Source organism: Lathamus discolor, chromosome 2 (assembly GCF_037157495.1).
Source record: "Lathamus discolor isolate bLatDis1 chromosome 2, bLatDis1.hap1, whole genome shotgun sequence".
NCBI lineage: Eukaryota > Metazoa > Chordata > Aves > Psittaciformes > Psittacidae > Lathamus > Lathamus discolor.
Window position 1 is genome coordinate 17,910,175 of NC_088885.1, and position 143,570 is coordinate 18,053,744.

The 143,570-nt window shown below is 41.8% G+C and overlaps 4 protein-coding genes across 20 annotated transcripts; 2 read left to right on the top strand and 2 right to left on the bottom strand.

Moving 5' to 3' along the window:
* The first annotated feature begins 245 nt into the window (after positions 1-245).
* WIPF3 (WAS/WASL interacting protein family member 3) lies at positions 246-48,035 on the top strand. 9 transcript variants are annotated; one of them, XM_065665969.1, is made up of 10 exons: positions 11,837-12,073; positions 21,898-22,167; positions 25,147-25,186; positions 26,477-26,615; positions 40,784-40,916; positions 41,546-41,674; positions 43,169-43,891; positions 45,376-45,522; positions 46,191-46,292; positions 47,233-48,035. In XM_065665969.1, the coding sequence occupies exons 4-10, from the start codon at positions 26,532-26,534 to the stop codon at positions 47,271-47,273; spliced, it is 1,359 nt and encodes a 452-aa protein (XP_065522041.1). In that variant the 5' UTR covers positions 11,837-12,073; positions 21,898-22,167; positions 25,147-25,186; positions 26,477-26,531; the 3' UTR covers positions 47,274-48,035. The 9 variants fall into 9 exon arrangements, with proteins under 9 accessions (XP_065522039.1, XP_065522041.1, XP_065522042.1 ...); XM_065665970.1 differs by lacking the exon at positions 25,147-25,186 and having other exon boundaries at positions 21,898-21,939; positions 22,062-22,167; XM_065665967.1 differs by lacking the exons at positions 11,837-12,073; positions 25,147-25,186 and adding an exon at positions 246-371.
* On the bottom strand, positions 47,197-88,848 carry SCRN1 (secernin 1). Of its 8 annotated transcripts, none has more exons than XR_010609843.1 (10): positions 88,750-88,848; positions 78,562-78,721; positions 67,297-67,478; positions 60,905-61,107; positions 57,813-58,007; positions 57,251-57,416; positions 55,541-55,721; positions 53,760-53,919; positions 51,334-52,646; positions 47,197-47,968 (listed from the first exon to the last, which is right to left on the bottom strand). XR_010609843.1 is itself a non-coding variant. In XM_065665977.1 (10 exons), the coding sequence occupies exons 2-8, from the start codon at positions 78,718-78,720 to the stop codon at positions 53,761-53,763; spliced, it is 1,245 nt and encodes a 414-aa protein (XP_065522049.1). In that variant the 5' UTR covers position 78,721; positions 88,750-88,848; the 3' UTR covers positions 47,212-47,968; positions 52,603-52,646; position 53,760. The 8 variants fall into 8 exon arrangements, 7 of the variants coding, with proteins under 7 accessions (XP_065522049.1, XP_065522050.1, XP_065522046.1 ...); XM_065665977.1 differs by having other exon boundaries at positions 47,212-47,968; positions 52,603-52,646; XM_065665978.1 differs by lacking the exon at positions 51,334-52,646 and having other exon boundaries at positions 47,213-47,968.
* Positions 88,849-99,540: 10,692 nt separating this feature from the next.
* Positions 99,541-107,137, bottom strand: FKBP14 (FKBP prolyl isomerase 14). Its single transcript, XM_065665984.1, has 4 exons — positions 106,627-107,137; positions 104,682-104,833; positions 101,864-101,991; positions 99,541-100,773 (listed from the first exon to the last, which is right to left on the bottom strand). Exons 1-4 carry the CDS (start codon positions 107,037-107,039, stop codon positions 100,615-100,617), a joined length of 852 nt encoding a protein of 283 aa, XP_065522056.1. The 5' UTR covers positions 107,040-107,137; the 3' UTR covers positions 99,541-100,614.
* A 386-nt stretch (positions 107,138-107,523) lies between these two features.
* On the top strand, positions 107,524-137,438 carry PLEKHA8 (pleckstrin homology domain containing A8). Of its 2 annotated transcripts, XM_065665982.1 has the most exons (14): positions 107,524-107,581; positions 118,693-118,809; positions 119,470-119,625; positions 121,266-121,390; positions 122,480-122,638; positions 123,356-123,396; positions 124,065-124,222; positions 126,096-126,255; positions 126,679-126,764; positions 127,419-127,477; positions 128,754-128,884; positions 129,386-129,456; positions 130,763-130,824; positions 131,763-137,438. In XM_065665982.1, exons 1-14 carry the CDS (start codon positions 107,542-107,544, stop codon positions 131,958-131,960), a joined length of 1,563 nt encoding a protein of 520 aa, XP_065522054.1. In that variant the 5' UTR covers positions 107,524-107,541; the 3' UTR covers positions 131,961-137,438. The 2 variants fall into 2 exon arrangements, with proteins under 2 accessions (XP_065522054.1, XP_065522055.1); XM_065665983.1 differs by lacking the exons at positions 130,763-130,824; positions 131,763-137,438 and adding an exon at positions 129,549-130,727.
* The last annotated feature ends 6,132 nt before the right edge of the window (positions 137,439-143,570 follow it).

The window sequence follows — 143,570 nt, forward strand, 5'->3', positions numbered from 1 at the left end:
AACTTTCCAGAAGAATGATGTATTACACACACAGCATCGTGAATATGCATGTATGCATGTAGTTAATATGTATGCCCGGTGACTATATAAGGATGGCTTGTTTAGCAGCTGGGGGACACGCACTAGGTGGAGCTATCCCCCGTGCCTCCCGGCGCCGCAATAAAGAATACCTGCTTGTCAACTTAAACTTTGTTGGCGAGTTCCTGGAGATTTCTCCAAATCAATGTGGTGACCCAGATGGGACCAGCTCTGCTCGGCTGCAGGACCCGCTGAGGACAGGGCTCCCTAAGGCCCTAGGGAACTTTTCCCTGAGGGACCCCTTGACTCATTTGGATCGCTGCGGGAGCAGACAAGGACCATCTTCATAAAAGGTATTTTTTTATATAGTCCGTAAGAAGCAGGGGGCACCTTACATAAAGACTAAACTGGGTTGGTAAGCGTACAGAAGGTTTGGAAGCCTTCTGTAAATTGAGATAGGAAATCTCGTAGGTAAAGGCTGCTAGCATCCATCTGATACACACCCACAGGAAGCAGGGGGCATCTTATGGAAACGGTTTTGGATCTTATTGGTATTTAACTTCTTTTGTGGCTCGTTACAGTAATGATTTTGGTCTTGTGATTTTGGTATTGGTGACAGGATGTTGTAACTGTGTTATTAATTGTTTGAATTTTAGTTTTTGTCTGAAATGTTGTAACTGTGTGGAGTGTGTCTGTGGGATCCCTAATGTGTGTGTGGATTCGAGATTAATAATAGGAAATCAACAGAGTGGAGAAATCTTGAAAAAGAGTCCTTTAAGGTGCATTTTGCCACATTGGAAAGAACTGGGAGGGTCTCCTGGGGGCTCAGTAAATAAGAAAATGTTGATAGAATATTGTAACCAATGGTGGCCTTTGTATACTTTAGAGGATCAGGAAAAATGGCCTAAAAATGGAACTCTGAACTGTAATACATTGTTACAATTAATGTTGTTTTTGAGGTGGCAAGGAAAACGGGATGAAGTAATGTATGCAGATATGTTTTTCATGTTGCAAAACCACCCAGAATGGCGGAAAGAATGTGGGATTAATACAGCACCTTCAGATCCTTTAAATTTAGCTTTAGAAAAAGAAAGGAAGCAGGCTAGGAACAGATTGGAAAGATGTTCCGGTTGTGATATTGGGGAAATGTGTCTGAAACTTAGGAAAAGAACTGAGGATAACATGGTTGAGGATAGAATGGAGGATTATGTTTCCCCAAAGGTACCGGATCAGAGACCACCTCCGATTCAGGAGGAATCCTCTGATTCACATGAAGAGTGAGAACAAAGTGTAAAGAAAATTCGCTCCACTCCCATTGCCGCCTGTGTCCGTAGTACAACTAAGACTGTCCTACAAGTCCCTCCTAGGGAAGCAATGGGACCGGATGGACATACCAGGATAAAAGTGAATTTCTCTTTAGAAGATTTAGATAATTGGAAGCAGATTGCAAAAAATTATTGAAATGACCCTATGGAGATAGCTAAGGAATTTGAGATACTGGTAAAAAGTCAGGATCCTGATTGGAAGGATGTGGATGTAATATTGGATGCATTAACAGAGACAGAAAAACAACTGGTTGTAAAAACTGCTTGTACTAAAGTAAATGCTCAGATTACTGCAGGGGCAATGGCTGGGAGGGTTGAAGATCATATTCCCCTTACCGCTCCAGGTTGGGATTATGATGATGCTGGAGATTATGTATCTCTGAAGAGATACCAAAATTGGATTAAGTATGGGCTTGAAAATGCCATACCTAAAGCAGTAAATTTGTCGGTGTTGTTTGAAATAAGACAGGGACCGAAAGAGTCGCCGACAGTTTCTGGACAAGCTCAGAGAAGTGATGCAAAAATGCACTACAATGGATCCTTCCTCAGAGGAAGGCAAATTACAGCTTGCAAACTCCTTTGTGGGGCAGTCATCGGAGGACATCAGGTGAAAGCTTCAAAAATTATCTGGAACTGAAATAAGAGATATAGAAAAGTTATTGGAAGTGGCTTGGAAAGTATACAGGAATAGAGAACAAGTAAAAGAAAGGAAATTAGGAAAGGTCTTGACAATGGCTACAGTCACAGCATTAGAGCAAGTGAATGAAGTATATAGTGGAATGGTGATAAGAGGCAGAGGTCCTGGTCATGGAATGGTGATGAGAGGCAGAAGTGGACGAGGAACATCAGGCAGAGGTGAAAGAGTGATTTCTTCTCCTGTGGGGCTGGATCAGTGTGCATACTGTAAGGAATATGGACGTTGAAAGTGAGACTGCCCTAAAAGGAATACCCATAAGGTGGCTCCAGTGACTGAATTAGAACTGGGGAATCTACTATAGCAGATCCACTGGTTAAATTAAAGCTAAGGACTAGAGGAAATAAAGTGGAATTTTTAGTGGATACAGGAGCAATTTATTTGGCATTAAATCAGAGGGAAGTGAATTTGTTACAGCTGTGGGAGCTCCTGGCTGCCAAAAAAAAAAAAAAAAAAAAAAAAAAAAATCATTCTTTCTGATACCCTTAGAGTACAAATTGGAAAACCAAGCAGGAATGCATAAAGTTTTATGCATGCTAAATTCTCCAAAACCTTTATTAGAGCGAGAAGCAACATTTAAAGAAGGCAAAATGGAATTAAGAGTCAAAAACGATCAATTAATTGCAGTTTTGAGTTTATCTTTAATTCAAAGAAAAGCAAACAGGAGGACCTCCCTGAAATAGAAGAAATCCTCAATCAGGTATGTCCAGGAGTTTGGGCATCTGAAGTTCCAGGTAAGGCGAAGAATGCTTTGCCTATTGAAATTGAAATAAAAAGGGGGGCCTGCCCTGTCTGAATAAAACAATATCCTTTAAGGTTAGAAGATAGAAAGAGAATTAAAGAAATAATTGATAGGTTTCTAAAATATGCTTTATTAATGGAATGCGAATCGGAATATAACACCCTAATTTTACCAGTAAAGAAAGCAAATGGGAAAAGCTATAGGCTAGTTCAAGACTTACTTAAAGGCAATAAATAAAATAGTAGAGGACATCCACCCTGTAGTGGCTAATATACTTTATTGACCAAGCTAAAACTAAATCAGAAATGGTTTGCCATCTTGGATTTAAAGGACGCTTTCTTTTACTTACCGTTGGCCAAAGAAAGCCAGAATTTATTTGCTTCTGAATGGGAAAATCCTGACACAGGAAGGAAAACTCAATTAACTTGGACAGTATTACCTCAAGGATTTAAAAACAGTCCAACAATTTTTGGAAATCATTTAGAACTAGAATCATGGAAGCCACCCACTCAGATGGGGACTCTGTTACAATATGTGGATGACCTACTAATTGCTACAGAAACAAAAGAAGAATGTGTCCAGTGAACGGTGGGATTATTAAATTTTCTGGGACTGAATGGCTATCGGGTATCCAAACAAAAGGCTCAACTAATACAAACCCAAGTCTCCTACCTAGGGTATGAAATAACAAGAGGACAGAGGGAACTTGGAAATGCTAGAAAAGAAGCCATTTGTCAAACTCCATGACCATTGACTGTCAAGGAGCTCCAGATGTTCCTGGGAATGACCTGATGGTGCAGACTTTGGATCCATGATTATGGATCATAAGACCACTACATGAACTGTTAAAAGGAAATCCTCCCTCTTTAGAATGGACTGATTCAGCAGGGAAGGATTTTAGAAATTTAAAACCAGAGCTAATGAGAGCTGCAGCTCTGTGACTTCTGGATGTGACTAAACCCTTTTGGCTATATTCCTATGAAAAACAGGGAATAGCTTTGGGGGTCCTTGCTCAGAAATTAGGACCCTATAAAAGGGCAGTGGCGTATTTTTCAAAACAGCTGGATGAAGCGAGCAGAGGATGGCCCGGATGCCTAAGGGCTGTGGCAGCAGTTGTCATGAATATTGAAGAGGCTCGTAAATTCACCTTGGGACAAAAGATTACTGTGCTAGTGTCTGATGTTGTATCAGCAGTCCTGGAACAGAAAGGAGCCCATTGGTTACTTCCTTCACGTTTTTTAAAATACCAGGCCACCCTTGTGGAACAAGATGATACAGAAATTGTGGTCACTAATGTTGTGAATCCAGCATCCTTTTTGCAGGAACAATCAATAGAACCACTAACAAACACATGGCTGCTTGGCCGCTATGGAGACTGTATATTCGAGCTGACCAGATTTGAAAGAAAAACCTCTGAAACATGCTGATTCTTGGTTTACTGATGGTAGGAGTTTCATGAAAAATGGTGAACAGAAGGCAGGGTGTGCAGTTACCACCACTTCACAGCTACACCTTTACCTGTGAACACCTCTGCCCAAAAGGCAGAAATAATAGCATTAACAAGAGCCCTGGAATTGGCTAAAGACAAAAGGATAAATATTTGGACGGATTCTAAATACACGTTTGCTGTGGTCCATGCACATGATGCTATCTGGAAAGAACGAGGACTTTTGAACACACAAGGGAAACAGATTAAACATGCTACAGAAATTCTGTGGCTACTGAAAGCTGTTCAGCTACCTGAGGAAGTAGCTATTATGCATTGTAGAGGGCATCAACAAGGTGACTCTAATGAGAAAACTGGAAACAATTTGGCTGATTTTGAAGCCAAAGGGGCAGCTGAACAATCTAAAATCATGTCCTTAATCCCTGATGGCAAACTAGCAATTGAGTAATCTAAATCTAGATATTCAAAAGAGGATAGAAAGTTGATTGAAGATCTGAAAGGACAGGAAAACAAAGAGGGTTGGGTTCAGATACCTGACAGGCGAATTGTAATTCCTTATAGTCAACTCTGGAAGCTACTTCAGGAGGAACATAATAAAACTCATTGGGGTAGCAACTCTTTATATAAATGTTTAGACAAACGAATTGTAAGAAGGAATCTATACACCATAGTTCAATAAGTGACAAAACAATGTCAGCTCTGTCTTAAGAACAATCCTAAAACTGAAAATAGAAACCAAACTGGGACAATTGAGAGAGGAAGTTATTCGGGACAGCAGTGGCAAATAGGTTTTTCTGAATTACTGAGAAAAGGAGGTTATTGATATTTGTTGGTGTTAACAGATACTTTTCCAGGCTGACCAGAAGCATCCCCTTGTAGAATAAATAATGCAGAACGAGTAATCAAAACATTATTAAACAAGATAATACCTTGTTTCGGAGTACCAGCAGCAACTTCTTCTGGCCGAGGCTCACACTTTAGTGCAAAATTGTTATAAGAAATTAGCAAAAAATTAGAAATTGATTGGCAACTACATGTTCTATACAGGCCTCAGGCCAGTGGGCAAGTAGAAAAGGTGAACCATCTGATTAAACAAGAGATTAGTAAAATATGTCAGGAAACTAATTTCTATTGGTACCAAGCCTTACCAGCTGCTCTATTAAGAATTCAAATTAAACCTCGGTTGAAAGAAGAGGTTAGTCCATTTGAAATTCTACATGGAAGACCATATCAATCCGAGTTTAAAGAAGAAAGTCTTCAGGAAGTGGGAGAAGGCTATCTCCAGCAGTTTCTGGTCAATCTGGGAAAACAATTAGAAGAAATAAATAAGAGAATATTAGGGACAAGAGCAAGAGGTTTGGATTAGCCAATTCACCCTTTCAGATCCAGAGACTGGGTTTATATTAAGAATTTTTCAGGAGATCCCCTCGAGGAGAAGAGGAGTGGACCATACCAGATATTACTGACTACCTTTACAGCAGTGAAGATATAGGAACAATCTGCTTGGATACAATAAACCATTGTAGTTGACGTAGTTTTAGGTCCTTATGACCTTAGTACAAAAATAAGTGTAAGAAAACAGGATAGAAAAATGAGACATGTAGATGAAGAGTATCTGAAGCTAGCAGATGTCCAGCATGTGCTGCAGCTAAACTAACTGATAAGTAGAAGGACAGGATGATTATGTCTGCAGCACTACCGAACCAATTAAGCTGGTGTAAGCATCATCTGCTGCACATGCTTCAAAGGCTGCCAGAAGTGATGAAGATTGTTGGAAGAAGTAAACGACCCCCAGAGACCACCACCACATTTTTGTACACAGGCAGGTAAGCTTTCTGGAAGAATGTTGTATTACATACGCAGCCTCATGAATATGCATGTATGTATGTAGTTAATATGTATGCCCAGTGACTATACAAGGATGGCTTGTTTAGCAACTGGGGGACATACGCTAAGTGGAGCTATCCCCCATGCCTCCCAGCGCCACAATAAAGAATACCTCCTTGTCAGCTTCGTTGGCGAGTTTCTGGAGATTTCTCCAAATCAGTACTGAGAAAAAAATCTCCACTTAGAGGTAGTCCATGATAATAAATTATTATTGAATTTTATCTCCTTGAATGACTGAAAATAATAATGTCATTTTGGACAAAACCAGATGGTGATATCTATCAGTAACTGCTGCTGAGAATATTGACAGTGAATGTGATGATAGTCCTTCAAGTGTCATCTTTCCTCTTCAATAATTTGATTGCAAGTCCTGTCTGCAGCAGCGGGAACTCCTTTCTTCAGGTCCCTACAATGAGTCTAACGTACTTCAAGTGCTGTCATGGGCTGGAAGAAATAGCAACTATATTTCAAAGGGAAAAATACCTTTAAACATCTATTAAAATGTTGATACCATTGCTTGCAAAGAATATGTTTGAGCCCATTTGTTCCAACAGGACTTACCTGAATATTTTTCCTATCAGCAGCCCATAAAATATTTCAGATTTTGGTGTTAAGTGCTGGAAAGCTGAGCAGGCATTTACTAATATATATTTAAATCTCGGTTTCAAATGAGGCTATACCTTTCTTTAGACATGAAGGGCCAAATTACTATTTCAAATAAAATCTGGAGTATTTGCAATAATATACCCAGATGGTAAAGCTGCAAATTTGCTTATGCAAACAAATCATGAGACCTGCTGCCTGTCCATCTCCTAATATATAACAGCATAGACTGGTCGTTCTATATGAGCATGATTTTAAGGACTGCAGAGTTGAACAGTTTTTCAGGTCTGACTGGTGGTGAACTAGATAGAGAAGGGGAGTGGTTCAGAGGCAGAGTATAAGGGAAGTACAATAATTTGCTGAGAAAACTCAGTTGTGCCTGAGTTACTGTCAGAAGCAGTAAGGACTATCTGGGCACTTGTACTCAAGGTGACAAAATAGAGACTTACCCTTCTCTTTGATTGTGCTAATGCTTAAGCTGCACATGCAGTGTTAATAGCTGTGTTTGCCATGATGTAGGATAGTTTCTTTTGCTGCTCATCATCCTGTTCTAGGTAAACTCTGAGCTAAATCTTGTATTTGACACATCAGTGCTTAAAAAAAGAAGAGTGCAGAATAGTATGTTCAAAGCCCAGGATGTAGAAAAACAGTCATGCTGCTTCTTTGCTATAATGTGATAGCTAAAGCAAAAGGAATTTTGTGGGAGGAAATTGTTCACAAAGATCACAAAGTACCTTTCTATTTCAAGAAAGTGGCAAAGGAAACCATCCTCTTAAAACAGACTATTTGTCCCTACTAATTATTATCTTCAAGTACACTCCCCCTGGTGGGGATGAAAAGGTTATACTCTGAAAAGTGAGATTCAAAAATGGTATTCTGATTCTTGCCATATTTCACTTTTCACCCTAATTGCAGGCTAGCACCAGGCATGCTTTCAGCCTATTATTCTCTACAGAGGCCTGCTAATGGTATTTCATCTACTGCCTAATTCTACAGCTTTAACGTGGAAAAATTCCTTTCAAATTCAATGCCAATGGAGAGCAAAGAGTAGGTCTGCCTTTCTGCTTTTTGTTTAGCTATTCAGTAACTGGATAAACATTAACCAGCTGGGTAGTGCAATTATAATTTTTTTAAGGTACTGTAAATGCTTGCAACAGCATATTATCTGGCAGCCTCACAAATATTAATGAATGCATTCTTGTTCCACTCACGCTATTAAGAGCGATTATGTACTTTCACAGAGGTCATGCAGAAAATGAACGTCAGAAACAAGCACTGAAGAAAAATCCAAAGCTCTTTTACTAAGAAATACTTTTTAAGACATCCCACAGCATAAACAGAAATAAGCAGAAGAAATACAATTAGCGGAGGAGTTGACACTAAGTACTAACTATTTTCTATGACCCTGAATGTATTTAGACATCATTTCCAATGAACTCAGCAAACAGCTTGCTCAACAAAATCAGGAGTAAGGGTTTAGGATTTGGATTTAAAACACTGGAAAAAAGCAAACACTAATATTCTCCTCTAGGGAAATCATCTCTACTAATTATTTGTCTGCAGCTTTCCTAGTATTGCAGTCTCAACTGCATTTGTAAACATGGCTCTGTTCTTCTGTAACAAGCAACTCAGCCACTTCTAGGAGTTTCTTACTAAAATATATTAGAGCAAAACTAAAGTTATGAGTTATTATTAACTATCTATGGAAAGGACAGAATTTATACAGACAATAAGGAAAAGATCAGTATTTGGAGACAAATATAAGGGAATATCACTGTTCATATGTGGGAATGTCTCTGTTAATTGTGGAGTTAGTTAAAAACTCATCAAACACAATGGCTGAGACTATTATTGCAACAGAATTTTCAGGTATTGAAAGCAATTCAGAAGTGTAATCAAATGGCATGCTGAAAGCAAGAAACTCTTTCTTTCTCCTCTTAAGCTTTTAAGCTTCATGTATTTTTATGCAGAAATTATTTTTTACATTATGCTCAAATGCCTTGACCTATAGTTTTAACGTGCTGTTTGAGTACACATGTCAGATTGTTCTACTCAAAATGAGTAACAATATGCCAAATAGGAGATGTGGTTCTTCTTCCTCTGTTTGGGACACTCTTTATCTCCTCTTAAATTGCTTCATTTACTTTGGGTCTTTTTCATTTTCTTGGGTGGGATTTTGAGGGGTCTTGAAAATTACAGTACCATAAAAAAGCTCTTAGTGGAGAAGGATATTTTTAAAGAGGAAAAGGTCAATTATATATTTGCTAAGAATGATTATCTAGTATTGAACAAGTTATGAATGGGAGGAATCACCTATTTAGTAATTCTTTGAATTTGGTTTGGTTTTTTTAAAAATTTGTTTGCAGTAAAAACAGACTAATCAAAATGAAGTTTCTCTTGCTACAAAGCATCACTCTCCCACCAGATACTATGGCAGGTCACCACAGGCCATTCACATCTCTCCTGCCTAATGGCTTCTTGGTATACAGCACAGAGATTCTGTTTCCTCCTGGTTTATGTTAGGTTAGACTACACAATTGTAATATCTTAGAAATTATAGGGTCATCACGAATTCAGCTTTCCACAGAAGGGCTAAGACCAGAAATGGAGGGGTGCAAAACATCTCATTTAGGCTGTCAAGGCTGAAGGTCTGAGCCAGGGTTCAGCTGTGCAAATTATAGCAAGAGAATTAACTGTAGGAGAAAGATACTGAGTATAGCTGTTATGTCACTCAGCACAGCCACTCAGAAAGTACTCCCCACATTGACCTGAGAGACACGTTCCCAACCTGTGGCAAAACCCAAAATAAGTCTTACAGTTGCTTCCAACATGGTACCAAGGAACCACAGAGAACATCACACTGGTAGCCTGCATCTCAGACAAGATGCAGAGGTTGTCCTTTTCTGAAGAAATGGATATATTGTTCGATCCATGGTAAAATGTATTTGTCAAGAGTAAAAACATAATTTCACTATAAAAAAATTTTAATAATTATGCAGATAAAATGTATGGAAAATAAATTTGTATCTACACCTATGCTTTGTAAAATGTATCAGTGTTAGCTACAAATGTTTGAGGCAAGTTTTGTGTATTTGAAACACTTCAAATAATCTTAAATTGGTAGATCATAAAACCAAGGAAAAACACATCCTATATATTAATTTGGGGTCAGTTTTGTCCCTGCTGTATTACCCTTTGTGTGATCTTGGATGCAGTTGTGAGGAGGAAGATTTCATATGAGAAACCAGAAGAAATGGGGGTTTTAGTTCACTAGCCTTCATAGATCTCCTGGCAGTTTGTACAGAAGTCGTTGGCCTCTTCCACTACCATTGTGTGTTCCAGAAGTGCCTTCATACCAATTCAGCATTGGAAAGGGAGCACTTCTTTTCACCTATGTCTTTCAAGAATGAGGAGACATAATTCTTTGGCATGCAGCCCTGTAGTAATCTTTTAATAACATCTAATTCTCTACAGGTTTCTGTAACAAGCTACCACCATGCTAAGAGGCAAGTATTGTACACTTCAGTGTACCAAATGTATGGAAACTGTGTACCGTGATTAAAGCTGATTGTTTTAAACTCGATTGGTGCATCAGCTGGTATAAAGTTTATCTTGGTACCACCTGCACAGTTGAGAGTGGTCACTGTCGCACCACACAAATTCTGTTGGCATTATGTGGACCTCATCGGGAAGTGAAAGGTACTGAAAGAAAAGTCATGGGAACAGGACAAAACCAGCTTTTTCCTGCACTTTCGCAGCTTGCTCCCCTGCAGTTCCATTTTTATCTAAACCAAAAGGTGGACAAAGTCCATTTCAGCATTAGCAATCTAAGACCAAATCTCAGCTGAGTTTAATTCGCATGAACAATGAAAGCTGTTTTCAAACATGGCTTCTTTTTTTTTTTTTTTTGTTTTTTTGTTAAAGTAAATGCTTACTTTTTTTCCCCTGGGGCACTACCTGTGGCACATTTGGCTTTGCTTTGTGCTTCGGAGTTCAAACTAGTGACCAGCTGGAAATGGGTTTAAAGCTCCCTGACCACTGTGGAAGCAACGGGGGCAGATACTTGGGATTGAGAATTATTTCGTCTGACAAGCAATCAGGAGGCTATTTCCAGACTAATAAATCAAACTCACACCTCTGGACAAACAGGACAGAGATCCTGTTTTTATGTCCCAGAAATCGGATTTTATGTCCCTGCCCTGATGAGCAGAGGTGTCTCAGCCCATCAGTGACCTCCACCAGTCTCAGGGGCTGGTATTGCATTGTCCGGATCCCAAATGACAGTGATTTGTCTGGACTGCTTTAGAATCAAGCAAGGCAGTGAAAAAACTGATTTTACATTCCTACAACTAAGCAGGTTTTTCCGAGAAGATGGACTTGCCTCTCAGCCACCTGCAAGCACCATCCGAAGGCCACCGGGCAGACAAGAACCCACACTATGATCTTTCAGTTATTCAGCAGCATCCCCATCCCTGGGGCGTTTGCTGCATGACAGAATGAGGGTGTCTCATTCTTCGGGCTGGCTGGAAGACCACTCAGCAGCAGGTCCTTCACCCTGACAAGGAAGGCTCGCTAGCGTGAGGCCTTAACGTTTCCATATGCAAACTGCCTTGAAAAAATACAGAAGAAAACAGAATATTTTTCCTTATCCTTTTGCAAATGCTTCCAGTGCATAATCTGGGGCACAAGAAACAAGGGCACCCAGCCAGCTCCAAGGACAGGCCTTCAGCAGACGGCTGGGCTGGAGCGGTCTGGCAGGTGTATGGCCTTTGGCAGGGGGACAGAGTAGCAGCACCCACCTGCCCACGGGGCAGCATTTTGGCTTCCACATGGGCTTTTAAAGAAACCAGCTCCGCCAAGGCACCTGCCTGCGGGAGGGCGCCGGCCGCAGCCGGGCTTCACCCACAAGCCGAGGGCGGAGGTGGAACTTCATCAAGGGTGAAGATGGAACACGGGGCCCGGGGGTGGACGCTCTGGCAGCGCCTCCTCTCTCAGAGACAGCCCCGCGGATGCACCCCCAGGCCCGTGTCCGTGGTGCTGCCGCCCGCGGGCGCTGTGGGGCGATGCCGGCTCCCGGAGCTGGCCAGACCCGGCCGGACGCGGCTGGCGGTCACCTGGCTCCCTGCGCTCTCGCTCGGGCCGGTCTGTGTGTTAAACGGCTGCCTAAAACACAGCTGTGCTGCCCCGGGGCTCGGAACCGGCTTTTTTTCCCTCAAAATCTGAAGATCCTTCCCCCCGCCTCCCAGCCAGCCCCCACCTCCCCTGAGGGAAGGCGGGCGGCCGCCATACCTGGCGCCCTCTGCCCGGGGAGGAGCGCGCTGCACCGCCCCGGCCCCACGGCACCGGCCGTTGAGCAGGTGGGCACGGAGCAGCTGGGGCTGGGGCTGGGGCTGGGAGGGTTCCGGTGCCCCCGACCGGCCTCGCAGCAGCGGTCAGCCGGGCTGGAGGCAGGCAGGGGGCCGCCGCGGGCGAGTCGGGCCGGAGGCTGGAGCTCCGCGGGGGGCGAGCCAACTCCGCGGACAAACTTGCTGCCGCCGCGGTTCGTAACCGGCCCCGGCGGCCGCCGCGCACGGCCGCGTCCCCCGGGCTCTGCTGCCCCTCTGGGCAGGGCCCGGCCCCAGGCTGCGGCGGGGGGAGGAGGGCAAGGGGATACCCCCGCCTTTGGGATGCGGTTACTGAGAGCGGTGGAGGAAGCGTGGCTGCTGCTGGGCACGGGCTGTGCGTGGTGCTGCTCGCCGGGTTCACCAAGTAAAGGGAAACGGGCTGTTTGCAGGCGGCGGCGGATAGGAAGAACTTTTTTCCCGAGCTGTCGCCCTTGAAACAGGTGTGTTGGAATAGGTCAGCTGAGAAACCGGGGTTGCGTAATTGGAAAAGCCACTGTGTTCAATGCTGATATACCTGTTGCAGGGGGAATGCTGGAGAAGTGTTGGAAAGAAGTTGTTAAAGGTTTAATAGCAATTAACATAGGTAAAAATCAGGCTAAAGCCTCACTTTTGCATCAGCCTGTTGGTGCTAATACGGAGAGCGAAGGAATGTGTTGGTAAAGAGTAGGTAGCAAGAGGGTTTTCTGTTATTATTCTTAGGATATGCTTTATCAAAGCTACCGCAGTGGTAGGTTATTTCACAGCGTCTCTGCCCGTGCAGGGAGGAGTGGAGGAAGGGGTGTTTATGTCCCACAAGGAGTTCAGGAGTTCTAGGAACAGGAAGGCTGCATTCAGCCAGCATGGTTTTTTCATCTGCTGCTGAAAGTAACAAACTTACTTGGTAACAATCTTACTAAGTGAGATTTCTGGAAGGTAGCAAAATAAATCTGATTTACGAGAAAAGACACTGCGATTCTCTGACACTGAGATAAAGGCTGATGATTTCAACACAGAGCAATCTTGGGACAGTATGTGGCTAAAATTTACAAGTCCTTCTGCTGATTCAGGTAGTGAAACATAACTGAAATTGTGAGAACAGTGATAACTGTTATCATGCATGCTGCGTGAGTTTGATTGTTGAACTGCTTCCTCATACAATTAGTATTTTCAGTTTCTCCATCTGTATATCCCGCACAAATGCCCGTGTATTTAGCCACATGTGTTTAATCATTGTTGAAGTCTTCAATTTCCATCCTTTCTACTGAAAGACAAGCCACAGGGAAGATAATCAAGGAAATGAATACGTCTTTATTCTGTGGTGGCATCTTGAGCTGGGGCACTTGTTAGGTATGTGTGCATGGTATGTATATACACATGGTATGTATGCGTGCATGAGGGTGGCTCCCGTTCACGGCGTGGACCTGTGACCCAAAGCAGTGTCCCGGCTGGAATGCGCGGGCGGTGCAGACGCTGCTGCCACCCACAGCTCCTAAGGGACATTGCCGGCGTGAAGCAGAAAGATTGAATCTGCTTTGCTGTCAGCTACCATCTTCCACATACGAAGTAACATACCAGAAGCTCAGTGTGGGACCCTTAAAGAGGATTGTGTAAGTGTGTTTTGTTTCACTGATAGAATGCTTTGAATGTTTTGCCATAGGTGATGATGACAAAAAGTGGGTTAGACTCATAAGTTCTTTTCCTGTTATAAGATCCTGATCAAGAAACGAGGCTTAACAACCAACATGCAACCCCTCTTGATGTTACAATGACACTGTTACTAAACATTTTTAAGTGTTATCTACAACATCTTACAGAGACTGAGGCTATAGCTAAGTGGTGTATGAAATTGCCTGAAAGTGCAGGTGCCTGTGCCAGCTTCCAATATGAAGCTTGATTCATTGATTGATTTTTAAATTAAGGATATAAATTCTGTGAAGACAGGTGTATAAATAGTTTGATCAATAGTTTGCATACAAACTTTGGTTGCTTAGGGGCAGATGCAGAGCTTAATTCACTAGCTGCAGTGCTCAAGTAATTGCTGGTTAAGATCTGTTCCTGAAAATGATTGAGATGCACTAGAGACTCAGATTCTGTGATTGCACTGCACTGGAAAGAGCAACATATGACTGTATTTATCAAATCATATAGTATAATACAAAAGCAATTTACTCCTTTGTTTCTCACTCTCTCCATCAGTACCTCCAAAAGTAAATACAAATCAAGATCCTGTAATATGTCAATTTCTGTTCCTGCAGTACTTCAGGAAGGGCCATGTTGGGACTGTGTACATAATGATGGCTAAATCTGAATTTGCAGAAAGTACTTAGATAATTTTTTTAACAGTAAATTAAAACATGGTAGTGTCACATCACAGTAATCACACCATAAAAGTCAGCAGTACTGCTGAATGTCTTAACGGAACCTAGCACAGATCTTAATAGATGCTGTTTATACTTTAAAAAAGTAATTTTGTTGCCTGATGAGGTCAGTATTTTGGGGAATTCTTTGTCCTCTGAAAAGAAGACCTTGAACTGAAACCAGTAACTTAGTCATAACAAATAGAAAAGTATTTGCACAGTGTAAGAGATAGATGTTAAAGGCTTCAAAGGTGAATGACACGATTTACTATTTTATATTACATGTAAAATAAATATTAAGTATTACATAGTCTGATATTAATATTTTAAAATATGCAAAGAAAAGCTGAGCAGTAAAAGGATTGGCATCAAATTTCTTTATATGTTTGTTAGTCATAACTTGCCTATAAGAATTACATGATCTTTTCAGAAATGTTTGCTTCTGTGGAAGCTTTACTCCTCAAGTAAAGACAAGTTCTATTCAGTTATAAAAAATAGGTGAGAGTGGACTAGTTCAATTCAGCTCTTACCATTTCCATAAGTTACTGATCCTGGATGTGTGTGAGTATCTGCTGCATTATTATGTGGGTTTTTTATGCCATTCATTTTAAGGTCTAATAGATGAGATTACAGATGAAAAATTGAAGGAGGTGATTGCTTTGGAAAATGATACTGGGCTCTGTTGTGCCAGAATAAAGATTCCTCGCTTTTTCCAAGTATATGTAAAAACTAATAACTAAGCAAAGGTAATAACTGTAATATTCCATAAATTCTTTTTTCTAAAGTCTTCGGTACTCACACAGAATTTCTAGTGACTGCTATGCAGTTGTGAGGTACAGCTTTCTGGAATGCCTTTACCACTATTCTTGTAGATCTTCTCACACAGAGTAGTTGCTCTCTTTAAAAGGCTGAAGCTTTCTGAAAATTAGCTCATAGTAGCAAAACCTTAACGTGACTTCACACTTGCTTTTTCATCTTTGATCATTCTGCACCAGGGTTGTTCAGTGGCTTCATAGCCACACTGAATAATGATGTAAGCAGTGCTATAGTTGCAACCAGGAAAAAAGAATGCCCTTGAGACTTCCAAATCAGACAGAAGAAGAGTGTTTTTTTTTTTACAAAATTGCATTGAGACTGCCCACCTTAATTTGACTTCTGAGTATTGTCAAGTGGACTTACTCAGTGTTGCATACTTGATAGCTGTGAAGCTGCCTTTGGGTTGCTTTGAAGGTTTGTGAAGCAACTATAGAATTTTCATAGGGTGTGAAAAGTGTGCCTTCATGCCTTGGTAGTTCAGACAACAGCTGAAATGGATTTCCTTTAGACTACCAAAAATATCTCTCAAGTAAGATACAGAGGCAGATTCTTTGCAATGACCCTGTGTCGTCCTACACCACTGTTATGAATAGATATATAACCCTCTGTGATGTGAATGGTGTCATTCTGTAGCCAGCCCAGGCAGAGGAGAGCGATGTTAACAGCCACACTATTGCTGCAGTATAAGTGATAATGCAAAGTGAAAAGCAGAGGAAAACTGGACCAAAGGACCCTACAAGATGAAGTTCAATAAACAAGAGAACAGAAAATTCCACATAAAAGCATGTGCTCAGTCTTGACACTGCTCTTACAAATGTCTAAGAAAACTACCTACTGTGTTTGCTCTGCAGCTTCTATGTGATGGATATGCTATATGCTTCGTTTACACTGTTGGCAACTGCAGTGTCTGCCTCGATAAATTAAAGCATTGGCTAGGAATTACAGTGCTTCTCCTTGATTCATAAGATAGGGGTAACATGCTTCCTTCTAGATGAACAAAGTGAATGAATGGGTTTAGAGATAGTAACCCCTTTGTGTTGGTCCTTTTATGCACAGCTCTGTAAGAGACTGCTGTATCATTTAACTTTTTCTAGTTACTATATCATGTTTTACCCTCTTCATTATAAGTAACAAAAACAGAAAAAGAGGAGAGCATGATATGGTACTGGATCATAATGGAGGTCTTGAGATCCTTTGTTCCTCCTTTGTATCCTCTTGTTTGAAAGGTATTATGTTATTGCTTTCCTAGCTGGCATAGTTTTGTGCAGTGAAAAATACACATGCACCAACCCTACTGACAGCATATAAAATAGTCCTGGCAGGCTTTGGGCTTTTGTCCAAGTCAGTTACACTTTTGTTGCATGCTAAAGAAGAAAAGAAATAACACTATATCTGTACAAAATCTATGGAACTGCTGTGTTAGTTGAGTAGACGCAAAGAAAATCATAAGATGCAGTAAAGGCAAGCCAGGCTTACATAGACTTCTTTTTTCAGCAGCTTCTTTTCAGAGGGCACGTTTACTCGTCCTGGGGATGCATGAATCACTGCAGAAATACCTGTCAAATTCTGCCTAGGATCTGGACAAAAAGTTGCTTGGATTGATCAGCTGTGTGAGTGTGAACAGCTGAACATGTTAGTGATGTCACTTGTGTTGCTGCAGCTTGTATTTGGAGTATTTTCAGAATTAAACCCTAAAGAACTGACTTCACTTCTATTGAAAATAAAGGAAAATTTAGCATAAAAAATAAGAGATGAGTTAGTCTACACCCCCTCTGTCGATTTACTAATTTAGGGGCTAACTGCATACTGTCCCACACTAACTCAGTTGTGTACTGTGAGTGACAGATACGAAGCCCAACACGGCATTTAATGCAGAATGAATGCCTTTTTTAGCTTTGAAATGACTATATAGCAGGGGAATTATGCAAAAACGGATTGTTCAAAATATTCTTGGATCAAGTGATCATGAGTTTACATTGACTAAACAGTAAGACTAAATGATGCACCACTATGTGGGATACTTGAGCTTGCTCTGAAGAAGCTGTACCAGGAGCTGAAAAGGCCTGGTGTAGCTGCAGAATGTGTATACTGTGGTTGCTTTGCTGCTTTCTTCTGGCCATATTATTTTACATGCTTGTTTTTCTCCAGTATTTCAATCTTTTATCCAGTCCATCAGGTGAGGCTTTGTATATTGGTGCTAATACTTACCAGCTCTAGTCAGGATGTATCTATCTCTTGGTACCTCCTAGAATCACATTTTCCTTTTCCCAGAGCTGGATCAGCCTAGTTCTGCATCTGTTCTGTTTTTCTCAATACTAGCAACCTGTGCTGATCCTCTGGTGTCATCACACAGAGTTACTTACTTTTGCACCATCTGCAGTGTTTTTTCCCCCATGGCAGCCAACTCCACCTTTGAAATGAATTGGGTCTATTTGTCTTGCCTTCCTTATGTCAGCAGCAGACAACAGGTGAGGTGAATGGTGAAAAGAGCAAAGACAAAGAATAGTGTGGAGAGGGGGGAATGGAGAGACAGATAAACCACTTGAAAAGGAGAGAAATTTTCACAGAGGTAAAGAAAGAAAGAAAAGGGCCTGATCCAGCATAAAACTTGACACCAGAGTTGGTGGAAATGAGTAAATCCTCATCTTCCTCCTGCTTGGTCTGATGGTAGCAGATACTGGCTGTGCTGGAAGTATTCCTGGGAGCTCATTCTGCCAGCTGATTTTGATCTACTTGTTCCAAGATGGAAATTTTGCTGCTTTGTATTGAGGATAGACACAAATTCAAAAATATCTGCTATTGCCAGTTAATCCCTAGAACTACTTTCCTTCTTCAGCAGAAGCTAGTTGAGTATTTTTGGATTCTTAGTGTTTATTGCTTATTCTTCGTGAACAGGGATAGGTACAATCGCAGTCCTCTCTGAATGTAATGAATTTCACAAAGAATTGCAACTGAAGTGCTTTGATAAGTCAAAGGGCTTAATCCTCAATTTCATGAAACTCATATTGGTTTTTTCTGAGAACACAGTTTTACCACCAATTAGGAACTAGGCCTACAAATCAAAACATCTTTTGTCAGGGATGTTCTTTATGCAATTGCAAATGACTTTGTGATTTGTTGTTCATTCTATAAAGTGAAATCATTGTCCTGAGTAAATGGATTAAAGTTTGGAGCTTCAAAATTTTGTCCATTGCCTTTAAAAACAGCTGTCAAATTTCTGTACAAGAAAGCGTATTTACACTTTCATGCACATAGGAAATTTTATAAATGTATGAGCTATGACAGTTAAGGGGCAATAAGGCACTTTGCATTTTATGTTTTTTAGGACAATGAATTAGTTAAAATACTAAAAATGCAATATATGTTAGCATAGTGAGGCTTCCTTAATAACATAGGGTTTTAGATACCTTTTACTTGCAAGTATGGAAGGCTTACCCTGGGTAAAGAACATCTAAGATGAAATTATCAACTATGTCATTGAAAAGGAGCAGTAGTTTCAACAGGACTGACAGATAAAAGTATGAAAGTAAGAAGGCATGTTCAGAAGTTACAGTTGAATTTGTCAGGACATTAGCAATAGGATTTTTACCTTTTGAAATAGATTTGGAAGGGAAATTGGGTAATCACAACTTCACTGAAAACCAGGATCAAAGCTTCCCGTTCTTTGAGGTGAGGATTTCCCTGGCAACTTATTCTTGCAGGTCACCAAATCATCACATTTTATATCCTTTACGAAAGACAGTTCTTCTTACAGCATTCAGTGACCACAACCCATGCTGGGGCATGGTGCTGATACTGCATTGTAGGGAAGAATAGTTCATGTTGAACTGACAGATCTATTTTCCTTGCATTGCATTAGACTGTGTTTCTTAAGCTGGTAGGTATTAGCCTGTTGTGGCACGCATACACATTTCTATAAATTTATATTTTCCAGATGGAAAGCTATGAAAACAGGATCTCTGATGAAACATCATGTGTTTGAAAGTGAAAATGTTAGAATTGAGACATGGATTTTGAAAGCCCTGTAGTCTTCTGATGCTGATTGCAAATTTACATTTGCAAGTTCTTTTCACTTGACTGGTGTTTGAAAGCAAACATTTGTTGATCTGTGTATAGCAAATATAAAAAGCTGGATACTGAATACTGCCTTGTTTGGCTTTTCCATTTTGATGCTGGCTACTTAATTGAAAGCAAAACTTTCTTCTGTTGGGGGAATCGATTAAACAACTTTAGGAATTTCTTTGGTGGAAACCATTCTGTGTACTGGTACACTTTTCAAATATCTCTGTATTATATGAATGATATAAAGAAATATGTGAATACCTATAAAGAAATATGTTATTAATAATTATGTGAAAACATGCCATTTACTTCTCTGCAGAGACTGCAAAACTTGTGTTAAATTGTAACATCAGATTGCCTTACTAAGAGAACTCAAGTGCTGTTCACACTGAAACTCTGGAGGAGTCTGAAAGTAAACAGCCTTATTCAGAATGCGGCAGTGACCTTGAACTTCCACTGGGCTGCACTTTCTTTATTTAGCCAAGGCCAATGGTTAACTTTGCTAATGACTGTATATCGAATTCACCATTGTTAATGCATCTAGCAGTGAATGATACATATGGATGATACGGTATATTTAAAGGAAACCCTTTGTATAAATTGTTTCCTTTTCAAAGTTATGCCTTTGTGCCAGTCCTAATTGCTTCTCATTTACCTCATTTGCCTTAGGCTCCTTAACTTCAGGTTAACACTACATTAGGCATAATATATTTCTTCTTATGTGTCATTCTGTTCTCTTGCTCCTTACTTAAAAGAGGATGACGAATTCTATTCTTCTGCGCCCTTGCAGCAATTAGTCTTCTATGGCAGATCCCCATGAAGCAGAGGAAGTTACACCCTGAAATAGTCATGTACAGGGACATGAAGTCATCTGTACAGCTTTGCCTCTGAAGGGAGTTTTGTCAAGCTGTAGCACTTGAATTTCTAGCCTCAGCACTGCAGGGAACCCAGCAGAGATCTGCCCACAACACACATGGAAGCAAGGCGTCTCCAAATTCCTGTAATCTGTGCTAGGTCAGCCCCGGCCAATTTGTTGCAGTGTTATCAGGCTCCTGATAGAGTAAGAGTCATGCTGTTTTTTTCAGGCAGAAAAGAGATGCAACCCTTAGCTGGATTGATCCTGGTGGAAGTAGTCCAAACTGAGGAGAATTTATGTTCCTTGGCTTAAGTACAGGATACTGTTACGTGCTGTGAGGCAATCCCACAGACCCTCTGTAGACAAATGCTGCTTAAGCATTTCATCACATCTTAAATGGAGGAAGAGCCCTCAAGGTTTGTACGTTTCAACCGAATTGAAAAAAAACTTATTCTGCCTTTAATTGCGGTGATGTACATGGCGACTGAGAGCAGAAATTTCTCTCTTTAAGTTGCATACAATCCAGGTACCATCTGTTAGGAAATGATGAAAGACTAGAGTTCTCTGAGTCAGCTGTAGGATTATACGTGTGAATGTCTTAAAATACATATAGTAAGATGGGTATGTATATGAATGTTTGCCTTTCTTCTGTAAAAGAAGGTTGTAACAGTTTAACACTTCTGCACTGTCTTTAAATCTCTCGTATACAGCAGAGATTGTCAAGGGGTTTGTGGATGGGGTAATTTTTGCAAAGGAGAAGACTGTAAGGGTACTCAGAAGCTCTACCTTGATTTTTCCTTCTTCTGTTCTCTAAACACAAGAAGTCATTCATACTGAAAACAGTAGAAAGAAATACAACATCTGATGCTTAAATTTATGTGGTTTGATTCTGTTATAATTAAAATATAAACTGGTTCGTTCCAAACAGAAGCTTTTCCCAAGTCATTTTCAGTTGTGTGACAGAGACAGCAGAAAACTCTATCTGGGTAGCACACATCTACTCTTCTCTTTTTTTTTTTCTTATCTGCCTCTGCACGTGTTCTACTGTCTCTAAAAGATCTGTGATATGCTTGTTCCAGTGATTTCAGCTGTTCTTTGGTGATGTTTCACAGGAGCCACAATTAGGCTCACTGTCTACTTTTCAGATCATAAAAGTTGAGCAGATGCTGTTTCTCCTGTGTAAAATTTTGAAATTCTTTTAGTTTTCTATTAAAATACAAAGACTTAAAAGCTATAACTCTGAACAGGATAATTAGTGGGGAAACCATACTTGATTATATAAAAGATGATTAAAAGTTAAAACCAGATTTTGTGGCCTACTTTTTTCCTTCAGTTTTTAATGAGGAAAATAAGACCAATATTTTAAATAAGCTTTCCTGCACACCTTTAAAATGTCTACCCCAGCCTTCTCTTTGAAGCGAAAAAAAGACCTGTTAATTTCCCCAAAGCTGAATTAGCTGCCTCAGAATGTGTAGTTGCAGTGATTGCAAATCCAGTAATAATGAATCCGTTATTCTGCAGTCCTTTCACCAAATTAATTAAAAGGGTTGCATTTTCAATTCCAACCATGTCGCTTCGTATTAATGACTATGCCACTTAAAGACCTAAGGACTGTAGCGATTTAAACAAATATGCTACTAGTTAAGAAATGGTTTTGTGTATAAATGAATATTATGTACATTTAAATAATTGTGATTTTTTTTCTCTCTCGTCTCTTTTCCTTCTAGACATTAAAGGCTTCATGCCTTCTCTTTCCCTGATGGGTGAAGGTATTTCAGCATAGTCTTTGCAGACAGGCCTGTGGTAGTTCTGCTGAGCGTCAGTGTGGAGATGTGTCAGCTGCTGTCCAAACCCTGCGTTATTTCTTAGTGTAGCTCTGTGCTGCCAGCAGGACTTTGGCTTAGTTGTAAGCCCAGCACTGTGGCAGTGACACTTCAGGAGGAAACCTTTGGGGAGTTCTTGCATCAGAGCTTGTGTACATCTGGTGGCTGGGCAAGGTAAGACCAAATCTGCATAAAAGCCTAAGCAGAGGTATTAAGTTTCCCACAGGTGAATTCAGCACAGGACTGAGACACCAGAGCATGAAGAAGAAAGATCTGCACCTATTCTGCTTGTCTGTGCTCAGAGTCAGAGGCTGGGTGAAGACTTTATTTAAGCCTTCAGAAATTTGGAACTAGAGTTCTACATCGAGGACTGCACTGTGGTTCTTAAACCCATCTGCTGTTCAGACAGGCACTATGAGAAGCAGCAAGGAACAATCTGTGACACCTAAATTGCCAGTTTTAGAATTACCCTTACCAAGAGTACAAAGAGGCTGATTGTTTTGAGATCAGTTCACTGACTGATGGAATGACTTGTGAGAAGTAGAACAGCTCAAGAAGTATAACCAGTCCTTGTAAATGTACTTCTGAATTATAATTCTTCAATTTCACAAAGCTGATGCTGAGGGGTAGGAGAAACTTTTGCTTGATATAAGGTAGAGTCATCTGCAGTGGAGTGCAAATGGGATCAAACTAAGAAAAGGAGAAATTAGGCTGAGTGTCAGGAAAACTGAACTATGAGAGTTGACTGTGAAAGAGCTTCCCAAGGGAAATAATACAAGCCACATTATTTGGGACACCTAAAATTAGACTTCAGAAAGCACTAAAAATAATGTACAACCTTGCTTTGGAAGGCAGGTGGACTAGAAAAGGCACGGTTTGGGATTTTCCTGGGTTTTTTTGCAATAAATTCTGCAATTGTTGGGCCTGACTCTGTTCTCTGATATGGAAATCAAGGGAAGATTTATAGTACTTTTTGCCTGAGAAAACTGAGGCTAAACATGCAGGCTTCTCTCCTCCACCTATTGCCAACTTTTTAAACTGTATCTTTTTATTTCTGTCCTTCAAGGATAGTTCAGACCCCTCTCTTCCAGTTACAAATATGTATATTTAAAGGAGAGGAGAAAGGACATGCGTGCCTTAAGAAGCCTTTATGGCATTTCCCTCTTTTGTGGCTCTTAACAGACACTAGAACTGATCAACAGTATACTCCTATTTTGGTTTTAACTCATAGAATCATATTATAGAATCATAGAATAGTTAGGGTTGGAAAGGACCGTAAGATCATCTAGTTCCAACCCCGCTGCCATGGGCAGGGACACCTCACACTAAACCATCCCACACAAGGCTCTATCCAGCCTGGCCTTGAACACTACCAGGGATGGAGCACTCACAACTTCCCTGGGAAACCCATTCCAGTGCCTCACCACCCTAACAGTGAAAAACTTCTTTCTTATATCTAACCTGAACTTCCCCTGTCTAAGTTTGAACCCATTACCCATTGTCCTATCACTGCAGTCCCTAGTGAAGAGTCCCTCCCCAGCATCCTTGTAGGCACCATGTTCTGAAACTATGGTCTGAAATTGCCAGCCATATTTTAACTAGCAGCTTCATGGGTGAGGAGCCGGGTGTGGAGAGAAAGAAGAAGAAAGTGAAATACAGCCTTTAACCAAGGAATAGAGGCCTCCAAATAACATGTGTTAACATATTGAAAATGTTGCAGACATCCATTATTTTCTTTAAATACTATGCAAGATAGGTGCAGTAATACAAAAGAGGTTCTCAAAGCCAGTCCTACATATTCCAGTGTGTAGATTGTGCAGTTATGACTAAATTTTAATACCCTTTTTATTATTATTGTAAGTTCGATTGAAGATGCCTGCTTTTATCTACATACAGTCCTTCTTTGCTGTCATTGTCTGCTTCTGTGAATGACAGCACTCCTCCTTCCAAAGCTTGAACAAATAGAACCTTTCTGTGGAAAATGGTTCTTCATTGTGTAGGCATGAGATGTGATCACCTTCACACTGTAACAGTAATTCTATAAAAGACTTATCAATTTGTGTGCACAGGACATCAAGCCACTGAGTTTGTGATAAGAGAAAGAAAGACACATGTGCAGAGCTTTCTGAAAGCTAGTTCATTTGTAGAGGATTTGAAACAGCATGGGAGGAAAGCTAAAGTGTGCCTCCAGTACTTCATTCAAGGGCTGGGTACTATAGCCCCCCAAAATGCTTTCTTCTCTGGAGAAGATTCAGGGGGATTCAGGGTAGGGGAGTGGAATACATGGTTAAGTGAACACTACCTCTGCACTGAATTTTGGGTTGCAGATCACGCAGTTTCTGTTCTGGAACTTAAGCTGGAGGCATGGGCACTGGGGCAGGGACTGGTAAGAGAGGCAGCCAGAGAAGTCATTTGGTTGTGTTTCAGACTGTGACTTCTAAATACTAAGAGCCAATTCCCATTTCCTTTCTCCCACTGCTGCTCGCCTCCAGTGTGCTTTACCTCCTGCTGCCACGCATGTGGTCTGCCACAGAAGTGTGGGTTGTATTTTTTTTTCCGATTTGACTAAGAGCATATTTCCTAATCTAAACCCTTAATGAAGACAAAAGGTCTGTATTGCAGGGTAGGAAGAAGCTAACCAGAAACATGTTATTAGCAGGGAAGAGTCATTCTCCTTATGTCCATGGTTTTGAATGACTTAATTGAGGAGAAGAGCTCTCTTCTGATAATAGCTTTTTGCATAGGGCGACAATGAGGGTGGAATGGTGGAGATGCTGTGATGCCTGCTTTCTTGGAAAGCTTCATTAAGCCATTATTAAAGTGATTGTAACCAATTCTGTTACAGATCCAGAGTGCTTTGGTGTGCTAGTCCTTTGCATAGTAACCTCTCAAGGGAGAAAGCAAGTGTTGCAGAGGCTCTGTGTATTCAATTTTTGATTGATTTTCCATTGAATTTTACAAGATACAGCAGAGTGGAAAATACTCAGATATTACCTAGGTGTTTTTCACTTACACTAGGTAGGAAAAGGACAAGGCTGCATATATATTTTAACTTCATTGCCTCTTCTAATCTATCCCTCTCTAACAAAACAGCCAAGTATTCTGCTAAAGACTGTAACTTGTCTCATTTCTGTCTTGTCTTCCCTCCTGAAGTTCTCCAGATTCAACTGTCTCGTGACTCCTGCTTACACAGGTGATTCTTAAATTTCTTGACCAAAAGGTTTCAGACAGCTGGAAAAGCATAGAGTGCCTGCTTTTGAAAAAGGAGGGATGAGGGAAATAGGGCCTGGGAATTGTGGTCCATTCAACTTCACAACAATTTCTAAGAAAACATCAAAATGAGTAACATGTTTCTAAATGCTTGGAGGAGACAAGAAAACAAATTATCATCTAAAGAGATGTATAAAGAGCAAATGTGTCAAATCAATGTAATTTCCTGCTAAGGTAAGGCCTTACAGAAAGGGAAGAAATAGTGGATGTCATATTTTGCTTAATGGTAGGATTTTGACACTGTTTCACATGACATTGTGAAGAGTCTCAGAAGACAGTCATGTTGACATAAAACTAAATGTAAAACCATGTTTGGAGCATCTATCCAAGAATCGCTATCAAAATAAAAGAAGTTATGAAGTGTGGCTAGCAGAGGGCTCCCTTCGGCGCTGCCTAGTACTTTCATTTGCAGTTTTACTAATGAAATACAGCAGTTGCATGTTAACTTTACAGATGACCTCAGATTGAGAGGGTATGCAGTCATCCTGGGGGCTGGGTTAGAGATGAAAATCAGAGAGTGAAGCACTGTTATTCTGCAGGAGACATTTGGGGGGGGGGGGGGAAGGATATGGCTTTTGTTGGCAGATCTGTGTCTTTTTCATCAGTCTATTACAGAAGAATTGTGAAAAGTTAACATTTAAAATGGCAGGAAAGACTCATGTGCTTTGAATTCTTGAAATGTCTGGTACTTACATGTTGTCATTTGGTAATAGAAGCTTCAATTTGTAGAATTGTTTCTTCAGTTATTATTCTCTTTTCTTTCTTTTTAACATTGGAGCAAGTCCAATGTACCTTACAAAGTTCCTTACTCTGCCCTTAGAACAGCAAACTTCTGGCTTAAAGTCAACAGAGTTTTTGTTCCAGCAGAAATGTCTACACGTGATTTGTTCTCCACTGACTTGCATTTCAGGGATATGAGGTAGATTAAGGCAAGGTACAACAGTTAAATCTGGACAGGCTGGCATCTATGCATTTGGTATTTGTGGCAGTTGTCCAGATCTGTGAGCTTGCTCTTTAGATGAATGTTGTCATCAGATAACCATAATAAGGCTGTTCGTACTGTAGGGTTGGAAGTAGCGGAGTATGAAATTCTTCAGTCTGCTGAGAGCTAGAAATTTGGCTGATCTGCAGCTTACAGGGTATAAACACGTTCTTTTTTTTTTTCCCTCCCATTTTTCCTATTTCTCTTTCTCCTCCCTTCCTTCCCCTCAAGGACATAGACTTTGGCTGTATTTTTCATAACCGCTTGAAGCTAGAAATCTGAACGGATGCCTGTGCCGCCGCCACCACCACCACCACCTCCTCCACCACCTCCACCTCCTTCTGGAGGGCCCCCTCCACCACCGCCTCTGGTAAGATTGACTTTTCATCTCTACTAGAAAAAGCTTAGCTGTAGGAGCCCATTCAGTTCATTTATGACTGAGTATATACTGGGATGCATGCTTAAAATGTTTCTGCTGCTGGGGGTGCAGGATCAGAAAGTTCAGAGGTGATTGCATTAGAGTGCATATGGTGAGACTTTAGCATTTGTGAGCACTTCTCCAGCCGCAGGGAACTCATTTATGTATTGGTAACATGCAGGTGGTAAATGTTAATTTCTTCATCCTCTTTCTTACAGCTTCTATTAAGACTCACAGTTTAGCTGTAGGTGTTGCTTTTTCTAGCACATGCTGTCTTCCTGGGGATACAGCACAGTATGCTTTTATACATGGGCAGGAACAATTACTGCTTGTAACAGATCATTACTTTGTTGTGTTATGAAGTAGAACATGTGCCCTGCCAACATGTTTGCTGTAAGTGGAGGATGCGCTGAGCGGAGTTTCAGGGTATTACATTTTCCTGCAATCACAACTATTGTACCTATAGTAAAACATGCTGAAGTAATTCTTTGTATTCTGCTCTCATTCGTTCATAGCCTATATCTGCATCGAAATTCTTAGAACATTTTTGAAATAGTGAAGCCTGGCATGGTTGTGTTTAAGATATCAAATCTCTCCTGGCTTCTTTTTTTTTTTTCCCCATACGTTTTTCTGTCACTGCTGTACTTACTTGTGGTAAATGTTAGTCCCTGTAGCAAAGTATGTGGTACTTCAAAGGTACTTCAGTTCTGGGGTATTTTTAAAGAACCTTATTTCTCCCTTCCATTCTCTGGCATTTTTGCCTGTTCTGTTCCCATGAAGGTCTGTTGATTTTGTTTGATACTGTTCTTATGTTATCTTCTTCCAGAAGGAGGTTTCCTTGCCTGTTCCTCTCTGCTGCTTTGCAGCAGAACCATTTTGTAGAACTCTCCATGAATTGTGGAGATGAAGAGGAGGAAGATAAAGACAGTACATAAAATAAGCAGTGCTTGACTCCTTTTACCTTTCTGGTTTGACTTTGGGCACCATGAGCAGAGATAGCAGCTCTTCTGGATTGGTACACAACCTATAGTTAGATACTGAAATATGTGGGCTGAATTTTGTGAGCAACTTAATGCCCAGCAATTAACGTCAACAGAAGCTGCAAGTGTTCTTTTCCTAATAAATTTAGCTCGGTAAAGTATCTAGAAACGTTTTTAGACTCCTCTAACATATGGTAGTTGTAAATGACTTGGAAAAGTTATGGGGATGCCTAGGGACCAGTATGACCAAGCTTGGGATTTTTTTGTTTCCCCTTCTTTTCTAATGACTAAAAGCACTTCCGTGATAAGGTTTTGATACAAGAAGGCTTATACTGTATTTCTGTGGTTTAGTTAGATGTGTATTTCAGATGTGATCTTCTATGCATAAGACATGCAGAATTTTGGGAGTTTTATCTTGGTGATATGGTGCAAACTAGACATATTTCTAACGTCTCTATTTAAGCCTTCCTCTTGGTAAGTGTTGACACCAAAAAGAGCACATGAACTAATACTAAAGGATTAGTAAAATAACGTGGCAGAATGTTGTTTTTTTCTGCAATAGTGTCAGGCCTTTTCCCTGTCAAAACTGAATGAGAGAGGGCTGACTGATAGGATCTGTAGTCTGTTTGGTGTGTTCAGCAGAAGCACAGTGTAAGTCAGCTCTCCAGCTGGTGCCAGTTGCAGAGTAAAATCTTATAATTGAGGAAATAATGAAAAATTGCTCCAGACCCTATTTTCTTTTACTAAGAAACTGTTTCCGAGATGTTGGCATCAGTCCTTTACAGCTGCTAAACTGCCCGGCTGTTGTTACATTTCCTGTATCTACAGCTGGAGGACAGAAGAAGAAAAAAATTCTAACAGGCATGTAGCTTCAAGGAACACCTGCAAAACAAATAAGTTTTATTTGGTCAACACCTGGAAATGTTCCAAACAGCACTCTGATTAAATCAGAGCATTGTTTACATATTAGCAATTAAAAGTTAGGTTTTAACTTCGCTGTTGATATGCGGGCAAGCCGCTAGTTTAACTTACTTCGTTTATGTTAAAGAGAAAAACATCTGTGAGTAGGCTGAGGTTTTAGAATCCTGTCATTTTGACTGATGCCATTCCATGGGTACCATAGACTTGTCTTGCTTTTCTAATTATATGGATAATAGAATCATAGAATGGTTTGGGTTGGAAGGGACCTTAAAGACCATCTGATTCCAACCCCTCTGCCATGGGCAGGGACACCTGCCACTAGATCAGGTTGCTCAAAGCCCTGTCCAACCTGGCCGTGATATTTTCCTCTTGATTTCATTATTACGAGATTTTTAGCAGTGGCAGTCACTACATTATGTCTTTTTCTAAGTATTTTCTTAGTGAATATCATGAGTCATGGTCCCCAAGGATACTGCAGTCCTTACTTCATTGAAATACTAAGCACTGTTGGCACTTGACTTTTTTTGTACTGTTACCTCCCTCTTACAGCAGAAGAAAGTTAGGTTCTTCCCTACCGTTTTCAAAGATCTTGGATATGCAGATATTGTGTAAGTACTCGTACTGAATTCTGGTCACAAAAGTTGTTGCAAGGCAATACTAAAGTGATTTGGAGATGGTATTTAAGACATGCTAGGAGTCACCTGTGCCAAGCAGCTGAAAAGCTACTGGCTGTTAGAGTGTACTTAAAAGGAAACAAAATGGATTTTTCAGGAGGGAATGGTAGGGTATCAGCAGTAGCAAATGTAGGCGGCTGAGTCAAACGTAAATATAGCTGATTGGATTAATTGAGCATGTCTTCAACTGCCTGCCTTCTGGGGGTCATAGATAAAGATGAGAGGGATGAGTAGGCAGAATAAAACTGTGCCCCAGTAGATTTTCTGGCACTTCCTTATAGAATTCAGATCTTCTCTCTTTCCCCCTCCACCTCGATAAAGAAATCTTAGAAAGGAGGCATTAGGATGTTTGCTCTAAACCTCTTCCAATTTTATAGGCATAAGCACATCACATAAGGAAGGGCTTTTTTAATAGGTATTTGTAATTTTTTTGGGGGTGGAAACATTATGGTTTGGGTTTTTTAGAAAAGCTTTCTGCTCCTGAAAAGTGCTTTTTTTTATTCTCCTTTTGTTTCTTTTACCCCTTTTGCCTTTTAGTTTGGCATATCATAGAATCATTATGGTTGGAAGGGACATCTGGAGATCATCCCGTTGAACCCCCCTGCCAAGGCAGGGCCACCCAGAGCAGGTTACACAGGAATGTGTCCAGGCGGGTTTTGAATGTCCAGAGGGGGAGACTCCACAACCCCCCTGGGCAGCCTGTTCCAGTGCTTTGCCACCCTCAGTGTAAAGAAGTTCTTCCTCATAGAATCATAGAATAGTTAGGGTTGGAAAGGACCTCAAGATCATCTAGTTCCAACCCCCCTGCCATGGACAGGGACACCTCACACTAAACCATCCCACACAAGGCTTCATCCAACCTGGCCTTGAACACTGCCAGGGATGGAGCACTCACAACCTCCCTGGGCAACCGATTCCAGTGCCTCACCACCCTAACAGGGAAGAATTTCCTCCTTATAGCCAATCTAAACTTCCCCTGTTTAAGTTTTAACCCATTACCCCTTGTCCTGTCACTACAGTCCCTGACGAAGAGTCCCTCCCCAGCATTCCTATAGGCCCCCTTCAGATACTGGAAGGCTGCTATGAGGTCTCCATGCAGCCTTCTCTTCTCTGGGCTGAACAGCCCCAACTTCCTCAGCCTGTCTTCATACGGGAGGTGCTCCAGTCCCCTGATCATCCTCGTGGCCCTCCTCTGGACTTGTTCCAACAGTTCCATGTCCTTTTTATGTTGAGGACACCAGAACTGCACACAATACTCCAAGTGAGGTCTCACAAGAGCAGAGTAGAGGGGCAGGATCACCTCCTTCGACCTGCTGGTCACGTTCCTTTTGATGCAGCCCAGGGTACGGTTGGCTTTCTGGGCTGCGAGCGCACACTGAAGCCGGCTCATGTTCATTTTCTCATCGACCAGCACCCCCAAGTCCTTCTCCGCAGGGCTGCTCTGAATCTCTTCTTTGCCCAGTCTGTAGCTTCATGGTGAGATGAAACTTCCTGTGTTTTAGTTTACAGCCACTGCTCCTTGTCCTTTCACTGCACGCCACAGAATCTGACACCGTCCTCCTGACACCCACCTTTGAGATATTTATATGCATTAATAAGATCCCCTCTCAGTCTCCTCTCCCAGCTCCCACAATCTCTCCTCATAAGAGAGATGCTCCAGACCCCTGACCATCCTTGTGGCCTCCGCTGGACCCTCTCCAGTAGCTCCTTGTCTTTCTTGTGCTGAGGAGCCCAGAACTGGACACAGTACTCCAGATGTGGCCTCACCAGGGTCGAGTGGAGGGGGAGGATCACCTTCCTCAATCTGCTGCCACACTTCTCCTGATGCACCCCAGATCTCTATTGTCACTTCTGGCCGCAAGGGCATGCTGCTGTAGTCAATTTATCCACCAGTATTCCCAGATCCTTCTCAGCCACACTGCTGGGAGGCATGCTGGTTAACTTTGGTTTGTCATGTCTCCTGGAGTAGATACCACCGCTGAGACTGACTAAAAGTCTTCTTTACCTAATCTCCCAAGAGAGGATTGAGAGAGAATTTTGCTTTAATAAACCATGTTCACTTTCTACATGCAGTGGTGGCTTGCTCACTGCTGTGCAGCCTTTGTACATTCGAATTCCTAGTGTTACAATCAGTCATCACCTATTAAAATGTTAATATTGAAGGAAGTGTGGATGTGTAGCAGCCCTGCTGGGTTATGCCTTACTCAGAGAAGATGTTTGTTTAATGATTCATATGTTTGTGGAGTTTAAGAAAATACTTCTGTTCTCTTTAGAATTGTTATTATTAAAGTCTTAGCATAGAAATTAACCCCAAAAGTTGCAAGGATTGAACGATTAAAGCCAGTAAAGTAGCACAAGGATTTTATTTGCCTTATTGACATACTGTTAACTAGGAGAGCAGCAGAAGAAAGGAATATGGTTACTTTAGTGAAAGAGGTGTGAAACTTGAAATAATACTGAATGCTGGCTGGCACGTGCATGAATGTTCATGATTACGTCACTCTAATGTAGTCTAAAATAAAAAGAGAAAAAGGATAAACATATGTAGATAAACGTATGTCAGGGTTTACTGCGTTATCCTACCTTATTTTCTACCCCTGTACTAAAAACTCAGAAAAGCAATTCCTCATGGTATAACACTACAATAAATACACAATTTACAGAGGTGGATTTCCAAGGTTAAGAAAAACATCAACTGGTAGTTTTCCTTGGGGGAATGCTCTTTTCTCCTCCTCCACACAGTTGTCAGAGTATAAACCTTGTTGAGCTGTTTCCTTCAGCCTTTCAAACAAATTCAGAGCTGCAGTACTTACCTGAAGTCTGTGGGAGCTGGGCTTGCTCCTATGACATTTAGCAATACTGTTCTTTGGAAGGAGAAAAAACAACACATACAAAACAGCTTGGCTGAAGGTAATGATGATTTATGGTGTTTTGATTTGGTCTTACCAAATATAAGAGAATGTGTGCTTGTAAGTGTGTATGCATAATGTGTGTGCATACTTGCTAGTCATTTATTGTAAAAATTAAGGTAATTCTGCAGTTTTCATTCAGACCCTTAGATGTGCAAGCATAACACTGGAAGAACAGAATCATGCGTAATGCCAACTACAAGAGATGAAGGAATGTGCTTATTAAAATTTAATGTGAGCTGTGAGTAAGATGACATTTAGTACTTTGTCATGAATTCCCCAAGTCAGGAGATACTAGATCATATTTATTGCAGATTGAGTGCATCTTGTTGATGACTGGCCATTGCGCAGACTGTGCTAAAAGCTGGGCTAAGTGCAGCTGAAATCTTTGAGAATGCTTTGTTCCAGCCAAAATAAAGGAAACTGGTTTATAGTGTTTTAAATAATGTATCACATCTCATACCAGTCTGCTGTCATACAGAAGTGAGAGGCAATTATATAGAAAAAAATGGTGTGCCTTTGTGTGGTTTATGTCACTTAATTTTCAGGTAGTGGAAAGTGTGGGATTACTTAGCTGTGGCATCTTGAAGTGTTGCTGCTTTAGCCTTCTATTCTCGTAGTCAACAAATGCAGGAGGGGTAAGTGAGAGATAGGAAAGGTTTGGAAAGTGTAAAGAAAACCTAAATACTAACATTGCTCTGTGTGTTTCATGTGGACAGATACAAGAGCATGTGTGTTCACATGCGCTAATCTTGAATGCTTTACTTGAGATCTCTGAGGTGAGCACATTTAATGTATTTAGGTGGTGATTTCAGTTTTGCAGGTTTCTTCACAATGTTGTGTGTTGTTCATGTCTGCATGGAATGAAAAGCATTTAAATTTATTGCTCTTTTTTTTGCTCTCTTTCGCATGTGTAATTTTCATATGAAAGTATAGAAATTGCAGCATGTCCCAGAGGTACCAGTGTAAACAAACAAACCTGTGCGGTAGAAGCAGCCTAGCTGCAGAGAGCTAATAGGTTAATTTACCATTCTAACCACAAGGTAATATTGCCCTGGAAAAGCAATACACAGTGGCTACATATTAAATTCCATCTGTCAATTAATGCTACACTTGTAGCTTTTTAATTAAAAGAGAACCCAGAATTATAGCAGTACTTGAGTTGGACTTCCCTGCATGGCTGGAAGGTGACATTGCAAGAAATGTTATTTCTCACTCTTTTCCTGTCTTGGGCTGACCATAATTTTGCATGGATGCTGAAAGGCATTTCAGAAAGATCAGTAGCTTCTATACAGGTAACTGGGTGGGGAAAATGCCCTACTGTTCTTAGAATGTGATACAATTTGTGATACATGTAGGTTCTGACATGTTGAATATTTTGTCATCAATACTCAAAGTAGTCATTGTGGGGACCCAGCTATGCTAGACAGTGAGAACAAACAGCGGTAGCATCACCAGCTCTCCCAACAGTATATTCAGCCTCATGCTGCTTGATGTTTCCATTGCAATGCCAGGGTCTCAGTTTTCCTGTTTATATAAGAATTTTTCCTTCCGTTGTCATCGATGCAGAGGAAAAGTTGGGAATGTGAATAAAAAAGGAATTAGAAATCAAAAGGTGAAATTCAGATTTATTTTTGAAGCCAGTCTCAAGGTATTTTTGGTATCTGACTTAGGATCTTTCTGAACTGCTGAGAAACACTTCTAGAGGAGTTTTTATTTCACACTGCCCCCATTTTCATGGCTTCTGTTACTGCATACTTTCTTTTAGTGAAAGAACAGCCAGAATTTGTATTTAAAACGCGTGTGTCGGAAGGTTAAATACCCACAGAAAAGCTAAATGGCTCAGCAGGTATAAACCATCATATTGATTCTGTTGTGCTTTTGCATTCAGGCACAGAAATTTTGCAACCCACACTGGAAAACTTGAAGTACACCTTTGTTAATAAGCCCACTGCTCCATTACTAACAGGACCAGTTGAACCTTTGAGTAGACAAGATTTTACATTGTCTGATGGAGTGATGCTAACATAAAATGAAGAGGGCTTTACTGGGCATAGTAGTGTTTGGAATGAGCACTGGAATGCAGGTGTAGAGCAGAGAAACTCCTGCTATGCTATTCTGTCATCTTTTGTTCCTGCCACTGTTTCTGCTGGTACACTTCGAGCAGGTAGACGCTAGAGCAGAGCAGGCACTGGGCTCTGCTCGCACTGAAACGCCTCAGCATCTGGGACTAATGCCAGGACTAGGTGGTGGCTAGAACCCCGGGAAGAGGTCTGTAACAACTCCTGCACGGTACTTCCCTTGCTAGAAGTTGAGGAACAAGGCTAGTGTAGGCACAGCCTATCTAAGTACACACATTGCTCAATGACCTTTTCAACCTGGCAGGTTCAGATTGCAGAACTTTGTGTGATGGAGACTGAGATCACAGTTAATCATTATTGAGCTGGGTGTAGATGGGATCGTGAAATGCTGGTCCTGTCATTCTCTTGAAACAATGCCTTTATTGGCTGCCAGGAAGCTATTTGGCAGGTCCCCTTGCATGGTTTACCTCAGAAAAGTTGGCTGGAGGGTGACCACTCGCATGGGAAGCGTCTGGAGCTGAGCTTGCTCGAAGGCTGAGAGGCTGCCGTGTTTAGCCATGTAGACCAAGTGCCAAGAATTAATTAGTTTCATCGTATGCTACACAGCAGAAACACAAGAAGCAGCTCCGATGTTGCGATTGACTGTGCAGGTGGAGTCTTGTGCTGTGGCGAGGTTTCCCATCATTAAAAAGCTTTAAATCAGAGGTCAGCGTTCTATTGTGAATAGATGAACCCAAACTCACACGTACCAGATCTCACAAGTTTCTTTATAAGCAAACAGGTTAAAATACTTAAAATGAAAGCAGCCACATGCTTTGTTGTTGAGACTTGTTGGATTTTTCCTTAAGCTGGACAGGGAGATTGTTTTGATTATTTTACTTTGCATTTGACAGTACATGCGTGAAACCACACCTGATGCATATTTAAAGTAACTTTAAGAAGGATGACAATACTCTATTGTACTTCTGTTTGTGACTTCCTGGAAACTGGGTTTATTTTGTTATTTTAATAAGCTTTCTGTTGCAGTTGCATTTCTCGGCACATTCTCAGGGGAGGCTTTGGCTGCTGCTCTGGGAATTCATTGTAAAAGCAATGCTCCTGCCTGCTGGGCAAACTGCTGCTGCTGCAAATACAGAATCATGAATTCTTGGCATAATTCTGATCTATTAATTTCACCTTGGGAAAACAAGTTCCTCTGGGGTTTCAGATTTCATGTTGGGCCACAAAAGCGTAGATGACTTCTATAATCCTATGTTATGTCAAGGAAGATATCCTGGCTAGCTAGCACTGAGATTCCTGGTCATCTTCCATATTCTACCTTGCTCCAAAACAACCTCATTCTTATATTACAAGATTAGGACATTGTAGCTTGTTAGAATGTTCTGGTATCTTGCTGTCGATGTATTCTTTTGCTGTTAATTCTTGTTTGGAAAAGGGTGCAGTCTTTAAAGAGTTTAATTCATGTAAATACATTAGTCCTGATGGTTACAGAGATCTCCTTATGGAGCATTCGTGGTCAGGAGCTTGTGGTTAAGTGAAGTTACAGAGTAAGTTGCTTGCAAGCTGATCTTCCCTGTTCTTAGTCCACTCATTTTCATCACCAGTGTTCCCAGAAGGGTATTTTAGCTGGACGTTGCCCCTTAAGGCCCTCACTGTATGTCTGTGCCCTCCAAGACTGTTATGAGCACCAGCCCTGTGCCTGGCTTTCCTTCAAAGGAGCTGGAGCCTTATGGCTGGATGGGGATGCACTCATCCTCTCTCCCTCCATTCTCTCCTACTTGGAGAGCCTTGCTGTGCCATATGGGTGCTGAGAACAACCACCATCCTTCCTCAGATGATTTACCAGCCCCCAACAAGCTGTGTTTTCCTCTCCATATTCCTTCTGACGTGACTCACATACAGTGTCACACAGCTACCTTCACCTTCTTTCCTGATCAATCTATATATGTCTACACCAGAATTCTACTTATTGCTAATATAGGAGTAATATTTGGATGGGGACTTTTGTTATATTTCCAGTTGTTCAGGCTCTTCCTTAATGCTTTGCAGGTCCTTGAATTAAGGTTAGGTGTTTCAGTTTTGTCTCTCTATTGGTGGATGATTTCTTTGGCCAGACTTGGCACTGTCACATTACTGACCATATTTTCTATGCAACTATAGCTGCTTTTGCCTTGTCTGCTGTTCTACATGCTGATATTAATTGTCTATTGCCATGTTTGTACACTTTTTCTTTTGCGTTTCTTAATGTAAGTTTGGCATCTGAATCATGCTGACTTGGATGCCAGAGAGGGCCAGCACTGGCCCAGGAACTCTTGTTTCCATGAATGTGTGCGTGTCTGTGATCCAGTATCCCTTACCCTAGAGCTTTCTGTTCATCCTTCTTTCATAGAATCATAGAATGGTTAGGCTTGGAAAGGACTTCAAGATCATTTCTTTCCAAACCCCTCATCTGGTTCTAATTCCCATCTTTATCTTGCTGCAACGTCTTTCCCTTCTTCAAAAGCCAAACCTGGGGGGTTGCACACTGCACTGGTGAAGATGCCTTGGCTCAGCCCCTGTCTGTGCAGGTTTGGCCAAGCATGGCAGAGAAAAAAATAATACAAAGGCAAGGGCTTGTTAAGGGGTGTCCTCAAACTCTTCTTTTACCAAAATACATGCTGCTTATGCCTTGTGCCAGCGTCTGTGACCTGCAATACCTGCCTGGAGTCCAGAGGATTTTCCCTTTTTTGTTCTGAAAGGCAATAGTTAGCACTACTATGAACTTCCTCAAATGCCTGGTGCCTTCTGCATTTACATCAGTTTAGTATCTGAGCATGTATACTTCTTAAATATTTTAAGTATTATGGGAGCCCAGAGGGTAGGTCAATGCTCCCATCTGTCTTGCAAGATGTAAGGTGACTTTCCCAAGGTGATGCAAGCACCTCAGCAGTCATACACCCAGAAGTGGAGATCACTGCCACGGATTTCAGTCCATTTTCCTTAAAACCAAAAGTCTCTCAGCAAGTAATTTGCCTCACACAATCCAGTTTGGGGTGTTAAGATTGTGATTAATCAGAACCAGACTTTGTGTGGTCCGTATATACAGCATAAACAGAGCTATTCTCCTAAACAAAATGACTCACACAGAATTCGTAAATGGAAGAAACTGTTATGAACCATGGGCTTCCTGCCCACTGCAAGGTGCTGCATGTCAGTAAGTAGTTCTGCATGGGGCATAATGACTTGTGCTTCACAAAACCCACTTCTGCCAGAGAGGATCCAGCCCTGATCTGAAGCCCAAGGAATTGATAGTCTGCTGCCACTCGCAGCTCTTTGCTGCACGGGACTGTCAGTCTTGCTGCTCCCATACTTGCTGCTTTCTAATCAGAGCTTCCCTGGCTGTGTCTTCCATTAATTCACCAAATCCCTGTCTCTGCTGAGTCCTCACCAGCATTTCCCTGTGAAGGTCAGTGTGTTGTGCAGGCAGATCACCTTCGGGTGGATTTCGGGGCTGGCAGACCACACTGAGCTGCTAAAACCTGAACTGTTTCCTCCATCCTATTTGAATACTGCTTTGGCTGTTTCCTGTGCAGCTTCAGTTTTCCAACGTTGCTTTAGAGATCTGCAGGCCAGAACTGAACCTGTAATTTAATTTTTGCTCACATGATTTTTTCTGAAAGGGTAAAACATCTCAGAGGAGTGTGCTATCCCTTCTTGCCACAGCACTGTGCTAGGAGGTCAGGCACACTGCTGGAGCCCATTGCCAGGTTCAGGCTTGTGGCACTCTGGACGCAGGCTTTCCTCTCAGAGGTATGGCCAGAACTTTTCATCCAGCTGTTTTCAGCTTATATTTGCATATTATGCATCTTCTGGGGTTTTGTTATTTTCCCTTCATTATTTTCTCCCCCAGTGGTGGAGGAGCATGCTTGGATTTGTTGTCCTTTTCTCAGCTCCTCAAGCTGCAGTGGTTTGGATCTCTGTATAACCGTGCTGTCCTCATCCATTTCTCTGCCAATCTCAGTTATCAGCTGCAAATTTTGAAATGCTTATTTCCATCACTGGTGATTTACACTCTGGAATGTCACTCTAGATACTGTGATTTGATGGTATTTTCCTGTTTACAGGTACAATGCTCAAGCATTGACCCTATACCTTACTCAAGGGCAAAGCTGAGTATGTAATTTGGAACACTGAAGACAGAACTAGTGGAGTCTGGTGAGATGAAAAGGGAGGAGTTCACTCACATCCAGGCTATCTGCATATGTGGTTTGATCTGTTCTATTTCCAAGAATGTATTGAATGTGCCATTCTTTGTGTCTGAAATAGCAGCAGAATAACCTAGTGGTTACTAAGGTAATGAGAACCCACCGTTCTCTAACCAATTCATGTAAACAAAGTATGGAATTTAATTTCACCCTGTGTTACCTGAGGCAGCTCTGGCATCTGATAAAACAACTGATCTTCACATTCTTCTCTTCCCTCCTGATTTTCACTGAAAGATGGAGATGTTTCTCATTGTGTAAATAAATGTGGCTGCCCTGCAGATGGCAGGGTAGAAAGCAGCCTCAGGATTACATCTTTTGTCTTGCAGCTGGCTTTCCTCGGTGACTCAAAATGTATTTGTCTTCATGCTGAAACGCTTCTATTGCATGTGATTAGGATTGAGGATTTGGCACCCATAGAGTTCCTCTTTTTTTTTCTTGATACACAACTTACATGTTTGGTATCTGTTCTCGTGCTATGGATTGCAGGCATAGCATGAGTGTGCATCCCAGATTAATTTCTTAATCGGTGGGAGGAAGGTTCCTTTCTGATTGTGTATCACAAAGGAATATGGTGAAAACACAGGTTTGCAAACACTGGGCATCAGTAGGTGAATGGGTGAGAGACTTACCTGGGGAAACAGTTACTGGCAGGGACTGCCACTGGCCTTGGGAGTGCAGGCAGCAAACAACAAATCCGAAGGAACTCTGGCCGCTGTGCAACCAGGCAACACTACACCCTGGAGCATCTTGACTTTGTAATGGAAAAAGAGAATCCATATCAAGCTACTCAGCAGCTAATCAATCACCCGAGTCCACCAGGCTGGGCAGGGAAGATTGTATCTCTCACGTACACAAGGGGGAAGAAGAAGCAGCTGGGGCACGGGATGGAGTTGTGCTTGAAGTAAGGGGGTTTGTTGAAAGAGAAAGGCATCTTGTTTGCTGCATTATGGGTCTGCAGAATAGTGCTGCTGCTTTTATGTGCTACAGATTGTGAACAAATTAATCTCTTAACCATGTTACAGTGATATCAAGTCATGGGTCGGTCATGAATACAACCTGTCACATGTGGGGTATTTTAGCCTAATAGCTATTGGCATATGAAGACTTCATGTTCCAGTAGCCTATCTGCTCAGAGAAGAGGATCAGTGAGATGAAGTGGACAGCTGGCATAATATACGGACACTTGAACCCGGAAACAAAAAGACAGCTGCTGGATCTAATTTTAAACAAGTCTTGATCAGATCCATCTAGATCCCGGTTGTCCTGATACAGCAAAGTCACTAGCGGGAGCAGAGAGGTGTGAAGTTGAAGATACGGGTAGAAAGCTTTTGTGAGAAGGGGAATCGCCCTCTTGCAGTTATGGTATTTCCATTTCTCACAGTGAGTATTGTCACCTTACAGAAAATGCGAGTGGAAAGAGTTCCTGGCTGACCTAATGCTGCTTGCACTGGCAGCTTTTCTGGGCCGGCTTAATGGGCAGTGGGGCAGGCTGTCCCGTGAGCACAAGGGCAGGCAGCGCTGCTTCAGGTTAGGAAGCCGTGTGATAGTGGGGGGGGCTCTAATATTTTACAATAATATAGGTTACAGCCTCGGCCAGGTTTTAATTCGGAGTTTTACATCAGGTGTCAGGAACGCGGCGGGCACTAGCAGCGGCCTGGAGTGCCATCTAGTGGGGCTCTGCGAGGCTAGCTTGGGTTTGGCTTGGTTTTGTCAGGTACAAAAATAACCACAAGTGAAGTTGCATTGGTATAATTCTTCGGTTAAGATGAGGAAATCTGACATCTTATTAATTCAGCAGCTGGACAAGTATTTTCGATTTTGGTTTTGCTTTCAGAATGCTATGATCAAGTTGGTTTTTTTGTTTTCAAGGAATCATAGAATAATGGAATGGTTTGGATTGGAAAGGACATTAAAGATCATGAAGTTCAACCCCCCTGCCATGTGCAGGGACACCTCACACTAAACCATGTCACCCAAGGCTTTGTCCAGCCTGGCCTTGAACACTGCCAGGGATGGAGCATTCACAGCTTCCTTGGGCAACCCATTCCAGTGCCTCAACACCCCTGCAGTAAAGAACTTCCTCCTTACATCCAATCTAAACTTCCCCTGTTCAAGTTTCTGTGTTGAACTTTCAGCCTTCCTGCCTCCTGTACAACTGGATCCTGTTCTTGTTGATTCAACACAAAGGCCTTGAACTGTTGGCTACCAAGAATGGTTAATTTCTAATATTCTACCCTGTGTTTGCTCATGAGTCCTTTTGAAGCTTCCATTTCTGTGTGTGCCTGCCATCTAATGCTCTTGTTGCCCACAGGCAAGTTCAGAGGTACCAAAGCTGCAAAAGGAAGACCAAAAGGCACGGAATGCACTCTTAGCTGATATCCAGCAGGGAACTCGCTTAAGAAAAGTGACTCAAATCAACGACCGCAGCGCACCACAGATTGAGAGTAAGTGTGTGCTCCTGAGCAAGGTCCGGGATCCTGAGCAAGGCCTTCAGTCGTGGAGGTCAGCTGGAGGGTGTTCAAACTGGAGGGCAGGTTTGAAGTTCAGCAAAGGGCTGCATCTCCACAGGGCTTTAGGGTGCAGAAAGGGGACACTTTCTAAACTTGCATGCTGCTCTAAGATCAGTAACTATGAACACTTCATAATGTAACTGGCTCAGTAACTGATCACCTTAACAGGGATTCCTCATCCCAAAAAAACACACATAATGAAATCTTTGAGAGTTTCTCAACAAAATGTTTAAGTGGGAACTGTTGGCTCTAGCAGAAAAGTTGTTCTTTACTAATGAGAACAAAAAATAGCAAGGAAATCTGGAAGCATAAATGTAATGCTGGCTAGCACAACTTTTCTGGTGTCAATACTGATGTGAGATTAAAAAGCACCAAACAGTACTTTCCCCAAGATACAGATCAGAGAGTAATTAATGGCAGTTTACTGTATTACCAGTAACTTTCCTTGCTGAGTGCTTAAAGAGGGAAAAGTCTGGTCTTGGCTATGTTTGGTGCCAAGTTTAGCAGTGTGAGGATGAAGTGACTTTCTGATACACCCTGGGGTTTTTTGTTCTTTTTAACAGAGCCCAAAGGAACTAACAGAGATGGAGTTAGCCCAGCCGGTAACAAAAGTGGCCCTCAGCAGCCCCTGGGAGGCTTATTTGCGGGTGGCTTTCCTGTCCTCAGACCAGCAGGCCAGAGGGACATGTCAGGTAAGGGCTTCATTTGTGTCTAAGAATAGCTGGGGGGAAGTGTGATTTGGGGTATAAGTACTTCGGCGTGAGCTTTGATTGATTTCTACAGGGGCTTTTTCTGAACCCTTAGCTCATCATGTACTCACGGAAGGCTCAATTAATAATGTGCTTAAAATCATCTTTCTAGACCTCAGCTGCCTTATTCCTTAAAACACAAATAATGAGCTGTCTCTGAATGGGGTAGGAAAGAGATTGAATAGATTGTACAGAGTTTTGAGACTTTTTATATTAGCTTAATGAAAACTTCTAACTGTGCCTCGAATAGAGTACTAAAATCTGAGCTTATCAACTTCAGCACAAATGGTAAGCGGTCCTATTTCCCTCCCTCCATTAGTGTATATTTCTATGTTGTTACAGGCTTGTGTGTTACTTTAAAGATCTGTATTTAAGATTTTTGCCCTCTGGCTTTTATAAAGCACAGCTTTGAACCAGAAAGGTAGCTTAGTGACCTGACAAAGAAGGTTCTTGCTTCACAAAGGCAGGAGGGAGGCATGTGTGGGAGCCCTACTGCTGCTTTCACCTCAAGAAGCTCCAGCACCAGTGAGGGGTGAGTCGTAGACTGGCAGACAATGGCCCCTGGCACTGCTGGGCAGCTGGTGCCTGCTCAGGCAGCACAGAGCAAAGCAGGTATGTGCAGGGAAAGACAGACCTTGGCTCTACATCCAGGGCTGTTTGTTTCTTCCTGGAAGGCAAACCCAGGATGCACAGCACTGCTTGTGCTAGGGCTTCCTCATACAGCACCACCTGCAGCAGCGGCTGTGAGTTGTTGAATAATTTCAATGACCATGCCTATCAGACTATGTGAATATAGAATTGATGCCTTTTTTCACATCTTGCTTTGTGAAAAATCCTTGATATTTAATCAGCAAAATATGTTTTGTAAGGTCAAGTGTTCGGACATTCGCTGTTGAAAAGGAAACATCTGAACCTGTGCATTATGGGAAGCCTTTGGGCCCTGCTCTTAAGACTTTGGCTTTTATCTGTGGGATTGGGATTTATGTAAAGTTGGTGTGAAGTTTTTAATCGTAAGTGAGCACTTCAAGGGTGCAAGTTGGTGCATGTCAGTCTACTTGTGCGCTTTGAGGCCTTTTCGCTAGGGCCCTCGATTCCTTCAAGCAGACGGCTCACCAATGTTCAGCAGGCTGTACCAGGCACGTGGGGCTGGCACGAAGATCCAGGCCTCTGCAGAAAAGCTGCTTCTCCGTAAACTGTTCCATTTTGCAGGACCTGACGAGCAGGGAGGAGAGCAGATTCCCTGGTGCTCACTGGAAGCCACCACCTCCTAAACCCCGTTACACCAGGGGCAACATGTTGGATTATGAGGTGTTTGGGGAGAATTAGTCACTGGGGGCCACCACCGGGGAGGGGAAGATGAAGAGCTTGCCCTGCGCGGTGTTTTGCCTGAGGAGCGGGACCAAAAAGCCAATGCATAACGTGTTACCTCTTTTCCAGCTGGGAAGCCCGGGCAGCTCCCTGGGATCCGTCCAGCGGCTCCCAAGCCTGCTGCCCCACCGAACAGCAGCGCTGCCAAGGCGAGCAGCGTCCCCTCGCATCCCACCGAAGGCCCCAGGGCAGCTGCCCCACCAGATCCCCCCAGCGCCCCCCGAGGACCCGGCACGGTGCCCGGGCGGCCCAGCCTGCCGGCCCCCCCTCCACCGCCTCCTGCTTCCAGCAAACCTTCCCTCACCTTCCCCCCTCCTCCCGCTGTGCCCCCCCCAGCAGAGCGCCCCCCCAAGGGGGTGTCCCCCAGCGCGGCCCCTCCTCAGCCTGACAGACTCACTAAGCTTCAGGCAGGTGCTCCACATGCACCCCCGCCACCTCCTCCTCCTCCTCCTCCTCCGCTGCCCTTCGTGCCCCCCTGCGGGTTTCCAAGCAGGACAGCCGATGTCCCGGCTGCTGCTCCCACCCCAGCTGAAGGCAGGGATTGCCTGCCCCCCACCCCGCCGCCCCACGCGCACCCCCTGACCTCCAACAGGCTCTCCTTCCCGCCCTCCCCAGCCTTTACCAGCGCGGACGTGCCCCCGCCGCTGCCCCCCAAGTCTCCCAACCTGCTGTCCCAACTCCACAAGCCAAGCAGCATCCAGTCCTTGCCGCTCCCTCCCACCCCCGGCCTCCCGCAGCCCCCCGCAGCGGTGGCACCAGAGACCAGGAAGAAGAGGCCCGGCCGAGGCACGGGTGAGAGCGGCATGCTGGAATGCTGGAAGATGGGGGGCTTTTCCTTCCCTTTGGCCAGTCATGGCATTGCACTGGTGGCTGGAGAGCTTGGACGGGTGAGGTGAGGAGCAGGGACAGCTGAAGATGAGGTCCATGGCATGGGAGGAACACCGGTAGCTTGCATGGCGTGCATGCGAGATGTCAGGTTCTTCTTAGCACATGTGGAAGCAACATGCTGATCAGTGAAAGCAACGTATTAGGACTGCTGGGCTGCTTCCTGCCTTTGTGTTGGCATTGCTGCATCTGCAGCAGTCTCCTAACACTTAGGTAGGGCAGTAGAGTGCATGCCACCGTGTCTGCCCCATCTGCAGCTGCTCAAGCACCAGCTTAGCCATGACATCCGTCTACTGCTGTACCCCTGCAGTCTGGCGCAATATCGGCAATGGCTGGGGAATGTCACAGGAGACAACAAAACAAAGATGGCGCAGCTCCAGCCACAGATGAGCAAAGGCAGCATGGGTGCAGTCCTCTGCTTTTCAGTAGAGGAGCAGGCAGTGCCTCCTGTGATGAAGGCAATGGGGCCAAAGGTTTCTCCGACTACTTGGGGAGCAGGGATATGAGCTATTAGTGTGCCCTTGAGCAGATGGAGGGCAGTTATCAGACTTCCCTGATATAATGAAGATAATTAAAAAAAAATGAGGCTAGATCTGTGTGGGTTTGAGAAAAGGAGACAGCGACTTAATAAGGCACATCTGAGCACAACGTTCTGTACCCCGTGCTTCAGCAGGCACGTGTCGAGGGGAAGATTACTGGTTCCCTTTGACAGCCCTGGGAAAGGCCGTGTGCAGGTCAGGGGCTTCCTGATGGGGGTTAATGCTGCTCAGGGACTGTCTGATGAGCCATTATTTTATTGAGCTGTATCTATACCGCATGCTGGCTCAGCTCTCAAGATTTCCATCAAATTAGCCTGCCTGTCTCCTGGCTGCCCAGGGGGAGCAGCAGGTTGGAGAGGCCTTGGGCTCCTTCCCCCTTACACAGTGCCCGTGGTAGGTGTGCCCAGAAAGTACAAACTTTGCGGCTCTTGCAACTGGTCAGCGAAATGCACAAGAACAATGGTAATATCACTGCATGGCTGCCAGGGTGTCAGGAAATTGTTTTCTTTTAGAAATACCATTCAGCATGGTTGGATTGGCTTGGGTTGTTTTTTTTTTCATTAAAGAGACTGCTTGTTCTTGTGAAAGTGGAATGATAGTCTTCCCATCTGAACGGGACTAAACCATACTGCAGAATGTTGGACTTTCCTTAGAACTAGAACTAGCATAGTGACTTTAATACTTAATACTCTAAATCCATAGTCAGGCTCAACAAACAACAGCTATGAAGCTGGGTATGTTTGCCCCCAGTATTGCGTTCCTTCTACGCTTCCCCTCCTCTTCTGCAAAGCTTATGCTTGGTTTGCTAAGTCACGGTGATGTTTATGCACTGGTCTGCTACTGCTTTTTCAGGAACTGGTGCTGGGAAGCTAGTCACACCTCCACAGCCACCAGCAAGGTCACCTACAACGGAGCTTACCAGCAAGCCTGGAGTCTCAGCCTGGGCTGCAGCTCATGACCCCTACCCACCACTTAAAAATGGAAACATGCACATCATTGGTAATATCCTCTAAACCAGATCTCTCAGCCTTAGTTAACAATTTCAGTATAAAAGCCTGTGTGTCTCAGACCTCAAAAAGTCAGTCAAGACTTTCTCACAGCATTAACAGGGTGGTATAACCAGAGCCATTAGAAACAGTTTTGTACAGCCTTATATAATGAGAGAAAATTAAGGCTTTTCACGCAGGCTTTGAATCATCCAGTAGATGAGAAAAGCATGAGCTACCTGCAGAATTATTTAAGATTGTGAAGAGTTGCCATAATGTCCTTACATTACTGTTCTTAAAACCAGTTTGTGGATATTTAGTAGCTTCAATACTACAGAGCAAAGACTGCTAAGAATTATTTTTGTGGTCTGATGAACTGGCCATTCATTCACAGCTAAATGGCTTGACAAACCACCTAGGAATTACCTCTGCACCGCAATATCATCAATGCAGGAAACTAGAACTGCAGCCAGGAGCTTAACTTCAGTTAGTAGCAGGCAGTGTTTGCAATTAAGCCAGAAAACTTGGATGGCTCACAGAAGTACTCACCAAGATTGGTTATACAGAATGAGCCACTATCAATTCCAGGGGAAAATGACTAAATTGAAATGACTTGTGGCATTTTTGTTTTTAAGTTTATCTCTAACAGTGACTGATGTTTATTTCTCTGAAACTTCCCAGATGACTTTGAATCTAAATTTACTTTCCATTCTGTGGAAAATTTCCCCCCACCTGATGAATTCAAGCCATTTCAGAAAATCTATCCCAGTAAGATAGCTAGAGGTAAGTGTGTAAACATGAGAAGATCTGATAATTATCCAACAGGACTAGAAGCAGGGAGTGAAAATAAAGAACAGAAAGCAGCATTAACTTGAAGAACTGGGCTGCCAGCATAGGCGTAGAGAGTAATGGGATTTGTTACAGTGGTAACAGGGACCAAAGATATAATGAAAAGCTCTTAATTAATTAAAGTCTTAGGAGCTAAAAATAAAATTATGTGGCTTGGCATGCAGGCTGTGTTCTGTGGAGTGTTGAATTGAATTTGCAGAGCCCTTAATGTTAAGAACAATGGTGTCACATAAGCAGACTTCGGCAGATACTGAGTTGGGTTTTTTGTAAAATCACAAAAGAAAGGTGACTTGATCAGTGTCTTCCATCATGTGTTTTGAGTTAAATCCTGCACATGGTGTTTTACATACCTGAGTAACAAAGGGACTTAGTACCTGAGCCTTGTCGGGAAAGTAATGAACAACTGAACCTTGCTTCTCCTTTAACTTAAAAACTGGGTATCAGGTCACTGTGGTAAGAGCAAAAGTTCACCTATCCAGCTTTGAAAACTGGTAGTTGAAGGTGCTGAAAGATCTCATGCCTATATTCTGCTTTTTATAAACCCCTGCCTTTTCCGTATTGTTAGCTCCAACTATTTATGTTCAACTTTAAAAGTTGAAGGGGATTTTTCTCTTTCCATGTCAAGGTACTTTGCATGACTTTTCATAGCAGCCTCTGTCAGTCTAAATTGTCTGCTGTATGATGAGATCAGAGACTTTTCACTGAAGGGCTACGGAGAATAAGCAATATATATGTCTGTATATATATAGATACGTATCAGTTCAAGGATTAGACGTAAATGCAGCATCCCTGCTGTACAGCTGTGTCCAAAATACATACCCCAAAAATGTATCTATCTATCTCCTCTGATTAAACCTCTCCTATCTATTTACAGATCCCTCCAAAAATCCTCCATTAAGAACACACGTTAGATGAGAAGAGTCTTCGGATGCTCTCTGGATTAGTATTCAAAAAAGAACATCAAAATAATATCTGAAACAGAGGGGTTCCCATTACAGTGATAGAGACTGTATTTGAATTGCAAGTGCTGCACTGTTAACATTCTATAGACTGGAACAGCAATGTACATGATGCTTTTTGAACTGGACTACATACTACAGGAGTGTTAGTACAGGCTTTTAAATTACTGTATATAGGTGGATATTTTTTAAGCAAAGCAGCATAAAATTGAAATTCTTTGTAGTGTTGAAACAATTCTCAATCATGCTGACACATTACCTCAGGATACGTTTTTGCATTACATGCCTGGAGTTAATTTTTCCCCTTCCATCATAATTTTAAAGTATCTTAGAAATTCTCCAGTTATTATTCAGCCATTTTTCAGTGAACTGCCAGAAACTAATGTGCTACCTTTAGTCTCTTTGTATGGTCCTTTATTTCTTCTATTCTGCCTATCCTCAGTTTGCAGCAGAATGTCACTTTCATGAACAGATGGGCCCACAATCCTCTTCTCATCAAGCATGAAGAGGACAGAGATGACCAGGAGCTGTGGCTGCTGTTGAGCCTACCTCCTATTGAGTACAGATCCTTATAGGATAGTGTCTGAAGAAGCCCAGCTGGGTAGGATGGTCATGGACTTGACTTGAGAAGGAAGATGGAACTTTTCCAAACTGGAAGAAAAGAGAAGTTGTTCTACTGTAAGCAAAAAAAAAAAAAAAAACCAAAAAAAAAAAACCCCACAAAAAAAAAAAAAAAACCAAAAAACCCAAAACCCCAATGGTGTATGTGAATACACATGCCACGAAATACATATGTAAGGGCAAGTGTCCTGTATTTTCCGGCTGGCCAAGTGGTTATTTACCATTTTGTGTGACAGATTGTCTTTAGCCAGCAATTCAATTAGGAGACCTTTGGATGAGTGGTCCAAAGCCTACATTTTAAACAGGCAACTAGAGCTACTATTGTTCACACAAGGCAGTGAGGATTTGTCGTCCAAAATACACCACGTGGAGCAAGCACTCCCCAAGGATAGAGTTGGCTGAAAAAAGGTAACAACCTAGGAGGATGACCATGAGCCAGCAATGTGCTCTTGCGGCCAAGAAGGCAAATGGCATCTTAGGGTGCATTAGAAAGGGAGTGGTTAGTAGGTCAAGAGAGGTTCTCCTCCCCCTCTACTCAGCCTTGGTGAGGCCGCATCTGGAATATTGCGTCCAGTTCTGGGCCCCTCTGTTCAAGAAGGACAGGGAATTGCTTGAAGGAGTCCAGCGCAGAGCCACAAAGATGATTAAGGGAGTGGAACATCTCCCTTATGAGGAGAGGCTGAGGGAGCTGGGTCTCTTTAGCTTGGAGGAGACTGAGGGGTGACCTCATCAATGTTTACAAATATGTAAAGGGTGGGTGTCAGGATGATGGAGCTAGGTTTCTTTCAGTGATATCCAGTGATAGGACAAGGGGCAATGGGTGTAAACTGGAGCATAGGAAGTTCCACGTTAACATCAGGAAGAACTTCTTTACTGTAAGAGTGACAGAGCACTGGAACAGGTTGCCCAGGGGGGTTGTGGAGTCTCCTACACTGGAGATATTCAAGGCCCGCCTGGACAAGTTCCTGTGTGATGTACTGTAGGTTACCCTGCTCTTGCGGGGGGGTTGGACTAGATGATCTTTTGAGGTCCCTTCCAACCCTTGGGATTCTGTGATTCTGTGATTCTGTTAACCTAGAGCAAAGACATGAGCTTCTGCTTTTCATATGCAGCCTGGGGTAAGGTCTTTGGAACGCAGATGTTCAGGTCTGGTCAAAAGAAATCTATTCCCAGCACGAATTACTCTTGTGCATTTCACTGCCTTAGGAGGAGTGCTGCCAGCAGCTTAAGGGCGGTGCTCCTTACCCTTCACTCAGCACTGGTGAGACCACACCTGGACTTCTGTGCCCAGTTCTGGGCTCCTCAGTACAAGAGATATGGACATGCTGGAGAGAGTCCTACAAAGGGCACAAAGGTGATGCAGGGATTGGAGCATCTCTCCTATGAGGAAAGGCTTAGAGAGCTGGGACTGTTTAACCTTGAGAAGGGAAGGCTCAGGAGCATCTCATCAAAATGCATAAATACTGAAGGGAAAGTATAAAGGTGGATCCAGGCTATTTTCAGTGGTGCCAAGTGGCAGGACCAGAGGCAATGGGCACAAAATTGAAACACAGGAGGCTCTGCTTGAACATTGGGAAACACTCTGTGATTGTGAGGGTGACTGAGCACTGGCACAGGTTGCCCTGGGAGGCTCTGGAGTCTTCATCCTTGGAAATACTCAAAAGCCATCTGGACACAGTCCTGGTCTGCCTGCTCTAGGTGACCCTGCTCGAGTAGGAGGGTTGGATCAGATGACCTCCAGCCATCCCTTCCATCCTCAACCATTCTTTGATTCCCCTTCTTACAGAAGTTGCTGCACTTGGGTTACAACAACCCCATGCAGGCTTGAGGAAGAGTGGCTTTATCTGGAAGTTTACTTGGTCCTGGTAAGGCTGCACCCTAAATAACACATTCAGGTTTGGGCCCCTCACTACAAGAAAGACACTGAAGTGCTGGAGTGGGTCCAAAGAAGGACAATGAAGCTGATGAAGGGTCTGGAGCACAAGTGTGAGGAGGAACAGATGAGAGAACTGGGGTTGCTTAGGCTGGAGAAGAGAAGGGAGGGGGGAGAGGGGGGGAAGGGGGACCTTATCACTCTCTACAACTACCTGAAAGGAGGTTGTACTGAGGTGGGGGTCAGTCTCTTCTCCCAAGTAACAAGCAATAGGACAAGAGGAAATGGTCTCAAGCTGCACCAGGGAAGGTTTAGACTGGATATTAGGAAAAAATCTCTTCACTGAAAGCATGGTCAAACATTGTAACAGGCTTCCCAGGGAAGTGACTGTACTCAAAAGAGGTGCAGATGTGGCACTTAGGGCCGTGGTTTAGTGTGGGACCGGGCAGTGCTGGTTAACAGACTTGATGATCTTAAAGGTCATACCTGTCTAAACAGTTATGATTCACCAGCCTTAAAAGGGCACTGCTGGTGCGAACAGCCAGGCTATTTACAGTTATGGCATTAATTTATATAATTGCTATAAATTCCCCTCAGTTACAACTGTAATAACATAGATCACAGGTAAAGATATTTCCCCATGGCCATGCCTTTGAACACAGCTATTGGGAAAAGACAGGTAACTGTGTCTTCACATATCTCTGCTTTTCTCTTTGTTCTTGCGGCAGCTCATCTGTGCTCCATCTCTTACTCGCATACATGTGCATGCTCATAGGGTGGAGACAGTGTAAGGGTAAGCAGCTCTTCACCTGCAGGCCTCTAAGAAAGCATCCTTAGTCTTTTCCTAGCCTATTATGATACCTTGCTGTACCGTCATGTGAAAAGAAAAAAAATAAGTGATGCTTTGACCAATACTTATTGTCATTGTCGTTATTATAGTTACTTGATAAATATGCATGAATATAGTAACAATCAGGGGCCAGCACATACACTGCTGCTCAAACACCCAGAACCATTTATTACCGCTTTGACGAATATTTTGTTATAGTGCTATTAAAGGTGACTTATTGTTGGTTCTCATTTGTTCTGGAACTTGTGTACTGCTCTGTAGTAAGTACCATCATGAGGATTTTACAACTCCTTAATGCTAGATGACCTGCCAGGAGATAACTAAAGGAGAAAAAAATTTACTCCTGTTTTTATTACAATTAGATGCAAACATCATCTTCCAGGGATTAAGTCAGAAAGCCTGTGCATATTTGGAAGCACTGGTGAAATGTTATTCCCTTATATACTAGATTGTTGTTCAAGATCCACTGAAGCTTCTAAGCTGCCATAACCTGGAGACACATGGAATCACAGCAGCCATTACTCCCAGTAGTCCCACTCTGTCCATCCACTAAGCCACTGGTGCACTCGAGACTACTGGTAGTTCTAAGGCTATGGGAGTGCTCTGGTTTCTCAAACTTGGAGAAGCAGTGGTGGCTGAAGCAAAAGCAGCATATTACTAGAAAATTAGTACCTGGATCACTGCGCTCAAAACAATTTATTAGTTCTGGCATACGCAGTTCCAAATAAGGACATAAATTCTCACAAGATAATTGCAAATGTTGGTTTCTTCTTTCTTAAGAAACAAGCAAATAAGATATATTATGGTTTTAGTAGGAACACATTCTTTCATCTTGCCTCCCTCCCACCTGCCAAAGGTTGCAGATCCAAGTTGTGCAAAAGAGCTGTGTGAAGTGGTATATCCTGATCAGAACCCTCTGGATGGGTCAGTCATTTTATCCCTGTTCTCCCCTTGTTCACAAACATCTAGTGACTCCTATCAGGACGCAAAGTGCGCAGCAAGCAACAGTTTAAAGAAGCAGCTTTTAAGTTCAATATGGTATGTGTTAGATGTACTCTGACTAGAGTATTTTCATTTGAAGCAGCCTTTCATTCCAAAAGTGGATTTCATCGGAAATCCATTTACTTCAGTGGGCAGTGTGCATATAGCACAACACATTCAGAAATGAAGCATGGCCCTTGCAGACCCTATTCTGGCTAGGCAGATAGAAGCTTAATTTTAGGGTTACTTTGCCTATTTTCTCCTTCCCTTGTCTCCATTTTCATAACACCAAGGCACAGGAGTTGCTCCTGCAATAGAGACTGTGGGAAGAGTGAACTGTGAGTGGGAAGATTATTAGGCAGGCTGCAACAGAAAGTATCTTCATGCTTGTTTTTCCTAAGTGAGAAGGCTCAATGTTTTCTTGTCCAATTGCCAGTTGTCGGGTAAGGCAGCACCAAAGCAATGAGTCTGAATGGAACAATTTCATTCCAAAAACTTCTGAGAACTAATGTGCCAATATGGCAATGACTGTTCCCCGAATGCACAACTCTCACAGTATCAAGTTGAGGTGTTGCTGCCTTCTAAGGAGCTTTCACTTCCTCAGTAGAGAAATACATGGTTCTTCACAATCCCCTTCCCTGAACAGTGAAGGACTTTAATTCCAGAAGCTAACTTCCACTTATCAAAGACATGGAATTCTTGTCTGAACCTCCTGTTAAAAAAAAAAACATCTATCTTCGCATGACAGGAAACAGTGGTCACTGGTTTAATTCTTAGAACTGTTTGCCCTATCTCATTTCTACAAGAGGGAAACACATGAAAAGCAGGTTCCGTCTGCAGGACTGTTAAGGAAAGGAAGTATGCTGCAGAACCACACTTCTCATGAGGAAGCGTAAGACAGCCATTTCTAAGCCTAACCAGCTGGACTGCCACAACCACCAGTAACTCACTGGTACTTACTGGATTCACCGGCCATGTATACGCACCACAGAGATTATGAAGAACTGTATAAAAGCAGAAAGATGGAGAATAGTCAAGTGTTACTGATCAATGTCCAGCATCTATTCCCTAAAAAAAAAAATCCCAATTTGTAGCTTGTATATAAATATGACATCTTATTAATTGCAACTTAAGAGCCAATAGGTTATATACAGATGTCTTACGCATCCAGGCTGGCTCTGCATTTCAGTGCTCAGCACTACAGCAGCAGCCAGGTGCATTACAAACACAAGCTTCCTTAAGTCGGGTGCAGGTGAAGGCAAAACTTAACCTGGGGGGACCTAATTCTGCTCATCTGTACAGGCATAGTGTCAGAAGCAGAGCTACTGTAACCAGATATACCCATCTGAGGCCAGTACAGCAAGCTCAAGAACCAGGACTTACCTTCCTGCCCCCACAAAACTGGGATTTCAACTCTACCATTCTTTGTATGAATTAGCAAGAAGAGGAAAACGCAAGTCAGCTTTGCTGCAAGCCTTGTCCTGAGCAGAGGCAAACCAGTTTGCTTTCAATGACGATATGGCAGTTAGCCTGATGAAGTTAATCTTTGCTTTAATTGGTTGCCCAACATACATATTTAAACATTCTGTACTAAATTAGCCAGCATGCACAAAGTAATTGGACCAGTCAGTGACTTTCTCCTTTCACTATATACATACACAAACAGGAACACCACAAGATTGGACAAACAAAAGCAATTTGTTAACCGGATACAGCTAGCAAGTAACATTTTTTTTCCTCTAGAAATGTTTTTCCTGCAAATTCACAGGTGTAAAGACTTTCTTTCAAGGCCTGAAGAACTTTGCAGTCTTCCAGTGAAAAGGCTAGCAATAGCCACCGTAGCTGAAATGAGATAAAATTCGTTTAAAATCCATTCCAAGCAAGAGTGAAATTGAGAAAAATAAAAACTGCCTGCAATGCAACACAGGGAAAAGGAACTCCAGAGACAATGTGGGCAGATGCACTGAGGCAGAAAGGTGGCTTTGGACCTGATTCTGAACACTCTTAGCTTAGTGCTAAAGAGAAGGAGGAGGATCAGAATTGGATCCAACATTTCACATTCACTGGTACCTGGTAGCAGAAACTCAGTATCTAAAGAATTGGAAGTGTTTGCTTACTTTACTTGAAGAACTTTAGTTCTGTGTCAACACAGTCATAGAAAAGATCCACTACTTCAGCAGGATCCAGAACCTCTGCACGGGTGAGGATATCTTCCATTGCTTCTAAGCCTTGTCTTTCCAGGTCTAACATAATCCTCATCAGTTTCTGGCCTTTATCCTACGGGCATGAAATAACCAAACTCAATTAACCAGGAAACAGACTCATTAAAGCATTTTACTGTTCTATTATGGGGATCTTTTCAAGTATTTCTAAAAATTAGAAAGCCTTTTTAAGTACAAACTATTTCACTGAACAGGGTTTTCTGGATGGTCAAAGGCTAAAAGAAACAGGGCTAGACACCTTATGCATTAAGAAAAATAACCAAAAAGGAGTTGCTGAGTTTAAAGCAGAGAAGGCAGATGGAATGAGAGATGGACAGAGGAAAATACCGTAATGCTAGTACACATGAGAAAGAAGTAAAGCAACTTATTAAGCCTGTAAACCTGCAAACAGAACTATGTCAGAAGAGTAGCAGTAGGATTGTACAGATCATAGTATGTATATGCATATTCCTCAGATCATCACCTGCAAGATGATGATTAAATCTGAAATTATATGTAATGTAGCATCATTAAGACTCCAGGTCCCAGGAAAGGCTTTGTGTGCCATTCTGACATACTGCTCTTCATGTTTCTAGGCAGGAAGTTCTCCCCTAAAGAAAGTGTCATTTTGTTTTATCCAGCATATTGAGTTGACATTACCAGAGACCAGAGGCTTTAAAATAAATCACTCTGAGGGATTAAAAACCACATCTAGCCAAAACTGCTTTTAAATAAAGTTTGTACTAGCAAAGGTTATCATGGTTTCCTTAATCACTAATGAGCGACTCTGAATGCCGTTATGATCTTAGCGAGACTCTGACTTACGCAAACAAACACAGATGAAAACTTCAGAAAATCAAATCCAACATGACTATGCGGGTCTGCCAGAAATTGCCCAAAATACCAATATAAGTGTGACTGGCATGCCCTGGTGATCTCTCTCTCTGATACACTTTATAGCCAGTTACCCAGTTTACTGCTGTAGCTGTAATTACAAATGTCGAAGAACAGTTGTCAAACTACTTGCATGGTGACAGCAAAACCTGTATCTCAATCAGCTGGAAAAGCTGTACAAAATAATCCCCTTCCTACCTTTATCTATTCCCATAAGAGATTTTTAACACTTCAGATTTCTACACTGAAAAGTTTTCAGCACTCAGGTACCTGCTGCATGGCACTGGAAAGCATCCTTTTTTCTTGCATAGCATTTTCAATTAGTTCTTACAAATTAACAGAAATGCATTAAATCAAGACTTGCAAAACTGTCATATGAAAATTAGTTCTTAAAAAAACCCAAAATCTCTAACTATGTAGTTCTTAATCCATCATATAATTTAAATTATAACATTCCTGCCATCATCCTAGTATGTAATGCTGATATCATGTTGCACTAGCATCCAGTGTTCAATGATCACTTAAAAAGGACTATAAACACAGTGGAGGCTGAACAAGCTCATCAGCTTCTCAGTTTGACTTTTCACTTTGTAAAAGTAATGGAGCAGAGCAACACTTTCTGGATAACCAGAAAACCCACCATGCAGAATAGTTTGTCCTTCAGAGGGTTGTCCTTCAGAGGGCATCATTATTCAAGCTAAACATGCAAGGATTCTGAAAATCTGTTTCAGTGAATGATTCTGAAGTAAATTATGGAGTTAGGAATGTACATTTACTTTAATTCCAGGTACCACAACTCTTACCTGATCATTCTCAAGGAGAGATCGGGCCCACTCATGTGCCTTGTACAATTCATGCCTGCGATCAGGTTTCTCTTGGAATCGAGGTATCTTTTTAGCAGGATCTTCATTGCCAAAAGAAGGCGACTGTACCTTTGGTACTAATTTTACATCATCAACAAAAATAAAGGGTTTAAATATGGACCTGAAATAAATGAGAATTACTGCTTGCAGTAATAACAGAGATTTTATATGTAATTGAAATATTCACCAGGCTATAATAAAACAACAGATATGGAACAGCAAAGGTAATTCCTCTGCACTAGGCATGGGCTAGGCTAGAGTTGGTACTGGTCACAAGCAAAATAAATTTATGCCCTTTAAAGTAACAGTAAATCTTTATTAGACCTTTTACCTATAATCATGTTTGGTCTCTTTCGTGTCAGCTTTGTCACTTTAGTAAAGTAGGACTGTATTTCCTCTCCAAGTTTGTTTTACAGAAATTGCAGCATTCGGCTTTGTACCACTTTTTCTCCTCTGTTCATACAGCCATCTCTCCTTCTCCTCCCAGATTTAGCTGTCATTAGAATCAAAACCACTGACAGAATCTGAGAGTAGGTATTGACAAGTGCATGGAGAAACTGCACCCTGCATTCTGCAGTAAAGAAGCTGCCAGAAATGCAAGACTTCTGCAAAACATGATTAACAACCACTGACTGCACACAGTCAGCAGGTTCATTGCTGCTACCCTTTCCATCACTGTCATGAAGCCTTGCTGACTAAGAGTTTATGTGACTCACTAGCTGCACACTTAAAATAATGTGTTCTTTACTGCATTAGAGTGTAAGATAAAGCAAGAAGGGCCTCTGAACAAGGGTTTTTTTTTACAGCTACGTTCTCCACCTTTTAAAAGGACAGAAATCCCACCAAAACGATTTGAAGCTTTGCTCCTTTTTATCTCAAAGGATTTGCACCAAGTCAAAGCTTTGGTAAGCAAGCTCAATCTTCATACTTAACCTTGAAAGTCTGAGTTGCATAATGCAAAGTGGGTGAAAAGTCCCTTTGGCATGGATGACTTCTGTAGCCCTCAATAGAACCTAGTGCTTAATACCACTCTTACAGGAATGACTGTCAGCTGTTCAAGGGTGCCATTTTCTTCTCTCCATAACCTGTTTAACTCTATGCAAGTGGCAGACTTCCTGAATAACATCATTTGAACCAACTGGAAATTGTCCCTCCAATAAAAAACACAACTGGAATAACTGAGAAACATCTGCAAGTCCCAGGTAACGTTTAGATGTCACGCACAGCTTCCTAGAGTACACATCCCCTCTTTGCTAGTTAGACACTTTATTTGTTTCAGTTTTGCACCCTCTTGTTCAAGAGAGGTGACTAAAATAGTCTACAACCTCATCATCTCAACAAGAACCCACAGGAAAGCAACTAGGCTGGAGCAGTAGTTCCTGGGACCTCTCTGAGTTATATTTACTCTAGAAGCTCTGAATTAAGGCAAAGTTCCAGGTATGGCCTTTCAGCCCTGTGTTGTTCATTTAGAACTGCAGCAAGATGCAGTTCAGTAACACAGGACTCTGTCAGATTACACACCACCAACTACTGATTGCATTTCTGTTTAGAACATGCTCTCGAAGCATGTTCCAATTTGGGTAGCAGGGTTTAATATCTTTCAACCCATTACCTTCTCTGCCCTCAAGGAACCCCGTAATTGTGGCTTACCTTGAAGGGTCTGGCGTGCCAGTGAAGTAGTGAATACAGGGAAAACTAGGGTCCTGAGGCAGGACAGACACTATGCTAGCTGTAGTAAGGAAAGATTCAGAGTCCACACAGACACCGCTGTCCTTGTCACGCAGGACATCAATCATGGCTTGTGCAGAAACATCACCTATATGGAGGGGGAGAAAAATTCCTGAGTGTTCAATGGCTTGGACTCCAGGTAATGATTTTAGCCTGAATATATTCACAGGGTGCTACAGCAGGTAGGGTCACTATAATTACACCAAAGCACAAATGAAGTGGCACATCATGCACATCAGAACAACAGTGAAGAAACTTATTTTATAATTTCAATCCTGGGTTAAAGCATTAAACTAGAGGGGGGCATTAGTGCTTCATTCTAAACTGTGGCACGTTTAGGGACAGTCTTCAGCTCTGCTCTTTCTCTCCACACTGTTCTCATGTAGAGGCACTCCCAGTTACATGTTCCAGACAGAATGCCTGAAAAGAGACAGTAGTGACTAAAAGTCCTGCCACACACACAGGAGAATGGTTCAACACTTACCACCTTGTTTTTCTAGGCTCTCCCTGCCAGAAGAGCAGGCTAAATGGTCATCACTGAGAGAGAACACTTCAGAAAAATTGAAGTCAGAGTCTCCATTCCACCAGCCTTGACTTCTCACGTAATCCCTTAGTTCAGGATGCTCAGCATCAATTTTTGTAGTTAATGAAAGCTGATTGCAAATGCATTTTACCCCCTCTGCAGAATGAGACACGTATTAAAAGAGAGCATTAATACAGTTTTTCTGGGAGAAGCTGGAAGGACAATTTAATTTCAATTAGGAAACAAATTAAACCATTGGTTAGGATGTACATTGGCATGGCTACATAACTACACAGCTACACACACACAGAATTACCAATCACTGCAGGTTGCAGAGCTCAGTTCTCTGTGCCCTACTTAGATATTTGCACTGCCTTGTGATTAATAGTGGTATTTAGTCAGAATACCAGTTTCGCAATCTGGACCTCTCACATTCTGACCATGAAATTACAGTGGTCTCCAAATGTACCTACTCTTGTCTCCAATGGTGTATTCCACTGCCACAACAAGGCTCGAGGTCTGACTGCATTTAGTTTCACCAACATTCCTTGCCCTCCTAAACTGAAAATTTGATTTGGAAGATGGCTTTAAAAGCTTCCCAATTGCTTTAAGCTTCCCAGTTTAAAAACAATTTTACTCTTAGTTGCACAATGTGCTTAAACTGAACTGAATTTTAAATCTTAAATTTTAAAATGGCATTAATTAAAAAGAAAGTGGAAGTAGCCTTCAAAGAATATTAAATTAAATTTTAATTTGCTCTTCTCAGAAACACTGCAGTGCTTATATCCATATATCTACAGCATGACTAATGGTGGCTGCTGCAGATATTCCTCAGAGAGCATAAAGCAAATGCTTTGGAAGCCAGAGAAAGAGCTGATAATCTCTAAAACAAAACCAGATTCTGGAATTTAGCACAAACTTTTTCTTAAACAGAAACCAAAGCAGTATTTGTGAAAGCTATTACGCTGCCTTCCACAAAAGCAAGCTTGCTTTTGTGATGCCTTATGCATGCAATTTAAACAAGGACTAACACTTTAGAGCAGGAAGTTCTCTGCATCAGCCTGCAAAAAAGTCACTGTCATTCAGTTCGAACTTTTACCAGGGTCACTGGCAGCTTGTTCTGATTTACACTCCCAAACAGGAAACCTTTCTTTCTTGAATTTCTTGACCTGAGTGACAGGAATATTTGAGTTCGTGTCAAGCTAGGCAAGCCACTCCTCAAGAGCTCTTTAAATATTACATTTAGTAACTTCTGTAAAATAATATTTCATGGGTTTTATCACCTTCAAGAAATGATAATTTATCAAGCAAATAAATATTTCCACTCTGACTGAAGAGCAGTAATACGAAGGACTGTAAAAGTGTTTATCCTTAAATTACTGTAAGAGAGTTGCTTGATAAATATTCACTATAAGCTTTACAGAACTGCAGCAATGATGACAGAATCAGGAAAAAAAAACCAAACGCCTTCATACTGGGGAATGACACATTTTCCCTGTTTTAGCAGCATTTCTGCAGTCATTTGAAAGCCTAAGAGGCACGCTTACGGTTGCAAAGAAGAACCCCCTGAATAAACGATGAAATACAGAGTTTTTGCATAGCCAGCAGCCTGGCAGCCTTAGCAGACTGCAGGAGATGGAAACTACTTATCTGCAGCTTAAAGGGACCTCCTGAAGAGAAATGCACTGGTAAAATCAGAACAGAGCTGCAGTGTCATTTCAAAAAGCTGCAAGCAGCAGGTGAAGGCAGCAGTATATATGGCGGGAAGAAGGATGTGAAGGTTACGTATTGCTGGATGCAGCTAAAAAGGCTAGTAAAAACCACTATTCTTCAAGTATCAGCTAGGTACGGCAACAGGAGGCAGCAGGATGTTACTGCATGATCCCAGGAACTTCAGGAGCCAACTGCTTTGCAGAATTTGGACTTTGAGGCCAGCATTATCATTCTTCCCTCCCCTATATCTGGTATCTGTTTGTGCTAGAGGACTTCTATCCTCTAGGTTTCCTTAAAATCCAAGCTTTGCTTGGGAAAACACTATCCCTGCTAAGGTAAGCTGATTCATATTTGATGGCGTGAACTGACAATAGGCATCACACAACTTTACACAGCCTGATGCTATTTCTTTGCTTTGGGATTTCCAAAGTTAAACCTCCCACCTCCCCATATCTGCTATCTCCTACCTTTCATTGAAGGGGAAATGAAAACCGAATTCAGTGTATCTGCCACAGTTCAAAGCATGGATGATAAAAATCCTTCCAAATTACCTGAATTTTCAGCTCATTCAAATATGAGTAAATATTAAAAAGCTCTACTCTTATGAAAATAAAAATCCCTTCAAAACCAAACCCAACAACAGATAATAAATTAAATATAAAACCTGAGACACTTGTTTATATTAAGACAGCAAATATTTGCCAGCTAAGTTTTAATAAAGTTCATCCACCAAGCCAGCGAAATCTAGAAGATAGTTTGGCAGCTCTGGCTTCACACCTACAGAAAAAGAAACCACCTACAAGTTTAAAGAGCAGAAAAGCATTGTTCTGCAGTATCAAAGAAGAAATGGTGATATAAGGGGACTCTGTCTATTGCATTAAAGCAACCAGCAGCAGCCCATTCCATGTACCACCTAACACGAGCCCTCTTCTCAAAGCTATCAATGCTTATCCTTCCTTCTTAATATTTTCAATTTTTAAGTATCAATTTGGGCATTAACTGCATCAGAAAGACACTTGACACATTCCAAACAGCAAACAAATCTAGGAAAACACAACACTTACCAAAGGCAAAAACCTAAGCATGATTATTACATAGCTGAGGTATACAGGTAACAATCTCCAGCTTCACAGAAAATGCTAAGTTACATCAGCCAATGCAAATCAACATTAAAAAAAAAAAAAAGGAATAGTACAAATACAGGAGGTTAAAATCAATTATTTAATCAAACACTTGCATAAACTGGTCACTTACTTAAACTCTGACTTTAAGACCAATTCTTCCAAAACAATTCTCATAGCTATTTATAATAAGGAAGGTTTGCTGTGAATGATACTGACCTGTGATTTTTTCCGCTGCCCAGTACTTTCCAGAAGTCTCCAGTATCCAGGCTTCATTTCTGTCCACAATCAAAAATGCACTTTGGAAAGTATGACATGAGCTCCCATCTTCATAATAATTTCCACCTTGTCCATGCTCTTCCAACAGAGCAACTATTACATCCAATGCTTCTTTAGCTGTTGCTCCTCTTTCTAGGCCAAGTCTGTAGGAAAAGGGAAAAACTGAGATTCAGACAGACATATAGCAGTGAGGTCTCCATAAGTTATTGATTTTAAACATCAGCACTGATCTGGTTTAAAAATATCAAAGTGTCAGCCTAGCGTAAGAATTCCTGCTTCAATGAGTTACTGGAATTATAGGATGACGTATTAGATGATATAATTTGTTTCAAGCCTTTATTTTCTACACTGCTGCTTCATTCTGACGCCTGCAGTAGCTGGTTTTTAGTTTTTAGAGTCCAACTACCAATCAATGACCTCAACCATGCTGTAAACATGCAATGCTCTATTTATCCCTGCCCCAGGCAGAATAACTTTGCAGGATACTTTGCAAAGGTCTTTTTAAAGTAACAGCTGTATGCAAGCTTACTTAGCTGTACAGAGACTGGGGAACTGCAAATTAATATTACCAGAGATCAAAAAATGGAAGAGGTATTCAGTATTACAAATCTCTGTAGAACTTCTCTTTCCCAGTGCTCCAATATTTATTTGGCCACCAAAGCTAGATGTATGTTATCCTTGGATGCATATTGCACGCTGCAGACAGAAGCATTTTTGCGCAGTCATGCTTCAGTGTTCCTGCAGAGGCTTCCCCCCCAAAAAAAACATTTAACACCAGATACAGCTTTCACATGAACTAAAATTAACCATATGTCTAAAAGAACACGATTTTAAAAGGAAGTTTGAGCAAATCAAGGGTATTTAAGGGAAAAGAAAGCTGAAGAACAAGAATAGGCTCGACAAAGCTATAGGGAATTACTGTATCCTGACTTGAATAAACTGGATGAAATAATCCCTAGATATCATTTACAGCCCTAACCAAGTCAATCAATGAAAGCAGTAACTAGAAAAGTCTAAATCAGACCTGCAAACAATTCCACTCCAAAATGTAATTACTGCTAATGAGGAAATGCACTATTTCAAGCAACAGAATATCTATGCCTCCATCCTTTAGGATAATAACCTAGATCAGTCCACCGTTTCTCCCTATTGGTTATGTCACCTTAATATTTTCTGCTTTGTTTATCTAATAGCTCTATGGACAAAGTCATTTGACTGATGGATAGCTCCAAGGAATTCACCTTTTTTAATGTAAGTGCTATGCTAGCGGTTTAAGGTCCCTTCCAACCCAAACCATTCTATGATTTCCCCGGAAATCACATAACAAGAAGACACTAATGTTTCTTTCCTAAGAACTACAGTACACAAATCAGCTCCTGATAACTTGGATAAAATTTGCTGATATAAATACTTTTCTATCAGATCTCTGCACTGGGCCTGCTTTGTTAAATAGCTGGCCACTATTAACCTTCGTTTAGGCTAAATTATTGAAGGCAGTGTTTACATCTCTCTCAGCAGCATCTATTTATCACTTCATGACAAAGGAGAGCCAACTAGAATTTTAGGTCCTAACTTACAGTGACAGTTTCTCCCCCATCATCATCTTACTTTGCATTTATAGTTGTTCCCTCTTGTCTTGTTTCTTATATTAGCTAAAACTTATTCTGTATTGTTGTCTCCATTTTTTGTTCCTATACATTCATGTTATTCCTCCATTCTTTCCCTCACTGGTGCAATCACTTTTTCAGAGCAATACAGACTTGTCAGTCTTAGCATGTAACACAGAAATCATTTAAAAGCCAGTCCAAAAGCATGTCTGATTTATTCCCCAAGAGCAATTCAAACAGCTGTCACTGCCACAGGTAAACAAATGGGCTGACAACTACCTTAGTGACCATATAGTCACTAGGTTCATTGATAATCTGCTCCCGTCTCCCCAGTTTATGACCAAAAGCATCGGGTTATAATCAGATCCAAACCTGCCAAGAGGCATAACGTCATAACTTTTAATAACGTCTCCCAGACATTATCCCTCTGAGATGGCTATGGTCTACCTTTCTCTGTCAAAACTACAGCAGATATTCAGGCTGAAGAAATCTTTCAGGTACTTTTTTTTCTTTTGCAAATGGCTCCAATGTTACATTTACTTCCATTTAACAAAGGCCTAGGCTCTGCTTTTGTTTGGGTGCTCCTATCTGTCAGTCACAAAGGACAGCAAAAAAACCCATCCTACACAACAACCACACAGCTCATATCCACAAAAACGTAGGTTTTGCCACTTATCTCTTTATTGGTGTCCTGGGTAACTGCAGCATAGCCCTCCCATTACCACATTTCAGAGTACCCTTCAAGGTGAGCTGGAAGAAAATTTTAAGTAATTTTACCCCCAGATGAGAGCTTGAATTATTCATTAAGAAAATTTCAGTGACTTCGTGCAATCCATTGCCTCAGTACTCAGTACCTCCAATATGCTATCACACTGTCAAAACATTATCTTAAGCTTTTTAATTTATCAGTTAGAGATGCCAACTTTCCCAATGCACTAACATACATGATGATGACATTCTACTTTATTCAGTTCTGATGTCTCTAAGGAAAGAAATCGGTAAACAAATTAATACAATTTTAAAGAGTATTCTTGACTCCTCGCCAAGAGAGTCTCTGTGCGGCTCTGAAAAAGTGGCTGTACCAGCAATGAGAAGAACTAAGAAATAATACAAACACACAGGGATTAAAAATTAAGTCAACAATACAAAAATAAGGGTGTATTTTACAGGCTTCTTCATATATACCTTTTGTATGATAATTTTGTCCTGTTCTAACTGTACTGGCATAAGCAAAACTGTACACCAATGGGTCTTAATCCTCAGATACATCAGTGTTCTGGGTAACACACTTTTCAGTTATTAAGCCAGGAGTTCAATTGCTAAACAAGCTAAAAACTTTGTGAAATACATCTTTACTGATGTGCATCGTGACCTTTATTGAAAAAAATCCTTTGCCTATGAACTTGCAAGATGAATTTTCAATTTCCTATTTCAACACCACCACAAGCTGACTTCAGAACTATACTACCCTGCTGAAAGATGCCTCTGATCTGTTCAATGCCATGTCCTCTCCCAACACCCACCTACAGCCTTTGCCCATATTGGCTGGATTTTAAATCCTAACTGAAAAGTGACAATTCCAGATCAGTTCAAGAGAGAGGAAGACTCCCACAGAGAAAAAGAATAATCACTTTAAGAGAATGCAGAAACAAACTCTTAGGGGAGCCTGAGCAGTCAAGCAAAATTCCATTCTATTACCTGGATGACATTCCTGAGTTGACAACTCTGAAGAACATGTTTCAGAGTATAAATCTTTAAGTTTCTTTAGCAAACAGCTAGTCATACACGCACACACACAGTATCAATCTTCATCCTTCGCTAAGGTCTGATACAGATACAGAAGTCAAACACATACATAGGTGTGAGAAAAATTTGGCCAGCAGAGATATGCATTTCTTAATTAGGCTTTATTTTTATTCCAGTAAGTCCTGAGTGACAGAATCAGCCTGTTCTCAGATAGGTAAAAAAAGGCAGAGTTGGTGCCAGCTGCTTCATTGCAGGCGATATGACTGATTTTCTACTTGATGGCTCTCTATTCTATGAGGTGATCCAAAACAGATAAGCTTAACGCAACTGGCCAAGTCTTCACAGTAAGAAAAAGAATCACTTTGGCTGGAACAAGCAGCAGATGGTAGTCTGCAACATAGCTCTAGTTCTCCTTGCCTGAAGCACACCCTGCATTCAAGCTACAGACCATTTCATCTGCAGATAAAAAGGAATAGAGGGAATGTAATAACGACACATGATGTTCACTCATAGTTTATTACCAGTTTCTCCTTATTTTGAGATCTCCTGATTTGCTAGGTGGGTAAACCTAGAGATGCTGGACAACCTATACATTTGAATGTTAAAAAGTATTTTGAGACTGCAGTAACTATGACAAAAATAAGCAAAACTCTGCATCTAAAGTAATGCTTTGTTAAAGTTTCAAAAGAATAGTAGGAGGGAAAAAATAAAGGTGGAGCTTGGAAAGTCACCTAACATATCTTCTTTTTGACAAAAGCTTGTCCTATATTTTCTTAAGAGACCCTGAGTCTCCCTTCATGAAATTCAGCTCATCACTGCAATTAGTCCTCTGAGGTTCTGCTTCTTTGCAGATTCCTTCCATAATACAGAGTTTAGAGAAAACACCAAAGAGAAGCATAACCCAAATTTCCTCATGACTTTCACACTGGCCAGATCCTATAGATCTTAGATCATATTTCCCATTTCCACTGCATTCTCTCCAACTGGCTCATAGTCTTCTTAGTTAATGGTAGCTGGAACCAGATACTGTATTTCTGCAGAGACACCATTAAAGGACATCTACAATTACAGTTTCAGACAGCTATACACCTAACGACAATTTCTTGTAACTCAGGCATCCCAGCTTGCTTAAGAATACCTTCTAAGGTTTTAATGCCCTCTTAAAAGTCAAGGTATCTATTTCCTATCCTCTACTCATAAAATTTGTTATTCTATTGCAGGAATAAAACAGAATGGTCCAACAGGATTTTTCTTGACTAACAATTATTATAGCATATTTATCAACTCATTGATATTTAAGTGGTTTTTCTCCCCTTCAGGAACAGTGGTTAATAAACACTGGTCTATACCCTGTTTATAACCACAACTCTTTTTAACCCTATTAAGCATACCCACAACATTTAACCCTTTTCCAGTCATCCAGAGCCTCTTTCATCTTTCACTAGTTTCAAGAAAAAATACACATTCACTTGAAATTGGTTCAGCCCACTCATTAAATACCCTAAGGCAAATGTCAGCAGGACCACTGGGTCTAACACTGATTTGCTTAAACAAGCAGTTGTCCTGTTGATATAACAAAAGCAAATGCCTGGAAAACATAGGGTTAAGATACTTTTAACTCAACTTGGGTCTAAGATAGAGAACAATGTGCTGTAAGTCCATGGTCTGATAACAGAATTTAGTAGTCTTATTAACAAGAGTGAATCGTTTCCTTTCATCCTTCTAATAAGTGAAGTACTTCTTACCATCCTTCTAATTATCAGTTAGTTTGGAGACAGTGACTCCCGAACATCTGCTAGCTTGGGAGGCAATAAATTTTGTAGATGAAGGTCGCACTGTTTGAAATCTTTGCCAGCTATAAGAAACTTGCAGATACAGTTGGTTTCAGCTAATTTGTGATTACTGGGGCATCCAACTGTGCCAAAGATGAAAAGTGCACCCTCAGGAAGACTGCTTACATCACCTTGAAGACCCCTGCCCACATGAGGAAGACTGCTTACTTCATCCTGAAGACCCCTGCCCACGACCATCGACCATCGGAGGGCAGTGTGTAAGCGCCAAAAGGGAGGAGACTTATGATAATGAGTACCTAAACTGACTGTAATATCCCCACCGAACTCTCGGGAACCTGATGAATATGCATGTTTGTGTGTAATAAATATCTCCTTGCTTAACACCTCGGTGCGCAAGGTAGAAGGAGCGATCCCCTTTGCACCCAGTGCCATAATAAACATACCTGCTTTATAACTCTTTGAGTTGTAGAGTCTGATTTCATGCTTCACTGTCCTATCTTTAACTGAGTCTGTTTGCTCCCTTTCTCTTTGTATTGTCTGCCCCATTTTCTCTTGTTCTTTCATTTTCAGTTTTCTTCTCCCACCCAACTCTCCTACAAGAAATTCTCTCACTACAAGATCAGCATGCAGGTTGAGGCTTACAGTGCAGCACAAGCTTTTTAGGCAGCCAGCCTTCAATGAAGAGACATACAGGAGTTTGCCAGCATTTAAAAAAGGGCAATGGTTTACATTGGAATGCATGGGCTGAAGTGAGACATAGTCGCCTGTTTATGCCTACAGTTGGCTATAAGCCCAGGATAAGCTTTTTAGGTCAGAGTAGGCTGTTGTTAACATGGGGGAGAATGAAGGACACACCAGCAATCCGATTTCACAAATCAGTTAGCAGTTCTTTACTAACACAGAATCATATCTCTTACCCTGTCAGAACAGCCACTTCTAGACTAGAAGGTATGTAGACAAGGTAGGTTTAGTGAACCTCCATTAGACTAGTACCTATTTGGGATCCAAATTCAGATTCCAAGTGTTTTAAGTGTTAACTCAGCTGCGTCTGAAGCTCTGCCTAGACAAGTCTGCTTACACCATTTTAAAATCTCCCGATATCATTGCCACAAAGCTGTTATCCAGTATCATTATCATCTAATCCTTGGTGTTTGAAAGGCTGGTCACAGCTTGGTAAGCCACCCACCTGACAAGATCCATTCCAAGCAAGGCTTCAGATTCAGAAGCTGGTTCTCTGGTTACGACGGCTTCATTAGCTACACAGACACCATGCTCGTTCGCTCCCATCTCTGCCCCCCAAAGCCAGGAGGGTCTGCTCAGCACAACAGCGTGAGTCTTCGGCACCTGCTCAATCTCAATATATGTGCACTGCAGAGACAGCAGGAAGAGAAAAAGCAAACCAGTTGTAAGCACTCTATCTAATGCTGTGACTGAAGTAACGCAAAACTTCTGTGTACAGACAGGGCACATTGTTTTTAAAAAGTCCATGTCTTATGTATGAGCAGGGAATTTCTTAAACAACATTTAACTGTCATATTTGAACCTTGACAGGCTTATATTGCAAAAGTCTGGAAAAACACATCTCTCTTGGTAGTTGCAGGCTTCAAAGAGTCAAGCAGAACACAAATGCCAGAATCAGCAGAAAGCAGAGGTAGACAGACTGTACTGTTACAGTAAAGAAGCACAGATCACATTTGTACATAGCAACAACATCAAACCATTATACCGTCCCACCTAAGCACAATCTCTAGTATGTTATTAAGTACACAGTATAACAATGGTAACTGGATAGAGTACACCAGAAGGCTTCCCTCTCTTTCTTGCTGCCTCCCCTGCAGCTGCCCCCAAGACTGAGGCTGCCAGTAGAAAAGGGGGTAGGGGTGGAAATCAAGACTTGAAAAGATTCAGCAGAATGCTTTGATAAGCAGTCAGAGGAAATAAAACACAGGCATTGTTTTTGTTTAAAGCTGATGTTTCTGCTAGTTTAAATGTGATCAGAGTTCTGTGAATGTATTCTACGGTAAAAATACAAAGGAAGGCTGAAGTTATTGAAACTGCAAGGAAGAAATAAGTTATGTTGTCCTCCAAATATATTTACCTTTCCCTTGCTTTTGGACTTAAAAGCAAGCACTGTTTTTCCAGACAGCATGGAAGAGAGCTTGAGCCATCATTACATCATTGGCTTGTACAAGCCAAAAAAATGGGGTTTACATTTTATTACTGAGGTCACATTGTGTTCTTCAAGGACCAAACTCCACAGAATTTTCTTTTGAGGAAGCTGAAGCTGTCTGTTATTTATAAGACATTCTTAGTGGCCAGCATTCCTGTTGTAGCATCTGCCTTGCAGGAAGTAATCTGCAACATTTTTCTGGAGGAATATTTGGTTAGAGGTATCAAAGGAAGCAGGATGAGCAGACTGGACTAGTGGACTAGAGGTTGTTTGCCATGAAAACACATACTGTGAATACATTGGAACCTAAAGCCAAAGAAATCAAAGATTATTAGCAATGAGAAGCTATTTTTTTCCCCAACCTGTCTTTCCCCCTCTGGGGATTACACAGCATGACCACCTTCAGCCTCTTAATTTTGGGCAATGATTTTCACAGTAATAGTTAAGCTAGCATACAACTAAAATGTGTAACATATCACCTTTGATCAGAAATGGCATTTGTAGAGTCTTTCACTCTAACCATGCAAGAAGGACACTAGAAATGAGCTTGCCACCTTCATTAGTAATTGTGTGCTAACAGGTCAAACTGTCACCTTTTCATAAAGCAAATTACAGGTGAAATAAGAGGATGATTTTTCACAGAGGACACATGAATTAAAAAAAAAAAAGAAAGGCGGGGAATTCTTTCATTCCAAGGCATCAAAAATAGAGTAGGGACATGCTTCCCTTTTCCCTTCTGCTGTGTGCTTCGTTTTGATTTTGGCTTAGGCAGTAAGACCCCAGCAGGAACTTATAGAAATACCTGCTGTATTTGCTGGAGAAAATCCCTAATATTTGGCCAAGCTGTTTGACCAAATTGTTTACATAGTAATACACTATGATTATGTACAGGCAGATTCTTCATCTATTGAGGTGCAACTTCTGCCACTGGGCAGGAGCTATGATCCCACTAATAAAAAAACACTACACAGTTCACCCTCTGCTTCATTTGCTAACCCAGCCACACTAGAGCAGGAATTTCTTATCAGGACCCCCCCCCCCTTCTCCATCTGAGCTGTCAGCAAGCAAATCACATTTTTTGGCATACTGAGTTTTTTCAGAGCTTTAGGTCAGAGTTGTTTGGATAAGCATGTGTGTGACTGAAGAAAGAATAACAGTATTTCCTGGACATGCAAAATTGGAGCTGCAGCAGCAAGAAAAAGGGCTGGACCAGGCATGTTCCCACATTACATGTGAAGATGTGACCAGAGCAGCTATCAGTAGGCAGGGCTGCAGCCAGGCAGACACCAGACCACAGCACTGGACTCCCTACATCTCATTACAGGTGGTCGGCTAGCTGGAGCCATCCTGCAGAGCCATTCAGGACATGAATCTTCCCCGCACTGCAGCAGAAAGCAAAAACCAAGGCACAGTAAGGAAGAGATGTTAGTACTCCATAAACCCCCACTTGCATAGCATTCTCTAGCTGAATAGCCCTGTTATACAAGCTTGCTTATGCTGATGTTTTGATTTTCCAGAAGAAAAAAAAAAAATGATGAAAACACACTGAAAAAGTGATAGTTAGGCTAAAAAAATGCTGAATGCCTTTTCCCTGCAAAACATTCTGGCTATCCTTGCTACCAACTGCTGATTACTTGGGGCCTCATTCCAGAGCCAAAAATTTCCAAAGCTGCTATTTATGATAGAGATTTTATTGTCAATAGTAACAGTAAAGAAAGGTGAAAGAGAAAATTGTTTGCTCCTGCTTGAAGGATCCAGAGCATTCTGGGGAAAAAGTGCTTTTGCTTTGTAACTACATAATCATACGCCAGAAACCATTCAGAGGCCTCTCTATCTCAGAATAGAGTTGTCACCTTCTAAACTGCTTCTTTACATTCCCCAATCCAGTGATAAGCAAACATGGACCATATCTTCATATTATTTTCAGCTTCCATACATTAGCTTATGTACACAATGTTCAAGCCTCATTTACATAAACTGCGTTAGAAGACCTAAATAACAGAAAACCATTCCAGTCTGATAGCAGCTGACAGGCTTTGTAGAACTAGCATTGTCTTGATTCTTGTTCAACAATCCTTTGCCATGGTTATTGCAGAAAAAACCTTAGTAAGATTTTACCTTCCCATTAGAACTAATTAATCCAGTATGCAGAAAAGTAGGCAGTCAATAGGACTGATGTATTAAGGCAGGCATTTAGTTCATATTTGCTAACAGGTACGAGCTTATCATAAAACTAGGGTCCAGGTGTGACAATAGATTATTCATTTTAAACAAGCCTCCCACTCTGCAACTCCATCCCCTTTTCCCCCCCTTAAAATAACATCATAAACTTCTAGGTAAAAGAGTATCTTCATGTAAGAAACAGAGCAACTGAACTATACACCTGTAGCCAAGACACATCAATTGCAAAGGTAGCTCAACCAAAGCCAGTGACTGTATTTGCAGCACAACAAATCATTGCTGCCTATTCCACAGAAATCAGAACATATGCTTATAACAGCATACATAGAAGCAAACGTGGAAGGAAATAGTGGGGAAAGGCAGCACTATCCACCAAAAGACCTTGCTGGCCACTAGATCTTTAGAGCTCAGATGATAAGATTTCAGAAGCAAGCACAAAGGACAACCTCCCTGTCCTCTCTCCTGCACCCCACCGGCCTGGCAAATCCCTCCAGCACAACAGCATAGCATCCTGTTCTGCCGAGAGCGGTGTCAAACTAGGCAATGACAAATAAAATGGACATAAGGTACTGCTGTGATTCTGCTTGCTACCAACCCTGTCTTTAAAATTCTTTAAGCATCCAACCTCAGCATGTCCTAACACTAGCATTTTTCTTTGAGTATGAATGCTAAACCAGAAGAATACTCATACATTTGGTGGTAATGGCTGTGAGTGGTGTCAGGCTCCATTCATTTTCTAGAACCCCAACCCTGAAAGCAGTGTAACTGGCATGATGCCCTGTGACAATAAATTCCCATCAGGAAATTTCAAAGCAACAAACAGACTTCACGTACAGAGAACAAGCCAATGACTTTCAAGAGAATTGAGCAGGCTGAAAAGTTTTCTTTTTATTTCACTTACAGTATATCAAGAAAAGAATCTTATGAAGGCAGTTCTAAGTATAGTACAAGGCACCAATGATCTCTCACCCTAGCCAAGACATACAGATATGTTGGAGGTATTCCAAAACCAGACACAACAGTTATAAGCACAAAAGATTTCTTCTTTCATTAATGAAAAGAAACTATTGTGCAGCTTCTACTGTACCCAAGCTGCATAAGCCCAATTCCTAGCACTGTCAAGTCAGGTCATTAAGAAATATCAGTGAAATCACACAGGCTTCAGCCCTGGATAACAAAGGCAATAGTCAGGAAATGCTTTAGAAAGAAATAATCTTTGAAGAAGGGCCATAAAATTCTAGATTCCAGGGGAGATTCTTCCACACCACTCTCATCAGACCCAGACTTTAACTTGGCATTAACTCTTTGCTTAGCCACTTCAAGCACTGCTGTATCACAGCACATATTAGAAAACAGCAAAATATCTGTACTATTGCAGTAACTCAAGAAGTTGCATTATGGCTGTTTTTAACATGGCAAAAATGTCACAAGGCAGTCTGCCAGCCTGCTGCTTCCACTGCCATCAAGACTGACAGCCTGGCGGGATCTGTCTATAGAGGCATCTCCAGAGCTGACATGGGCTACTTGGGCCCTCCCACCATAGTGAAATAAGGAACTGGAAAGATAAAACATGGTTGTTCAATAAAGCCCCACATCCCTGTGGATGTGCCTGATGGAACGAGTTTTACAGACAATTCTGTTGGTGCTTATTTACAAGAAAAAAAATCAATACAACTAAAAGGACAAGGAATGACCATTCTCTGAAAAGAAAAATATGCAAGCAGTAGCACACAATGCTAGAGGCTAGTTGATGCTCTTAGCACTGCTTGCTTATGCACTTAACCAGCACCAAATACACAGTGGAAGACACCCGGATGACTTTACAACACCCATTAAGCACAGCCATGGTATCATAAAACTAGCAGCAAAACTGCTGTGCTGCAGTGGAGGGGACACCTGTACATGAGGACACATCTAGGCCGAGTACATCTCAAACAGTCAGCCCTAGTTCTAGAGGTCACACAGTCAAACCAGAATGGTGAACAGAAGTCTCTCAGTGGCAGGATGAATCCTCAGGTAGCTAGCTTTCAAAGACACATGCTATGCTAGTACTTGCGTCCTCATGTTGTAGCCAGATATAAACAGCAGCGGCATTTACTAGGTATAGAAATACAGAACAAAACCCATTCTTTGAATTAAGAATAGTTTTTCCTTTTTTTATGAAGAACCTAGCACACTTTATGTGAAGTTTTATATCTGCATATTGTTCTTTGCTGTTTCTGTTCATTGATAACTGCAGAATTTGAATCTGTATGCTTCCAATCTCTAGCAGTGTCATTTATCCTGAAGAGTAAGGATGGTAAGATTTTATTCTAGAAAAGAATTGGAGAAGCGAGAAAAAGCCAAACAGTTCTCCCATCCAAAAGCAGAACTACTCTGACCTACTCTAACCTATTCTATCAAGCCACCAAGGAGTCTCAGGCGGGGGAGCCATAGTATAGAAATACGCTCAGCAAAATTAAATACGAAAATCTTTAAAGAAATAAAACACCACAAAGCGCAGCAAGGCACCCAAGGCTGAGAATCCTCACTGAAGACAGAGCTGATTTGGCACCTCTTGTTCTTTATGTTACAAATCTAGGTGATGAGCAAAAGTAAAACTGAAATAGGGATGAAGCTTATCAATTCAATGTTTTAAAACATTAAGAAACAGATGTCAAAGAAGCCACAAAAAGCCCACCACAGAGATATCCCTGGAACTCTCAGGTATCCTTGGACTGATTTCTTTGCTTGGGTACTTTAAAATGCCTGCTCACACATCTGTTTTGCCGTAAGTGAACAGTTTGGGTGAAGACAACAATTTTTTTGCCCCAGACAATACCACCATTCTTCCTCCTCTTCCTTTTTGTTCCAATTTAAAAAATAAAGAGAGCAAGGAAAAAAAAAATATTTCAAGTTAATCAGGTTTGCTTTGGTAGCAGAAAGGAGCAAAGCAGCAGCACTCCTGCAGTAAAAAAACAGAGGCTTTGGGAGGGCAGAAACATCCAAAAGATTATGGCTTCTACCTCTGAACTGCTGCTGACTCATGCACTGTGTTTCAAAGCAAAGTCAAACACATTAAAGGCCAGCCACCTGCAGTGGAGCAGAACAGAGAAAAAGCCCCCATTAGCCAAGCAACATACTCTGTTGAAGGCAGAAACCACTTTTATTAGCTCCTGTCTGCCTGTATAGTGCCTCTCTTCTATCTCTGTGCAAAGTCTAAGGGTTAGTTCAAATAAGGTGGCTTGATGCAAGACATCCATCTGCCCTGGTCATGAGATAGTCTGCTTACACAGCGAGTTACTGGGTCTCAACTGAGCAGCAAGACAAAGCAGGTTCCTAAACTCTCTCAGCATTGTAACTCTTTAGACTACAACCTTTTTTACCTATATAGAGTAAATGAAAATTTTCATCATGGGCACAAACACTGCTGTGTTTCATCAACGTTTCCTGCCAGGCAGCACTTACCCATGGAGGTGTCATAGCAGGGGTGCCCCATTCAAGTTCGCAGCTGCAGTAACTTGACTGTAAGAGTGGCACTGTCAATCTAATCTGGAGGCTCCCCAGGGAGCAAATTCTCAATAGATTAGGCTGCTGGTTGGCTTCTGTTATCAGGATCTGAACATCTTACCCCCAGATTTAATGCAAATAACCCTAACAGCTGGCATAATAAGGAATCAAAGTATACCAGAATTAAACTGTGGCACTAGCATGATGCCTGGTGATTTACGTACAAATACCAGAATTAAGATACCTCCAGGTAATACAAAGCCGGCTTTAAAACACTCAAAGTCTGCTTTCCAAGCTTTATATCTATCTTGCAACATCAGATAGAGACCCCTCAGCTTCAAGTTCAGTATCAGCGCTCAGACCAACACACAGCAAAAAATCTTCCTGCTCTTCTGAAAAACCTCAGCAAGAGATGGTAGGGTATCCTTAAAAAAAAAAAAGTAACAGCCAAACAACCAAAACCACTCAGGTATAACTGTACCACGAAGTCCTAGAGAACACAGAATTCCTCTTGCCCCACAGAGGGCTGACTTTAAGCCCAGAAGAGTGCTTGATACCAACATATTAGAAAAAATTTCCATATTCCACAATTTGATAGACTTTGTTGTAGACCATCCTTTCTATTTTCCCACTTCCACTCCTCCATAAATTGCATGTTACTAAGTTAGAAAAACTTTTACAGCTCTACACTGAAACAAGCAACCATGACTATTTTCAAATCATGGATAAAAGGTCAAATCAGAAGAAAGTGAGGTTGATCTAAAAGAGAAAAAGGAAAAAAAAAAGACCTGGAAAATTCAGCTAACAAAAGGTCACCCACTCAGGACTTCCACAGAAGAAAGAAGCAGGTTACCAGAGAACAGGAGAAATCAGTAAAGTCTACCTTAAAAACAAGATAGAGGGCTTCACTTCTTAAAACGAATAGTGCAAGTTGCTCTGATTAGATTTTGTGACCTGTCTTAATACACATTAATACAACCCGAATCTTCATAAACACATGAAAAACTCTTAAAATCCACAACTGGGGGAAAAAAAGAACACACTTTTAGTGGAGAAATTCAAAAAAAGGACCCTATTTATGGTTAAGGGAGCAGACTTGCACAAACAAGCTTACTAGACCGATCACTACAACAAGGAAAAGCGCTGATCAGCATCTGAAACTGCAAAATTACAATGGGAGACAAGAACAAACTTTTGAGAAAGTTGGAAAGTTGTCACACAGAGAACAGACCTTAATGAAAAGCCCCATTGTTCAGGGTCTTGGGAATCTGCTGACATGAAGGGAAGGAATTATGTTGATGAGTTAGCTGCAGGGTTACTTGTCTGGTAGGCTGAGCCAAAAAGATCAAGCTTAAAACGACTTGCAGTATTGACTGAATTCCCATGTTTAAGGCTCTGCCACAAACTAGCTGATAGCTATATAGCATTGTCTGCCAGATTCCTTTATAGCTGACCTGCTTAGCTAGTTTTATAAAACACAAGGGAAGGAAAACGGTAGCAAAAATACCCCCACCCAATGATAACTGACGTGTTGGCAGTTTTCACAGGTTTTAAAGAACTAAGTAATAATTCTGAATATGTCAAAGGCTGCATCTAGAAACTTTGACATTCCTCTTCACTCTCCCTAATAGCTAATTACCTCTGACAGTAAGTTCGTTTATAAAATGGATATAGTGTTGCACGCCTTATACTTAAAAAACATGAAGCAGCTGAATTCAAGACCTTCCTTAAAGCTTTCCATAACTTTCAGAGGTACTACTAACTGCACACATGAAATTAACAGACTTTGCACAAGCTCTGCCTGTAGGTATAGACACATTTGCTGTAAACAAGAGTAGTCTTAGACACAACCCCACAACCGGAGAAAAATATATATTTCAGCTAATTAGCAAAACTGAAGACCTTAATTCTACTATGCTATTACAAAGCATGTTTGAAACATCAATCTTCTTATTCACTAGTGTCCTCATTTTGTAAAACAGCAAAATCTAGAAGCAAACCTAGCAGCCTAAAACTTGGATTGTAGAGCTCTTACAGATCAATCTTTCACAATTCCTACACAGCAGATTATTACAATATTTTTCTAAAGAGCTTTCAAGTGGCCAGTTCTAAAAGAAAATAAGTTGAAAATAGAATAAATAGAATAAAATAAAATAATTTATTTCTAAAGACATTTACTCCACAGCACTGGCATTTTCTAGACTTGTCTGACTGAACACTCACGCTCTGCAGGTGGGGGGGGGGGAATCTTGAAATTTAAAGAAGAAATAACAATTAAATCTATGCTTAGGTCTGTCCAAAGGAGAGCAGTTAAAGGAAACAGGAAGAATTTCAATAAACATCTGAAGCGCGTACATTTCTGCATACCACTATCCTTGGAAAACCTCAGGCTAGATAATGAAAAATTACGCAGTATCACAGACTGGCAGAAGCCAAATGACCCAGCTAATTAGAGCTTAAGCCCCTACTTAAAAGAATAAAGTATTAGCCCATTCCTGTTCCTTTTCTAAAAGTGCGCCTTCACCACATTGCGACAAACCTCACCTTCATTAATAAAGAACCAACTGAACATTTAAGGGGAAGGCTTGAAGGTACTGGGTAGCAGAACAGATCTACAAATGGCAGTGTGCTAGGCAAAAGGACTGCGCTCCCTGCTTCTGAAAGACTGGCAAGAGTCCAGTTTATGACTGGTTCCTATAAAAGGCATTAAACTGGTGAATCATGGGGTGGGAGAGGGATCATAATAAGATTATATATGTCTTAATTAAACCCTTCATCAAATCATGACAGTCTTATCAAAGAATAAAATATGGGGCAAAAAGACCAAAAGAATCAAGTACTCTAACATTAAGTTCTTACAAAATATCCTTTTTTACCCAAAGGATAAAAACACTCAAGAGGAGCTTCTCGAAGTTCATCTTCCACAGTAAGAATTATTTACTAAGAGGGTGGTGAGAAACTTGGTGCTGAAGTGAACCTGTTGCCCCAGAGAAGCTGGGGCTGCCCCATCCCTGGCAGTGTTCAAGGCCAGGTTGGATGGGGGTTTAGGCAATCTGGTCTAGTGGGAGGTGTCCCTGCCCAAGGCAGGGGGTTAGAACAAAATGATCTCTAAGGTCCCTTCCAACACAAACCATTCTATGTTTCTATAATAACAGATTTTTTTTTTCCTCTCCATTTCCAGTTCAATGAAGAGAACCTTAAAAAAAAAAAAAGAAAACACAAAAAAACCCCACAAAACCAACCAACCAGCCAAAAAAAAGACTGAAGTTTTCTTCTTGTCTTACTGTCACACTTGTGTTCTGTGTACTAGCACAGGTCTACAAGGTGCTACCAACACAGCACTAGAAGTAACAGCAAGTTACTTGTACTGTCCAAGTAGTGCTTTTGGACAGAAGGGGATTTCTTCATATCCAAGATTAAACCATGTAATAATGCAAGAGTTGTACCAGATGTTGGTAGAAACAATAATCAAGAGAACATTAACTGTTAGAACAAGCAAGCCCTCTGATATTGGAAGTTGTCCCACTTGAAATACAGAATTAAAACCGGCACTGGCCTTAGGATCCCCTCTGGGGAAGCGACAATTCTATCCATAAGGAACCTGTAGGGATGACAGTCACTAACTGGTGCAGAACACCTAGTATTCTCAGCCTTCTGCACAGAGACAGGAGGAAGTTGAATGCAGGGAACCTCACAGCTCCTGCTTTCCCAGCTGCCAGCAAGAGCACAAACCTGTGAACTCTAAAAGCTCCTGACAGGGCAGATCAGGCTCTGTGTCCTCTGCTTTTTAGCTACCTGCACCAATCTTCATCTTTCCTTCTGTCTCTTCATTCCTTCTTCACCACATTTTCTCCTCTTCCTGTCTTCTTATTTCACTTGTCCCCTTGTTTCACACGTCCCCTTGTTTCACACTTCCACATCTGCTTATCCTTTCATTTCTTCCATCATTAAAGTGAGGCTACAGTAAAAACTATAATTGAAATTACTTCCAGCAGGGTCTCATTCAACCTGCATCCATGGCATCAACATCCAGCCACAAGACTCCACATCCGGCGCAGATTCAGAGAGAAGCCACAGTACTGAAAATTGCCCATGATGCCGGTGCCTCAGCTGCAGAACATGTCAAAGCCAACTGTATGTACAAGAGTTATGTCAGGCTTACAAAGTTTGCACTCTTGCTTTCCTCCTCACTTTGCCTTATTAGAGCACAAGTTCTTTTGAGGCAGTGATTTCTGGATACCTGTTTTGCAACATGCATAGCATAGTTAGGCTCCATTACAACTCTAAAACAACAACCATGAAGAAGAACAAGTCATATGGCAAGTGACAAACTTTGAAAATTTGCTCTAACTTACAGCTAGTCAGAATATTCTTCCCTTAAAAAAAAATATCCGGCCTGTCTCTGGATTGTGGCTTTTTCCTCAAATAAACAAAAAAGTTACATTCCGAGTTTCACTTTCAGGACTTTCAAAAATCTTGTCTGTTCTCTGCTTAAGAGAGGTTTGAGTGAAGGGAACAAGGACTCCACAATCTGACTGGAAAACAAGACAGCATTCATTTCTTCCAATGATAATAATTTCTCACAGTTTGAATGTAACAGTTCACCCTTACCTCAACTTTGCTTCCTGGATCATGATCTGCTGCAGCAAAGTAGACCACCTCCTGTACCTCATCCCTTGGCCTTGCAGAGTTCTTTCCAAACACCACCAGCCCATCTTTAGAACATGGGGGAAAGGCTACAAAACAGTAACTTGGGGGAGCTGCAGCCATCCTGGAAAGGAAAGGAAGAGTAAACAAACAAAACTAGTGTTTGCTGAATTCATAACTGCATGCATTAGAGAATCACTCAGTCTACTGCTACTTATTGTAGCTAAGAGATAATGCATTCCCTCTATCTGTCACTTGATTGTCCAATGATAATGGAAGATCAGCTCACAGGAAGTTTATCTGGATTTAATAAAATAAAAAATTATAGTAATTTTCAGACATTTTTCAGCCAAGGCTTGCAAAGGAATAATGAAGAGGAAAAAAGATAACTGTACCTTAATGAGCCTACTCAGCCCCCACACAAAGAAGATATTCTGCACCAGAGCTGTTCAGGAACACATGACCTAAATGCATTCTGCTGACTCAGACAAGTGCAGAGACACAGAATAAATAATTTACTCTCTGCTCCCATGCAGTTTGGTATTTTAAAAAAGGAAAGCGAAAACATATTTGAGGGATTCCTGAAGGAGGACAATGGTGTAACTGGAAACTGGACAAAGATATGACACAATTATATCAAGAACTGTCAATTCATCTACTCAGGTCAGAGAGAGCCTGAAGCACTAACTGCACTTTATTTTCTCTGTGGTTTGCCTGCATTGGTGCCCTTACCTAAAGCTGATTGATAACCATTTATTTGTTTATGCAGGCTAATGTGAATATTCTTTAACATGCTTACAGAATAGCACAAATATTTAAGATTTTAAGTTTTTCCAATGACAACATATAAATAAAACATTTAAACTGCTTCAGGATTACACCACTATGTAGGAAGTCTTGTGTGTATTGCCATATCTGCTATTTTTTCCCACCATTCAGGAAAACTTCTGACACATTCAAAAACAAGCCAATACAATTAAGATTTTCCCCCCAAAAACTGCTGATTTATTTGAAAGACAAAGATGGGGGGGAGCGTGTGGAAAACTGTTTTGATAATTAACTTGCACATCTTTCAAACCATTCAAATGTGACCTTTTTTTTTTATAAGCAGTACCATTTCAGCACACACTTCTCATAGGACAGCAGGCCTCCAATATTAACCCAAAGAAAGAATACCTTTTGGATTAAGGTCATAACCCATAAAGTGGTAAGCGTTTGTGAAGAACATACTTTAAAAGTTTGCCTATAGATTATGAACAGATCACACAGATGCTCTACCTTGCAAAAAATAACTTCAAGAGAAGACGAGCGTTAAAGGTGTCCTCTACGAACACAATGTGGCATGATGACTTGTCTAGAGAGCTGACATGACCTTTTAATTTAGGTAAGATATATATAAGTTGCCGTTTGAGTTGGAAGTGCATTAGGAAACAAACCAACTCCTTTTTATAAGCAGAGTTTTGACCAGTGGGAAAGGACAAGCTACGATGAACTGGAATGGCTTCAGCTGAGAGAACACATCCAGAGGATACATACCTGCAGGCTTGCGCATTTTACCATTGTCAGTATACTTGTTTTAGGTAAGTGTCTTGCAGACAGACATGAAGACAAAGTCCCACTTCAGTTACCACTCTTACCACTTCTGAGTCATCAAAGCATTTGTGATTAAACTGAAATGCAACATGTGGAGTGTTGCCCAAGCTTCAATACCAATGAAATCACGTAGTGTTTTGTTATGAATTATTCAGCGTATGTACATTTATTTTGCTGTGTTGGCGATGTCAACATAACTGCTTTCCAGCACCCTAAGAAGTCACATCTACTTTCAGGTAAGTCATCATTCAGTGCTCTAAATTTGTCTTCTGATGCCTTGCCAGACCAGCCAAAACCCTGAATAACTTGCAGGCTTACTATAGATCTCAGTACTCAAAAGAAATATTTTCTTTATTCTAAACACAAACTAAGTGGATTTATTTGAAATACATAAGGCAGCTGAAAGACATTAGACACACAACAGCCTAGAAAGAAAGTTTAAAGTATTAATACTAGCTTTTTTTACCTGAAGTTGTAAGTAGGCTTAAAAAGATGGGAGGGAAGACTTCAACACTGTATTACTGAACAAATTGGAAGGTATGCAAGGCAGACTTTCACATACCTACAGACTAAAGTAGGCAGGAAAAAAATCTAAAACTTCTATCTAATATTCTACAGACTCCTTAAGTCCTCCTTGGAATAAAGCAGCCTCAATTGTGAGAATTTGTTTTATTTTTGTCCCTTAAATATACCAACAGTTACTAAACAAAAAACCAAACTGCCATTTTGGTAACACTTTTAAAGTACGAAAGTATGAGTAAGCTGCACTGTAACTAGAGTTCACTTCCGCATATTTCACAGTGGGGGTGGGTATATAACAGTTAAACACTGCAGGCCAATTGTTACAACCTTATACTGAAAACATGACTGTCATAAGAGTTAGCACTGAGTCCTTAAATTACATTTCTAGAGAAGGAAGCTAGCTAGCTAGCCGTCTACTACAGTTTAACTCTACTCAGTCTGCTGGGTAGCAGTTTTTCCTAGAACCTCATTTGGTTCATTTTCAATATGGTAAGGATGGCAGTTTCTCAGATGCACCTGCAGCTTGTTTGTTCACAAAACTACTGAACTTCATCTTCCATCACTTAACTAAAGCAGTCTGTTAGTAGCCACCTACCTATGCAGGACATTTCTACTTGCCTACTTAACTTTCTTTTTTTCTTAGTTCAACTTCAGGTTGCCCTTATTCTCAGTTTCACACATTTGCCACCTCTTTGCCCTCTCACAAGGTACCATCTTGACTCTACACTGAACAAGCATTTTTCATCTGCAAGAGGAACAGAATACTCCTCCTCCACAGTACCTCTGATAAATCAGGCTAATTTACAAAACCACCTACTGTTAATCCCTACTCTTTCTTCACAGATTGTTTGCTCCTCCAACAAAAGGCAACCCTGAAAACCTAGAAAACACTGGGAATAACTGCAAATAGATCTCAAAGAACACCCACTCATACAGTTCATTACCAAAGTGCATGTTAGCACACAGGCCTGATTTTCTCAGGCCTACATCTTGGTGTAGACAAAGGTCAACAGACCCTATATTTGCAGATCATTACACTCATGGATAGGCCACTGCAACTTAAGAGGAACTGGGGCCATACAGTCTATATACAAAACCTACATACATTCTACATATGAAAGCAGTAGAAATAGACAAAGAGCTGTATGTTATGCTATGCCACAATGTAATGCTGCTGCAGTATCACATAGTTAACAGGCACCACACTTGGCTGACCCAGAATCACTTTCCACGAAGGCTGCAAAACCAGCTCTGAGCAACAGCCACAAGGTAATACATTCCACTTGCTATCTTTTTATTTGACAAAAATGTACTGCAGCAGGGATCCAGTATTACACATGGCCATATTTTTTTCAGACTCTTCTGGTCACTATGGCCCTTAGTTTGTGTTCTGACACTATGAAGTTTTAACAAGTTCCTTGATTAAGACTGTCTCTCATTGTGATAAATCTCATTTAGAGGCTGCCAAGCCAAATTAATTCTATGAACAAATAACCATTACTGTCAGCGGTAAAATACATGAGCACTGGGCAACATCTGGCTCCAAACATCACCATCTGAAACAACAGGTACGACAACTATGAGGCCTTTATAAACATGTGTGAACATAACCATACTCCTGAAATAGGGTGAACATGGAAGTGCTATTGCCTAGCACCACCTCAAGAAAACTAACCCACAGATTTTGATAGACACAAAAAAACCTAATCTTCCAGATGAAAATACCAAGATCCAGAATATTTCATTTTGGAGTATTTTCAATTCCACAATATGAGGATCTTACAAATGCCAACATGTATTAAGACAGGTCACAAAATCTAATTAGAACAACTTGCACTATTAGTGTCAAAATTTGTCTTCAACCAGACTTCTGGAGGGGTTAACAAGGAAAAAAATCGTATTCTTTAAGTCTGTACATACAGATTGTGACATAATCTAATTAAAGCTTCATTTAGATGTCATTTTTCAGTTATAAAAAAAGGAATAGACAAATAGTTCTGTTACAGCAACAGACATGGAGGAAAATTGCAGTATCCCATCCTCCCCTGATGAACACAGCTGCCAAGAGACAGAAGCCACACTCCTAGGAGAACAGGGATGGGCATAAATTATTCAGTGTGTTTTGGAATCTTCCCCCTACTAGCCCAACCCCGGAAAACTTAAATAGCTGTGTATCCACAGCAAAGCACTCTGAGCTTAGCAAGTCAGAGACCAGACTGAAAACAGAAAGATTTTCATACTAACTTGCTCAAGACTCTTTTGTTTGTTTTTCTGGGTGTTTTTTTTCTCAGAATAACATTATGTACTGCTTCTAACAAAGCTGCAACTTAGTACTGAAATAATCTTTTATAAAGTTCAAGAATTTGACTGCTACAATTAACTTCTCAGAAAAGTAACTGCACTTCATCCTCCAATATCTAATAGATGTCTTCTTTTCAATCTAACTAATTCTCCTGGTTTGCCAAACACCCCGAAGATGTTAAGCACAAAGTAGATATTAGTATTATGAAGTTACAAATTATGTGAAAACTGGCTTGCCAACAGTAGCTTTCATAGTTGCTATGTCTTACTTATAGCATTGATTTTTTTTTTTTAATAATACTAGGTTTTGAAGCTCTTATAATAACTTACTGTTCAAGCAATTCCAAAGCTTATTTCTAAACCAGTAAAACTGGTTTTGCCAGCAGCAGGTTATTTTCTGTGTCTTTTCTTTCAATTGGAAAAGAAAACAATAGGTTTATAATGAAAATGGAGCACTCACTAGGAAGCAGTGGGCAATAGAAAGGATTAGTGTGAGAAAACAGGGTCCAAAAAAAAAAAAAAAGGTGTCTTGAAATCTTATTCATGCTTATTGAGCTGAACCAGTATCTACTCTGCACACTTTTTTAATTGCTTTTAACGTAATGCACTGCGACTTTATCTAAGGAAAAGCTAAAGATGCCTCTAACATCATATATAAAACCCCTCTGGTTTTAATACAAGTTAGGTTAGCTAGGGCTTCTGAAATGCTAATTAAGATTTACTGTTAAATGTTAATTAAGATTTACACAAAAAAAAAATTTCTGAAGTAGCTATTCCTATATGTAGAGCTACTGCTTTCCTAACAAGGCACCATTTAGGACATGTTAAGTGATGCACAAGTACAAACAGTTCTGCCCTTAATACATCATGCAGAATTTTTTTTTCTACACCAATACAGTCTCTTGCCTAATAATTTAATAATACCCAGTCACCATCACATAGAGCAATGCCAGGTCAGTAAAAGATATTACATGAGATGTCAGCTACCACCATTACAGCTTGTCTTCACTAGAAATCAAAACAACGCTCAAGCAGATATCAAGGAAGAAAAATTCAGTGAGCCCCAGCAGGCAGCACTGACAACAGAAAAGCATTCACCTCATGTTACTATGCATAGAATTTAACTGTAAAATCTGCCTTGTGTTGATATGATTTGACTCAGAAGCTGGCAAAACTTCAGCCTGATCAAGCCAAACCTTCACCGAGGAGCACAACTGCTGCATTCATTACTAAGCATAGCTATGCTAGCAAGTTTTCCAGCATGGATGGAACCAGGAACACTACACCTTGCTTTCATTTAGCTTGGTGAGGTACCTGCACAGATATATCACAAAAACTCATCTTCTAAACATTTTCAAAGTTTGTCTTCAAGAGTTTTTAGCATAACTGTTGAGCTTTCTGAAGCACAGACATAACCAAGGTAGATATTGCCAATGCTGGCAATAATCAACATGATGTTTCCAAGACAGTGCAGGTCTTTAAGACAAAAACAAGGGTGGGAGGGTTAATGCTGGGGTTTCATCTCAGACCTCCATAGCAGTTTGGTCTGATCATATAGCCTATTTTTATCACTCTCTCTCCTACAGTTTCTTTAAATTAAAGCTGATCTGGAGCAGGTGCTTTATGTACCAGAAATACACAGGGTGCCAAACTTGCTGGTAAGTTCTGAGAACAATTTTGGTGATTGACAGCATTTTCTTTAACATTTATACTGCATAAAAGATTTGAGCTGCTTTATAAGTCCAGAAGCACATTAAACCTTTTACAAAGACGTTCTGTGTATTAAAGAATGATTTCACTGTATTTTGGGCTTTTATAAAACAGAAACCCAGCTGTGCTAATGCTTCCGAGTTATTTCAGTAGTGTTTAAAGACCTGTTTTCATTGCTACCAAAAAGAAAAACTGACATAACCTGCAAGAAACATGTACAATGAAAAACTGAGAGGCAGCATCTGAACAAGGGTCCTCAGATTTGGATCAAGACATTAGGAGGGGAAGAATATATCGAATAGGCCACATATTATTTATTCTTAATTCTTCAATATTTTTAACAGGCTGGCAGAAAAAAAGGTCAGTTAGAACTGTGAAAACTTTGTTCAGGGTTCAGTTCTTTGTTCTGAACCCCTGTTTTAGCTTTTAAATTAAGCTGTGCCTGAGACAGCTTATATTTCCATTTACAAATCAAGCCTAGTGTCTTATGCACATAGAGACATGTGATCTCTGCATCCTGCAGAAAAGCAATGTTTCCAAAAACAGAAATGAAAAGCAAAATTCATTCAGCTGCAGGCAGAGAACAAAGACAGCAAACTGAAAGGCACAATAATAATATTGTTTCCATCTCAGGAAACATTGAAAGGTTATTTTTTTAATTGACAATTTGGACAGCTTTAGTGCATGACTTATCAGGACAGAGGAAGGTTGCATTTACCAAGAAACTAGAAAGCAGAGACTGTTCCTGAATATAAAGCACAAAACCATGCCAGATCTCCATGTCTCTACAGTTTGGACATTTCATTATCAGACCTTAGTCAAACTGTTTGACTCTTTCCTTAACCCCAACAAACAACGATTTACAACTTGAAGGTGCCACTCTCAACTTTGACAGCGTCTGTCTCTCTAAACTGTGTCTGAGAAGATACCTGAGAGGAGCTATCAGCAGCTGAAACTTAGCATGCTCAATGTTTTTCTGTCCATTCCTCCCTCCCACCTCCACTAACTACTGAAAATTTCTGAAGAATTTGCTCAAAATGAGTAACATCTCAAACTTCCACTCAGAGATTTGAAATAGCCCTTTTCCCCCACTAAGTTTACTTTAATTTTTTAATTACAAGACATAGCAATTCCCTACACCAGCATAAAATCAAGTTGCGCTTCAAAGCTTCCCTAAGCAGTACACCCCCTGCAGTGATTTAACGGAGCAAATACATAATAGGCCTGTAAGGAACTGAAAATATTTCTCTTGCTGCATGTGGGAAAATTTGTAATATTCCTGACAACAGCTGCCAGATTTCTTAAGACCATCTAACAAATTAGATACTGGCTACCAAATGAGCATGCTAAAACTCTTCAGCATTTAAAGTCCTAACAAATGGTAAGATTTCAGCTGTTATAAAAGTTCACATTCCCTTTACCAACCAGTTCTATTTTAATACACACTTACCCAACTTTTCAAAGTAGGCAGCTTTCAAAAAAAGATAGGAGCTTATTTTTTGCCTCAAGAAATCTGAATTATGTTAATGAAAACAGTTCTATTTAAAAACAAATCAGGGTCAGTCACCCAGAAGACAACAGATTTAAGTCTCATTTCCATCACAGGCTGCACATAGAGGCAAAATTCATTATTTATACAGACTTTTTACTGAGTGGATGTCAGCGCACTTAATTAAGTCTCCAAGCAGCTACAGAACTCTGTTCCTTTTGTAGCGGCTATTCCAGTCTACGGCCTAAGGTCATATCTGTAAAACTCTCTATTTCATAGAGAAGCACCTGTTTTCCTGCTTCTGCCACTGGTGTAGAGACCTTTGTTAGGAGCTCCTGGCATCTAAAGCATCTTTGTACAACACATAGCTTCATAATGAGAAGTCGGTAAGTGCTGTGTAACACTTAGCTACGTAGCTTTCCTCTTTGTAAAGAGCCAGCATAACCCAATTTTGTGCTTTAGCTAGGCCTTCATCACTGCACATAAGAGACTGTCCACCTCCATGCACAGCTGGCTAATGCACACTGACTGGTAGTCATTTCAAATTAGCAACATCGTTATGCTAACAAAGGGTAAAATAAAAAGCAAAGTACCTTGCTGGAAGTCTCAGTTTAGTTTAAAAGATAACCTAAAACAACGGCAAGTATCGCAATACTAGCAACAGAGTTTGCAAATGTTAGGATGTAATGAAACACGCTGGAAGAAAACAGCCATTTGGGTACCTTACAAAGGGGCAGTACAGACAGCAATTCTGTGCTATTTCCCAGTCTGCTGAACTCACACAAAGAGAAGGCCAACATGCGACAGAGACAACGTCCAACTTCACAACTCCTCAAGTATGTAATAAGCACAGAAATTCTTACTGGAATCTTCTAGCAAAAACTAGCACACTTTCCCATATGCAAGCTGCATAAAGCATCCATGGTTGACGACTTCTGAAGGAGAGGATGGAGAGCTAAATTCAGTACCCTTTACCAAAACCACCGAAGTTGGCAAGAGTAAATAAATGGAGCTTAAGCCATGCCCAACTTTATGAGTGAAAAAGTTGCAAATTTCCTCAAAACCCCACAAAGTTACCATAAAAATCTCAAACTCTAAGCATCAGAAATACTTTTCTTGGGAGACCCAAGCCTACTTACATCAATAAAGGATTTCCATCCATCACATTTACCTCAGTATAGCATCTGTGGGTCTATAAAGTCTACATAAGCTCTAGGTTCTAAAGTACTTGGGGAAGAGTACGAATGGCTTAAGTCAACTTCAGTCCTGATTCATCTCAAACCAGTGAAAGTGCTGTGTCCACAGAGGTCAATTTCCTAAATATTTACAATTCAGGAGTCCAGATTTCTTTCTGTTTGTCTGGAGGGTTTGGAGAGCATGTTACAAATAAATCAACATGCTTAGAGGTGCTCCAAATCCCTAAATCCAATTCTAAACAGCTTTTAGACCAATAGTTGAAACAGTAATAGTCCACAGCCAAATGAATCAGATACATGAACTTGTGAGAAGTGGAGTTATTTATTACCTTCTACACTACTGAGCAAATTTAACATACACATGTAATTTGCATCACAGAATCTAACAGGTGCATTGCAGGACAACCACTTCTCTAGGATAATTAAAGTTTCACATCTTAAGGTATGGGTGGCTTTACTCTGTTTTAAAGACATTTTTCATAGGGACAGATTTATACATGTGTGCACTTCTAGAATCAGGCCCTAACAAAGCTGTCTTCTGGCTGAGATACCAGCTTAATATGATTTGCCCCCCTCTAATTATCATTATTGGAGACAATTTTTGTATTTTAAAGCAGGTTAATCATAGCCTCTAGTATTATTATAGTAGCACGAACAGAGATCTTAGTTTTGCAGACTCCTGCAGGAAGGCATGTCTGCTCATCAGCAGCATGAAACCATCACATACCTACCTAAGCATAACAGTATGCTTAGAAACGCACATGAAGGCATCTAGATTTCAAGGTGACTATATGAAAAGGCACCTTCAAAATAAAGAAGGGGGGACACAACCCACGCCGGGTCTTTAAAGAGCAGAAGGGAAAGCAGCAGCTAGTAGAGAGGGCAGCCTGGGAAAGCGGAGACCGCAGAGCCCGGCTCCACAGTGGGAGGCAGCGGACAGCGGGGAACGCCGCTTGCCAGTGCCAGCCCCAACACCAAGCGCTCCCCCCGCCCCGGACCGCCACCCGCACCCCCGGGGCAGCCATGCTACACAGTGCCCGCAGCCCCCACCCAGGGCTCTGCGGTGCCTCCCGCCGAAGGACATCGCCGCCGGGGAACGGCGCCCGCACCGACACCGGTAAACCGGCTCTGCGCCATCCCTCCCCGCCATCCCCGGCGGCATCCATCCTCCCCGCCTGCCGCTGCCCGGCGCAAACGGGGCGAGCCCCGCAGGCAAGTCGCTGCCCGCATTCCCCGCATTCCCCCGGCCGCTCAGTACGGCACCGACCCCGCCGCTCAGAGGAGGAAGGGGTCGGGCTGGTGCCGCCCTGCCCCGCAGCGTTACCGGCACGGGCACTGTACCTCAGCGCGCCTCACGCTCCGCTCCCCTCAGCCTGGCGGCGGCCCCTACCGGTAGGAGCAGGCGCGGCGCGCGGCGCCCTCCCATCCCTGCGCGCGCAGCCGCCGCCGAACCGCTCCGCGCGGGGAGTGCCGGCCGGTGCCGCGGCCGTGCTGCGGAGGGTGCCGTGCGGCTCAGCGCCGCCCGGGCCGCGTTCCTGCCCTTACCGGGGCCTTCCTCAGGTGCCCCCTTTGAGAAGCAGCGCCGGTCCGGGCTGCCGCCCTCAGGGCAAGAGGTGCCCCGCCGGGTGGGTGGTTGTACCCTCAAACACCGCGCCAAAGGAAAGGCCGCCAAAGTGCGAGTAAGAGGCATCCATGTCCCGCAGGCATGAGTAGGGAGTGGTGCATGCGTCTGCCTTCAGCCCCTCGGGGACCAAGGGGGGCACACCTGTTCCCTTCACATTAGGTGTTGGACGAGTAGAAGCTCGTTTATTCAGTGTTCATCATATAACTGGGTGGGTAACTTGTGTCCCTCTGCCTCACACACAGGGTAAGTGCAGGGAGTAAATAAAGCAGGCAATTTAAAATGTGGCTGCCACCTGATTAACCAGTCAAGCCACCAGACAAGGAGCCCACCAAACCTGGCAAAGCTATGAGGATGACCCCATGGTCGGGGGCATTTCTGCTGCCCATCTGAGAAGTGTAACAGTGGGGTCCTGCCACTGCAGCAGCTGAACCCCTGCGCACCTCTCAGCTCTTGGGGTGCAGCAGCACCAGCACGGCCAGTCCCGGAGCAAGGCGGCACCGACCATCCCTGTGAGGCGTCACACGGAGCACAGCATCCCTCGGCTGTTGTGCACGGAGTGGGTGGCCTGTTCCATTTACCACATGGAGCTGTCCGGTCTGTTCCGCACACAACCTGTGCCTCCATACAGAGGTGAGAGTAGCTTCGCTGCTAAGATTAACCATGTGTGTCCCCAGCTACTCGGTTAAACTGCTCTGGTTTAGGAAAACAAACGTGGTTCGCTGGTGTGAGGCATCACCTTTGTGTTTCTATCTCTGTCTTCAAGGAAAGGAACCTTGCTGCACGCTGCAGCAATGCCTGCCTCAGACCCACTTAGTGCGGAGGAGACTGACAGATATGTTTGATGGGAAGACGGGAGGGTTAAAAGGAAGCTGGTGACAAGGTCAGAAAGGCAAAGCTGTGTGGATGACAGTAGGCAGAACAAAGAGCATTAAAAGCTAGAGCATTTCAGTGCCAGAGCAGGAAGGAGCAAGTGTGTTAGGTTGGTGCAGCAGCGTGAAACTTTGGGAAGGCAGAGAAAATACAGAAATCTATAAAAGAGCATTGTACCTAAGTCCAAGAGGTTTTACACTCAGCTATTGCCTCGTTTCACAGGTTTTAATGCTTTTTGCCAGAAGAACTAACTACCTGAAAGAACCTGTCAGTATGTCCTCCATAGGGCTGCACAACTGGGCTGGGTGGTCGGAGTTGGGTTCCTCAGGATATTTGCTTTTCTTCCTGTTTCTCTTCAGGAGCCTAACTCATTAACAAGGGGCGAGCCAGACTAATATGTCTGCAAAGCAGCTGCCACAAAAAGCACAGCACTGACAGTCCAAATTTCAGTTAGTACTACATGTGATGCACTCCCACAAGGTAGGAATCAAGACACTTAAGAATCACACTACTTATTAGATCAACAGACCTTGTTTGGTAATCTGGCAAAAGAAAACCAAAATGCCAGGCAGGATCTGTGTATGGGATCCTACATGAAAAGGAAATTTAGAAGGAAAAATCCTGGGATCATATGCAACAGAAAGACTTTCCTCTCAACACCACAAGGAGCAGAAGGATCCAGGGGTCTGCATGTGTTCAGAAACTATGGACAAGCTTTGGACACTTGCTGTCAAATCACAGACCAGAAGTTGTAACCTCATTATATAACCAAAAGAGAAAATAATTTGCTCTTCCCCATCTAAATCTCCGTGAATGTGAAACATTGTGGCATCTGCACCTTTTGGGGGTATATCCATAACCTGAATAGGGACTAATTTAGAAGTTATTACTTAAGACCAATGCTTTTCATTTTTAAACACCAGGCTGACTATCAGCAACATGGGGCCCTTCATACTCTAAGATTTTCCGTTACGTATTTTAAGCAAGACCTTTGTTTTCCTCTGCTATCAGTTTGCTGTCATCAGAATTACAGTTCAATATGTGTTGCAATAGAAAAAAGGCTGGATATCTCCTCCTTACAATACCTAGCTGAAAGGTGATTTGAATCACTGAAAGGCTGAGGAGTTTATACCAATTTAATCTTAACAATTTCAGTTGAACATAACAACCCAAATTCTTTGCTCTGGAGTTACATCAAGGATTAACTGTGTCACAGGCAGCTTGCTTCTTAGAATCAGAAAGATAGCCGATGAAAAGAGCAGGTGCAATTTAAAAGGAGGTTTAAATTATATCCTATAACGCACCACTTGCATTACCCATATTATGCTCACTTAGATGACTAAGTCTGTTCTCTAATTACACTGGAGATGATTATGTCTGAGTATAATCTACCTAAGAATTATTAGACAGTCTACAGAATGATTACATACTGGCGACACAGAAATCTTTGAGGTGTCCTTTCTGTGCGAGCTGTCATGAACTGCATAAAGCAGCAAGGATGAGTGGTTAGAACATGGTCCTGGGAATTATGAGAGCCTGGGGTGTGTTGTTCTGCAATGAGCTTGCTGCTTGGCTTTGGATAAATCTTGTAACCTCATAGCAATTAAATTACCCCATCCATGAAATGGGAAGAGCATTTACTCACAGCTGTATCTATGAAATCTTTGAATGAAGATTGCTGTGTAAACAGAAAATACAAAAGTATAACAATTAGGACAAAGCCGCAATGCTTGTTTATTGATTATTTGCTCTTTGTCTTTAATAACATAGCAGCAGAATTTATGGATATGAAAAAGTGATTTATTTCCTCTATAAAAAACAAGTTTCCAATTGGATGAAACATCAAAGAAGGAGTGCAGGAAGGACACGTCTTTAGAAAAGGGAATTTCAAAGAACTTTTATTCCATGTTTTATCTGTGAAAGGAAGAGACCAGAAGGCAAATACAGCAACATACAGCTTAAGTTACAGTTTATTTTTGTTCTTTTTTAAACACCTCTTTAGTTTGAGATCAAAGCCTATTCAGCAGAACTAGTACCCAAAAATCCTCAAGACACTGCAGCACTAATCTTTGATTTGTCATTTCCAAAATACTTTTTTTCTGCAAGTTCAAGACAGCAGCCACACAGGCATATTGCTGATGGAATTGGTTTTCTCAGCAGTGTTTAGAATGAAAGAAGTTGGCTTAATGCAGATGGTGAAAAAGATCATCTAAGAGTTGAAATTATATTTTAAAAATTTACTGCAATAGATTTTGGTAAAAGGGTAGCGTATCCAAGAAAGCCTTTGTGTTGATATTCCTTTTTGCTGTTCCAAGCCACTGTCTTAGTCTTGTTGTCTCCAATGGAGCACTGATTTGGAGTACCTAAAAATCAGATGAACTAATTTTTAGGGGTTGTACAGAGTAAGTGAACCTACTTGCTGCTAAGTCAGAATTCTAATCTTATACCCATAAAGGCATCTCACTAAATTTAAATGATTCCTCTCACAGTGAGTGATAAGAATAAAATAACTTCTTATATGTCTTAGGTAGAGTTAGCAACGTTGAAAAACCCTGCAAGACCCTAGATAATAGTTTCACCATAGACCAGTAAATTCAACTGATGTCATAAAACAATGTTAAAGAACAAAAAGTATCAATAGTACTTGGGTGTTCTGGGTTTTGTATGTAGTCATATTCATATACTCCAGTCTGGAGCAGAAACTTGATAGTACTTTTCCCATGCTGAAGGTGGCTTCAGCCATAACAAAGAAAGAGGGTGGCAGGTGCAATATTCTGATGTGAAGTAAAGATTTCACCTGCTCAGCTGAGTGAATGTTCAAAATGGAAACCAAAAGAGAAATCATGGCTGCAGCCCTTTTATCCAATCACACCACTGAAGATTAATCTATGGAAACGGCTGCAGCTGCACATAAGATGTCACTGTAGGCATAACGGCAGGCTGAGGTGTTGAGCTCTTATTCATGAGCCACAGAAGGTGACTAGTTTCTTCATTGTACACGTAACATGACAGAACACAACTACTTTGTGTCACAGCGACACAAGATGGAGTGCTGCAAGGACTCAGAATGTAGAAACGTATCAGGAACAACACTGCACCACACAACTAAGCTGCTCTGTTGCCCATTCAAAAAGGTCGCTGCCTTCTGGAGTAACGATTTACCAAAATAGTATCAGATTCTTGATTTGTTTTCCTAATTTTTGTATTTTTCCTTTTTTTAATTTACAGTAACCAGTGACAACATACTTATTTTCATAACTCTGAAAGGTATCACAAGGCACATTTTTTAGTATTGGTTTATAAAAATCTGTGAGCCTGGAGCTTTTTTTAGTGTGCTAGAACAGAACCTATAACAAGGCTAAAACACTTGACAATAGCTTAAGACTCATAAACAGCCGAGGTGGGTGGAAAAAGGAAACCTGTCATCCTGAGAAGATAAGCCAGCAGTGACAACAAAGAAGCAGAAAACAGAGACAACAGCATTGCTTTCTTATGCAATGACCCTGTTTAATCTTCATGTATGCTTCCATTGTTACAATGCTGCCTGTACAGAGATGCTGTAGCAGACCAATGAACTGGAAAAGGTGTCTCACTTCCCTCTGCAAGAAATCTGCTGTAGTAACTATTTGTTATATAGTTACCCTTTATTAAAATTATATTAAAATTCAAGCAGTGTTTCTCAGTTTAGCATTATTCATAAAATTGCAACAGCTTGAACATCAACACATAAGACAAAAAACGGTTCTAGTGTTATGCAGGTGATATAGGAGTTCACTGAAGTGACTACATACCTGAAGCAGCTTTGCATTTTGCATTAGTTTGTCAGGTCTAAATAATCTATGTGTAAATTGCTGTAAATTAAACCACAGCACTTAGGGAATAGATCAGACAGTAATTCAAGGGACAGAAAATTCCACTACGTGATTTATCAGCCATCTGGTGCAGTTCAAACAGCACTCAATCAGGGGAGGTTAGAATCTTCTGATTAGTTACCACAGCAACAGGTCTGCTGAGTACACGTAAAAAGTTATGCATGTGTCAGCATCAGCAACCTTTTTTCCCTTCCCATACACAGTACACTGGGGGCTGTGAGCAGTGGCATGCTTTAAGGAGCTTGCGTCGATGGTTAGTTTTCCTTATTCATGGAAGTGGTAGATATCTGCAGGTGGGAAGGGACATCTGATAACATACTTCAAACTTTCAAAACAAAGAAGTCCTTTTCACTCCTGCACTTCCAAAGGACAGGAAAATATATCTATTTTTTAAAAAATGTCTACAACTGAGTATCTCAGTCATAAAAGATCTCACAGTTACATAAATGTCCTTGTCCACAACATACAACTGGAAAACAGTAGTTCAGATGGGGAAAATAACGAAGCTCAACCTGTATTGTACATTTCATGCTGTTTGCATGTTATTCCTTATGTATGTATTTTAATAAAGAGATGTCTACAATAAATTACCGGGGCATTTTTAAACTTCCTTATACTAGATGTGAATGCCAGACAAGAAAAACTGGATAGTACAGAGTCTATCCCCCCTATATCCCCTGCCTATTTCATCTGTGATTTCCCCCCAGCACAAGAGCCCCAAGCCTGCTCTTGGCTTTACCCTCAGGCAGTGGTGCAACAACGCAAACCTGACACTGACACATCTCTGCGCTGCCCTCCCACAGCTGCCTCCTCAAGAGGCAAGGTGTGAAAGCTCAAAGCTACCATGGATCTGGCAGAGCATATTAATTGGTGCTCCAGAGCCCATCTCACCAGCCCACCTTCACACAGCTCCAACACTGGATGGAGGGCTGGTTGTGGCTGTTTCCAAAGTGTGCTATGGCTCAGGTTAGCAATAACAGGATGTGGTACCAAATGAATAGGAGCATCGACTGTTTCTGCTCCATACGTGCTCCCGTTGCAGTTTGTGCTCATTTGTCAGCTGCAAGATGAGCACCACGTGTCTGGGAGCCTTGCTTCAGACTGAGTTCTGCAGAGGCACAGCACCAAGTTATTTCAGAGTGCAAGCCTACATGGCGATGCCCATGTGACTATGTTAAGCCCAGCTTTTAACCTAACTAATAATAGTGACATTAACAATGAGGACATGATGGCACATAAGGGCCACAATACTGTATGCAAATGTAAATTCTTACCTTCTGTTAAAAGGAAGGCACATCACCAGTCTTACCTCTCTTAGTGGTCAGCAGTGCTGAGAGTAAAACCCAGCAGGTAGTAATTTCATTTAAACTCGGATTAGTCTGTTAGCTATAGTCTTACAGATCTGTACCCAGAGATGGACACAGAGTCACCAAAAACATTCTGCACTGTATTTATGGAATGAAAACCTGTTCTCTAAAGATATACCCCAGCAGATTAGAGAGAACAGAGCTAAGCTGTGCTATTTACTTCCAGAAAGAAAGCAGGGGAAGCACGCAAGAGAGGTTTTACCTAGTTCACTATTCAGGGAAAAAGGCAGAAGAGGAAACATCAGTTGCTTTAAAGAAATCTCAATGGCAGCAACATGTAAGAGAACAGGATTGATTTAATGCTTTCAGTCTGACTCCCAGATGAGAATCAATTATCCTGCATCATTTAATCTCCTTAAGCGGGGCATGACACAAACTAGAAACTAGAAGCATTGTATCTAATATGAAGAGCAGTTATTAATGGTAGTTAGCATCAGTCTCAGATTTTTTAGAGGGAAACATAACTGGGAATTGGGAAGCTCTGAAGAGCTGGCTACACTAGCTTTCCACAATCAGCTCTTCAGATTTTAAAAGTGGATTTGTTCATTGTTTACCTAATGGAGATGCAAAACGAAAAAGGGGAAAATAGAGAATGGGGAAGAAGGAAAGAACAGGAGAGAGGGAAAGGTAGAAAAGGGAAAGAATGGAAAAGAAAGATACTATCCCTGTAAACAACTTCCAACCATCCATCAGGAATGTTGCCTTCAGAAACTTTGCACATTACTTACCTGACAAGTTCCAAACTATCCCTTAGGTTCATGGCAAATTTCTCAGTGAAACCCATCTCTTACTTTTTTTACATCATCGAAAAGGATAGAAATACCACACAGCTCCTAAGTGGGTGCAACCCCTAGCTAAACCAGCCTGGAACAGAACCTCCTAGAATGAAGAAGTGTGATATAGGAGGTAGTTCCATCTGAATCCCTGGGAGGGCTAGTAATGAAGGTCCTTGTCTCTGTACATACAAATAGGCAAGTTTCCTACTGAGCTTTTCAATTAACATTTCTTGTATGAAACTGTTGATACAATCAAGCACAAGCATAAAAACAGAAGCAGGATAGCTAAAGAAATATCCTTTTGTCAAAGAATTGTTTTTCCTATGTACCAGAAGAAAACTAGGGCACAGAACGTAAGCACTACGATTAACTTTCAGGAGAGGCTAAAATTATCCAGGATTATACAAATATATGCACTTTTTGTTTGTTTTGGTGTTGGTTTGTTGGTTTTAGTACCAGGAAAATAAAAACAACTCAGTGTTAAAGACAAATGAAGCAGTTTGGGGTACTGGGTTTTGGCTTTTGGGTTTGGTTTTTTTTGTTGTTGTTTTGGTTTGGTTTTTTTTGCAAAAGCTCTATGATGAGGCCAATGTACTTTTAAGAAGCAAACTCAACATACCTATCTTGAATATTCTTTAATGAATCTTGGAAGTATGAATTTAAGCTTTGTCCTTAGAGTAAAAATCCATATAGGATCTAGCTGAAGCAGTGATTTCTAATCAAAGCCAGATCAGGAACTAGACTCATTATATGCAGTACCTGTATCAGTGGCTGCCAGTGTTCTTTCTTCCAAGTAAGCAGATGCCAGAGAAACTAGGAAACAAAATCTTTTGTATTTCTCACATTGCTCTGTAAGAAATACAAAAACTCTCTCACACACGACTAATTTTGCTCCTTTTCCTCGAATTTTGCTCCTTTTCCTGGAATGCCCCAAAGCAATGAGCTCTCCTCATCCTGCTGATACTCACCTGCCATCTGAAACTGGGATGTCTGTATCAAGGTGCAAACCACCTTGTAGCTAACAGCAGAAACAATGGGGGATGTGGGGAACATGTATGACAAAGACAATTGTAATTTAAAGGCTGACCCGTACCACCTATTTTTACACTGAAGTACTCAGGAAATATGCTACGGATCATTTTTGTTCTAAATGTCATGAAGAAGAAACTACGGTAGCAGTTTGATATGTACTTAACACTGCAATTTTATGACTGTCACATAAAGCACTCACCAAAACAACTCCACACTGGGAACGTTATTGGCAGCGCAAGGACATAAGGTACTGAAAAGTAAAGACTTAAGACCCTATAAAGTGATTCCTTCATTTTCAACACTGTTTGCCTTGTCAGTTGATCTTGAAGAAGAAAGCTTTAAAAAACATGATTCTATAACATTTCAGACTATAAGCACCACTCCTGATACTTCGCCAAAAGCTTTCTTGTGTGATTGCATTGCATATCAAGAATTTTCAAATAAAAGGAGCTCTGAAGGCTGCTTCTGTACCTACAGAAGGCAGCAACTCCCACTGTAATTGTTAGGTTGCGGCTGTGAATGACAGGCTGCAGTTCTAAAAGCCATCAGTACATATTTTCTGATATAACCACAAAACAAGAAATGTATAAAGAATGCTCTAAGAACAGGGGGAGAGTGCACTGTATGGAACCCTCTCCACTTTTTCAAATGCTGCATTTTACTGACACAGAATGAGGGTTTGTTTCTTCTTCAACACACCTTGCACTTCACACACAAGCCAGCCGAAATGCTGCTGGGTGCCACTGAAGTTCCAATACTCCTCATCCCCTCAGGGGACAGGCAGCTGCCTATTCCTGCTCTCCTGCAGGTAGCTAGCTGACTCCTGCTGGCACCGCAGCACAATGCCTGTGGATTCACAAACAGATGCAACTGAGGTTAAGACAAGCAGTGCTATTTCTACCTAAAAAATCCCTTCATCTTCACAGAAGGACTGTAACAATAGCAAACGGTAAAAATGTTGAAGTGGCTTCCCAAATCTGCTGCTGATCCTGCACTTTTGAAATCTTTTATCAGTTCAATTTCAGAATAACACAGCTACCAAGAAGAGCACTAAAACCAAACCCCATCCACTCATCCAGCATAAACCTACATGCAACACCAAATAAAACATCTTGGACCTGCAGCTTTAATGCCTGCTGGCATTAACAACTTACCTGAATGTTCACTGAAAGTTATTTTTACAAAATGCTTTAAAAATCTAAGCAGCAGATAATGCCTATGTGTATTTCACAGCATTCACCAGCTCCAAACCCCTACTTAATACAAAGGAAACAACAGTTGCCCTTTACTGAAGGCACATACTGGCACCCCGTTTTAAGCTTAGCTTTTTATATATTTGGTCAGTCATCTGGGCTAAGTTTAATTTAATGCTTTCATTCCCCGGCTAGATGTTCAGAAAACACACTAAACACTGCAGTCACCTGAAGCCCTGACAAACCCAATGCAAGTCTCAGTTCCACTTTTCTCAGTCGTGCACACACAGTGTTTCCGCTTTAGTTGGGTGCCTGCCAGTTCCCACATCCTAGACAAGGCTGCCTGAAGGGTGAACTTCATACACTACCAGCCCTCCTTGCTCTAGGCTATGCTAGTTGCCTAGGCTCCCCATGTAGTCAATAGAGTCGAACTATTTGGTAATGCTTCTGTCCCAATACAACATGAAAATACATGTGTGACATGTTGCCCCCAGATACCAAGCGCTCTGGTGACCATAGGGTAAATCAACATACCCAGCATAGAATATGCAAGCAACCTTGGGAAAGCTGAAATCAGGCAAACTTAACAAGGAGAAAAAAAATATCAATGTGCAAAATCACAAGTGGTACAAAGAGCTAAATTATTCATTATTCCCTCACAATACAAGAATCAGGATTGGCAACAAGCCTAAAAAACAAAAGGAAGTATTTTCTAACACTATTCTACTGTGAAAAATCACTGCCATGGAACATTCAAGAAAACTAGATGGCATTGAGGAAAGATCTAAAGGTTACTGAAAACAAAATAGGTGGCCACAATTCCAAGTAGGCTATAAGCCACAGAGCACCAGAAGGAAAAAAAAAAAAAACAACCCACAAAACAAAACTCCAAGCTATTGCATGCCTTCACTTGACATTTTTTCCTGCCAAAACAGACAATAACCTGTAAGATCCATATGCAGTCGAACTGTTTAATAAGGTAGTCTTCTAATACTTGCTTGCAACGCTAGGTGGCAGGGAAAATACCTACCTCATCTATAGCATTTGAATGTAGAATCTCACTTGGCAATTCTTTACTGTGAGGGTGCTGAGACACTGGCACAGGTTGTCCAGAGAAGCTGTGGCTGCCCCATCCCTGGAAGGGTTCAAGTCCAGGCTGGAGGGGACTCTGAGCAACCTGGTCTAGTGGAAGGTGTTCAGAGACCCATGTGTTACTGGTGCCAGAATAGAGGCCAATTCCTTCCCTGAGATACCCTGCCCTCTCATTTAAGAGACCACAGGAAACTGCAAAATTATTCTTCCTCTCCAAAAACAGTTTAAACACATGCAAATTGGAGTTGAAATCCTCATGGTCTCCTCCTTCATGAAAACACAGCATGAACATTTACCTCATGCCTCTATTTTTCAAAAAAAGTCACTTTATTATTTAAAATTCACATAATTTGTGTGCTACTTGTGCAAATACTGCAAAGGGCAATGACAAAACAAGTTCTGCAACTCAGGCAGTCACAAAGCAGGCGAGCCAATGCAGATTGTTCTTCAGGCCGTACTGATCCCCCTGTTAGTATGCTCTTCCCCTTCTGGATATGGGAAAAACTTAGACTTGTAACATTGTGCTCAAGATCTTCCTCAAAACTTGAAAGGAACTGATACGACCTTTCTTCATGAATGCAATCTCCGAGTTTCAAAACAAATGTAAAGGATATCACCTCTGAACTGCAGCATAATTTGCTATTTTCCAAATTACAGACATTTCCTAGAATCTTGCTGACATTAAAAGTGAAAGTCTGACATTTAACTCCTATTTTGTTCATGTAATTTGAAGAAAAATGCTGACAATTATTGGTTGCTAATACTTTACCTTTAGAGAGATGAATTCAATTCAAATTCAATTCAATTCAAAATCAGGACAGGGTAGTCATTCATCTCATTCAACTTTGTATCAGCTTCTCAGCTGTATAAAGAGATGCTGATGCCTTTCTAGTACATCTTTTTAAAATCTGTAGGAAAAAAAGCAAGGTCAGCACACTGCTTTTTAACCAGTGACACTCGAGAAGGAAGGGCAAGTAATTTTGCCCCAGTCATACAGACTGAAGAGTAGAAGTCATACATAAAGGAGTCGCTGAAAGTGATCTTAAACACACAAACAAATCACAGAAAGGCACTGAACTGGATTTTGATTTTCACAATGTTTGATAACAGGCAAGTTTGTTTCATTTCTGAAAAATAAGTTAATACAAAATTTAAAAAACACTGACGTGCAAGTCTTTTTTGCATAAAAGGAGGTACATTTCCATACTTTAAAATAGTTTAAAACATTTGTACATAATGAACAAGAATTCTTTTATATAAACAAAGAGTGTTTCTTTGCCGACAACAGCTGTCAACTCCAAAACACAGAATTAAGTCAACAAGAGAACCAGACAGCCTGAGTCACTGCCATTTGTGTCACAAAAATTATGCCACCCTTTTCTACAGCTCATCATGCTTGTATGTGAATTCCCTTGCAGATATAAACCCATCACTGTCTTCATCTTCTTTATCAAATATGTCTTCAACCAAAGCATCATGCTGGGTGTCGTTGACCACTGCTCCATGCCTTTCAAATTCTTTCTTCAAGTAAATTTTCACCTATTAGACAAAAGGTGAGAGATAATGCTTTTAGGCTTATGGAAGAATTGATTATTACAGTGTAAAGGAGGGACACTATGTCCAGGATTGTACTATTAGACAATAGATACCTTCCTTCCTATGCCACTGCCAGAGCAATACTTGTCTGACTGGTTCTGCAGCCCTGATCAGTGATGGAAGACTCCAGTAATATAACTGACAGTAAAACTAGGAAAGCAGTTGCCATACCTTTATGGTATCTGACTGAAACATGAGCCAGGAAAATCTGTCATCTGGTGTCTACACCGTGAAGTATAACTAGCTAGGCAGAAGTTTTCAGATACCAATTTGATCAGGCCCTCAAAGAGCTTTTTCGCATCCTAGCACTTTAACAAACCAGTAGACGTAAACAGCCATCCCAAATATATACAAAAATCTGTCCACAATCTCAATGTTTGCTGCTGTCATGGGAACTACATTAATAAGAATTTATTTCTAGACATCTCAATTTTGAAAGACAAAGATTTGAGGTAGCTTTGAAACAGGCTAATGGAACAGTTATTTACACTAAGCTAGTTACTAAAGGTGAGCTGATACTGGAAAATAAAGAAATCTACTGGTAAGGTGCAAGAAAATATGCGAGCTGAAGCCATGCAGGGAAGGCAAAGCACACACAGGAGCTTAGTTGTTGAGCCAGGAGTTCAAGAGCATTCAGCAGGAGAGATACCAACATGAAAAGGCATAAAACAAAGTCAAAAAAAGCAGAGAACCGGAAAGCAGCAACAGAGAAAAAGTCAGCTTCAAGGAAGAAGAAAGACCGACCTTTCCTCACGACTGATGATCACCTGGCCAGCAATGACTTTTTGGGTGTCTTACCATTCGTGGTACCAGTTCAGTAGTTACGCTAACAAATAGTTACCCATATTGTGCATCACTCAATAAATAACTGCCTTAAGCATTCTTAAATATCATGTATTCTGCTTGCAGAGTTGCTCTGTGCACAGTAGTAGCTAAAGATCTAACTTACCTTTAGATGCCTCCCTCAAGTTAAGCTTTCTCTTTCCACTATCCCATCCTGTTAGTTTTGCTCACAGAAGGGTAACCCACTCACCTCTTGCTTGGACAGCTTCCAGTCATCATTAAGATCCATCTCTTGGAACGACTCATGAGATCGTGGTCCATTCCTAATTTCTAGAAGGTCAATGTTGAAAATCAGTGTACTCTCAGGTGGAATTTTTCCTGCCCAAAATGGTAAACATGAAGAAAAGTTAAAAATAATTGCATATTCAGTGCCATACAAAAAGCCATATGCCTCAGATAAATATTCCAGTAATCCTACTACTTTAAAAGCATCCTTCAATTGGAACTGAAGAAAATAAGTAACTGTAACAGTGATAACAATTTCAGACCGTAGCCTGGACCCTGGGCAGTCCTTACAGCACACATACAACTCGAGATGCAACTAGGTTTGTTGGAGATGAGTACATGTTGATGTGAGCTCATATTCAACAATCATCATCACAGGTTTATCAGATCAATGATCTTGAATTCTTTTTTTTCATGGCCAGAGCCAGATAAAGTGGAAAACAGTGAAGGAGACTGTACAGCCAGCCAGCTGCCCACAACCACAACTTACAGCCAGGACTGATGGACAGGGTAGCAAGAAGGGAGAGTCCAGTCCTCCTAACACACCAAAAACCCACCAGTGTCCAAATTCTTCTCCACTGCCAACTTACACCTTGCATCCGCTAGTCTGGCACTGGAAAAACTCTTCTTGCAGAGAAAGCCAGGAGGCCAGCAATGCTGTCAATATTCCATAACTGTCTGGACTGCTGCACAGGGCACTGAGCTATTTCCAAACACACAGCAAAAACTAAGTATGTAAATCTGCCCAAAGATGTGTTGGGATCATGCCCTTTCTGATGCAGCTGAACAGACCGATCGCTTCCTAACAGCACCAAGGACCAGCTCCCCCCATGTCACCACCCCTCAAGGATTCCAGTTTATCAGGCATTGGCTTTTACAGTGATGTGATATGCCTTCATGCCAATGGCTGAAGCTACTGTCAAAGATCTTTCTACACACCACTTTGCTCCTTATATAGAGAAAGGCTGAATAGGACCAAATGTATCTCTATATTAGCCAGCAGCATCCCCAAAAAATATTCCTGTGCCTTCAGAAGGCAGGGGAAAAAAATAATCCACTTCTTGTATTTTGGAGCTATGGTGTTAAATACACCCTGAACTGCAGCAGTAAACAGGCTTGTTTGTTTTCTGGGACTGAATAAATTTCTGGGATGAATAAATGTGCAGAAACTTCTGGAAATACAGGGCACAGTGGCCTGCTTAGAGTTTGGAACACAGGTAATTTTTCTGAGTGCTACAGAAAAAGGCATCTGACTCATCATTCAAGTCAGACAGCAAGTAAGGTGGGAGGCTAGTGAAATTATGTGCATTCAGAGGAAAGCATGGAAAAAATGGAGTAATTTGGTCTTCAAGGGCATAACTTGAATATAGCAACATAACTCTTTTCAAATATTTCAAAGTGTTCCCAAAGCAAGTAATTTCTCACAGCAGTAGCAGTGCTTACTTGTTCAACCTTCTTTCACTAGCACAGAGGTGAGGTTTTCAAGTCTCTGAAGAACTGTACTGCTTTACATATTAATCAAGGCAATCAGCTTGTAATGACTGTGAATACTACAGCATTTAGTATCTCTTTGTGGAAAGTTACAGTTGTGCCCACATACAATCAGCTGACCACCACAAGTTTTGTGTTCTCTACTAGAAACATGATAATTTCCAATACTATGTCTTGAAACTGAGGCTTCTAGAAAAAAAAGTTTTAAAAGGATACTTTCAAGGAAGGAAGGTATGGAGTATACTGCATGTATGGAGTACTATGTAGCATGGAGTAATATGGACTATTACTTTGCCTGTGTTGAGCCTAGTTGCCTGAAGACCCAGGCATGTAAACGTTCCTCATTTCTAAAACAGCCTCAGATTAATGGGAGAGGACAGCAGCAGGAAGGACTGTATGTTCCAAGACATTTATCCTTTCTGCTGTGGAACCTTGTATTACCTTAAGTCATTGTGATAACTGTTGTCAGTTAATAACTGCTCCAAGAAAAGTTAACTAAAATAAACCCCATAAAGCAGAAAAAGTAACCATTGTTCAAGCTGTCATTCATTTAACTGCAAATTCCAGATTTGGCTCTCCTATTGAAACAGGAATCTGGAAATGTCTGAAAGGAAAAACCCCAAACCTATCAGTAGTAGCTAGGTTGAGAAAACACTACAAAGAGTGCTTTTGTTTGTACACCATTCAATACATTTCCAGTAGATGCCAACATGACCACCCATGTGCTTTACCCATCTTACTGTCCAAACTGAAAAGAGCTAAAAAAGGGACAGTATTAAGTGGCCCCGTATGAAGTAGTAAGTGGTGACTTTTCATTGTATCAGATAAGAACAGCAGCACCACAGGGAGTTTCTTATGGTTCTAAAAGACACCAGTGAGCAAGAATGAGGCTTGTACATTCCCATTCATGAAGTAGTACCACAGAGATGGAACAGCCAAAAAGCCAACTGTTACCTGAGCAACCACTTCCAGCTTGACTGTAAAAAGGGGAAAAAATGAAGCGAAGGAAAATAAAAAGAGGAGGGCACTGTTGAGCACAGCACCAACAGAGAAGGCACTCAGAACATACTGCACAGCAGCTACCATCAATTCCTGGGTTTTTTTCCTGCATTTGTCATGTAACCACTTAAGGGTTGCTTCTGCAGAAAATAAATCAGTGAGAAAGAGCACCTGACTCCATCAACTCTTATTTAATGGAATCAGTCTGGAAAGCTTGCTAGCCTCTTAAGCCATGAATAACAGTAAAATACAGAGATCAAAAACAATTAAGGGAAGGACTTCAGGTGTTTTACCTTTCCCTTCTTTCCCATAAGCAAGGGCTGGTGGAATAGTTAGCTTCCGCTTCTCTCCCACACACATGTCCTTCAAACCTTTGTCCCAGCCTTTGATAGCTTCCCTTATGCCAAGTGTAAACCACATAGGTTGACCATTGTTATGCTTGTGACTGGAAAAGAACAGAATAAAACAGTCTTTAGACAGCAAGTTCCATAAAAGGTATGTGGAGCACATGGAATATGCTCAGAGCATTGATACATAATTAAAAACACATCACTACTTGGCACCTTGGCATTTCCTATATAAAAAGCACAGACTTTTAAAGTCTTTAAACCTACAGCTTGCATGACACGGTTGCTTAAGAAGTAGGAAGAAATAAAACAACATCTACATTGTATTTTTATGAAAACACTAAGCAACCCAAATACTCGCCTTCACTTCCCTGATCACCTATTTTCACTTTGAAACTGATCAGACTAGAAAGGCATTTCTACTTCAAAATCTACATTCAAGACCATGCATATTCTTTGGTAAACTGCAAATCAAAACCCAGTTTGGTCCTGATTACAATATACCTTATAACAGGCTCGGAAGAATTGGCCACATCTCTTCCAAACAAGCCATTGGGAAATTACAAACAACTACATGACAGATTGTCTAGAAAAACAGAAACAAATGCATGCAAGACATTCAAGTTTAAAACAGACAGACAAGGCCCCTTCCCAGTTTAACCAGACGGTACACCAGGGACTACTTTCACTCTACCGACAGTTTTAAAAGCTCGATTTACTAGTTATGCAGGAGAGGTACTTAACAAGAAAACAGCACTTACAGAAGTTAGTCAGCAGCAAAAACTTAAAAGAGTGCCACTATAGCTCCTTTTAGAGAGGCAGGTTAACTACAAGAGAAAATCAGTGAGATTTTAGTTAAACGGCCTGCAAGAGCCTAAACATGCAAAACACTGTCTTTCTCAATACATTCCATACAAGTAGATTTCAGACATGGCCTACAGACACTTGAGCATTTTGCTGTCTCCCGCTATTAACACTTCGTTGATGTTTTACAGGAAAAGCGCCATCAGCAAGCAGTTGCAGGCTCTTAGCACTCCCTCGACTTTCTGGTTTTGCCTCCCACTTGCATTACTGTGGCTCTGGTATGTTAATTTGTCTGGTCGGGGGCCAGTGAAGAATTCGCCGTTTCAGTAATGAAAAGCTGTCATTGTGCTGCCAGTAGTGGGCATATATATATATATACTTGTTTGGTTTTTCTTAAATTAGAAGCACGCTTCTCCCCTAGAAGTTTGCTTTAGAAACTAGACAGAAATTCGTGCACGGAAGAAGACTTCTTAAACTACCGATATCATATACCGAATCCTGTGCAGCAGAGAATGCTTAACATCTCCCCTGTTTAACAAATGCCACATGGCTCTGCTTTCTACAGACTGACCAGAAAACAAAAGCTAAACAAAGCCTCTTTTTTAGCCTCGGTCTGGCAAAGGGGAAGGAGATAAGTTTTACTATTGGTGCTCTTCTTAAACAGCATTGCGAGCCAGTGATTCCTAAACTGCCAGAGCATAAAGGTAAACCAAACTTTCTGAGAACAGGTGGTGGTGGCAAGGGTCCCACTAACAAGTTTGTGCAGCGTTATTTAAGCTATTTTAATTCAATAGCAAATAAACTCCAGGCCATGCCCTGAACACACAATCCACTGCTTGTGCTCTCTTGCACATGCAGATTTTGGGAGAAAGACGCAACTGTATAAATAAAAATCCACCCGTCCTAAACAAAGCACTCCTTACAGAGTTATGAGGAACGGACTGCTGTGAGGGGTGCGGATCCAGGCTGCCAGAAGAGATCACCTACATGAAAATAAAGGAATGTATCGAGAGGTATAGCGGTGTTTCCCCGCTGCAGCTCAGCCACCAGCCCACTCTAAGGCGGGCCGCCGGGGCGAGCTACTTACGTGGAGTGAAACATGGAGCCATCCCTTTCCAAGTAGCCCTCGTAGTGAACCAGCATCATGTCCCCCCACTTGGTCCTCCTGTGGCAGATGAACGGCTTCTGCAGCACCTCCACCTTCACGTCAGCCGCGGGGATCAGCGCCGCGGCCGCGCAGCCCAGCACCGCGCTCAGCAGTACGACCCGCAGCAGCGCCGCCATCGCCGCTCCGCAGCCAGGGCCCACCTCAGGGCCGCGGGGCCGCCATCCCGCACCCCTCGCCTGGGAGGCGGCGGCGGCCAGGGCCGGTGCGCGACCCCGCTCGGCCGGCCCGCAGACGTGGCAGCGGGCAGCCCCCGGCTTCCGACGGCCCAGAGCCCGGGGTGAGCCCTCTGATTGGCTCGCCTCAGAGCGAGCCCAGCAGAAGCAGCCGTCCATTGGGGCACACCCCTGTTCGTCCCTCAGCTTGCCCAATCAGCGGCAGCGCTCCGTGGGAGTGTGCGTGCGTCGGGGCTCCAGGAAGCGAACGCTGGCGAGCGGGGGAGCCCGGCGGGCCGCTCACACAAAAGAGCCGGCTCCTGCCGGGCGCCGATTGGGCGGTGCTCTCACCGACGGCGAGTTTTGATTGGCTGCGGAAGGCCACCTGCTTTGGGCGGTCTGCTCCCCCTCCCCTCCTTTCCTCTCTCTGTCACATGGGTTGCGATTCCTGGAACTGTTTGCGTTTGCGTAGCGCTGCGGGCTCGTTCTGTGGGTGCGCGGCTGCGCTAGAAGCGTGGCGGCGGTGGGCCGGCTCGGCGGTAGGGGCCGGGCCGGCTCTTGCAGGCGGGCGGCGCCCCGCTATGGCCCTGTGTGCCGGCGGCGCGGCGGGGCGCTGGCGGCGGCGGGCGGCGTGACTCCGCCGGGGGGCGGCCGCGCTGCATGGGGGCGGGAGCCGGCGGCCATGGAGGGGGTTCTGTACAAGTGGACCAACTACCTGAGTGGTGAGTTGCTGCCAGTCCTCAGCCTCCGCGCGGAGCGGGCTTCCCCAGCGGCGCGGTACCCTGCTCTGCTTTGTATGTCTATTGGCTGAGTGTGGGTCAACGCTGACCCCGCCGTGCTGGCGACCAGTCCCGGCTCACCCAGCTCTGCTGCCACACTGTCACCGCCCAGCGCTGCAGGAGGCGTTGGACCCGCTTGTGGGGGGTCCCTGGGGTGATGGGTTGGGGTTCGGGGTTGTTCTGGGCGCGCTGGGTCATACTCGCTAGCAAACTTCTCCTGTGAAACTTTGGTTGCTCTTATGGAGGCGCTGTGGGGAGTTGGGGGAATCCGAGAGCCGGGAGGAAAAGATGTCGGCATTAAATCACACTTGGGAGGTTTGGGTGAAAATGCGTTGAAACCTAGAAAAGCAAGAAAGAACAGGAACTGTCCTGCTGGCGTTAGGCCCTGATTGTCATTTCTGGGGTTTCCCCGTGCCATGGGAGGCTTGACTTTGTTAGCAGACTGGAAACAGCCGTTCATGGCCAAGGTTTGTTCGGCGGAGGTGGTGGGGTTAGAAACGTTGTAGAGGCAGGGAGGGTCGGTGCCACCTGTATTCTGTGGGACGTCCACCGCTGGATGCGTTGGAGTCGGGGGGGGGGGGGGGGGGGCTGTAATTTAGGCTTGTAAAACCTCTGTGTGGATTGTTGAAGCGGTTTGGATACTTGATGGTCAAAGAAAAATAACCACGACCACCTTGACGTTGCCCTGTGCAAGTTCTGCGCCGTAGTGTATGTATGAGGGCTGCCTTCTTGCTGGAGTTTCTTCTTAGAGCGGCTGGAACAGCTGCACCTCTCCGGTTCGTTGCGGAAGTGTAGGAAATCGGGATTAAACCGGGAAAAAAGCTGAAGCACAAGCGAGTGGTGAATTCATGTGGCAGGGGGATGGGGAGAGCGGTGCGTGAGGCTGGATTTGTTGGTGTGCTGGAAGGTTGCTGCAGCTTTTTCCCTCTAGGCAATAGGTGTTCTGAGAGGGGAATCAAAACGTGTCAGGTCTCAGTGAATAGACATGGATTTTTATTTATTTATCTATTTTTTGCTTTTGAGTGATGGAGCATGTGGCTTGGCTTTTCCATTCGGTTTGTAGAACTCAGGCCATGTTAGGCAGGCTGGAGCTAGATGATTTTAAGGGCCTTTCCAACCCATACTATTCTATGATTAGTTCTTTCCCCATATAAAAACATCTGTGGTTACATTTGTCTGCAGTTCTGTGTGTTTTTCTTTGCATTGCTTAAATGCTGGTATGTGTTTGGAACCCTTGCGCTTGCTTTTGTGCCGTGAGACCTGGGGAATGTTTGCTGGGGGAACCAGTGCGTGTGTAGATGACTGACAGGCATTTGGCATTGTAATATTTGTGCCCAAGTGACTGTGTGGTAGGATCAGCAGGGCTTGTCTTCTGATGATAAGATGAAGCCTAAGAACCAGAAGTATACCAGTTCCATCAATATTAAGTTTTTTTCTTTTGCTAGCCACTCTGATACACATTTTCAAGCAAATGACCCTTCATGAAGAAGGATGATGCTTTGCAAACCTCTCTCTAACTGAATGCAGACGGAAGGAATATCTTCGGATATATGAGACTTGCATCTGCTAAAAACTAAATGAGGTTTTGCTCTCAACAGAGGGAAAGTCTGTGGTGGAGGACTGATGCATCTTTCTGATTGCTTTGCTGAAACTTGGCTCTCATAGTAAGTTTGGTGGTCAAGGTCACTACGTGCCTTTTAGGTTGTAGAAGATGTCTTGTGTTTGAGAACAAGAAATTTGTTGCTCTGCAAGCTAACTGTGCTTACATGTGCTTTCTTTTGGCATGAAATGAAGAATTCCTGCCCTGAAGCCATTAAATTATAAATTTATGCAACGATGGAAAAAAAAAAAACAACCCTACATGCTGGAATGTGGCATTTATCATAGCAGTAGCAGAGAGCTGGGGAGTGAGAGACAGGAAAGCCTCCTTTCAGGGATTAAGGGAACTAAGAAGGTTCAACAGGTCATCCAGAACAGCATTTCTGCCAGTATTCTGTCCCCAGTATGCCTTTCCTCTTGACCAAGGTTAATTACTCTGGTGCTTCATAGTGTAAAGGATGTATGCAAAGGGTAGGGAAAATGTACATCATCTCCATATGTTGGTATGTGCCTGTGCTAGTAACACAGTGCTGATACAAACATACACAGCAGGTGTCTTACGCATGTTCCTCTTCATAACAAAGAACACACCTTTGTTTAACACAGAGAGGAGATAAGATGTTCATCGAAGAGCAAGCTTCTAACTGTAGGAAAGAACTGCTTTCCCTTCTTGCTGTGAAAGAGGAACTAATATGAGTTTGTTGGTGATAGTCTTTTGGTTTTATAACATCACCATCATGAGAGGTCAAGTCTACATTAACCTATTTCCCCCTGGCTCTTGGGCAGGGAGCTAGATCTGTGTTGTAAATTACATAGTTATTGACAGCAAGAGCATTTCAGAAGTAGGAAACAAGTTTGGCTTTCTGTGGGCAAAGAAAGCATATCATGATTGCCAACAACTGAAAGATAGATTAGCTTGTCTTACTGCTCAAACAAGTTATCTTGTTTATAACAAATGCACTTGTTTGCTTTATATAGATTAGGGTTAATTGAATTAGGGTTTTTCCTCTGGTGTTGATCCTGAGCTCACATTGTGGTTTCTATATGCAGGGGTTCCAGTGCTGCCTCTGAAATCTCTTGAGTTCAGAGAACTGAGATTTTAGAGTTTTTTCCCCACTAATGCAGTGGCCACCAGATAGTGATTTCTCAATGTCATCTTTTTAAGTGAAGTGTGCCAACTTTGGATCAGATATGCGTGCATAGAGGTCTAGCCTATAAAAATCCACTTGGGATCTTGTGTTTGTAGTAACTGTGTCCTGAGATTGCTCTCATCTGTGCTGCCTCCCCCCCCCAGCATGGTTAAAACCTTACAGGAGGAAGGAACTTTGCAAGCAGTTACCATTGATGTAGAAAGTGTGATAGCACTTTTTCACTTGAGCAAGTATATGGTGCCTCTGCAGACTTCAAATTATAAATCCTAAATATCCTCAGAGCTGGGTGACTTACATCCTGCAGGCATTGTTGGCCTCAGCTGAGCCTGCAGTCAAAGCATGCAACTTGATCTTAAAAAATTCCAAGACTTCATCATTTGCCAAAACTCTTTATCTGACGTTAGCATTGCACAGCAAAGGTTGTGGAGGCTAGGGGTGGGCTTATTGCATGGATAAAGGGAGTATAACACCACAGTTATTGTAGTAAGCAGTTGGGGCAATAAAAGTATTGCCCCATACCTTCCCTGTAGCTCCTCACTCTGTTGTGCTGCCACACACTGCCTGTGGTCCTGGCTGAACATAAAGCATTCTGGTGTGGACAGCAGCAAAACCAGATCCTGGCTACAGTGTCGTAGCAGGACTGATCTCAACCTAGGGGATGCTGCTGGCAGAACAAAGAAAGGAGAGAGTGGAGGTGAACTGCATGTGAAGGCTGCTTTCTGCTGTTTGGAAGCTGTTTCCCACAGGACTCTGAACTCAAGCTCCAGTTCACATTCTTTGTTAAGCATACCTTCTGATTAATAAAACAGATTTGTCTACTCTTTGGAGATTGCCTTGTAAAAATCATCTGCAATTTTTATTTCTCACCAGGTTTATAGAATGAGTGAGCTGTTGCTTACCCACAGGGAAACAGAGCATGGAGTTGGGGAATACCTTTCTTCAGTGGTGTGTGTGAGAGCTTGGCACTTCCAAGTTAATTCCTCCCCCACACCCTGCTGAAATTCAGTTCAGTTCAGATATTCAGCTTAGGCACGCCTCACGTGGGATCACTGGCCACAGGCAGGATTGCCACTAACTCTGGAAGAGGTTGTATGTATCAGCTCTTGGCTTGGGGATCAAAGGCAGCTTCGTCATTAGAAAGAAAAATGCTGACTGCCTCCACTGACTTGCCTGGTATTCATTATGTGCTCTGTGAAATGGCTTTGATCATTTTTCTTCACGAAGCTAAGATTTTCTTCGTATTTAAATGTTTGCTTCCTTGATTGTGCTGAGTAACACTGTCTTGTCTTCCTCAAGGTATGACACATTTGTGTTCATGCAATCACTGCATCGCACCACATACCATAGTTAGCTCTCCACATCTTCCTGTATGTGATCATCCACTCGTTTGGTCTGAATTCTTTTCAGTTTATTTGAAGATGCCCAGAGCCATCACGAAGCAGTAAATTTCAGCATTCACATGAAACTTTACTCTTGTTTCTAATGATCTGGAATTCCTTAACAAACTTCGGGGTACAGCTCAAGAAAATGTGAAAAAGCATTAGGTTTTATAGCTTGAATCAGATGTACATGATACTGGTATGTGTATATGTATATATATATACACATATATATATATATATAAAATACGTCTTTCTTTTGGGAGTTCAGCTAAAGAAATCTGACCTTTTAGGGTGGGAAACATGTAAACTTTCAGTTGATACCAAGCTCTGGAAATAATGTCCTGTGTTCTCAGAGATGAAGGAAGTAATTGAAAACTTCGCACTTAGATAAACATCTGGTTCAAAAAAGCTTTTGTTTATAATGTTTTTCCTTCTGTTTAGTCTCTGGGTATAGTCTAAGTTCTGGTGGTATAAAATTAGAAGTCTGGCTTTTGTGGAGGTGGACCTAAAGAGGTTTCTGTTGCCTTCAGGGCAGTGGTCTGCCCAGTATTGCTGACTGTTGCTGCTTTCAGAGACCTGGTGTTGGTTTAGATGGATGACCAAGTCTCACCCAGCTCTGGCTACACTTTTCACCCCAGATGCTTTAGGCACTGGTTAGTTCATTCTCTTCAGATTTTGCGTAATTATGTTTGTGTGGTTTGACCTTCTTTCTCTTGTCTCTCTTCCCTTCCCCCCTGATCTTCCTCATTAAGCAATCTTGCTTTTGTTGTACCTTTTTGGAATTTAATAATGTACTTGCAGCAGAAAAGTTTGGTGAGGCTGCAGGAATGGAAATCAGTGTCCCCTCTCTCTCCTCTCTCGGTGTTTGAGCAATGCTGCAGAGTCTACATGGTGCAGTGTTCCCTGCCAGGTATGCTGCAGTACCAGTGCCTCTGCATTCAGGCCTTCTGCACTGAAGTTAAGTGTGTGCTCACAGGGAATGACTGGGTAGGATAGAAGTGAAAGGTGTGGCAGAATGATCATGAAGAGATAGGACAATGTGGTATCTGTGTTTACATAAATTCATTGGTTGGCTGAGTCTGGCCTGATAATGACACCAGGGGTCAGAGAGAGGAGCAGCTAGCTTGCTGGGGCTGGGAAGCGTAAACAGACGATGGAAACTCCCCGGAGCAGTGAATGACTTGAATGGATGTTTCTGAGCAGTGGCCTGGATTATTGAACTTTTGCCTCCATCACTCATCACGATCCGGTCTCTGCCCTTCATCCCTTAGCTGTGCCCCTTCAGAAATGCCTGACTGCTGATCCGTTGTGCTCTGCGTGCCTTGGCTGGTCACTGGCATAAAATCATTTGCAAGGAAATCCCTCAGACAGCAGGATGCTTTTCCACTGCTGCTAGCACTGCCCTAACAGTTGTGATTGAAATGAGTGGTTTTTATGGGATCCTTGCAAGAAAAATCATTTGAGGAGAGGATCACTGTGTTAAAGCCGGTTCCAGCTGTTGCTCATGTCCCTCAAACAAGTGCTTTAAAAAGTGATACAATTAAGTGCTACATCTGTTAAATTCATTACCGTTAGGGGCTTTTGGTATTGATTCCTGCTGTTAATATGCACATAATCAGAGTTAAATTGCAATATGGGCATTTTTAGAAGCTGATCTCTAGGAGAGACATGAATTGTCACACACTCCTGACAGCCTTTCTGCTCTCCCTCATGGATATAGACTGGATTATTTATCCTGACAAATTGTTTTGCTAGAGAATTAAGGCTGCAAAATGTTTTCTATTACCTGGAATTGCCCTTCCCAAAATACTGGGTAGCCTTAGGAGGCTGTATGGAGAAAGCAGGCAGCAGTTTTGGTTACAGATTGCTTATGTCAAGATAATCCTTTAACTGTATTATTTCTGTTCATTGTATGAGAAGAAAGAGGGAAAGTTTTCAAGTTTGTTGTGTGTAAGATAACTCTTTAGCTGAATGCTTTTCCCTGCTAGAAACCTGGTGGTGACTGACAGCATGAAACACATGGCCCTGTGCACTTAACTTAGTCATGCAATCAGTTGTTAAGAACTGGATTCTAAGATTTAGTGTTGGTGCTCTGGGATCTTGAAAATGAGCATTTCCACAATTTGTGACATGGAAATTTCCGTATCCTTAATTCCTGAGGGAAATTCTTATGTGTTGGACATTGGCACATTAAGACCAGCACTGGTCCTTCTGGGCCAGTATGAAACGTTTGTATTGTATAGCTGAGGAGCTCAGCACACAAGCCAGGGTTTTTTCAGTACAGTCCATTAGCAGCTCAATAGTCTTCTTTCTAAACTGGAAATAAGATATATTGATGTGATCCAATGTTTTGGCTGTTAGATGCATCCTGCAAGTGGAAAATATGACTTTCCTCATAACTGGAATGCAGGTGTTTTGTGGTCACAGTTGCACAAGGAGAAGGTGCTGTCTGCTTGCAAACAGCTGCTATGCGGACAACCAGGTACACGCTGGGTTTTAGCAAGGGTGCGAACCTGGCAGCATTCATAGACTTACATCAGTACTGACATCTGGGGAAGGACATGTATTGGGTTTGCTGTTGCTTTTTTTCAAGACACCTGCACTCTCTTGGTCCCATTTGAGCTGAAGTTTCAGTAGCTTTTGTCCAGCTATCAGTTGTTGATACAGCACTGAGCATAGCCAGTGGTTCTTCCACCTTTCGATGCTGGGAGATAAAGCGGTAGGTGATGGTACGGTGAACACACAGCACAGCTTACTGTGCCCAGGGTGGGATGAAAAGGTGGATATTACTTATTCTTGCTATGAGAAGTCTCTGGCTGTCAGAGCAGCCACTCTGGGGCTCTCCTGTGATCCTGCACAGAAAAGCAGGGATCTGCCCCTGCTCTGCCACCTGCAGCTATTTCTTTGGTCTTGCCCATAATATTAGGAATATGGATGTAATGAAGGTGTTAATTTCTCCTTCCCATCAGGCAGATGTTGCCATAACATGGAAATTTTAGAATTATGTCTTATCCACACTTAAAATCTGAATTAAGGTCAAAGAAGTCCAAGGACTATCTGTTGCATGAGTTTCTTATATAGACTTATGTTGAAGCTCAAGAAATTAGTAAGCTTAAAATATTATGGTATCATGGTTGATGAGAAAATGAACATGAGCCGGCAGTGTGCACTTGCAGCCCAGAAAGCCAACGGTGTCCTGGGCTGCGTCAAAAGGGAGTGTGACCAGCAGGTTGAAGGAGGTGGTCCTGCCCCTCTAGTCTGCTCTTGTGAGACCTTACCTGGAGTATTGTGTGCAGTTCTGGTGTCCTCAACATAAAAAGGACATGGAACTGCTGGAACAAGTCCAGAGGAGGGCCACGAGGATGATCAGGGGACTGGAGCACCTCCCGTATGAAGATAGGCTGAGGAAGTTGGGACTGCTCAGCCTGGAGAAGAGAAGGCTGCGTGGAGACCTCATAGCAGCCTTCCAGTACCCGAAGGGGGCCTATAGGGATGCTGGGGAGGGACTATTCATTAGGGACTGTAGTGATAGGACCAAGGGGTAACGGGTTAAAACTTAAACAGGGGAAGTTTAGATTGGATATAAGGAAGAAATTCTTTCCTGTTAGGGTGGTGAGGCACTGGAATGGGTTGCCCAGGGAGGTTGTGAATGCTCCATCCCTGGTGGTGTTCAAGGCCAGGTTGGACAGAGCCTTGGCTGACATGGTTTAGTGTGAGGTGTCCCTGTCCATGGCAGGGGGGTTGGAACTAGATGATCTTAAGGTCCTTTCCAACCCTAACTATTCTATGATTCTATTACATAATTCTACTGGAAAGCAAGCAATAAAAAAATCCTGGGTGTTTGCTCTTTGTGCCTGTTAGAATTGCAGCTGGAACTGGCATCTCTTAATTGCAGCTTGTTTTCCAGGTCATCAGTTTGACTTGTTGAGTATGCAGTTCTCCCAGATGGTTTGCCTTTGTGGATGTCTAACATGATCTGCATGTCTTCAAATGTTTTTTCTGTCTTCAGGCTTGGCACTTTTGAACGAATGCTGTCTGGAGCCTGAGTTGCGTAACATTTAGGTTTGAATTATGTCCAAAATTCAACTGTGTTATCGAGAAATGTCAAGTTTGCTCAGTGATAGCTGCATCCAGACTTCCTGAAGTGTAATGGTGGAAGTAGGCAGGTCTTTCAGGCTGTCAAAATTTCAGCATAAATACTCAATCCTTAGCAGGCACAGATTGCTTAAATATCTGTTTCTGTAGTGGACAATATAAAATCTTCCAGGTACTGTAGGTACTAAAAGTTTCACACAGGAGTGCAGTATGTATTAGGACCTTAACCTGTATCTGTGAAGTTGTCTGGAATCTCTTAATTTTCTCCTATGGCTGATACCTTAAGCTGCTGCTAGCTTTTATTGTACTTTGCATTTTATTGTTGGGTTGTGTTTTTTTTTTTTTAATACCTGTCTTTCTCCAGCAAGGTCAATATTGACTATTAATGGCTCTGTGCCTCCAAATAGAGCTGTGTAAGTATGAGCTATATTTTGTCCTGTCTGTGCACCACCACTATAAATGGGCTTAGTAAATTCTTCTCCAAAGTCGTATCAGTGCTAATACCAATAAGACCTTGGAAGGATCAGCTTTAATTTTCTGTATCGGGTGAGGTCTGAGTGCTCAGTTCCAAAAATTGCAGTATTCTCCAGACAGTTTATGGGGAGAGATAAACGTGAATAAACCCAATACTTGTGTGCATGGAAGCATCCAAGTGTACTTCTGCTGCTTTGATTTTTGTTGTTGGTTATTGTTGTTTGGAGTTTTTTTCTTCCTTCCCTTTTCTCTGTGCTTGTCAGTGTGAAGCTCCTGTAATTGAAGATTGAATCCCTGTTGCACTGCCTATGATTTGTCAGCCACACGCTATATTTAGGTGGTTGTTTAGGATAACCTTCCCATGGCTGCTGACTCAGCGTCAGTGAGTACCAGGTGGTTACTGCATCTTCTGACAGAAAGAACCTTGCTGGGATCTTCTTAATTTTTAAAATTGGTTTTCTTTTACAAAAATATGTTTTTATTGCATTTATCAGAACAGTTCTGTTCTGAAGATGCTGTCCTAGTTAACAATTGCCTATCATAGACGTTTTAATGCATATCTTAATAAAGAAGAGCTAGGTTCTGCAAAGGATGACAAGTAATTGCTGCTTCCCCCTCAAAACAAAACAAAAAAACCAAACCCCGAAACCACTACCAAAACGCCTAACCAAACAAAAACCTCAGCAAAATATATTGACTCATAATGTATTTTTAACCAGCCTCCAAAGTGACGGAGGCAGAGTGCCTTGTATGTTGGCTAATTGATTGCACAGCCTTTGATTGATGGGATGCAGTTCAGTTTAGCATCAGCTGCAATTGTAAGCTGTATGGCTGTGGCTGAAATGATTCATGTGCAGCAGCAGGATCTCCAGACTGAATTAGAGGCTTGTATTGACTGTGGCACTGTGCATTAGTTAAAAGATTGGTTCTGTGCCATTGAGTGTCTGAAGCAATTAACTGCTTCTCTCTGCTGAACAATCACCTCCTTTTTTTGTGAGTTCCTCTATATCAATGGTGACTTTTAGGATAATTTCTTTATTTTGGTGGCAAGACAAATAAAAATCAGTCTTGTTTTCTTTTTTTTTTTTTTAATTCTCATTCTTGTGATTGTTTTCCTCTACGTACAAAATAAAGAAGTATTGAGAATACTTTAGGATTTATAATGTTTTTACATCCTTCTAGGAAATACGGGAAAGCTCTGGAAGGGTGTGGAAAAGGATTTGTTTAATTCATTTCCCAGCCTCCCCTGAGGTTCAGCAATCTACAGACCAGGTTGGCCCAGCTACAGTGGTATCGCTTGTTTAAAAAAATAACCAAACAAAAACCCCAAACCATATTAGCTTGTGGCTTTAGGGCTTTCAGACCTTAAACTGAGTTGGGCTTGGCTTCAGCAGTAGCCTGAGGGATCAGTCCCTCAGTGGTAAGGCGCAGTCATTCCTGTGGAGTGGGAGCTTCGACATCTCACTCCATTGATCCTGGCTAGGGAAACTTGTAGCTCAGTAATGAAAGCTGCCTTTCCTCCAGTGATGTTACTGTCTCATTTCTTCTTAAGTTGATGAGCTTGTAGTTTTTAATTAGACATTTAATTGTGCCTTGTTTGTTTTTATCTTTTCATGATGAAGTAGTACTTCCAAAAGAAGAAAACAAAAGGGGTGATTTAGTTCTGAAGTTGGGCAGCAGGGTGGGCAAAAGTGTACCAGAACTATTGATTTTGGTCTAGTCTGGCGTTTTGGTTGTTCTCTGGGGAAGTATCCAGAAGAGCATGTCATTAATTCAGGACTCTTTGTGTGGGCAGCATGGGAGTTTCAAGAGCTGTTGAGAATTGTTTGATTAAAAGATGGTTTTCAGAAATCAATATATCCGCCTCTGCCCTCTCCTTCCCTTGATTTTTAGAAGTTTATTGCCCACTGTTTTTCAAGACAGTGTGGCAAGCCCTTCTAAAAAGGAAGGAAGATATGTAAGGCAAGACAGCTGGGATAGCTTTTGGTAAGACGGAAGGGGTGGGTTGAGGAGTGATGGAAGGAATTGAGGGGTGGTGAACCGAAAAGGTGGGTTTGGAAGAGAGTATGTCAGTGACACAAATGTTAGCAAAACTACTGAAAATGACATATGGCATTTCAGGAGCATACTGCTGTGGTCCAGCTGCCTGCAGAAAGGACATGTAGCTGCCAGCAAGCAGGGGTTGTGGTGCACAGCATCCAGGCCTGTCCACAAATCTTTACTACTTCAGAGGATTTCATTTTCTGAGGGGAGCTGAGAACCTTTGGGGCCCTACTTGCAGTGAATCCCAAATGAGAGAGGTGGTGGAACTGCAGGGAGAGGAGTAACTGAGAAATGCAGTTTTGTTTTTCAGGCTGGCAGCCTAGATGGTTTCTTCTCTGTGGTGGCATTCTGTCCTATTATGACTCTCAGGAAGATGCCTGGAAGGGTTGTAAGGGAAGCATCCAAATGGCCGTGTGTGAAATCCAAGGTAACTAAGATAAGTAACACTCAGCTGCATGAAGTTTTTCTAGTAATGTTGCACTCGAGATTTCAGGTCCCAAGAGCTATTTGATATCTTGTTTTCTTTGGTATGTATTTGTATTGGTATATATATTAATCTATGTACCGGTTTTTATAGTATTTTCAAAATGCTAGAGAGCTGTAAGCCTCTAATATAATGGCTATTCTACATGTGGGTCACTGTGTTTCATGAGTCACGGTGGAACATCATACAGCTTCGAATGACTCTTCAGAAGAACAAAGCTGAAGCTAGAAATATGAATAATAATCAAGAGCTACGTCTGCTCGCTCAGAGCATGTTTGCCACATGTTTGAAGTACAGTTAGGGGCTGGAAACCTCAAAGAGAGGGTTGCCAGAGAGGATTCACTTTCCATAAAGGCTCCTAGATTTTACTGTACTGATCACAAAACTGCCTTTCATAGCCTCTTATCCCACAGCTGTATGTGTGTGTGTCCTGTCTATTCCCCAATCCAGAAGTGAAGTCATGAAATTGAAACGGGAGAAGTTTTGGGCTGTATGTTGCCTCTCTTTCATTACTGCTTGATCTGCCACTTAACATATCTGTTAAGATACTCAGTTGGGCTGGGAAGGGTTGAGGGACTGGTCTGAAATCTCTGTTGCTTCCAGTTCATCCTGCAGATAACACACGAATGGACCTGATCATCCCAGGGGAACAATACTTCTATCTGAAGGCAAGAAATGCAGTTGAAAGGCAAAAGTGGTTGGTTGCACTAGGAACTGCCAAAGCCTGTCTGACTGACAGCAGGACACAGAAGGAGAAAGGCAAGAATAGCCTTTACGATTGATTTTAAATATGCATACTAGTATTTGGAAACTGAAATAGCATCATGGTTAGGCTGTGAAGATTAACTCACCTACCTCTTTGCTTTCATCAACAATCTCACTTTCACCCCAGTGAAAAACCCTCGTGCTTAAAAGAATGGTGTTATGCATAAGTCAGTATGAGACCTCTGGGCTTAACCTTGTGTAACCTCAGCACAGTGACTATGTAGAAGATGGGAAAACATTGAATTATTAATATATCGGTGAGCCTGAGCAAATGCAGGGGCAGCAGATACTTCCTTTACCTGAGGTGAGAAATCACCTCTTGGCCTTATGTGCATCTTCCCCAGGCTTTGCATCTACCAGTTCAAACTGAGTCAGAGTTGAGCAGAAGATGATACTTAGAATCATACAATAGAATCACAGAATAGTTAGGGTTGGAAAGGACCTTAACATCATCAAGTTCCAATCCCCCTGCCATGGGCAGGGACACCTCCCACTAAACCATGTCAGCCAAGACTCTGTCCAACCTGGCCTTGAACACTGCCAAGGATGGACTTGTAGGGTCCTGCACAAAGTGGAGACCTGATGTGCAGTGCTTAGAAGTAGGGCAAAGCTTATAGGTATAACTGACCTGCAGTAGCACGGGTGAAAAGGTACTGATGTATTTGCAGAACTAAATCATGTTAGCATTGTTAACAGACAAACTTATTTTGTAATTCTGGGACTCTAATGTAAAAAAATACTTCTGAAAAATCCCAGATTGACTGTTAGTCATATATGGATTAATCTGCTCAGTTCCGCAGTCTCCAGTACAAGAAACATATGGACATACTGGACTGAATCCAGCAAAGGGCCACTAAGATGATTAAAGGAAATATCTGCTGGAAGAGCATAAAAAAGGTGGAGCCAGCCTCTTAGTGAATGGATGAGGGGAAATGGGCATAAATTTAAACATGAGCAACTCCACTGAGACATAAGCAAAAATGTTTATATTCTGAGGATGAGGGAGCACTGAAACAGGTTGAACAGAGAGGCTGCTGAGTCTCCATCATTGACAGTGCTCAAAACCTGACTAGACATGGCCCTGAGCAATGTGCTCTGGCTGACCCTGATCTGACCAGGGGAGTAGGACTATCTGGTCTCCAGAGATCACTTCCAACCTCAACTATTTCAAGATTCAAGTATATATATTAAATTAATCCGTTTATGTTGGACTGGATGTGTATTTTTCCTCCAGCGTTTTCTCCCAGAACCCTGATCTTTTAATTCACAGTGTAATTGTTTGCCCCTTAAACTACTCAGGATGAAATCCCTATGTATCCTATTTTTTGTTTTCACTACTTAAAAGGCCCATTAAGGTCAAGTGTTGTGTACTTGCTTTTTCTATGTCATAAGTCTAGGAGCATATCCTATTCATTGTTCTTATCTGTGACGGCAAATAATAAAACAGTATTTTATCTGTCAGGAGCATAATTTATGGCAAATCCAGCTCACCTTTTTGAGTTGATAGAAAATGTTTTGAAGTAAGAAAGCACTGACTGAATTAGATTGGATAATACTATTTCAGCAGCTCTCCAAAGTCATATACTGAAGGATGAATGCAACAAATTTAATTCTTCTTTTATTTCGCTTTTTAGAGTTTACGGAAAACACAGAAGCCTTGAAGACCAAAATGTCTGAACTCAGACTGTACTGTAACCTCCTTGTTCAGCAGGTGCATAAAACAAAGGAAGCTAGCATTTCTGGCGTATCAGAACCAGAGGTACAACTCTAGTTTGGTGTAGATCACATCTGTAAACTCTTGAGCATTGTGAACTCTTCTGGTTAGCCAATGTAGTATTCACTCACAGTTACTTAATGTTGCACCCTGCTTGATTAGCCTTGTTTACGTTAAAGTTTCAAACTTTGCAAATCTTCCTGACCAAAGCAGCTTCATTTAAATGCAGTCTCCTAATGACAGTTATCTACCCCTTGCTTTGAGAAAGATGTGAAGGGGGGTGCACATCATTTGCTAGAAAAGCTGGTGTGAAGTTCCAGGATGCCTCCCCTTGGAGAGATGCATCCTCAGGTGCAGGACAGGCAGGCAAAACATCAGAAGGTTAATCATTTGTGTGTCCAAACCGTCTCTGTAAAGATATCTGATAAGCTGTTTGTGGTGAATTAACAGCCAGTGCAGAAGCATGGTGTAGTGTATAAGTGACTAAAAGTCATTGTTAGAACTTGCAGCTCACAGGTGTTTGACAATGAACAAGTAATGTGGTATTTATCCAGCTCATAGTTCATGCTTCTGGGGGAAAACTCACTTTCCCTGATCTTGCTGGTATTTAACTGGAAAGATTTATTGCTAAAAGCATTTCAGCATCAATAACTGTGGTTTGCAGTAATGAAGAGTATTGTGGCAATGTGATACTTCATTCTGCCTGGTTTTCAATTGCAGTAATTTTTTGTTCATGAGATTTTTGAAATTATTGTCTGCAGAACATTCTGTATCTGTTTGTTTACTTTTCATTTCTCATGTCAGTGGTGTCTTCTGGAATGTCATTGTTGAATACATGAAGACTTAGTGTTTAATACACTTTTAACACCAGAAATAAGTAACCAAAAGGCATTGCTTTTAAAATGCAAACATACTGAGCTTGTTGGGGTCAGAGACTGACAAGATTGGTAATGTTGGGAGAGGGTATAGCCCCAGTAATACATGATGACAGTTCTCTGAGAAGCTGACACATTGCCCTTTAATTCATGTTAAACAGAAATCATGACTGTAGCGGCTGTGGGCTTTGTAGATGTTAGTTGCTCCAAATCTGTCTTCTGCGGTGAGTCTATTTATTCCATTGGTTTCTTCCCACAGAGTGAGATTGATATGGGAGCTCTGTTAAAATCAACCTGTGACACCTTCCTGAAGACTCTTGAAGAATGTATGCAGATTGCAAATACTGCCTTCACTTCTGAGTTACTGCATCAGACCCCACCAGGATCCCCACATTTAGCAGTTCTCAGAACAAACAAGGTAATGGACAGTATCATCTTCTCTCAGCCTTGGGAGGGATGCTAAGGCTCTGTTTCATAAAGCAGCGTTTGCAGAAGTATGGAATGTGGTTTTAACTGTATCAAAGCTAGTAATCTTCCACTGGACGTACTCAGCCATTTCTTGTGGTTTGCAAGTGAGGTGGGGCCATTTCTTAATAAGCAGTGACCAATCTTTTAACTTTTAATGATAGGGGGAAGTTATTAAGCATTAACTTTCTGGGCCTGCTCCAGCTGCAGACAGTGGTGTTTCAAAATACCTTGGCTGTATGGCAAGTTGGTCCACTGAAGGAGCTTACCACAATTATTACTCTCCTAAGCTCCTGCAACATTGGATCTGTGGTAATATGCCAATAGGAGCTGGTAAGCTTATCTTTTAAGACAAGGGCACTTTCTTGAATCCTGGATCCACAACTTACATAGGCAAAACTGGATCATCTCTGGCAAACAGCAGATTAAGGTATATGTAGGAAGGTAGATGTGTCACTGCATCTGAGAAATATTCTAATGGTGTAATAATGTAGCACCTCTTTTGTGTTTGTCTGTATACTGCCTCCTGGTCAGAGAATTGGGGAGCATGTGCTTAGTTTTTCAGCTTTTTTGCTGACTCCAATTTGTGTTTAATGAAACATGAAGTTTGAGAAGCATGATACAGTCGTCTTGCTTTAAAGAATATTCTCCCTCCCCACTTATCTTGCAGATAAAGCACTCTGTTTTGTCCGGTCACACCCCAATGGAAAGGTATAACAAAATTCTCTGTTTTTGTTAGTATCTGTTACTTCCATATTTTTATTGTAGTATTGGTTGCAGGCAGAATTGTATAGCTCTGAGCTGTGTGGTTGAAAGCTGGTGCAACAAAACAGAGCTGGTTCACCACATCTCTCCTTTAGCGGCCCTTTCCCCTTTGTTTTTCTCAGCCATCTTCTTGGTGACTTACTGGTCAGTCACCCGCCAGCTCTCTCCCACTTCAGTACTCTGTCCTGCATCTCAGTTTCCACTCTATAACCTCATAAAATCATCAATAGCGAGCAGGCTGTGATTTGTGGACTAGATGGCAAGGGTATATATTTTAAAGTACTAATCAGGGGATATTATTTTAGTTACAACACCTGCCCGTGATTTTCTTTTTTTGTAATCAGTTGTGTTATTTTTTTATGTCTCTTTTCAATAAAGTTCACTGGAAATACATTCAAACTCTGCAAACTGAGGTTGAATCATTAATCCTACTTGCTGCAAAGAGCTGCCTGGTTCCCTTTATTATTTTAGACAAGTTCTTTTGCTCAGAGCAGCCTGTGACAACCTATAATTTGTCTGCTATTTTTCTCTTACTGTTGTTTGTGTGTTTTCACAGAAGGAAGCTCACCAAGCAATGTTTTATATGCTAACCATTATTCTTTCCCTTTCTTCAGGCAGATGGAATTGAACCCCTGTGAAAATGGCTCTGTAAAAGTAGAAATTAACCATCAAGAGCAAACCCTTATTAAAAGTCTGGAATGTTTAAACCTGGAAACAAATGAAGGAAGTAGGGATGTTTCTATTGACAATCACATAGCAGAGGATTTGGCAGGTAAATACACGCATCAGCATTTATCCCGGACGGTTACTTTTTTAAATGCAAATGGAGGGAGGTGTAGGCTGCTTCAGAGTGTGCTGATACCTTGCTTCCCAGGAAGGGGGAATGTCAGTGTGCTTTAGTCTGATATCTGACCTTTGCAAGTCTTCTCATAACCACAAAGCTGAAGCCCTTGTTCATAGCTAACATGGGACTGAATGGGGGAGGAAACCAAAAAGTCTTTTTTAGACAGGTGGAGGCTCCTCTAGATGCTGATTGACATGTGTAACAATACAGTCTGGCAGACCTTGGGTTCTTCTTGCGCTGTAGACAGGCACATTATTCCCAGAGGCCCTCCACTAGGAATGCTGGCATCTCTGCTAGTATGTAGAGCTACAATGTCAAAAGGGGGACATTAAAGCTTTGTATGCCTGTCTGTGAGGGGTTGACCTTGTAGTAGCTCTTGATTGCTATAACGAATCTTTACAGAAAATTAACCCTTTTTCTGCAACTAAGAATTTACTAGAAAGGACCTTATTTTTTCTGTTACCTTAGCAATAGTATGAAACTTAGGTTTGTGTATGACTTCAGTAAAAGGCTGTTGAACTGACTGAGTATAAAATTCTATCCAAAGTAGCTATATTGTTAGGGGCTGCTGAACTTAATTTTGGTAAGCCTATATAAGTAACACATTATTTCTGCTAGTCCTGTTGAATGGACTGTATCATTTGTGAACAGTAGCTTTCTCTGCCTGGCTGTTATTCCAAAACATATGTATGCAAGTCAGTGAATTAGCTGAAATCTTTAAGCCCAAGCCCAAGTTAATGAACATGGTGATTTTTGCTCTTAAATGGGTTTTCTCTTAATTTATTCCCCCCCCCCCCCTCCATTTCTGTGGCTGATGTAGTGTAGTAAGTCCCTGCAGAGTAATATGCATGTGTCATCATTTAGTGTAACACCTCAAGAATACAGTGCTAAAGTAAGGAGATCAAATTAATTCAAGTCCGGTTGGTGGTATATAGTCTTCAGTGGCACTTGAAAATCTTCCTTTGCTGGAGAGACAGGTTCCCTGAGAAATCCTGCATGCTAGTTTGACAGTCTGGCAGCAAGATGTGCTGTAGCCGTGGCTTGTGTGCTGCAGATGCTGCTAGTATATCTTTTTTGCTTCTTGACTTGTTCTGTGTAGTTCTTCATGAGGTCAGAAATGCAAAGGATATATAAGACTTTGTCTTCCTTTGTAGATGCTTGTGCAGTGTTCTGTTCATTTGAAATGGATGTGCTTGACCCCAAAGAAGGGATAAAATAGGCCAGAGTGTGGAAGGGGCACTTGGATCTTTTTCTGAGAAACTTTAAAGATACTCACACAAATCAGAGAGAGCATAGCAGCCTTTGATATCATAGCAGTATCCATCTGAGCAGCCAGTGCTCTTAGTTATCAGAAGGAGCAAACAAGTCACTGTTATTCTTTTGCTTTTGAAAATGCACTGCGCCACTTTATCAGCACTGGGGAAGTTAGAACCATGTAAAAAGTAGTCCTTCTTTTGAGGAGATGGTCTGCTCCCTGCTGCACTCAATCACTTCTTCAATCCTGTTCTCTCATAAGGCTGTCCTTGCTTGAAGATGTGTGGGCTCACTTCATTGGAGCCTGGTGCTTGACCTGTTTCATTAAAAGAAACGGGAAGGGGACTAGTTGAAATGTGGTCTGAGGACCCAGTGGACCTATGGTGAGAGTCATAATGCTGGCAGAGAAAGCTTTTAAACTTGGATGATCCAGATATCAAAGTGCCTTCCATCAAATAGAAAGCATCTCGATGAATAGGAATAACAGTATGGGTGGGTAGCTGTTTTCTCTTACTATGTTTTTTCTTCTGTTTCCTATAAATGTAAGGCATTAAAGAAGATGGAGAGAGCAAGCTGCAAGCTGTAGAAAGCTCTGGTGCCCACAAGTTGCTGCAGTTGGAAATGAATTCTTTAAGTGGATTGACACTGTGTGAGGAAGACAGAAATGACAATGATTCTCCTACCTTCTTCAGCGTCATGAGCAATAGGTAGTACAGATTTCAGTTTAAAAGATTACTGAAACTTTTTTTTTTACTCATTTTTAAGACTTTTCTGTCTGTAAAGCTGTATTTGTTAAATAATCTCACAGCAAGACTGCATACAGCACAGTAATTGAAGAAGATATCCTTTGTAGAATTAGCTGTGCAGAGTGGAGTAGGAGGTTTTTTCCTTGTTTGTAATTACAAGCCTTGCTTGCACACCACTGAATGTGTATTTTCTGCAGATATATTCTTTAATCAAGTGAAACAAAAGTCATGCTGGTTTTGTTTCACTAGGTTCTATTTGGTTTTGCACATATCTATAAATTTTACCTCTATGAAAATGAAGTGGGCATGAAATGTAATTCTGCCTTTAGAAGCTGCACAAAATGAGTTAAAGTAACAGTCTTTTCTGCTTGCCCTGGACACCAGGTTCAGTGATATTGAACTTCGGGAGGAGGAGGGCATTCCAACAGAAGAGTTTCTGGAGTCATGTTACGCAATTGTGCCTGTTCTTGGTAAGCAGCTCCTTTTTTTTCTCCTGACTACTTTTGACTGCTGCCAACTGCAAGAAAAGGTGGGGCAGTTGGTTTGAAGAATTAGTTTCTCTGCCTAAGTGATATAGTAGAAACAGTTCCTATCAGCAGAATCAATTTGACTGATAGCTGAAGATGTTTCTTACTCCTTCCCTTTATACAGGATCCACTCTCATTTAGTACAAACCCATGTATAGGCTTCCTGGAAATATGTAGATCTATCTGGAATAGATAGATTTCTTCCCCTCAACAGCAGTGTAGATACCTTACACATCCAGTACAGCTGACAGCACACCATCAGCTGAACTAGCTATATGATTTCTTGAAAGACTTCTATCTCCAGGTAAGGTAGCCCCCTAACTGCTTGGTCCTTGCTCTAACAATGGATGTGAGGTCCTGTGAGCTTGCACGCTTTTGAAGGCTTCCAAAGTGTAGCTTAGTGTATTTAACACTTGTACGAACATTGGTTCTACACCAAAGAAAATACTTTGATTATTCATTTATCGATATTATCAATATTCTCTTGCCATTTAGAAGGATTAAAACAGTAAATGAAATTAATTGTTACTAAGACATGAAGACATGAGGGCTGGAAAAAGGCACAATTTTAAAATATGGACTTTTTTTCTTTTCTAGACAAGTTGGGGCCAACTGTTTTTGCTCCTGTAAAAATGGATTTTGTAGGTAACATCAAGGTAAAAGCTTATTTCTAGCACTGATTTTTTTATTTTTATTTTTTTTTAATTAACAAAGTCTCTTTTTTAGGGACTAAAGCTCAAGAATCTTTGTTGTAGGAGTCAATACTGGAAGGCTGTTTAATATTTGATAATGCTGCCATCTGTCAGATCAGAATGCTGAAATGCCCCTAATTCTGTTCTCACAGTATATGTGGTCTTTGATAAATGCAGCTGTTGTGTGTAAGCTTGTAAAACACTTGACTGACTGCCATGTAAAAATTCTGTTACACCTAAGGAATATGACTTTGATTCTTGGCTCAATAGGTTGTAAGTCATGATGAAGTGATAGCAATATTGACTTTAGACTCTAAAACAAACAGGCAGGGGCAGGACGGAATCCTTTTGTCAGCCAAGGAGGAGGAAGTTAGTGCATTAAGAAGCAGCTCCTCAGCAGCCCCAGTTCTTGTTCTGAAGTTCTTCTAGCTACAAGTCTGAAAAGGTTTGAAGTGCTGCTTGTGAGAGAAGATGTACTCATAGTGAGACTTCATAGCTTTTCTTTAAAGGGGAAAAAGAAAAGCAAAACATATCTTCTGAGTGGATGATAAGGAGCATCACATACATTCAGATTTGTTTGGTTGCTTATCTCACTGAAAGTAGTCACTGAAAGACAGAAAATAGCAAGAGAGAAGAATGCTATTTAAAAACCTAAAAACTTGAATATTTATTGTCAAGTGATAAGCAGCTACTCCTTTAATGTAGAAAAATCTGTTTGTCTGCCCCTTATATATTTTCTCTCTTGTTTTTGTGAGGAGTTGTGTATAATAAACTTGGGAACAGATTAAAAAAGCTTAAGCGTGCCAATGACTGCTAAGTGTAATCAAGAATTTGCAGCTTAGCAATTGTCAGAAGGTAGTCTTGCTTAGAGCGGAAGCATGGGGCAAACAGGACTTCGCTTGGAGACTAGGTTGCGTTAACTCCTGTCCCCCAGTGTGCGGACATGTGAATCCAAAGCGTTTTGTCACACAGGTTCCATGGAAGTCTTTGACTGAGATGGGTTTTTGTGGTGGCACTACCCAGATGGCTAGCCAGATGTGCCTGGAGTGGTGCTCTGGGAAGGCATGTCCAGCATGGCAGCGCAGTCATGCCGTGGGGAGTGCGTGACATGGTTGGGTATCTGTGGTATGCTTCTGAAGGGAAGAGTTCTGGTAAATAGGTGGTATTTATAGGACAGGCCACTCCTTTGTCTTAAAACCTAAAGCTTTGGCTCTTGGTTTGTTTTGGTTTTTTTCCTCAGAAAATAAACCAGAAATTTATAACCAACAAGGAAGAATTTGATACTCTTCAGAAGATAGTGCTGCATGAAGTGAATGCAGGTGTAGCACAAGTTAGAAACTCTGCTACGGAGGCTCTCCTGTGGCTGAAAAGGTAATAGCCTTGTATCTGCTCGCTATGAACTGCTGAGGTTCAATGAGGGACCTTTCACCAGTGCATGCTTATTATGTATGTGGAGCAAATCAATTACTTTCCACAGGCTTCATTAATCCAAATTGGCTAGTTTCAAGATTAATATGTCATCTGTGGTTGTATCACTGCAGTTTTGCCAAAAGGCCCGCAAAAGCGATGGCAGGCAACCGTTTTTCCCATAAAAGTGAAGTTACAGTGAGTGACTGATCTTTCTGGGCCAGAATATCAAGCGGGTGATTTCCGGCTGTGGCAGAAATGTTTTAGCAAAGCGTTTTTCCTTGGGCTGGGAGAGAAGCTGCAGGTTGTGCCTGCATTTTTTTTTAATCCAGATTGAAAATAACACCTTAATTCTGAGTTTTATTGCACTTCTGAGTTGTATTGCAACTTTAGGGGCTTTGTTACACTTCGGGTTACTTTGTTATAAACATGGTTTCTTTCTATTTCATGGGTTCATCCTGACAGAGGCCTAAAGTTCTTGAAAGGGTTTTTGACAGAAGTGAAGAATGGGGAAAAGAATATCCAAACAGCTCTGAGTAAGTGCCAGTTGCTTTGTTCTTTGTGTGCTTCTGAATTTACATACTTGGCTGCTTTCCTACTCATTTAGAACCTGTTTTCTTTTCTGCAGTGACTAATGATGCAAGTAATCTCCAAGACATAACTTTTTCTGAAAACCACAGTTTTGAAAATGGCCACCTTCAAGCGGATTATTAGATAACTGGTCAATGTTGATTTAATAGCAGATAAAGATTTCCTTAACTGGCATACTTTTGACAAGGGAAAAAAGTATTAATTCTGTTTTCTCCTGTTTGCAGCAGGAGTGCTCTGGAATTTATAGCTGCTGTTGTGTTATGGTTTTAGTTCCTTGTGAGATTGGCCATCGCTCTTTGAAATCACCTCTTTGCCGGCATGGTTGTGAACTGCCTGTATCAATTAGAAGGGAACTTGTAACAGAAGTGAAGGATTTTTTTTCCAAGTACACAGTTCCTGACGCTTACCGAATTAGACTAGTGCCCACAGCAAGTATAAAACAAAATACAAACCTGCCTTAGACTTGATGTGGTTATCCCTGAGTAACCAGAAAAATGCAGAGGTGATTCTTCAAGGTGAGCAGCTCAGGGAAAGTGTGATACAATGTCAAATACTTAAAAAATCAACTGATGAACAAGAATATGAAATTACAACAGTAACAAACTTAATACTGGGAAAATATGGCTCAGAGCTGTTTGGCTTTGTATATACAAAGTTTGTATATGAAAGTGGAAGTGCCTAGGAACATAACAAGGGTCTTCATCAAAGGCTACACTCTGGGCATTCACAAGAGATATCCTGAGGGTTATTTTAGTAAAGGCCTGGTGCTTTCTGTTCTAGCGATCCTCAGAACTGGACCTTCAGATGTGAAGATGGAGTTCTTGGTTAACGCCCGAGCTAACCACCTTGTTTGAGGCTGGCTAACCATAATTTTGCGGGATTGTTTAACCCCATATAATATGTTGTCAGATTTGCACTGAGCTGAGTTCTAGACAGTAGAAGAGGTGTTAATTATGAAGTACAGGTAGTCAAATAGAAATTACATTTGCCTTCCTATCTGTTAGAACACTTACTTGCTGAGGATGTGTTGAAGGAGATTTGACAGCAAAGCTGAGACCCCAGTGCAAAAATCCTATATCTGTCATCAAGGTTCATTTATAACTGTGGTGCTCAGAAACAGACTTTTTTTGCATCCAGTGACAAGAATATATCATATGAAAGTAATTTCTAAGCTCTCTTTGTGATGCAAACTTAAAACTGCCATACATCTATCTCTTGATTTATTTGTTTCTTATTTACTTTTCCTTTAAGACAATGCTTATGGAAAGACATTACGGCAGCACCATGGGTGGGTTGTCCGCGGGGTCTTTGCAGTAAGTATTTATCTTGCTTGCTGATGAAGGTGGGAGTCTTGTTCATGCGATCTTATGTTGTGTGTAATTAATAACCTATGTTAAAGTTCTAAGCATTATGATTAATAGATGCTTTTGTCCAACCTAATTCTCATGGTGAGGATTATGGCTATCACTATGTTTAGTATTGGGATTTCAGGGTGAAACCTGCTTTCAGGTGCCAAACCAGATCACGCTTGCATGTACACTTTGTTCATTATGTGTTTTTTCAGCACAGTCTTGCAGGGCTATTAAATTAAGAAATTAGAGTTTGAGGTTGCTCTTTCTGAGGATTGATCTGTCTTTGGATGTGATCATTCAAGAAGGTTTAGTGCAGAATGTGTCAGGATTTGTAGTAGAATATATCGGCTAGAGGAAATGGTTTACTTTTTGTCCAGTCTGGCAGCTCCCCCTTGTGTTTATCACTGGAAGTTATCACTGAGACTGCAAAAGGAGAAAGGAAAGCTTCATCCAGGCAATCATAACAGAGACTTCAGCTGGGAGAAACAGAAATGTTGGGGAGAGCTTTCTGAAGAGCATTTTGAGAATGGGACTTTAGTGCAGTAGTATGTGACACTGGGTTGGGAGTTCCCCAAACAAACTGTACTTTATTTGGGGTTTGTATTTAGTGTATGTTATTTATCAGTACAAAATATGGTATACAGACACTCCCTAAAAATCAGGCTTCCCTGAAGATGATTTGGACTGGGGATCTATGCAGGGATAATAAGAACAGTAAAATAAAAAGATGTTAGGCTTCCTGCCTGTAAAAATCCTTAACATATGCATGTACACATAAATACATTAAAGCTATGCAATCCAAGTGCAATGAGGGATGTCTTAGAAGTTTTTCTTGGCTTTAGTTAGGTTTCTTTTCCTGTCCTGTTTTGCAAATCTGATAGCTTTGTTTCCTCTCCCAGTTAGCTTTAAGGGCAGCTCCAACTTACGAAGACTTTGTGGCAGCTCTGTCTGTAGAGGATTGTGATCCTCAGGAAGAAACATTTTACAAAGGAATGCAGAGGGACCTCAACATTTACTTACCAGCCATGGAAAAGCAGCTAAATATCTTGGACACTCTCTATGAAGTACATGGTTTGGAGTCAGATGAGGTGGTATGACTACAGCAAGACCACGTCTTAAAACTTCAGGGACTGTGTCTGTTAACAAAGATTTCTTTCATTTGATTTATTTTTGGACATCGTTTCTGTTCATTGTATCTTTTCACGTGGGAAGGGTGTTGTGAGTGTTTTGGGGGAAGGGTATGTGTGAGTTTTACTTTTTTGTTACATTTGGACTGTGTTTAAAGGCAGAGGTACTGTTTCGTTTTGGGTCATAACTATGTCCATGATGAATGTTTTTGATTGTTTCTCTCCTGCCTGTGTGCTTCCTCTTCACCTCATCAAATTAACAGAGCAGAATTTGGCCTTTGCTCCCTTAGAAGAGACCTGCGTATGCAGTGCAGCACTGGGATGTCAACACAGTGCCCAGGCAGGCACTGCTGGCTCTGGCTTTCCCATGCTCTGTGCCCACTCCATGTGACTGTGTAGGACAGAGGTAGAGAATTATAGTTAGCACGGTAGTAGAAGGGCACCTAAATGCCAGCGTATAAGGTATGTGGTGACCCTTAATTTGGGTTGCAGCTTTTTAATATAACACCTCCTCAGTTATTAGAGGGATCTTCACCACAGGTGTATGTGGCTGGTGGTCTGAGCTTCCCCAGGAGCCAGCCTTTGAAACTAGGTGTCATGTTCCCTGACCAGCTCCCAGTATGTGTTATGGTCTCCCTGTCAGCTCCTGCCAGTGGTCCACAAGAAATTTGCTGGCACAGATGGGCAAAGCCCAGCTAATTTCAACAGTGCTTCACACAAGCAATTGAAGATCATGTCCATCATTCTGGTTTATTAAAGTTTGGGTGGTTTTTTCTATGTGCATTTAGGGTTTTCTTAAATTCACACAAAAACAAAGTATTTGCTTTTAAATTTAATACAGCTGGTAGTTTAAGAAGCAGATTTCATTAAAATCCTTCCTAAACTGCCATTATGAGCAGTGACTTCATGAAAGTGGATATGAAATGAGTAAAGCATAGGGGAAGCTAGAATTTCTCATGGAGCTGTCACACTGTTATTGGGCCAATTACAAACCTAAAATCCTGAAATGACATACAAGTGACTGGAAATTAAGAAGGTAAGATTTGCCCTTTTTCCCATTTTGCTGATGCAGATGAAAATGTGCTCCTTCACACTGCTGCTATTAAAAACAACAAGGGAGTTCTTTTACCTAGTGATATGGAATGGACAAAATTCCTGGTTGTGTTGATGAGCAGAAGGTTGCCTGTGAATTACTGACTGGCCGTTCAAAGCATAAGCAGGTCTTTCAGTGGTAACCTAGGGCTTCACATGGCTTTGTGCAACAGTTGAGTTTAACTCATATGCAGGAGAGAAGGCTGTGCTAGTAAGGTACTTATAATTAGTAAATCTTCATAAATATAGAAGTCAGTGTTGCCATACAGGAGAAGTACTGGCTTTTCTAGGCTAAAAACCATGTTGTCAGTAAAATGAATGTACTGCAGACCTGCTGCCCTGCATTGCTCTGCAATGGGAGCCTCTCTGCACATTGAATACTTGATCCTTTTTAAAGAGCCTAGCATTGTGAGCTTTAAGGAAAGCATATGATGCTTGAAGAAAAGACCAAACCTCACACTTGCTGTATAAAGCAAGATACCAGGGCTTTAATTAGGCATTTGAACAGTGCAATTTCCTTGTTCCTGTCATCTTCTCTGAGTTGTGCCTATCTGTAGTTCCTACGTACTCTAAGAGGAATCAGAAGGATGTGGGGTTTTTAGTCTTTTTGATTTTCTTAATTTAAGTAGTATATATTTATGTCTGAGTACCAAGTTAAATTGACCAAAGCTCCATTCAATTATTTCACTTCTTGCAGTGCTAAAAATGAGTGAGAAGTTCAGCTTCCTGCTGCTTCTAAGCATGAATGCAAAGAAACTACTCCTGGAGTAGAACAACTAACTCTCCACCCAGCATGGTTTCTTCAAGGTTTTCAGCTGTTATGTGGAAAACTTTGCTGTAATAGTTTTTAGCTGAATGCTTTGGAAAGGTAATGGAGACCATAATTCCACAAAATATCAGCTGGAAGAGATCTCTCTTCTCTAGAAATTAACAGTCAGATCATGACGAAAATTGAGTTCCCTTTTTGCTCTAAGCTTTTCCAGTAGCAGGGAAGTGTATTCAGCACTTAAAGTCTTGGAGGTATGTTTGAGTTTTCTGGTTTTGATTGGTTGGTTTTGTTTTGGTTTTGTTTGGTTTGTTTTTTTTTTTTTTTTAACTATCAGGAGAACCACTGGTTTGTTAGTAGTGTATTATACCCAGTATTTGATGCAAAGAGTCAGGAGGCTTTATTTCATAGACAGAGAACTTTACAGCTTCATTGGTTCATTAGCTTTAGCAATTACTAACTACTACTGTTCTTCTTTCTTCTAACAAATACAGTGGTCCACACTGTGTATCCTCTGATCAGTATGGCACCCTGCCTCAGAGCAGGCTTCCTTGTCTTGCTTTTCTGTGTAAAGTTGGTCTTTCTGAACTCTGGAATTGGTGCTTGAGAATGTTTTTAGGAGACCGTGGCTTCCGGAGGCTCCTGTGTGTTTGTTGTTAACAGGGGCCTTCTCTTGTAGGGACGGAATTGAGCAAAGTCTCCTTGCCTTCAAAACTTGTACTTCACCATGCACTTCTCTTGCAGGGTGTTGAGCACTTCTAAGACTTACAAATGCTATCTTTCCAGACAGGTCACCACTGAGAAAGAAACCCATGCACAGTACTGTAGAGCTGAACTCCAGGTTATACCCCTAAGGATGCAGTAGACAGATGACCAAGAGGAAGCGTATACACTGCTACACAATTCTTTTCCTGTGATGCCAATTTGGCAAACGGGATTGCTTTTGATTTTAATAATCATAGAGAGCAAGCAACTGACTTCTGGACTTCAGATTTAGGAATGGAAAGAAGGCCGCTGTTTTCTGTTTGATTTGATTGGTTTGTTGATTTGTTAGGGTTGTTCTGGAGTTTTTTTAATGGCTGACATTTACAGTTAACCTGCACATTGATAAAAGTCCACATGGTCCCCGGATAACAGCACCCTTGCTCTGTATACTTTACATGAACAGCTTTAGTTTCTTATACTGCACTAGTCTAAAGTTTTGCATCCCTTTCCTTAGAAATGCTTTCGGCTGTTTCCTGCAGTGTCTAACAGTTGCATATTCTCAGGGATTTTACTTAGCCATGGCAAAATAAGAGTAATCACAGCCTTACCCTATTGGCATAAGGCTGCTTTTTGTGAAATTAGTATAGCTGAGCACAGAACTCTGATACAGCATATGACACTGGCAGTGTCTATCCGGTGCGCATCCCTGCTGAGACATGGTAAATCCCAAAGCAATCTGATAGAAGTGCTATCTAGTACTGAATAATGGCAGTCAGCATATTTGAATAGAGATCATACAAGCATCTTTGTAATATAGTGCCATTGGCATTAGAGCAGGGCTCTCAAATAGTTTGATTCGAGTTCTGCTTAGCAATGGGAGGCTGTTATTTATTTTATTTATTTTATTGTAGAGAGTTTTGGTTTTTTGGTTTTTTGGGGGTTTTTTTGGTTGTTCGTTTGGGTTTTTTTTTTTTTTTTTTCAACTATGTTCTGCAGCCCCCCCTGCTATTTTAACACTCCATACTCGGTTGCATATTGATGTTCTGTGACTTTACAATTGTATAATATGAACTGGATACTCAAATGCTTTAGTGTAAACTTCAGGAATCTTTGAAACATCCCATCTTGACACTGTTGTAATATGGGTCTCCCTTTAACAGATGCACTTAACTTTTAAGGGCCATATACCTTCACTTACAAGCTCTTTGTAAAGAGGATTTAGGTTATAGCTGTTTGGTTTAAAAGTGTTCCATAGTTGAAAAGTATCACTTAGTTGGCTGGATATATAAAAAGTATGCCCAAAATTGCTCCAGTTGTTCACAGGGTGCTTTGGCCAAGGGGTGTGGACCATGTTCATGTGCTGAACCTAACCCTTCTTTTCATTATTGCTTTTCATTATCACTTCAGCTGTTGTGAAAAACGTTAGGGAGCCTTAAAGTGCGTTTCAGACCCCAGAAAAGTTTGTTAGCATGTTCCTCCTTGACTGCATTTCCCTCTTACCCCACCTGGTCCCCATCCCTTCATTTCCTTCTACTGTCATCTGTCAGGTCTTCCATTGTTGCTGTCACATGAAAGCATCTCTCCATAAGAACACAAAGCAGGACATTTTAAGTGGTACAAATGTGAACTCAGAAAATTGGACCTGAATTCTTTGGCAGGCAACCAAACATCCAGTCAGATGGAGAATGTGTTGCTTTTGTTTGAACTTTCTCCCTGGTTTGATATATTTTGCTAGGAAAACCACACCACTTGGAATGTTTAATTTCACTGCTGAAATTTAAATTGGGACACTTCAGACTTGGCAGCTCTACCTCTTATGAGTGAAAGCACAGGGATTATTTTTGTTTTTAATTGACTTCTCTTGCCTGCATAGTACAGATAAAACAAAAAGAGAAGGGGGCTGGGAATAACTGAATTCATGCCATGCTGCTGCCTTCTGTAGCCTCTTTGTGAACAAACCCTGCAAACTACTGCATGCTCCAAGCAATATAAAATCACCCTTGTGCAGAAGGGGTATCATAGCACACTTACTGGCTCTGAGCAAGCCCAGGCAGTAGCTCATCCTGCTCATGGTTCACACATGGATTTAAGCATTTACTTTGTAGTTAGAACATAGGCATATGCATCACTTAAACACTCATGCACCCTCCCACTGCATGCAGTTCTTCAAAATGTGATCTTTGACTGTCATTTTTAACACCCTTTTCTTGGTAAAGGATTTCACCCCCTACATACTCCAGATGTGATGGAGGTGGATCTTATACGTGTATGTGTGTGTGTGTGTGTGTGTGTGTGTGTATGACACTTCCTTGTTTTCATATCCTGATTTCTGCTTAACACTGATAGTTATTTTTCGCTTTCATTGCGGCATTCAGGGGGTCCAAAACTTACTTTATTTAAAGCCATCTTGAAAGTTTGAGATTTATGTCTACTTGAAACCCGACAAGTAGATCGCATTCCAGAATATGGTGACTAAACTGAAAACCAAAGCAGCTTGCTTTTGTGTTTTCTATTTTCTTTTTTCAAGCCAATTTTGGGCATACATTTTACCAATGTCAAGCTGAGCTTATGGGAAGCCTTACTTATACATACTAAAATACATTACATACATACTGAAATGCATTTAAAAACGAAGAGAAGGTATATTGCCTCACACTTTAAATTTACCTAATTCTAAGGGCTTGTTCATGCCCCCAAAATCACCTGTTCAGTGTAAGCATTGCACAAGTTGTGCTTTCATAAGCAGTTATGTCCAAGATACTTTGGAGTTTCCAATCCGCATCATCTCTCAAATCATACAGCATCTGTCTCTTCTTCTGGAACATTGTTAAGACCTTTGTCAGACTTTTATATTATTTCATTATAATAAACTTATTTTAAATAAGCATGGTTTAAAATCTTGCCTTCTCCTTGCATGGATTTTGTTTCTTTTATTGCATCAGGGGGCCTAAAGTGCTCTTCAGGACTGCATCTGTTCCAGGTATCGTGTGAACAGTTGAAACCAGTATGTTTCTGGTTCACAGAAACTACCTGTATGTATCTTTGTTTGAAGAATGTTAACAAATATGGAGCCTGTTTAGATTACGAGAATAAAAGGTGTTTCTGGCATATGGTTGTGGGTTCTTGGCCAGTGTAAATACGTGAAGGCTGTAGTAACAAAAGCCCAGCAGCGTGAGAGTAAGTATCAAGCACAAGTATTAGGATGGAGAAAATGAAGTGCAGGAGATGCTGCAGGATGCTGGGCACTTCCAGACGTGGGTGCAACCAAGCTAAGTGTCTATCTGGAATATTTCATCCAAGATGTTGCTATGTATTTTTTCCTAATATTTCAATATACTGATCCAAATATATTTATTAACAGGTATTTATTCCTCTCCTTTTTCTCCTTTTGTGTCTGACACAGATTTTAGATTTGTTTCCTGCGTATCATCATTCAAAAACATATCAGCCTTAGAAAGCTTCCAGCTTCCCTTCCTAACCCTCTGAGGGATGGTTCCCAGAGAAGCGGCTATGACAGCAGCACAGGCTCAATCTTGACTTTAGGGATGAGGGAAAAAAGCTTTTCCAAGTTCCGTTGTGTTCTTGCATTCCCCTGACCTGGTGTTTCGACTTGCGAGGTCCAGTAAAATTTTCCCAGGATCTTTTGCTGTTTACCCACTGCTTTAGCAAGACATCGCCATTAGTGCAGGAGTTCCACCTGGAGCAGGGGCACCTGGAATTGGTGATACTTGTGTCCTCCCAGAGCTGTCAATCAAGGAATCACTGAGATACTGCTTCTCTGTCAGGATCCCTAATGGATCCTGGTGCCAACCAGCAGCATTTGGCTGCTTTCCAAGTGTGTACCTTGCTGCTTTCAGCAAGATGCAGTGGTGTGTGGCCTGTGCAAAGTCCTGCAGCGATGCCGAAGAGAGAGCAGATCACGCTGTTCTCAAAATCGAACAGATTTGAGGCTTCAGAACACATTTTACACCACTTTGTCTTCCTACCAGCGCTCCTGCTCCAGCTATGGCTTTCCGCCAAAATAATTTCCAATCAATTTAGCATCTGTTTCCAGTGTTGGTATCGTCAGCTCATCTGTAGCCTTCAGCAACCAGACGTGCCTCACATAGTTTCCTATAGGTCATAGTTTTCCACTTGCTTTCTTGCTTAGCAGCTGGTACCCAACCTCCTTCCTGCAAGCAAGAGGAAGACGTGTCATGCAGCCTCCGCTGTGTTGCTTGTTGCTTGCCCTGGTTTCTCCCCAGCATGACATTTGAACTGTGATCTCAGGCATTCAACACTCACTGAGCCCAAAGCTCCATGTCCCACGCATAGAGCAGCAACCAGCTTTCCCCATACCAACAGAACAAGACACTTTGCCCTGCAGCAGGACACATCTGTGTGTGCAACGGAATGTCCCTGTGAAACCTGTGCCCCTCCAAGCACCGTGACATCTAGGAGAGCTTTCTTGCCAAAACCACAGTCGGAGACCCTCATCAAGAGCAAGAGGTACCCTCTCCCTCACAGAGCTTCTTTCTGCTACCCTTGTGTTGGGGCATCACCAGTCCTGCTTTGGAAGATGTGCCAGCCAGGCACAGGGACCTTCCTGCAGGCACTTATCTGTTATACAAGTCATCTTGTCAGGAGATGCTGAACAACAAGTTGCACATTGGATCCTGCCAGGACTTTTCAGTTTATTTGCTTCAGCTTATTAAATTCCCCTTCCCCCAAAGTCTGTTAAGGATTTGTACTCTCTCACCTTTAATTACAGCGCCCTGTGGGTGTATAAATCACTGCGGCTTTACTCACCTTGCACTTCATCAGTCACCTTGAGAAGGTCGCTCTGCCTGGGGGTTTGAACCAGCCTCTGAGTGGAAGCTATTTCAAAGAACTTGGACATGCTTCTTGTCAGCCAGCCCACAAGTTTCTTTATGTGGTGCTTTATTTTCTATATTGGTCCTTTACTTACGTAGAGAGTTCATACATCCAGGCTTTGCTCCTTCTGAAACAGCACTCTTTTCTGCTGACGCTCTTCCACTTTGGATAAATTAATTAAGTATTAATTTGCATTTTCTTAAGCCTGTATCATCAGGCAGTGTGAACAGCCTGTGAGTATGTAGCTGTTACCAGTACAGGGAGAGGATTCATATGTCCACTTTGTATTTTCTTGTCCGCAGATCATCTCAAATGGAGTGCTGCTTTCAGCTATTGATATAGGTGCTTAAAAACATGTCAAAGTAGGCTGTTCCTGCACAAATGTAACTTTTCAAAGGTAACTATTTCTTATTACTCCTTTTTTAACAGAAACTGAGAAACAATCAGCTCTCTGCTGGGGGTGTCTTGCCTTAAAGGACTTTTCTTGTGCGCTTCAAACTTTGGTGAACCAAGACAGGGTCTGGAAAACTGCCATTGTGCTATTCCCTAAACAAACATCAGACACTTATTCCCTAGCTAAACATCAGACAGATATGACCATCTCTTTAAATCAGAGCTGTCAAGCATGTGTCCCTCAGTCTCAGCAGCAACCTTCAGTTGAGCTGTAACTGGTGAAGGTGCAGAGGGGAGCTCCTTCTGCTCCCAAATCCCCATGCAGTGCATCAATACAGTAGAAATTAAGAAGATTTGGACCTTCATGTGCAGATGTGCTCACCAGACCACCTGGCCATGAAAACGGGCATGAGTGTTGCAGTCATGGAGAGAAACCAGAGCCCCATGAGGCAGTCACTGTGCAGTGTTGTGTGGCGCTGCAGAAACCCCATCACTGGGACATGGTGAACAACCTTTGGGGTGGTTTTGCTTGCCTTTTGTCCCACAACTAGAGTCCCACCATCCTCAGGGCTCCAAAATACAGGGACAATATGAGTAAAGAGAGTATGGTTTTCCGCTTGCACAGTCTGTGTAACAGATACTTGGCTGCTGAATGCAGGAGGAATAATCTCATTATTCGTATGTCCTCAGGACTCGGTTCTTCCTTGCCTATGCCCAGTACAAACTCTCTTAAGTCAATCTATTTGCCCCAAGGGCCAGTCACATCAGTTCAGTCATTCCTGCTGTGCTTACCCCCTGACAAACCTACAGGACATTACCGTTTATCAAATAACAGTGTGGAGTGGAGAGCAAATATTTAACATCTTTAGAAAAGCATAAACAGCTCAGTCTCAGACAGCTTAAGGCAGAGCAAGCCTGCCAAGCCTAAGCAGCAACAGGTGCAGGTCCCTGACTTTTTGTAGAAGCTGTAATCCTGCATCATTTCATACCAGGTGTTGTCTTGCTCAGAATGTCCTGGCACAGAGCAAGCCTCTCTGCCCCTCACTGTGACTACCAAGACCTGTGAGATTGCCAGCTTTACCCTGCTGGACCCATGCTTCTGCTTTGGGGTTACTGCTGGGTTTCACAACTAATCTCTGATCAAAAGACAGCAAGACAGTAACTCGTTACTGTGATAACCAGATGGTTTATGATGGTTTGTCTGAATGCACTGGGGCATTACAGATGAAACTTGGCTTTTTATTGTACTTCTTGACCAGCCTCCCTGTGGGTTTTGGCCCATAATACACACATTTCAACAGGACACTTCAGTTGCCTCGACTATTCTGTTTCTTACCCCTAAGCAGTCATCCCCCCCTTTAAATCTGGTAACAGTTTGAAACCTAAGCAGTCCTCAGTATTACCTCGCTCGGCACGTCCCATCCTCAGAGCAGTAGTGCCAGGTAGGTAAGACGAGAAACCCGATGGAAATGCATGAGAGGAATTATACTGCTATAAAGTGTCAGGGTTACCAGGTTTCCCTGTATGTTTGCCCATCAAATAACCTCTGAGAGGAAGGCGTGGGAAGTACCAAATGTCTGACTGGCTCAGTGCAACCTCCCTCAGCTCCTGCATGGTGAACTTCATGGCTGATGGACATGAGGACAGGGAGCAATGGGAGCTCTTCTCTTCCAAACAAAATTCATCACTAAAAACTTTCTGGCCCCCCACCAGCTGGATTGGGAATAATATGGACTCCCCAAGCTATTTCCTCCTTGCTTCACCAAACTGGAGATGCTCTGGTTAAGAGGGCAAAGGAAAACAAATCTTACATACCTGCTTTTCCATTACTTAAGTCAGTGCTTGCTGGTGGTTAAATGGGAAATGCCATTGTGTGCCTCTTCCTCCTGGGAGGGTGACGGTGAACGGCTGTCATCCCCCACTGCTCACTCCGCACCAGGGATGCTGTGACCCCAGGCAGGTCTCTATCTCCTCTCCAAGATGAGCCCTGGAAGCTTCCTCCCATGCCTGGTACAAGGGTCAAGCACATATATTTTGCCACAGGCTTGAATTTAATGCTGATGTCAGTTTGTTTGCTTGTAAATGGTGGCACTTTAAACTGGCTGAGAGAGGGTCATAAGTTGCTGAGTTTCTAAATATACTCAATGTGCTGCAGTGAGAGGAGGTTTATGTTACCTCCTCTTCCTCCTGGCTGATTTATTGTCCTGTTACCTCAGATCCCTGCTCCATCAGGGCTCTGCGTTTGTGTTGTCACACACCAGCCGGGCAGGCCCCAGCCATGCCTGCAAAACAGCTCTGGGATTGCTTTGTCTTTCCCTGTGTCCTGCAGAAGATGCCACTGGTAACATTAGCCCTGGGGGACAATGGGGACAGCCTGACACATGGCTTTTCCTGAAGAGATGCACGTGTGGCATCTCTTCCACCCTGAGCACAATGGCCAGAGAGGCTCATGCTCCCTGCAGCACTGCTTAGCTTGATGGGCTCAGCTCCATGGTTCTCCTTTCCCAAAGAAAATGCTAAGCAGCAGGCCGTGCAGGGAGGGATACTTGTTCAACAGTGGGTGCGATGGCAGCAGCAAAATACAGCTGTTTAAACCCTATTCTCTCTCACTCAGGAAGATCATGCATCCAAACTGGGCCCTCCATCAGATGCACAGGAAACTGTTAGAGTGAATTAAAATCCCTAAAAGGCCAGAGCTATAACTCAGTGCGTTTTAAGTGCCAGGATTTTGCTGGGGGAGGAGGGAGGGAAGCAGACAGTAATGTAATTTCCAGCAGGATTACACCCCTCTAATACAATTTGGCTGGCTACTCTTTCAAACACAGCCTTTCCTTGGCTGGGCTGGTTCAGGGCCATCCTCCCAACTGCCCCAGGAATTACTGATACAATGAAAGCATGTGCCCAGCCTTTGCTCTGGCCTCTGCAGCCCTGGAGTCACACCGGCCTTCAGCACAGAGGACTCCAGCAAAGAGCACGTTCATGGGGCTGAATGCATTAGTCCAGTGGGGTTTTTTCACTGCCCATGTTCAATACAGACACAAAATGTCTCATTTACTTGGGCTTTGTTCCTTTTTTCTCTTTGATTAAGGTTTGGCAGCACTCAGACAGTCTGCAAGTTGCACAGTTCCTCACCAAGATCAATGAGCATCAGTTACTCTGAACATTCATTACCTGCCTGCTTTAGTTTGTCTTTCTGTCAGCACCTTACATTGCCTGTAGCAGAGTTCAATAGCCCATTACTCAGTGTGTTCCATGCAAGAGAATGGTTTCCAGGGGAGGGACTCTTGCTTTGCTGTATCCATCTCTTTATGCAAAGGTGTCAGAGGAAGGACTTGAAAATCTATCACAAAGTGGTCTCTGTTGCCTCATTCTTTGTGAATTAAAACATTAGTTTTCCAGCAACTCTTTAAAGATCTTCTTTCGGCACTGCCTTGCCTGCATGACACACTTGACTATCGTCACAGAAGCACAGCACAGCACTGGTTCACTTCTCTAGGGTTTATTTTGGTCTTCTTTTTTTAATACATGCCCTAATTGTATGTGGCAGCAGAGTGCCAAAACTGCTGAATTGTGCCCCAAAGCAGCTAATCTGTTTTTACTGTTATTACTCATAAACAGATGGTGCCCAAGGACTGTGCCTGTTCTGGGGAACTCACAGGTTAAGGGTAACCACCAATCCGTTCTCCTCTTGTCCATACCACTGAGACTGGAATGGGAATTGCACCAGTGTTACCTTTAAGAAGGAAAGAACTGTGGCCAGGAGGCTTTGC

Excerpts from the sequence above, each read along its gene's own strand:
- WIPF3 (XM_065665967.1), top strand. The coding sequence starts at position 26,532 with ATGCCTGTGCCGCCGCCACCACCACCACCACCTCCTCCACCACCTCCA. Across the intron at positions 26,616-40,783 it reads CCCCTCCACCACCGCCTCTG|GCAAGTTCAGAGGTACCAAA; the intron begins GTAAGATTGACT and ends TGTTGCCCACAG. Across the intron at positions 43,892-45,375 it reads GAGGCCCGGCCGAGGCACGG|GAACTGGTGCTGGGAAGCTA; the intron begins GTGAGAGCGGCA and ends CTGCTTTTTCAG.
- SCRN1 (XM_065665977.1), bottom strand. The coding sequence starts at position 78,720 with ATGGCTGCAGCTCCCCCAAGTTACTGTTTTGTAGCCTTTCCCCCATGT. Across the intron at positions 57,417-57,812 it reads GAGCCTAGAAAAACAAGGTG|GTGATGTTTCTGCACAAGCC; the intron begins GTAAGTGTTGAA and ends CCCTCCATATAG. Across the intron at positions 53,920-55,540 it reads CTCTCCTTGAGAATGATCAG|GATAAAGGCCAGAAACTGAT; the intron begins GTAAGAGTTGTG and ends TCATGCCCGTAG.
- FKBP14 (XM_065665984.1), bottom strand. The coding sequence starts at position 107,039 with ATGGACGGCTGCTTCTGCTGGGCTCGCTCTGAGGCGAGCCAATCAGAG. Across the intron at positions 104,834-106,626 it reads GGCTCCATGTTTCACTCCAC|TCACAAGCATAACAATGGTC; the intron begins GTAAGTAGCTCG and ends GTTCTTTTCCAG. Across the intron at positions 100,774-101,863 it reads GGAAGCTGTCCAAGCAAGAG|GTGAAAATTTACTTGAAGAA; the intron begins GTGAGTGGGTTA and ends TTTGTCTAATAG.
- PLEKHA8 (XM_065665982.1), top strand. The coding sequence starts at position 107,542 with ATGGAGGGGGTTCTGTACAAGTGGACCAACTACCTGAGTG. Across the intron at positions 121,391-122,479 it reads CTGGCGTATCAGAACCAGAG|AGTGAGATTGATATGGGAGC; the intron begins GTACAACTCTAG and ends TTCTTCCCACAG. Across the intron at positions 123,397-124,064 it reads GGTCACACCCCAATGGAAAG|GCAGATGGAATTGAACCCCT; the intron begins GTATAACAAAAT and ends CCCTTTCTTCAG.